Source organism: Cyrtonyx montezumae, unplaced genomic scaffold (assembly GCF_038088225.1).
Source record: "Cyrtonyx montezumae isolate F1298 unplaced genomic scaffold, pur_monq_1.0 scaffold_3, whole genome shotgun sequence".
Taxonomy (NCBI): domain Eukaryota; kingdom Metazoa; phylum Chordata; class Aves; order Galliformes; family Odontophoridae; genus Cyrtonyx; species Cyrtonyx montezumae.
This window is the reverse complement of record NW_027072034.1, coordinates 59221527-59365340: the sequence shown is the minus strand read 5'-3', so window position 1 is coordinate 59365340 and position 143814 is coordinate 59221527. Positions and strand designations below refer to the sequence as shown.

The window sequence follows — 143814 nt, the reverse complement described above, 5'->3', positions numbered from 1 at the left end:
TTTCTGAATTATCTTGATTCACAAGTGCTATCAAAGGCTTGTCTGTCCCCAGCATAGACATCCTGGCTGCATGTGGGCAGCTGTGACACTGAAACGGGGATGAGCACCTTGGTTGACTCTGACTCTGCCCTTGGGACATGTGGGCAATGCTTTAGGTCAGGCATGTCCAACCTGTGGCCCAGCCTAACTTGCAATGCAGCTCCCCCCCCCACCCCCCCATGTGGAAAAAATGGCACCCACTGGCATTCATTGATGCTTGCTGAATGTTGGACACCAAACAGCGGATGTGAGCACAGTGAGGGTGGGTGGTGCTTTTCAACAGCGGTGACAGTGCGTCACCTCCACTGGTTGCAGGTTTTGATGAGAGCAGCATGCAGGCTCTTGTTCGCTGCTGGTGAAAACACATAGTTCGTAGTGGTGACGACGCTGACAAATAGTGTTTTGCAGCTGAGAATTTATCCAACAGTGTTATCGGGCCCTTCGTATCTGTTGTAGTTTCCATGGAAATAAATAGGAAACAACGCGGCTCCGACGGCTCCCGCAAGCCCGTCGCCGGGCAGAAGGGGCTGCCGAGCCGCGTCAGGCGCTGCTGGGAGTTGTAGTTCTCCTCGCCTTCCCGCCCACAGCAATGGCCGCCCGCTGAGGTAGGGAGACGCGCTGTTGGGCTTTTCCCCGCCGCTCTCTCCTGCGCCGCGCCGAGGCGGGCGGGCCGGGGGTTGGGCTGCGCTGCGGGCTGGACGGGGCCCTGCGGCACGGTGCGCCCACTCTCCATCCCCCCAGACCCGGCCTGCTCCGTCGCCGGCCCCGCACGGACCCTGGGGAGCGAGGCGGGCTGCGGGGCGGCCCCGGCGGCTGCAGGGGGATTTGGCAGCCAGGGCTGGGGTGATGGCCGCCATCCAAGGTGGTGCCGTGCGATGTGACGCTGGTGTTCTAGGGCGTTGGTTCGGTCAGAGTTGACACAGGCTGCCCAGAGAAGCTGTGGTGCCCCATCCCTGGAGGTGCTCAAGGCCAGGTTGGACGGGGCCATGGGCAGTCTGAGCTGCTGGGGGGCAGCCCTGCCCAGGCAGAGGTTGGGGCTGGGTGTGCTTTGTGGTCTATTCCAGCCCAGGCTTTTCTACGGTTATGTGGTGTCTTGGTTTATCGTCTTGTACAGGCTGCAAAGGTGTGCTTTTGCCTTAGTATTACCCTTGCATCCTATGGCAGTGGCTTGTGGTGGATCTTAGTGCTCGCTGCAGCTGTGTTTCTCTGTAGTTTCGGGCTGTGCCACGTTACTGTGTTTTCCCTCAACCCAGTAGTCATCTTTTTCTTGAGGAGGAGGCATAATCATACCTTCCCAGTGCTAAGCCTGATGCATGATGCTGTAGATCAAGTATAGCGGTGGATCCTCCAGTGTCTGTCCAGGTGGGAAGCATGCATTTTGTTCCCTGAAAAATATGCAGCAAGAGTCAGGTGGAATGAAACCCCTTTTGTAGCTTGAGAAACATTCAGCCATCACCCCATTTAAATACCTCGGTAGCTTGCTGCTTTCCAAGTCCTTCTGGCTGGGTACTTTTGTGTCATCTCACAAAGCAGATAAGTGCTCCAGAATCCCCTAGTCAGTAGAATAATATCTCAGCTCCCCTTCTGTTAGGTAGATGGAGTTGTTAGCGGGCTGACTGAGAGTCTCAGCCAAGACAGCTTGAGTGGGATTGTGAGTTCCCAGTTGCCTGGTAAGAGTTTTCTGGAGCATGCAGCCCAATCAATAATCTGCCGCTGCATAAGAAAACAATGGCATGAGTGGCTGGGCTGTGATGTGGTCGCTGTGGTGGAGTGCAGCTATAATTCAGTGGCCGAGAGACCTGGATTCAATTCTGGGCTCTGCCGCTGACTGGGGCCCAACTCTTCAGTCCACATGGGGTGGTCTGTGTTGCACAACATTGTGCAGAGATCTGGGGCTGGCAGCAACTGAAAGCTAGTTCAGGGAATTGCTGCAGCCCTCCTTGGGAGCTCGTTAGCCCTGCTGAGGACACAAGCCTCTAGGGCTGCATTGTGACACTGACCGCCAGCTCTGGACCCGGCAGATCTCACAGCGTTCAGAACTGACAGGATTGCTGGTCCAGCACTGAGGTGTGGCACAGACAGACACTGTCCTCCCTCTCCCTTCTGCCGTAGTTTGATCTGCTTAATGGAGGTCTGAGTGTAAAAGAAATAGGGTAGTGACAGCGAAGAAAGCCACAGACGTGTGACAGTGATGTCATTTTATCCCTGGCCTGCATAGGAGCATGCGAGTATGTGATGGATAGATCATGACGTCTCCAGCAAGGCTTCAGGCAGAGCCTAGTGCTCCTGCTTCCTTCTCACGTGGATCAGCATGAGATCTCCTTGCTTGAGTGAAGGTAACAGTGACCTTCTGTGGGGCCTGCACTCCACTTCCAGAAGGGTTGTTTGTTAAGGGAGCTTGCATTTTCTTGAGGAACGAACAATGCCTGACTCTGGTTGTGTTTTGAACTCCTATCTTTGCCTTATCTGCCTCTGAAAAGCCAGACGTGGAACTGTAGCTGCTTATTTGCTTGCTTGCTCACTTTTAAGATATCACAACCTTGGAAGTACAGAGCATGAGTTTTTTACTTCCGAATTGACAGCATCAGTGCTAACAAGCATTGTTTTTCTGATGTGAAGTGAATCCTGCCATTTTTTTCTCCTTGCCCCATGCCCCACTTCCACCCACTTTTCTCTGTCTTGGGATTTCAGCTGTCTTCAATAAGGTCTGCATCAGAACAGAAACCAGAAAACTCCAGAGGTGAAATTGGAAGAAGTGCTTGACTACTGGAGGCTAGCGTCGTAGGGTGTGGGAATCCAGGGAGCAGCAGCTTCCCCAGTCAGTTCCAGTCACAGAAGTCTCTGTAAAGACAGACCATCAGAAGTATCAGCTCTCACAGAAAGCATTTTGGACTGAAACACTGCAGTTGAGAACAAAGGTAGAATTTCTTTATTTGCTTTGTGACTTCAGTGCAGCTACTCCTATCAGATACAAATTCAGGCAGATTCCTGCTTGTGTCTCAACAGAGCAGAAATACTGAAGAAGTGTTGTGCTGAATGTTTAGATAATTGACTTGCAAACAAGCATTTGCAGGAGTGCACGCTGCAATATGCATTATATGCTGATTCTCACCCTGCAGTCAGACCCCACAGATGGGCTCACATGTCTTTTGCTGAGTCTAGAACTTTTTCTGTACATAAAAATCTCTAAGCTCCATTTTGAGCATTATATGCCAGATGCTAGCATGTTTTTGAATAGCTGAATTCAAGCCTCTTTACAACATGTCAAAAAACTGCTTCCAACTGAAGCACAGAATTTAGAGCAATTTAGGAGAAGAGTGAAGGCTGTGCATGGTGATGAAGCTCCTACCAAAGTCAGGAGTTTGAGATGAGGACACAAACCCCAGTTGGGCAGTTCTGTCCCAGAGCATCAGGCCAGGGTTGTATAACTTGGATTTCACTGAGAAGCACATGGTTTAGTGGGCATGGTGGTGATACATTGACAGTTGGACTGGATGATCTTAGTGGTCTTTTCCAGCCTTAATGATTTTGTGATTTTACACCAAGAATCATCTCTGATGGGTGATATTGGCTGTGCCCGTCTGGCAGGTGTTGCTGAAATTCTGGAAGGAAACATCAGAAGTTATAATGCATTTTTTTGAAGGGAGGTGAAATCAGCCACATGCAGTAGATTGGGCCAGGGGTATGTGTCCTGTGCTGAATAGGTCAGTTGAGTTAAGTGACTAACATGGGATAAGTGGGGAAAAGGAAAGCACACCATTCTCAGCCCAGGCAATGGTGAGGAGTGAAGCACAGGACCACTGGGAGAGCAGGAGGGCACACCATGCATGGAATCAGTCTGTTCGGACAGACCCTCCCCATCTCTGCTTGGGATCTCCTGTGGTGTCCCTCTGTGGCAATGCTTTCAAGGCAGGTTCTTCAGGGAGAGTTTTTGCAGCTTGTGAGGAAGAGGGGAGAAGGGAGGAGATACCTCTTAGCTGGAGAAATATAGGTACCTGTGAAGAAGCCAGCTGAGGAGCAGCAGGAACTTGACTCTCTGTTAGCAAATGAGAGAGAACTGACAAATGATGCTACATCATAGAATCTCAAAAGGCTTTGGATTTGAAGGGACCTCAGAGCCCACCCAGCCCTAACCTCTGCCGTGGGCAGGGCTGCCCCCCACCAGCTCAGGCTGCCCAGGCCCCCATCCAACCTGGCCTTGAGCGCCTTCAGGGATGGGGAGAATTCATTAGGCATTCAGGCTCTGAACAGGGCAGATAGGCTTCAAATCCAGATGGTGGCACTTTGGTTGCCCTTTGTCCTCTGCATCTGAGACATCAGTGTGGCAGCTTGGTGTGTGCTCGTGCCAAGCCTTTGAAAGCAGCCAGTGCTTTGTTTTTGATCGGGTAGCTGCTGAGATCTGCTGTGTGCAGTGAAAGCACAGCCTCCCCTGTCTGCAAGCGTGGCACCTGCCTGGGCCTGTCAAACCCCTGTCCTTCAGCAGCACTCCACATGGACATTGCTCCTGTCATTCAGCTCCAAAAAGGTGCACATTGGTCATTGCTGAGCCCCGTGGCACAGATATCCTGCCAGGCACTGAGCTGCAGATGACCCTGTCGAAGAGGTGTGGGGTGGACGTGCTGAGTGGAAACAGATGGGCTAATTCTTTTTAAATTTCCATTTCTTCAGGATGTTTCTGTGCTGGTCTGTGCCTTTAGAAGTGTGACACTTCTGTTTGCTGCAGGACAGGCACTATCAGCCTTCGGCCAAGATGGTGGCATTTAACTTGAAGGTGAGGATGTTTCATGGTCATAAAACAGTGAACTTCTGCTCTTTGAAAGAGGTGGATGTAAGATGTGGTTGGGTGAGTCTTGTGTTACTGGTGTTTCCCTTGCTTATGTGATGGCTTCTCCACAATCCTCTCACAATCCTCAGGCTCAGAGGACTTGCAAGTTGGGGTCTTGTACATTGAACCTGCTCACCTTTGCTCCTCTGGCTTTCCGCTTTCTAGTTTTCTCAGGCTGTTCTTTCCTCAGCTCCTTTCCTTACTAAAGGGTGGTTTCTCTGCTTTATCTTTTAGTACACCAGGGCCGTAAGTATAAGGGTACATATGTAAAGCTCAGAAATGTTTGATCCTCGTGCACTACCAACTGTAAATTGTACACTTAGACTGTTTATCATAAAAGCAGTGCTAACCACAAGCCCTGGCTCTGCAGAGCAGAGCTGTGGTTTAAAGGTAATGCTAGTAAGAATGGTGTTTCCTGCAGAATTGGGCTGGGGTGGCCAGGTGTCAAAGGTAACGTGCAGCTTGCATAGATGAGTGCTGTAAGAGCCTACGTGAGCTCTCATTTGCAGACTTTAAGGGAGCATGCTAATGGAGTATGGATGCAAGACTTTTTAAAATTCAGTAGTTAAACAATGGGCAAACAACTTTATGAGGTGCTGGAAGGCCTTCTGAGGTTACAGAGGGCTAGTGGGAGGCTTGCTGAGGGAGGACTTACGCTGTGAACCTGCTGTGCATCATCACTTAAAGGGCAGACTAATCCTGGCCAAGTGACCCTTTGAAACAGGTTATTGAGAAGCTCGTGTGCCTTCAGTATCTTTCTGAAACTGACATCTTTCACTGAGCGTCTGTGCAGCTCTCACTGTATTTGAGTTCACGGTGTCACCTGTTTTATTTTCCTCTCCGTATGCATTTAGAGTAGTGTGCTTTTGTAACACTGAAATATGTTGTGCAATTTTATTGGCTTCAGACATAAAAAAACTCCTGAAACTGAATCATTGTAGGCTATGTCCTTTTTCCTACTTTTGTGGTTCAAAGGCATTCATCTATACTTAATAGCATAGACCTGGGCAAAATGCAGAATGCTCTTGGATTAAAATTTCTAGGTGGAAAAAAGTGTATTCAGGCATCGTATCTGATAGCTGATATGCATCCTTCCATCACTCTTATCAGAATTGCTCAGAAGCACTTCACATTTTATAAGCAACCTAAGGTACTCAACTCTTTCCCTTTTTCAGCTCTAGGTTGTGCCAGGATTGCATTCACTGTAAAGATGACAAAAGCAAGAAAGACCTGTTCAAAGGAGTTTCATATACAACCTCAAATAAAGTGAATTTGATTTTTGTCCTTTCCCCTGGACAGTCTGCCTAGTTTAAAATTCCCTACAGAAAAAAAGAGTATGAACAGAAGAACATTACCATTGCTTTGAATAATACCATTGTTGGAGGAAGCTATGCAGCATCCCTGTAGATTAATCTTTAATTGTCCAAATGTTCCAGTAACCGCTTAAATATATTGGTTTTTATTACAGGCTTTGGAGAATTTCCCATTGCTGATGTACATCTTGGCAGCTAAAACATTGATTCTTTGCTTAGCATTTGCTGGAGTTAAAATGTACCAGAGTAAAAAAATTGAAGAAAAATTGAAGAGGGAACGTGAAGAGAAATTGAAAAGAGAAGCAGAGAAGAAGGGTGATTGAAGAATCTCTCAGGTATAGAATTCATTTGATATCCCAGTGTTTCATAATGGCATTCCCATATTAGTCCCATTATGTTTTGGCTTCAGTACATTGGGATTGTGCAGTTGGAACTATCTCCATTATCTGAGTTCTTCCAGTACATGTCACCTGTGATGCTTCACTGTATTTGCACACCCGTACTGTGCCCATTCTTTGCAAGAAATGAAGTTACTAGCAGGCAACTTGTCAGCCACTGTTTGGGGTTTAGGAGATTTTTGCACAGTATTCTTTTTCTGTTCTTAATTTCCTTGGATTTTTATGCCCAACCAATTGCATAGAAAGCCCTGATACATAAAGAAATCATTAGACTTGGGCAAAAACTGCATGAGAGACATGCCAGACGCGATGATATAATAAGACTCCTTGGCCTTAAGTCACATTGAAAAGAATCTCCAGTTCCATGTTAGTTAAATACATGACAAGTTGCTGATAGTTTAGCTTGAAGGGCCAAATCTCATGCCGTGAAGCTTCCCGAGGGAATAGAACTGCTTCAGGTTATGCATCCGTCATATATACTTCACTGAGGAAAAAGCAGACATTTTCTACATAAAAAAAAAAGCAAAATGAACATTGGAAATGTAGTAAAGTTTTAATTTTTCATTTGCCATGTGCTAAATTCCTTCTCACTATCTTCAAGCTTAAGCAATCGTTGGATCAATTCTGTTAGCAAAATGAGTGTGGTCTAGTGCTAAGATTATACTCCCTGACTTGTTTGGTATGTGATTTATGTATCAATTCATTTCACATTTCTCTTCTGTAGCAAAATGAGAATTCTATTCCTGCCTGCCCTTTGTAAACTCAGTGGGAGTTCGATATAACAGTGTTGCACTTTAATAAAGTAGAAAACTTACTTTCCCCTTTTGAGGTCATCACCTCACATATGAAGACAGTTTCAGTTTTTAGAAATGTTTACTAGTTTTGATTTCAAACCTATCACTTTTGTTTCGTGCAACAGAGATTGGAAATTGTGACTAGAAATGGGGCCTGAAAATAACCATGGGAGCGGAGTGTTCATTCGCATTGGGAAAACAAGAAATACAGAGGTGTTTTTCAGGCTCCTGTTTACATCATACTGAGGCTCTATGCCTGTGCAGACCTGTGCCATTTAAAACTTTTATTTTAAATAGGTTCAGGTAGCCACTGGAAAAATGCTATGAGAATACTTCTTTTCAGTTTATGCCGAATAAGTCGGAGTAAGTTATGTGGAGCTTTAGTACTAAACAAATGAGAGGTGGGCATGAGGGCGAGCTGCCCTGCAAGTGAGCAAGGCTGCTACTTTTAATGAGCAAACTTAATGTGCTCAGTGTGCAGCATTAGACCCCAGGGAGTTCTGCCTGGCAAAGGCTGTAGCCGAGAGGATTGCTGCACCAGGGTAAGGAGCTCATCCCACGAGACCTCGTGGTCTGGCATGTGACGTTGACCTTGTTGAATGACTGACATTAAAGCAAATCTGACCAAAGTCCTCTTAGTCACCCAGTGTGGCCCACCAGAGGCCAAGTCTTGCCTAAATTCTGCCATTTCTAGGACTGTCAGTGTCTTGTTCTATAATGGGATTGCAAGAAGGGGTGACTTCTCCTGCCCTAAAAATGTTCTCCCATGTCAGCACTGCGGAGCTGTGATTAGCTCCGATTGCAGCCTGCCACGTGGGCAGGCAGATTTAGCCCATGTGCTGCTAGCATATCATGCCTGCTGTTCTCACTGCTGCTTCCCCACCCTGCAGATTCTGTGACACTTGGCAGCTTGCTTGGATTCCTTTCCTGGGAGAATGAAGGCTTCCTGTAGATGAAGGATGCATCAAAGGAATGAAACCCTCCAGAGTAACATTCACTTAAACTATATCTCAGCTTTTTGTATGTACAGCGAAATATCTAAGCTTCTATTTACGCAATAAAGATGTTTGTAAAAAAAGTAACAGCCTTGGTTACTGCTTACTTCAGTGCTACAGTTAGAGCTGCAGAGGAGGCAGTTTTTAAAGATTAGCTATAAGGAGGAGGCTGATTTTAAAAAGAAAGCACTCTGAGTCTGTCATGGGCATGTACAGAGTTCATGGGCAGACAGAAGGAATTGGGGAGGTCTCTGTGCAGCTTCTTAAGCAACTGCAGGGTGCAAGCATGAGGCTCGTGGGCTCTCTATTGAATCCAAATGAGAAAAGCAAAGATAGGAGCTTTTCAGGGCGGTCTGTTTCAAATCTCTTTCCGTACCTAGCACTTACTTCAGAGTAATGCAAATCATAGTATCAGTATGAAAATCCTCTAGGAAGTTTAATGCAAGCAGGTTTCTTGTATTATTTTGCTTTGTGTAGTGTCGTAGGACTGCATATGGCTCTCTCTGTTTACTATTTGGCTGAGAAAATAGAGATACTTTTGTTACCATTGCTAGCCATTCCTGCATGTTCAGTGACTCAAAGTCTTAAAGAATAAGCAAGCTCAGTCATGGTAGGTTAATCAGTAGAGTGAATTGTTTGCTCAGAAATAAAATCTTAGGCATGTGCAGCAGTGGTAACAGGTATTACTCTTAAAGACAGGCTGTCCAGAAGCCAGCAGTGTGCCCTCATGGCCAAGAAGGCTGATAGGATCCTGGGGTGCCTTAAAATGAGTGTGGCCAGCAGGTCAAGGGAGGTGATCCTCCCCCTCTGCCCTGGTGAGGCCTCATCTGGTGTACTGTGTCCAGTTCTGGGCTCCTCAGTACAAAAAAGACAGGGATCTCCTCAAAAGAGTGCAGTGGAGGGCTACAAAGATGGTAAAGGATGTGGCTCTCTTATGAGGAAAGGCTGAGAGACCTGGGTCTGTTCAGCCATGGAAAAAGAGGACTTGGGGAATCTGATCCACATCTATAAATATCTAAGGAGCTGGAGGCAAAGAGACGAGGCTGGATTCTTTTCAGCGGTGTGTGGTGATAGGACAAGGGGAAATATCCACAAACTGAAGCATACGAAGTTCCACATAAATGTGTGTGGGGACTTCTTCACAGCTCAGTGACGGAGCAGTGGCACAGCTGCACAGAGAGGTGGTGGAGTCTTCTTCTCTGGAGACGTTCCAGACCCGCCTGGACGCCTACCTGTGCAACCTGGGCTAGGGAGCTGCTTGGGCAGGGGGTTGGACTCCATGATGTCTGGGGGTCCCTTCCAACCCCTACAATTCTGTGATTCTTTATGTTTACCTTCACATATCCCTTATAAAGCACTTCTAGATCCTTATGTTTTCTGGAAGTGAAGGTGAATGTGAAATCTGACAGTGAGTGGAAGGAAGAAGGCAGGAGGACCTCCGGCACTTGGAGAAGCCTTGGGAGACCAGAGGTGGTGGCAGGCCTCTGGGATGGCTCGCTCCTGCCCTCTCCCTGTGGCTACAGGCTGAGGTGCCTGGTGTGGTCACGTAAGCGTGTGCTGCCGCAGTGTGTGTGTCACAAGCATTATCTGGCGATACGTGCAGCTAATACAGCTAACGCTCAGAGAGCTTTTAGTGCAGTGGAGTTACTCACCACAAGCTATGTTGATCTGTAAAATCTCACCGTTCATGCAGTCACCTTGGTGACCAGAGAATGTAAGTATTGCAGAAGCCTGTTCCTGGGAGGGAACAGTATTTTTTCTATGGCAGCTTCAGGACTGTCTATCTGACTGGGGAATTCTTAGTAAATCTGTATTTTTCCTCTACTGTCTCAGCAGTCATCTGTGTATGCAAATGTGGAATTGAGTGTTAATTTAATTAAATGGCTCTGCGGTGTTCAGTGAGAGCAGACTCTCCTAACCACTTCCATTAAACAGCTATTGAGGGAAACGCACCCAGAAGTTGAGCTAAGCCACACACCCAGGCTGTATGAGGAAACTGTCAGGCCTGTGCAGTGTCAGCCAACATCAAAAGTAAGTAATGTGTTGACTCCATGCAGTCAGGGGGTGCCTTTAAGTACTGGCCTCACTTTTAATTTTTTAGAATCTCAACCAATAGTGGACTTTTCTAGACCAATAGTTAGAACGTGTTTTTAATTGAAAGCAGAGGGATTCTCCCTTTCAATCAAAGGTACAAAATCCCCCTTTAAAACAAGTCATACAACATCAAAGCAATTGAGCTCCATTTAGCACCCAAATAAATTAAGACAGATATTAAAGTCTGAGGGGGACATAGCTTACTAAACGTGCAAGAAAGAAATTAACACGAGGAGTCCATCTCTTTTTCTTCCTGAATTGAATATTGGTAAAAAGCAGCTGAGAGTCTCCTCAGAAGTCCACCACATCACTAGCTCTTTGCATCTACAGGCAGCTCAGAAAAACTCTTTGTCTATTTAAGTCTTCAAATCTGGTCCAATCTGGCTGCTTTTTCCCTTAACTTCAGAGTAGCACTATGGTATAGAAAACCCCTGGAGGCTGTAATGGATGGGTCTCATAGCAGGCTGATATCCTAGAGGTTCCAAAATATGATACCATAACTGTTCCCAAATCTGAACCAATTTCTCTTCTCTAGTGTATCTGGGTGGAGGTTTGATCTATGCTATGAAGGCCATCTGGGGAGGAGAACACACCTGTGTTTTTCTTCACTGGGTAGTTGCAGCAGATCTCTTTACCCCTTGGGCATCGTACGTGCCGCGGTAGCAGCCTTGAACAGGAAAGTATGCTGACACTGGGGGGAGACAGCAGCTCAAATTTGTTTCAGTTTCCAGTTCAGAAGACAGCTGAGGACCTCAAAACCTATTTCTTTTTTTTTTTTTTTTTTTTTTTTTTACTGAAGGGTTATATGACTAGCCCAGACAAATTTAAAAGTGGAATAGAGAATTTGATTCTATTGAGTTTCTGCAAGTGAGAGGAGGCAGCAAGAAAAGAGAGCCTTGAAGTGCACAGTGGGGAATCTAAACAGGATTCCCTTGTAGATGTTCCTAACCCAGAAAGCGAGCCAGGTCACACTCTTTAGTTGCCTGCAGAACTACAAATTCACTGCTCCTTTGCCTGTTCCACCAAATTATGCTCTTTGAAAAGAGGACTCATGTTGTACAGATCGGCAACACGACCTTCACCAGCACCTCACTGGCACAGGCCTTTGACAGTTGGATGTTGTCACTGTCACTGCTGCCAAACGTTGAGGATGACTGAGAAATGGTTTAAACTTATAATGTTGGCATCTAAACTTTTTCTACTGACATGAAGGCTGTGTGTTTTCAAGCGAAAGATCAAATACTTGCATAGTGATAAAGAAGTCATCAGAATTTTAAGGAAACCTGAAACATGGACCAGATTTTGAGAGGACATAAGTGGCTGCTGGAATAGGGCTCTTCCAGCTTGAAGGGGCTTCGTGGTTGTGGGCTAGCTGTTGTCTTTGAAGTGAGCTGAGTAAGTATTCAATGGGACTGTTTTCTTATAATCCATGGTAGACATTATTTGAAAGTAAGTCCGCTCGATTGTAGTGCCACTTTAACATTTTCAGTCTGAAGGCCACAAGTCTTTCACCCAAAGTACAACAGCAATAGAGCTGGGGGAGACAGAACTTTATCGAGTAGTGCCCAGGGTCAAGGAGAGGTTGCTGTCCTGCTTGCTATCTAAAAGCAAGGCAAGATTTGGGCTGTTTGCTCTGGTGTTATGTGGAGTTCCTCATTTCTGTGTTAGGTATAGTAGGTACAGCTCACACACAGTGACAGAGACTACTGTTCTGATAAAGCCATACAATACCTGCTTAAAGTTGGGTTTGATGACTAAGAAGACTGCACGGCTCTCAAGCCATTTTGCTGTAAGTCAGTGAGCTAAATATTTTTCAGGTCTCAGACTACCAGCTCCAAGAGCCTCTTGCTATTTCCAGCATTTCCTTCCTCAGTTTTCCTCTTGGGGATAAGCCATTCCAGCTGTTTTATTTGCTTTTATTTATTTATTTATTTATCTTTACTGAAGACATTGTGAATTCTCTATCTGGCTTTGACTCCTTCACAGTTCTCCTTGGATCCCAACTCTTGCCTGTGACACACAGTCAGTGTCTCTGCCAGTCTGGTGACTCTCAACCTACCCTGTCCAAAGAGGAGCACTGCTACATGCCTTCATATCAGCCTTTCTAGCTCAAACATGGAAGAAACCTGTAAATTAGGCAAACTGATGTTTCTCTTGTTTCATAAATCCTAGAACAGCTTGGGTTGGAAAATGACCTTAAAGTTTATCTAGTTTCCCTAGTTTTCCTTGTGTCCAACATCCTCAGTATGGGCCTCCATAGGCTCTTGGCCTAAAAGCATTTGCCCTGTCAGCACTCTGTGTTGCAGCATGATGTTAGGACAGTGGACTTAAAAATCTGTGTTGAGCTAATCCTAGCAGGCCTGCTTCATAGACTGGAGGAAAGTAGATGTTTTTTTCCATGAAGATGAGGCTTGGAAAAGCATTTAGAAGTAATTAGTCAATGAGATGTCATGAAAATGCAGGTGATTTGCATTCCGGCTAGCTTAGAGCAGAGGGACATCTGTTATAGCTTCCTCATCAACATATGCATTTGCATCTGCCTCTCCTCTTTATGGAAAGATACTTTAATCATTTTATTCTAGTGGTGCATTTGAATCACAAGTGGGGAGAGGGAACGAAGACATTTGTTTTGACATCTTGAAACGGTCAAACATCCTGGGCCTCACCAGAACAGCTACTGCTAACAAACCTAATAAAATAATAGCCATTTAAAATACTACCAAGAAAATATTGGCCTCATGCATACTGTTTCAAATGCTTTTGAACAAGGTGCATGCTATTTGCTAACAACCTCCTATTAGACTGTTTAGTCATATGTTTTTACTTGTCATCCTAAATTGCCAGTTGAGTCAGAACTGCATGAGCCACCATATTTTTCTTCCGTACAAAGCGCTACAACGTTTTTTAGAAAACACAGATTGTAATTACTCTTCTGCAGCAGCAGAGGGGGAGGGAGGAAGAGGGGACTCATCTCAGAGGATTTTATACAAAATACAAAAGTTCAATTCGTTTCAAACTTAGTTCCTTTCCTGCCCACAGGTTTCCAATTCCGTTAAATATGACTGAGTAGAAAAGTTTAACCAGCTCTCAGCCTCCAAGGTGAAGGCAGGGAAGAGTGGAGGTAGCTGAAGAGGCTTTCCCAGCCCTTCCCAGACCTCAGCGGGGAAAGGATGTTTTTCCTTTTTTCTCTGGAAGGTGGGCACCAAACACCTCTTTCCTCATGCTCGTTTCCATGAAGGCTTCACCATTTTACCAAATAAAAAGTAGGAAAGACAGATAAATTCCTGTGACAGACATTACTTTTTCAGGGAACTTTCTTGTTCCTGAAGTGGATGGGAAGAAGGTGATTCTGCACCTGATCCCATCGGTCTCAACTGCAAAGTACAGATGAGAGAAGACACTTCCTAGCAGCAAGTAAGTTTTGCAACTTGGCTCTAAATGCACAGTTGTGTAAGCTGGTGGAAACAGAGACCCGTATGGCTGAGCTGTGATGAGGTGGTAGTTTGGGACTTTGCTCTGTTCATGTTTGGTCTCACTCTTTTTCATGCAGATCCTGGATAGAATAATGAAGTCATCAGTTTTTTGCTGATTTGATGATAGATGGCATTAGCACACTCTTCTCCACAGCTTCATGCCAATATTACAGTGAAGGGTCATCAGGTGAAGGTAAACAGAGCCATTGCCAAAATGAATTTTGCATCATTGGTTTGTTAAGAAAACCAAGCTTGTGTGCAATTACTGCTCATCCTTGTGGTAAAGAGGCATTGGATCTATTTATTTTCTCATTATGTTTTCACACCACTTTGTATTCACTGATGTTCAGTGGCACAGATCCTGCTTCAAACCACTGTGAAATTATTTTCAGGGCCATGATACCAGCACAGTAAAAACATTTCCGCCTCTCCCTAATCTTTTCCCCTTTTCTCCTCTACTCTTTTGTCCATGCATTTGAAGCACTTAGTTTTCCAATCTCCCCCAGTTCCATATTTATAAAAATGAGCAGATGTTTTTCCTGATGAACACAAAGCTGTGAAAATGTGGTTATCTTCCTTTGTATATTCATATCTCAGCTTTAGGGAATTATATGCACAGATTCTTCTGAAGGTAGATGAGGCTCCTTTTTGAGATGTTTTTCTGCCATAGCAAATTATAGTGCTCAAAAATTACAATTTAGATGGTTTCCACACACAGGAGAAAAACAATACAGACTTCCTTCAGTGTACTGAAACGTTCTAGTGAACCTGTGAATCATAACATCTCTTTCATGTTTTCATGGTTTTCATTTTCAGTCTTAAAAATACAAAATAAGTACAAAGTAATGGGCTACATGGAGAAAGTGAGAGTTGCTTTACAGAAGTGAGCAAGTGTTCCATGGCCTTAAAAAACAACACATTTGAAACATGACTTTGCATTACTCACAAGTAAAGTTTTCAACTCAGTTCTGCAAGAAATCTTTACGTCTCTGTGCCCAGTAGGATTCAAACAAGAGTGAATCGATGTCAGGAGTAAGGAAAACCTCCAGTGATTAATGCCATATTTTATTCTGAGTCTGGACTCTCAATTCATTAAAGCTTGAACCAACTACTGATTGTTAGGCTTCGGAAAGGAAATTCCCTTTTAAAAAAGATCACAAGTCACTGGAATGTTTATTGCAGAGCATTGTTAGAAGGCACCAGATACAATGGATTAATGAGCTGATAACACGTGAGCGTTTGTATTATGGGAAAGTCTCATAAACCTTCCCTAATCTGTGGTCTCTGGCTCAGTCACAGTCCAACATATATTCTGCTCAGGAGCAACCTTTCAATGTGTGTCAAAGATGAGACTGAAATGCAGAATTAATTTTGCAGCAGAAACTCTCTCAGAATTTAGGAGATTTACATCTGTTGCATGGTCTTATGATTCATAAGTGAGAGGAATGTATCCAGAAGGCAGCTAAACTGGGCCTTAGGCAAGTTTTTGCCCATTTTCATGGAAGAAAGGGATCTGGGGGTGTTAGCTGATAGCTATCTGAACATGAGCCAGCAGAGTGCCCCAGTGGCCAAGAAAACTGTTTGCATCCTGGCTTGTAACAGAAACGGTGCAATCAGCAGGAGCAGGGAGGTGATTGTCCCCCTGTACTCAGTGCTGGTGAGGCTGCACCTTGAGCATTGTGTTCAGTTTGGGGCCTCTCACTGCAAGAAAGACGTTGAGGCCCTGGACTGTGTCCAGAGAAGGGCAATCGAGCTATGAGGGATCTGGAGCACATGTCTGATGGGGAGTGGCTGAGGGAACTGTGGTTATTCAGTCTGGAAAAGAGGAGGATGAGGGAAGACCTAGTATCTCCTTACAATCCCCTGAAAAGAGAGAGTGTCGAAATGGGAGTTGGCCTCTTCTCCAAGGTGACAGTGAGAATGTAAAGGTGAGGTTGGGTATTAGGAACAATTTCTTCTCAGAAGGAGTGGTGAGGAACTGGAACAGTCACCGTCCCTGGAGGTGTTCAAGGACGGTGTGGATGTGGCACAGAGGGACATGGTCACTGGCACAGTGTGGGTGGATTGGTGGTTGGAGTGGGTGATCTTAGAGGTCTTTTACAATCTTAATGATTCTATGATTCTGTGTTTTTTTGCAATAAGACAAATTCACTGTCCCTTCTTGGTGCAAGTGTAGCATGTATCAGCCTAGTCCTGAAAAACCTCTGAAATGTGATATTCAGATGTAAAATGACCTCTTTTATTAGTACAATTGACATTGCTTTTGAAGTTTACATCCTTTGAAAGAAAGGGTTCACCAGAGCAGGAACCAGTATCAAAGCAGATCTGAGACCTGAAAATAGGAAGAACTATTTAAGAAAATAAATCAAGGTAGTAATTTTCCCATTTCTTCACTTTGTTAATCACTATTTTCCATTTGATTGGAGTCATCTTCTCTATTCCTTTAATAATCATTTCATTCAAGACGATACATCTGTAGGAGTGGGTATTCTCAACAGACCCCAGGGCAAAGTCCTTCCTGTTGTTTATAATAAACCATTTCAGAGAAGACCAGGCAACATCCATTGGGTAGAGGTAGTTGTAAGATGGAGGCACAACAAGAAGCTCATGGCCATTGGCTCTAGCAGTCTCAGGGCAGCATTTGATACTGCACTTGTAGATTACTGGTTGGACTGAAGGCAGCAATTCCATCTCCTGCTTCTTGCTGTTCTTTGCCCCTACACCTGTCAGCTGCCTTTTATCTGTTGTCACAATTACGCATTTCCCATAGGACTTCATCAGAGAATCACACAACTCCTGAAAGACACCATTCTGTTTTTGAGTGGGCAGTTCATTTCTTAACAGCAGCTTGTAGTTCCACGGCACCCACCCTTGGCTGCTGCCAGCATGAACAAGTGTCCATACTGGCCAACGTAGACTGGCATCCTCAGCTATTCTTTCTCCTGTTATAAGACTTTCTGGAATATCTGTTTCCCCTACAAAGACAGTGTTGAAACCATTATGCTGAAGTGTCCTCAGAGCTCTTAAATACTGCAAGCACTGTGTCTTGGAAGCTTGATCAAAGCAGCCCCTACGAATTATGTGCCTGAGAAGCAGGTTTGCAAAGTGCCTCATGTTGGCTTCTAAAGGGATACAGGAGTTGGAAGCTGCTGAGCTCACAGCATGTGCAGTTGCCCTGGTGGTGTCTGTGATGTCACACCCACCCAGCAGCATCACTGAGGCTTCCAGGTGGCTGATGATAAGGCCACTGTCTTGTATATGAGGGGCATAGGGTACCTGGAGCCCAACACTGCAGCCACCCATGGGAGATCCAACATGTTCAACTTGCCCATCTTCAGGGAAGAAATTAGTCACGCCTCAGACACCGCTTTAGGTGTCCACTAATCTGGTTTTTGGAGTCATTTCACCTTCTCATTTTGCGCATGGAGGCAGGGAATGAGTAAATGGCAGTGTGGTGTTCAGCTGCCTACTGGGTTCAACCACAACAAAGATGAAGGGTTTATCCCCCAGAAAGAAGCATGTATGACTTAACTGTTAATCAGATGCAAAACAATGACAACTTCAGACTGTAAACGCACGAAAAACCTGCTTGAATCTACAATTCACATTCACATGAGAACACGACACAAAATAATACTGATCCATCTTTATTAGTATTTCACACTGTGATATAATTTTCTCCTAATAAATCAGGAGTGTAAACTGACATGAGTAGTCCTAGTAGAATTAGTGGTTGCTTGTGAGTTTTGAAATGCACACAGCCAGAGGCCTATATGTTGATTTAGGGACCTCTGCTGAGAAGAAGAGTGTTAAGTGTTGAAACAACTATCTGTTTAGAAATACCATTCTGTAATTTTCTTTTGTGCCTATGACCAGCAGTCCATCCATGACACCCACTGGAACTGCAGATCATATCCCTTGTTGCCTAAATTGAGCATGTCCTTTCCTTCTGTCCTCTCCAGAGAGGATTTACTAAATTGTGAATGAGTTGGAGCCTGTCATCCTTGAGGTAGACACATGAAAAGCATGTGTCCCTTTTGATTCTCTTGCTTTTTAACTACCTTCTGATTGCCAGTAGATATCAGTAGGAAGCAGGCATCTGGACAGAATCCCCAGGGGCCATACTGAGGTAATTCTTTTCTCCTTTCTCGCCAAGCTTGTCCCAGCTCCAGGACACAGCAGGCTCTCCCACATGGCCCACCTCATCCCTCTGAGATCTGTCCAAATCCGGACGGTGGCAAGAAGCAGTAGTCTGCTGCTGTCCCCAGTGGGCTCCCCAGGAAATGAAAGTTGTGGTGCCCAACTGATTTGCATCCTCTGGGGCTGCCCCATGGTGCAAAGCAAAGGGCAGCTGCAGTCATCAGGGGCCTGATTTCAAAAGCACTGTCTTCCTCTCAACTGGACCACACATGTAGATATAACTGCAGCTGCTCAGGAAAATTGGGTTTGATCTTCCTCACTTTAGGCTTCCTGCAGTGAACAGTCCTGAAAGTGTTCCTCTAACTCTCCAGGCTCTTGTATTTTTGTAACATCAGGTCAAAACCTAAGGGACAAAGGCTACTTTTGCTTTCATGTGACAATGAAAGGACTTAGCAAAATGGATGAAGGAGGCAAAAAAACAGCCTTTCTGCTTAGGAGGATGGACAAAGTCTGTGCTTTTGCCTTTTGTTGCTGTCTCAGAAGGACACTGACCCTCCCAGCCTGTCAGGTGGCACCATTGTGCCTGTGACTCTGTTGAGCCGTTTCCATCAGGCATCACAAACTGATCTGAGCCTTAGTGGCTAAAAAATACTAATGATAGAGCTAGCTGCTGACATTTAGTGAGATAGGAGTGATGAACAGCTCTCACCTCCTGTTCATAGGAATTATTTGAGAACTGGGTTCTCCCCTGCTCCCGACACGTGTATGACAGAAATCCATCTACTAACCTGCTTTAAAAAACAATTATTCATGTTCCCAGCATCTCAGTATTACTAAAAACACTTGAGCAGCAGACAGAAGGTGGTAGTGTAAGACACAAACCCACATCTCTGTGGGCTCAGTGCCATGTGGAGCATTTCACAGGGTGTCCAGCCTCAGTGGCCTCCTGCTCCCCGTGGAAAGAAAAAAAGTGGAGGCTTCACCTCTCTTCGTGCTCTTTCTGGGGGCTCAATTGTTCCATTTAGCAAAATGACAAATTTAACAATTACCCACAAACAAAGTCCCTGTTAACAAAGCAATTGGGATACCAATTATCGGTTACCTACCAATTATCCATTTGAGTAGTAATTAAGTCATTAGGTTACCAGTCACCACATTTACACGAGTTAAAAATCATCACGAATCTTTTATTTTAAAATCCACAATAAAAACATAATGAAATATGGAACTTAATGAAATACAAACAACAGTGGGTATGTTGTTAGGAAAACAGCGGGTGTTTCTGCTGCTATTTTATACTGAGAGTAGAAGCTGAAATTAAGTTGCTGAATTTGGAATTTAATATTTTATTTTTATCTAAATAAAATGTCATGTAAGATTGATTTGAAAACGAACCAAGACACTTATGCTTGATAATGTTATTCTACACAAAATCTGTGTTGTTTGTGTTTTTTTCCCACTGTTTTATTTTTCTAAAAAAAGGCCATGTCCAATTTAAATAATCTCTTTTCGCTCCTGGCTGTCAGATGGCATACTGAGCACCAGCTGAAGTCTCATACCAAAACAATGCCTCTGATACCAAAAGAGAATTTCCCAAAGTATGTAATTTCAGCTCTGGATCCACGATGGAACCAATAAGAGAGGCACTTGCCAAAATCAAAGATGGCCCAAAGGGTGGAAACACAGAAAAAGGTGGAAACTTCAGAAAATGAATTGTGCCAATATCTCAAGAGAGCCAAATTTCTCAGGACAGAATTAGTACAACTGCTGGAGGATTCCCACAAAGATCTGTGAAGCACCTTGTGAAAACGGATGAAATTTGGTTTCCTGCATTAGGGATTCTCTGCTAAGGTTAAGCTTAGCACATTTCCATAGAGATACGGCTCCCTTTATTGCCTGGAATGTGTGGGAATGGGGCATCTCTGGGATCTGAAGCTCTTTAGCAGATGTGGCTTAACTAGTATGTACATGTCTGCGTGTCCCTGAAGTAGGTAAGGGAAAGGGAAGAAAAAATGTTTCAAAGCCCAGAGGCACTTGACCAACAAGACGAAGAACAGAAAAGCTCAGTAAGGCACTACACCATTTGTAGCTGCCTTACAAACCATCCATGAGAACCAGGCAGAAGGGAATATACTGCCCCTGCTCAGTGAGACTAAAGGGAGGGCACCCATCCCCACCCATCCACCACCACTCAAAACAGGAAGACTAGCTGCCAGCAGCTCATGCTGGGTCATTGGTGACGCACAAACTCCCTCAGCACAGCAAATGAAGCTGTACTCAGCTGACATTTCAAGGTCCTGGTCCCACAGGCATCAAGATGGAAGAAACCCAGAAGAGTATCAGCTCCCAGCCTGGGATCTCACCCCAGTATGGAGTTGCCATAGTGCTGATGAGTGTGCCTCAATCTGGGAAGGAGATAGAATCACTGGATCCATTACCAGTGCTGAGTCTGATTCAAGTGCCCAGTACACAGCATAGAGACCCTGCTGCATGATGAGCACAGGTTGAGGAAGGGCCCACCTCATCTGCATGCCCAGAATGCCAAAGCAGATTATTGGTGTGAGCAGGAACAAGATCTCCTTAAGGGGAGACCCAAGGGGATATCAATCAACACTTCAGCAATACATCAGCAATAAATTAGTTTTCAGAAGCTGAGTTTGCAGGGAGGCAAACAGCATGCTGGAGTTCATCCTCTAGTCTGGTGCTTCCCTTGCATCAGCTTGTCAAGAAAATCAGAGGTCACCGCTGAAGGAGGTGAAATTTTGCTGCACAGAACTCTGTGCAGTGATGGATGTCTGAAGCTTGTATCATGCACTCATGGAAAAAGATTTGACTCTGCTTGCTGACACCGTTGCATGACTGGAAAATAAGATAAATTGAGTCTACAAAGCAGGAGAAATTGTCACTCCTGCAAGAAGCCAGGAGCTATTTATCTTTCTTCAAAATGGACTGCAATATTTGCCTTCTTGCGAAAAACACCCATGCTGAGTAGAAGGAACGAATCTGGAACTGCAAGTGTTTTTTCCACCTGCAGAACACCTCTCATTTTTAAGATCTGAATAGCTGAGCTGCAGTAATGGGAGCATGGCTACCGAGTGCAGTCAGGAGCAGTGAGCATAAGTAGCAGATCATGGTTCAAAGAATGCAGTTATTAAACCAGACACAGTGATGAAGCCAAAGGAAACAGGGTCCAAAACTGACAGAATTGCCTAATTGGTCTCTGCTGGAGACAGCGTCAGGGGAATAAGCACGTGTCCAAAAAAGGAGATGCCTGCATTGGAAAGCTGAATCTCTGGAATTCAAGCAAGAAGTGTGGAAAGCCAAGAGAGCTGTATGGGTTTCATCTTGGCTATTGGCTGGAAGCATCAGTCTTGAAATGTTTCTTACAAGATCAGGCTGTGGAAATTCCCTCTAAGGATATGGGCCACGTGAAGTAAATTATTTCTAGGCAAGAAGTGGCAAAAACTCACAATAATAACAGCACATTGTGGCAGAAAGTGATAAATAAATAATAATTTTTAAAAATTGCGTAACACAAAGCTATGGAGTTAGTAACAGCCTGTTTAAGAAAAATAAGAGGAGAAAAGGGAAGGAATGCTTTTTAGAGTACCAAATTGTTGAGAACTTTCTTCCTATCGATAACAAAAAGCAAAAACACACAGAAACACAAATGTGTCTGAGTGGAACCAGCAACATCACCACACAGGCACATAGTTTTAAAGGACTTCATAGGATTTTTGCTTCAAAATGCCCTCTTGTTCTCAGAGTACTTGCATGAATAGTTTCCAGACTCCAGAGACCTTTCCAATGAATGTGTGGACCAATAATAGCAAGTTGACGTCCACTGCCAGTAAGTGTCTCCCCCAGAGCTACTGTCCTCAGCACCTGTATGCCAGGGCTCTGCAGGATTTGGGATAAACACCCCTAAGCTGTGTGGTGAGTAAACTGTACCTTCTTGTATCTGCTGAGGCTTGGTGCCCAGCATCAAGACAGAAAGCATCCTCAAGCTGCCATGACAGGATCCCACTTACTGGCTACCACCAGAGGAAGCAGCAGAGGCTGGGGACTTGTGGGATTTCATGTTGAAGAGATTAGTGTGGTCTGAGATTACTGTTGCAACACTAAGGCTGTGGCTCTTAAGTCCCAGTGGTAGACAGGTAGGTCCTATGAGAGCCACTGGGGAGACATCAGGATTCCTTGGGCCACCTCATTGTCCTGGGGGATGGGAAAGGTTCAATGTTCAGGAAGAACGCTGCTGAGAAATGCACGACCAATGTCAAAAACCCACTGCAGACCAAGCCTGCCAAGCAAGCAAATAAGTTCAAGTTCTGTGTGTGTCTCCAGGCCCTTGAAGTAACCTCCCTCCTGGGAAGGTTGATCATGGGCCTGGCTCAATGGGTGCTCAGCATGGTGGTGAGGGTGGATGCAGAAGCTGCCGCTGCTATCTCTGCTTGCAGAGCACACGCCCAATGGGTCCACTGAGAGCTCCGACTTCCCAAATAAATAAATCCTTAATAACAGGCACAACAGCAATGCCCCAACTAGAGACAATGCCCTGCTTGAAGAAACAGTCTTCCATTCTCCTGAGAGGAAAGTTATAAAAGCACGTGATAAATGCAGCCATGAAGGAGGTAAGCCAGTAAGGTCTTGATTCCCAGCCTGTCCTCCAAAATCCCAGGGCTGAAATAGCACAGGTTGCTCACTGTGCTTGGGCACCTTCACAGTTTTTGTGCAGGAAGCTTACACCAGACCAGTCTGCATCTGTCCTGGCACAGCTTCTCCTTTCTTACTTTCATAAATGAAAAAATATCCGTATTGGAGCTCCGTACCCAGAACAGAATAGTAATAATACAAAAGAAGTTTCATACATTCCTCAGGATTGCATCTGTGCTCGGTGCCTCCAGCCCAGTGATATACTTCATGTCCTGCTTTTGCAGATCCAGTAAGGCAGTGCTGTTGATGATAACAAAAGTGTCTTTGCTCTCCTTTCCTGAAAGCTCCACCTTGCTTCTCTGAGGGTCAAACTTCCCAGAATAGAGATAGTCAATGTAGTTTTCTGGCTTGCTGGAAACAATGTTGCTGAGCATCATGACAAATAGAAGAAAGCCAAAAAAGCCAACAATGATGAGGATATAGAAAGATGCCATTATCTCCTCCTGCAACTCCAAGGCTGGGTTGCTGTGGTTGTTGAATCGAAGGGCCTTCTTTTGCTCCACATACATATGGAATAATTTTGGCATGATAGAGCTGCCATTGGTGTGGTTGCTGAAAGCCATTTTCTCTTTCCACTCTGGCTGCAAATCTAAACAAAACAGAAAAAAGAAACAAATCAGCTGGTTAAAGCACTCCTGACCTTTGTGTCTACAAGCACATGTCTTGCACATTGTTCCCCTCCTCTGTTGTGTAACTATCTGCACTCAGATATCTACTGGCTGCACAGCTTGCATGCACACAACTACTGTGAAAGTCAGAAGGAGGTTAACACAGAAATCAAGAGAATTAAGCACTGTTGTCCCTTGCATGAAAGATGTGCGTGTACATACATGGGCACATGCTACTCCTGTATGCTTTTGTTGCTAGTGACGTAGCATCAAAATCAGGATGCCGAAATAGCACTATCAATTCCAGTGACTATTTCAGGGGAAACAAGATGACTCTCTCTTAGGTACCACTGTAATGCAAACAACACTGCCACCAAGGTGAGAGGAGGCCAGTACTGGTGTTAGAGCACTGGCTCACAAGTGGAGAACATTAAATCATCCTTAGTAAAAGAAGCTGAACTGAAAAAGAGCTGCTGCAGGGAACTAAATAAAACCAAGTGGATATGTTTGTTATCTTGATGAGAAGGAAACTTGAGAGATAAATGATTTCCTGCTGAATTATATTTCACAGGGTTGACTTCTTTACAAGCTTCTTAAAAGTGATTTGCAGCACAACAATGACTTAACGTATTTGCCTCCATGCAAACCATGAAGAAATTCTATTTTCAAAAATCTGAAGTTTTGATTCTAACTCTTAATACCACATCCAAATAACAGGCTTTTCTTTTCATCAGCAACAACTTTCCAATTCTGATACAAATCTGCGTGTAGTTTTGAGTTCTTTGAAATCCCCTTCTTTGAGAAATACATGTTAATCTTCTAAAAGCTGTGTGAAAATCTGCCCATAAATTTTGCCCCTGCTGTAAACAGAAGCCAAAAGTTTTATCCAGAATATGCAATTTCCACAATTTTTAGTGATTTACTTTACTTATTTCTGTTTTCACTGCTTTGCATCCATCACTGATTAACCTTAGTAGTCCTTCTGTTGCAAAGGGTCTATACAAACTGACAGTGCAGCTCAAAAACTCTGGGGATTTACAACACTTGAAGGCTAGACTGCTTCCATTAATCTCATTCAATCATTTGAAGAGCTGGATGTGAATAACAGAATAAGAAGCTCTGAAAGTTCTCTGATGAACTGTAGCGCATTACCCTTGGAAAAACTCACGGCCTGGTTTCCCAGCTGGCAGCATCCTTTCCTTTCTCATCCTGGTGGCAATAGACCTTTTCTTCTTGTGCCTTGTACTGGGATGGTCAGTGCTCCTGACTCAAGGAAGGAAGGCATTTCCTCTCTGTCCGGCTAGGATGAGCCGGTCACCTGAGTTCTGAAGAACTGACTGGGTGTCAAATTGCCTGAACATCCTGGATGATTAAAATAGCTGTTCCTGGTTAGGTTTCCTCCTTCTTGCAACTATTATCTTCTAATGAAGGTGTTTACTATGCTGGCTGGGAGGTGACTGCTCTGCCTGGAATCTATTAATAGCCAGATAACCACTGTGGGTGGTTCTGTGAGTTGAGCAAAAAGTTTATGTGGGATCCATTCACAGAGGCAGGTAGAGATTTACCACTGCAGGGTGGGAAGTGGAGATGTGGCTGGGGAACACCAGAAACTGCAACAAAAGTGGATATTTGTGACCACAGAGTTCAGTCAGAGCACAACCTTTCTAAACCACTTTCTAAAGAATCCTAAAGAATCGTAGAATATCCTGAGTTGGAAGGGACCCACAAAGATCTAGACCAACTTCTGCTTCCACACAGTACCATCCAAAAATCATATGCACGTTGAACTCCTGCAAGCTTGGGCCCTGTCGCTGTCACACAGAGCAGAGCTCAGCGCTGCCCCTCCGCTCCCTGGGAGAGCTGCAGCCGCCATCAGGCCTCCCCTCAGCTCCTCTGCCCTGTGCTCAGCACACCCAGGGGCCTCAGCCGCTCCCCACACACCTTGCCTTCAGACCTTTCCCCATCTCCGTAGCCCTCTGTTGGACTCGAATAGTTCTATGTCCTATTTGTACTGTGAAAGCCAACAATACAGTGTTTTGTGCTCTCCAGAAATGAAAACAGTTAAACATTGGAGTGGCATTTAAAATATCTGCAAGGAAGGATATCACTGAGCCATGTGCCACCTCAGCACAGTAAAATCCTGCATGCACAGAAAATTTGTGTGGGGGATGCTTTTGTTTGTTGTAATGGTTTTCCCTCCTGTAAAAAATACAACAGAATAAAACGACAGGTAGCAAGCCCCAGAAAACAATCATGAGAGGCCTGGGGCAAATGACATAATGAACTGAAAGGGCAGAGTATTGCTCACTCACTTTAATGGTCACCAGATTCTCCCCAGGCCAAGCACACAGCACAGTGGGGTTTTTTAACCAGCAGACAGTGGGGACCAAGCACAACTGCAGCACCTCAAAAAAAACAACAGAACCTGAATATTCACCCAAAAATGAGAAAAAAGAAACCTAGAGTAGGATCTGCCTTTGATAGCGACTAGGGAAGGACTAGTGTCTGTGGTTGTACCACAACAGGCCCCTAGGAGAGAGAAAACAGGCCTTGTGGTGTGTCCCTGGTCTGCAGATTCATGCACCCTGAGAGACTCTGTGCATCAGCACTCTTCGAGACTTCAAACATCTGTATCTCCTTCCCATCATTTGCTTAGGTACAAGGTCAGAAATCTACCTTTCTTTCCATGGTGGGACTCATTCCCTTTCCACCCGTTCCTCCCTCTACTGCTTTCCACACCTAAAAGGCTATTTTATTTTTTATTTTGACCATTTTCTATGTGGAAAGTTGTGTTCCACACATATCAACCATATATACCTGCTTCTGTCACCTATCTCATAAGTAGGCATATAATCCGTGCACAAAAATGCACATACCCATACACGTTCTTAAACTTGTTCTCTCCCCCCACACACAAACACACAGGAAGGTACAAAAACACTGTCAGAACTGCATGCATTATGCCATATCTAGCTAATTTTCGAAAGCTTTTCCAAAATTAACAGCAGCTTGAGTGATTAAAATAGCTGTTTTCAAGAGGACAGCATTTTAGGGGAAAAGTATCCAGTGAGTGTATACAAAATATTGGAAAAATTAAATTTGAAATGGTGCCTATTTATTACTACATAGAGGAAGTCAAAACAATAGCTATGAAACATTCTACCTGCCCAAACAGTTTACTTACATGCAGCCTTGGCTCAGTCCTAGGAGCAGAACCTCTTCCAGCTGTCAGGCTTGCTCCCAGCTGACCAAAGCATTTAACTATTTAAGGAGCAGAGAAGAGGAGTGGCTTCTCCTTCTTGCCTCTGGCAAGTAATCACAGACACATTATGCATGAGGGAGTGTCAACAGAGTAATGTGGTAACAGGATACTGTGTGCATACAAGGCTTGTAGGACGTGGAGGCTCAAAGGCAAGTGGCTATCTGTGTAACTCCTCTTGCAGAGAGTCAGGGTAATGTTGCCCAGGACTCGGTTGTATCACTGTGGTGCACAATAAAGCATGAAGACTGTTTCATGCAGGTGCTTGCTGCTGGACAGAGCCTTTGTAAGTGTTGATGTGGGCCTAGAGTGGTTCTTGGTTATTCATTATAGGTCTGTCATTTTGAAATCTGACAGAAGGAGGAAAGAAAACAGCGCTGTATCTGCTCCCCCCAAATGTGTTTGGCTGATGTCACGACAACACACCAGAAGGAAGAGCCTGGGCAGCTATGTCTGCTAGTAGTGCACACCTACACCCCTGCTCTTCCTGCTCTACTCTCCTGGTGAAAGGATGGGGAAAGAAAGTAGACGGGAAATAGGAAAGAGGATGCTGGATGAAGCAACCTTGCTATCTTCTATCTTGCATCCTCCTGCCACAACCTCTTATATCTTGTTCTGCCAGCTGGGCAGGGGTGTTTTATTCCATTCATCCACCTTCCACAAGGCAAAACAGCACAAGTTATACCCCTTTGCAATCAAGTGCCACTCTAAGAAGAATACAACACCAGCTGCGGCTTGCAACATCACAGATTTAATTCAGGCCATGTGGTGGGAGCCACAGAACGCTCTCAAGGGGTTGCTTTGTGTAACCAGAACAAAACTGAAGGCAATTCAGGGAAGAGGAAAGCTCATGCAAAGGTAGGCTGGGTTTCCTTCTGTGCCAAAGATGGGGGAGGGACAAGAATGTTAAATGCCATGGTAAGCAGGACCCCATGACAGCAGGGTACATCAGCAGTCAGCAAGAAACAGCAGTTATTGCTATTAAATTGCAGTCAGACAGATTTATAAATCTTGCTGTGGAACTCAGTTCGAACTATTCTTTCTTTTTTTCATGTTTAATCTTCTCTGGATAATACACAGTGCTTTGGATGTATCAGCAACTTGTTAGATGAGCTGCACCTTTGGCTAACAAATGCAGAGCCAGAAATAGGAAGATAGTCAGAAGCACAGAGCTAATGGTTGGGGAAAAGGAGAGCTAAGGCTTCCCAGAATCAAGGCTGGGGTGAGCTCTCTCATGCTTCTCCCTGTCCATGTATAACCTGCTCCACTGCCAAACTGCAGGAGCTATTTTACAGCTAACTGCCAGCTCCAGGAGTGAAACTGGTCTAAAGTCGTGATCTCTCCATAGAACAAAACACAGTGGAGAACACAAAATACCCACAGGCATGTCTGTCTTGCCTTGCATCAGGCTGGAGAGGCTGTGTCCCAATCTCCCTCTCTAGCTAGAGCATGGAGCAGAATTTGATGGTCCTTTTTCTTGAAAACCAAACCGAATGGAAATGTATAAACACTGATAACATCCCCACTGGTGATTATGTCTATCTCATCCCCTCAAAAATATGGGACTATGAATGGGACAGGATCAAATCTACACCAAAGGCAGGATTTGCTTCACTCCCTGGGATTGTGTTTGGAGCTTCCCTGCTAATTGGGAGAGAAAGGTAGTCCCAGGGACTAATGAGTCCATCTCTCAGCATAGTTTGTCCTCCAGAAGGTCTTGCTTTCAAGTGACTATGATTAGTGTCAGCAGTAAAAGTGCTGTAAGACAGACTCCCCTCATCCATCATACCAGGGCAAAGGATGGATGATCCTTTCTTGACCTTCCCAAGGCAGGGCAGCAAGGATATCATGGCACTTGCAGGAAGGATTCAGATACAGTTCTCTACAAAGACAGCCAAGATGTTGGAGTAGACTAGATGTTTAGGTGAGGATGGGAATGCTGGATGCCACTGGCAAGAGGTATGCAGCCATAAAAACTTGTTTCTTTAGCACTCAGCACCTGCACAGCTGACAGCTTCCTTCATTCATCCACAGACACAGGAGTCTGTGCTGGTGTCAGGTAGCACCTTTCTTTTTAAAAGGAATAACAGATAAAGAGTAGGTTTGGAGCATAAACAAAACAACAAGGCTGGAAGTATTAATCTGACAGTCTTTCAGTGAAGGAATGTGGGCCCATGTACAAGCTGGGATCTTTTCATCACCTTTGTAGGAGGTAGGCTAAGGCACATTAGCTGAGGATCTGATCCCCTTATTGTTGTAATTTCATTATTCTTTAATGAAATATTCCTTAAGAAAATAATATTAATTAGTAAGGCTATTTTAGGCATATTTTTGCATTTTTATGGGATTTAGTGTCACCAACTCTACAGTGAGAATCAAAGCCCCAGAGGCAGATTCAGTGATTAGTGGAAATTGACCTAGTCTCTGTGCTCCTAGCTTCCAGCATCTGAGGGCACCTGGAAGTAAATTACCAAGACAGGTATGAGTGGGAGTGAGTCAGGAATAGAAGATTCAATGTGCTATTGAAGCACCTGGACAAGCCCAGATAAGCTCCGGACTTGATGCATCTCCGACACACACTTTCCTCTGCAGCAGGCTAGCTTGTTTTTCATGCTGCCATCCCTGTGATATATAACGTGGATCATGTCTTCAAGCAATATTTCCTGTTGAGCCAAGGTGACCTGCCTGTCTGAGAGGAAGTGGGATGAAGGAATGTCTGGATCTAAGATGAGCAACAGAGCTGCACTGGTCATTGAGGACAGTGGGGTACTGAAGATCTCACCCCCACATGATGCCTTGCACACAAACCCTGTGACTTCCTCCCCCCAGAAATCTGGGTCATGCCCTGGCAGAAACAAACCAACATGAATTTACTGCAGGAATGAACCACCCTCTAGACAGGGAAGCTGAGATGTGCCCATTCCTCAGCAATCCTTGGGGGCACGGAGGTTCCTGATATGTCTCGGGGGCAGGCCAAGAAGCACAATCCCCAAGAAGCTGATGTGCTGCTGCTGCACCAAGAGGAGCCAGTTGTGGAGGAGCAATATGCTGAGTCTGCAGAGAGTTAGGCATAAGCTGAGGAGGATTTGTTAAGAGTACTGAGCTATATTATGTAGAAAAATCCTTCCAAGTACACCAGCTGAGCCAGGCAACCATCTGCTGTGTCCTTCTCCCAGTTTAATTGTTGATGTCTGAGTCATCCTGTCTTCTTGCAAGATGCAGGGGCTGAGTGTGGGAGCTGCAGGTAATGGCCCCATCTCAATGCAGTGCATGCAGACTCGTACAGGTCACATCATGCCACAAATCACATTGCCCAATATTCTGCAGCTGAGGATGAGCCAGAGCTTTCCTTTTGCTATTGCAGTAACAGGCCTTGGGCTAGTACTGGCTTTCTGGTGATTTGTTTCTCTCTCCATGTCCAATTGTAGGCGTGAGAAAGAGCTCATCTGAACCCCTGTTTTTGGAAAAGACTGTTGCAGCACTCCTCATATACAGGGACTGGAAGGAAGAATCAAGGTGCTGCCATGTCTGCCTGCAGTTCTGTATTGCTCTTGTTCACTGCACAGCACTGCACGGTCCCCCTCCTGCTTGTAATTTCCTTTCAAGTGTTGGAAGATCACAATGGCATCTCCCCAGAGCCTTCTCTTCCCTAGCCCAAACTCCCTCAACCTTTGCTTATAGGAGAGGTGCGCCATCCCTCTGATCATCTTAGTGGTGTCCTCTGGAACAGCTCCAACAGTTCTGAATCCTTCCGGTGCTGGGGCCCCAGGCCTGGATGCAACACTCCAGATGGGGCCTCACAAGAGCAGAGCAGAGGGGACAATCTTCTCCCTCTCCCTGCTGGCCACTCATTTTGTGATGCAGCCCAGGCTTCATTTTGGCCTACAAGAGTTTACTGCTAGCCTATGTCCAGCCTCTCATCTAACAGGACCCCCAAGTCCTTCTTGACAGGGCTTCTCTCCAGGAGTTCATCTCCCAGTCTGTACTCATATCTAGGATTGCCCCATCCCAAGTGTAACACCTTGTGCTTGGCCTTACTGAAATGAGTTTCTAGGTTCTTGTGGGCCTGCTTTTCAAGCCTGTGCTAATAAGTCTCAGCCAGGCAGTGAAGTTTAGTCTCCCTTTTGTTCCTTAACTTTCATCCTTTTTTGTAGCTTTTCCAACATTAATTGGCTGATCATATTAAGTCCTTCTAGCTTTCTCCATACTCTCATGCAGCAGACCTCCATAGCCTTTGCTGCTCTCCAACCCTTCTAAGACTTTTCCCTTGCCAAGAAATTTCATCTTCTAATGCTCTCTGAGTGCTACACGTTGCTGGGAGGCATTGAGAGCTGCCGGGACCCATCCTCTCAGCACAGAGTGTGCTTCAGAACAAGGCATCCCACAGTACTGCTGCATTATCACTTAACTCACTTCACGTCCAGGCTTTGTGCAGTTGTAACCACTTCAGGACCTGGTTGGACCAGATCCACATCTAGGTTTTGCTGCCTACAAACCTACTCACCTACTGGCAGTAAAATTCTGTACCTGGGAAGCAAAAAGATCCACATTTATTGTGGTCCAATGTTCACGTTTCTGGCTCCCATCCAAAGCACATAGTAATATGATTTGAATAGTATCACCTTCAGGACAGCAATAAAAGTAATTGCCACGCCCATCCTGTGCTTCACATCCTGTTTCCACCACAGGCTACACATTAAGGAGCTCTTGCTGAAGACATCATCACCCTGGGACAACCCAAGCCAGCCCGCGGCGGTACCGGGCTGCTGGCTGCTGGTGGCAAAGGAAGATGAGCAGTGCCTTCCCCGTAGGAGGAGAGCTCGTTCAGGAAAACCAAGTATAGTGCTGAAGAACAGCACCACCTCTGGTGAATACTGATAATATCCACAAGAGTTCGCAAGATCCTTTTTTCTCCCTTGTTTCACTCCTGATTGTACTCAACCGTCAGCTGAGTGCATGGAAGAGGAAGGCACACAGGGAGCATACAAATTGAGAAGAAATGTCTGTTTTGCTGCCCTGTGAATGCAGCCACTAGGAGAGATGAAGCTGTGCTGGTGGGCTTATCCTTTCTGCTTCATTGTCAGCACTCAGGGCATTATTTCTGAAACACTGCTGTGACAAGCTTCCTGGATATTCATGGAATCATAGAATTGTTCAAGTTGGAAGGGACCCTTAAAAGTCACCTCCCCTGCAATGAACAAGGACAGCTGCATCAGGTGCTCAGAGACCCGTTCAGCCTGACTTTGAGTGTCTCCAGCGATGGGGCATCCACCACCTCTCTGGGCAGCCTGATCCACTGCCTCACCACCCTTACTGTAAAAACTTCTTCCTTATATCCAGTCTAAATCTCCTCTCTTTTAGTTTGAAATCATTTCCCCATGTCCTATCACAACCGACCCTGCTAAAGAGTCTGCCCCTTATTTCTTACAGCTTCCCTTTAGATACTGAAGGTCTCCCAAGAGGCTTATTTTCTCCAGGCTGAATAGCCCCAGCTCTCAGCCTACCTTCCTAAGGGAGCTGTTCCATCCCCTGGACCATTTTTATAAGTTAGACACTTATAAAGCTGGGCAGCTAGTAACAACCAACAAGAATGTGTCCCTAAAGTCCCAAAAATGGAAGAAAGATGTTGGCAGAGGAGATGCATTTGTGTCAGACCGTGATTTAGAGGGCATCCAGTTAAGGGCACACACGACAGCAGCAGGCAAGGCAGTTTGACAGGTTGCCCCAAGTTGACCCAGCCACTATAATTGCTCATTTCCTCTTCCCCCTCCCCTGAAGAGTTTCAGATAAAATATGTTAGTCTGAAACACCTGCTCTAGGGTTTAAATGTGTTTCCTCAGACGAGGCAAGGAGTATGCATCCATGCAGTAAGGTTCTGACTGGTATGCACTGGTCTGCTCCCTGCAGCAAGTGCATGCTCATTCTCCTTGTTGAGTGGAAACAGTAGCATGTAAAAAAAACACAAACACATCCATTAAAACCACAGCCAGGTTGCAACACCCCTTTTCTACTTTTTAAAAATTTTGACAAGCTAATGAGTTTTCTGAGGACCCCCAAAAGCACCTGCTGCTCCTGTGGATAAATAAAGAAGGTAAATAAAGAGGATGCAGGGTAATGCACTGTTTGTTTCGCTTCCCACTGAAGGAAGTTTGAAAGGGAAGAAGTTTGCCTAGATCTGGAGGAAAGAAGGAAGAGCTGGTGCCACTGGTGTGGCTGTGATGCTCCTAGTGCTCTTGGTCCTAGCTGTTTTAGGAGAGCAGGGCAATAGGTCTTGTGTTTTAGCATGGCTGCTGATCTCTGTGAGCAGCTGCTGGACAGGTTCACTGCCAGTTTACTTGCCCAACAGTTGTCTGCGCTGTTACTGCAGTTTTGCTTTGGCATCCAGGTTGCTGCGCTGCAAAACACTGAATGCATACCATGGCAAGGTAGTTCTCATTCTTTCACACCAGCAGACCACAGGGGATCAGTTTTCAACAAATAACACCATTCTTCATACTCACTGGGAGTCACAGAATAAGGTGATATCGTCTTTGATCCCGATGAATCCTAATTGGAAAATGGCCACCCATTCACACTGCAGACAATGACAGCACTGCTAGCAGTTACCTCTACCTATGTCCAAGTCTAGCCAGGAGGGCCTCTGGGTAGAAGAGGTGCCCCACACAGTCAGGGAGGATGTACTCATGTTTCCCTGGAGGTACACGGGAAATCAGAGGAAAGTAGGACAGAAATCTGAGCTGGGTCAACCTGCCCTTGTGATGATGTGTGTCTACCCATGTTCTCTCTCAGGCAGTGGCACTAGTGAGTGCTCATGGAACAGCTGAGAAAGAAAACACTGAGTTTGCCACACCAGCCTGTGGTGCTCCAGTAGCTCATGACCAATATGCAGAGAAATGTCCTCTCTCAGCGACAGCTCTGGAAGTTTGATTTCTAAAACTGACATTCAGGAAAAGATCTTTTGAGGTATGGTTCTGGTTTTGTGGCATGGGACCGGAAAGTGCCTGCTGAAGCTTTTAGGTGCTTTTCTTCATGTCAGAGAGCACAGAGCAAAACTCATTTGAAGGCTTCCTGTTTCCCTGCTAAGTCCCAGCAAGCTCAGCTTGGACATTAGACATTCCCAGGCCTGGACAGAGTGTCAAGGGACCCGGTGATTTCTGTATTTTGGAGATAAGATAGAAAGCTCAATTGATATTTCACCTGCTCTGTGGTTGGTTTGACAGCACCACTGGAATTTTTGATTAGCATGAAGCAGTATTGCCTTTATTCAAATTTCATTTTTCTTTCTGCTACAGTTCCTTTCCCAAGGTCAGGATTTGGATGGTTCATCTCTCAGACTACTGCTGATGAAGTGAGAGATCATAGAATCACAGAGGAGTTTGGTATGGAAGAGATCTCAAAGCCCACCCAACCGCAACCTGCTGAATGATAGAAGGATGGAAAGGATTCCATGCTTCGTTCCTCTGCTCTCTGCATGCAGCCCAGGGCCACGTTCAACCCTGAGGTCCAGAGAACTGAGCTGCTGGAAGTGGAGCTGCAGACACACCTGTAAAGCAAGCTTGGCTCCAGCAGCCGGGAGAAGAGATCCGGCCTGCAGGTGCGAAGTTGGTATGAGATTATTGTTTGCACTCTTTTTCCCAGATTCTTTTTGCATTGTTAGGTGAGAAGCAGATAATAAATGCTTGAGAAAATGCTGCCAGGACAAATTCATGTCAAATTGGAGGTTTCTGAGCTGGCTCCTGCCATGGGCCTGAATAAAGACCACAGGTTTGAGGGTTATGTGCACAACAATGAACCAGAACTGTTGCTGAATCAACCTGACAAATTACCTTGCCACTGGAAGCTGGAGGTCATAAGGAAAAAGGAAATAGGAACTAGGACTCAGGGAACAATGTGCTCGATCCTGCGCTGATGTGGCTTCCTATGGCCAAGGCAGATGGGTTACACTTATTCCTACCGAGCAAGGAACTATGGACCTGAGGGGAAGATGGGGACAGAGGTCTGAAGGCCATAGGCTGTGGTCTGGAATAAACCACTGGGAAATGGAAAACATGGCAGTGTGGGGAGGCGGAATTAGTACTACTGATGGGGCTGTGCTCAAGAGAGGAGCATGAACTATGTGTTGGGTAATCATGCTGAGTCCTTGGGATCAAATCAGAATGAATACTTACAGCCGGACTAATGAGTCATAATTTTCTTGTATAGAAGTATGAAAGCTACTGCACCTAGAAAAAGCATCAGAATGAGAATCTAACTGGACCTTGGTCAAAATCAAACTGCATTTCTGTGAAGATTGGCTGTGCATGGTGTACTCATTCTGTAACTGCTATTACACCAAGTTAATCGTAATTCAGAGTAAATGCTCTTATGTTAAGGTGCCGCATCTTATTTTGCTTGGGTTTAGGTCTTGTAAGATTGGTAGCCCCACTCCAGCGTGTGGGTTTTGCGGACTGAGCAGAAGAATTACTTCAGCAAAGCTGGGTGTGCCTACGAAAATAATGTGCTGTAGCCCAACCAGAAAATCCGGGTGTGCTAGAGAAAGCATTGCATTAGAGTCTTCATTCTTCCTTCTGTTAAATCAGAGCAGATGACCACTGTGTTCACTTTTGTATTTAGCATTTATGCATTTTCCGTAAAATTTATATGAATCTTCCCTTTTCTTTCATCTGAAGCACATTCATAAACGCTGTTGAAGGCTGCCTTCAAATGCAACCATTCTTGCAAGCCCTGCCCTAGAACTACCAAGAATTAAGTTATTTGCTTGAGTATTTTGGCAGGGTGTGGGCCTTTGCTTCTTGCCATTGAAAGGCAGTTGACTCAGACCATTTCTCCACTTGAACCTGCCCACAAGGCCAGCCAAGCAGACAGGACAGCTTCAGTTTCAGGAAACACAAAGCTGCCTGTTTCACTGGTAAAATACAGCGTGACCTTTCCCAGCCTCCTCTGCGAAGCAATTGCATTTGTGCTGGTTCCTTGAGCAATTGCTTGAGAAAAGCTTCATGGAGGTTTCACATGCACAGCTGATGGCTCCAGCTGGATAAGGAGATTAGCAAGTGAGTTGGGCTCAGCGATAACAACGTGTAAAACTGAAACAGGATACCATAGAAATATGATATAAGATAATTTCAGTTATCAGCTGTAAAGAATGTTCTGCTTACTTCTGATTGCTCATATCTTCTATTTTTATCGGCTTCCTTCTGCTAGTCTTTGTGTGTGTTTCCCGGTGTAGCAGGTCTGACCCAACCAACTGCTAATAAAGATAACACTGATAACTATAAAGTGAGGTGGGGGAGCTCATTTCAAGTTTGTGCACTGGGGTTATCTTTGACAATGAATCATTTTCCACATGGAGTTCTCAGTACCAGGGGTTTGATCTCCCATACCAGCACTAAGGATTTCTTACATGTGGAACCAGCTCCTGACCTTAAAGCTGAGCTTTGTCTATCCATATATGCTGGAACAGGTTGCCCAGAGATGTGGGTGCCCCATCCCTGGAAACTTTCAAGGTGAGGCTGGATCAGGCTCTGGGTAATCTGACCTAGCTGTGGATGTCCCTGTTCATTGCATAGGAGTTGGACTAGATGACCTTTAAAGATCCATTCCAACGCTAAGGATTCTATGATCCTATGATATATCCTCAGCTCAATCCCGTACAGATATATTCTCAGATAAACAGATAAATATGCTCCCACTCAGGCTAATGACTGCATTCTGCTGGAGAAAGGCAGCTGCATCCTGCTGTATGCTGCAGCCCAACCTACGTATGGCTGATGAAAGTCTTTGGTAGAGGAATCATAGGTGACATTCCTGTGACAATTTTGCAAGCGCAGCCAAAAGAGATGTGCTTGGGGCTGGGGTGCTGCAGCAATCACAGTGCTGACCACAGTCTAGAAAACGTAGCCAAGTTTCCAAGGCAGGCAGAAAAAGGAAGAAGGACACCTTGACCACCAGTGGCCACATAACCTAGCTTCAGCTGCCCTAGAGCTTCTTCTCTCCCCTCCCAGACACAAGGACTGATCTGTCCCTCTCAGAGGTACAACAAAAAATACAGTCAATATGTATGCTGTATTGCACTTATCCATACATATTCTACGTATAGCTTTTGTTGCTCACAACTTCCAGGATAGTGTGCAATTCTACATAATTTTCCAAAATATGTGCTAAACAACACATGCTGTATTAATTTTTTGACTTTGGTTGAGATTTTTATGCATTAGCATCACATTACTGGTAACAAAGTAGGGCTTAAATTCAGAATGCCATTTTTACACAACTCCATATTTCAGAATGCCCTTTTGTGTATAATTCCTTTTATATAAAGCACAAGCATTCAGTGAGCAATACCTATGCCTGGAGGTGAGCTCCTTGGGACAATGAGCAGCAAGGCTGCCAACTGGAATAAGCCATAGGTGATGAAGCCAGGGATTTAAGCCATTGTGGACTTGAGATAAATAAACGTCTGACAGTTTCCCTGCCTATCTTATGTCCCCTGAGCAACAAAATTTGAATTTGAAGGCAAAGATAGTGCGACATTTGCCTAATGACTTTAAGCTTCTTCTATCTCCCCCCCCCAAGTACAAAATCCTCAAGAAAATCAGAAAATGTGATCACTGTGTATGGTAACTACGTGACAGGATTTGTCTACAGCAAAGGTGATGAACAAGTGAACTAATCACGCATTCATAGTCACTACTTAGCCAGCCAGTGTTCTTGTTGTATGAAGTCAGGGATGGACTCAGTGTGAGCCCTCCTACATTAGTCAGTCTAATAACAGAGGAAGTGGTAACTGTGTAGAAGTCTGAAGGATGCTTTGCAATGCAGGCTGCAGCTGGCTCTCACTTAACGTCTCCAAAACTGTTATTACATAATGCAGAAAGGGAATCTGGAGCCTTTTTCAAGGAGAATATGGAAATAGACCAGGCTGACCTGAACCCTGAAGAGCTCTACCTCTCCTTTGATCAAAATGATCCTTTCTAACCCTAAAAATCTGCATCAACACAGCATCCCAAGATACTCTGTTAGGCTGAGGTACCCAACCAATGCATTGTGCAGAGCCAGAAGACCTTCCTCCCTTATTGTACTGAACACAGAGTCAAACTGACAGGTGAACTGCAAGCCCTGGGAGTTTACTTGAGGTGAAGAATTTGTGCCTGACATTTCATTATTTCTCCATTTCTAGGTGTACTGGGGGATATCCCAGCACCGAGGCCTGGCCCTCATTAATAGAGTGAAGAAATGTGATGGGTGAGTGGGTGCCCATCAGGTAGAATCGGTGCACTTTCTGCAAGCTTATGAAACAGCTTAGAAGAAAAACTGCTAAGGCCACAAGCAATGTTCGTAATTAATATTTTATTGTTTTCTCACAGGTAAAAAATGTATGGGAAGAAGAACTAGAAAGACTGAAAGGTAATGTGAAGGTCCACTGTGGGAGTCTACAAGTGACATAGAAAAGTGCTTTGTAGCCTGGTTACAGAGGAAAACATTATGACTAAGGCACAGTGGTTCCTCACTTACTAAAATAAATAAAATGGTAGAGATAAAAAAAAAAAAAAGAAGTGGAAGCTAAGTAATGCAGACCATGACCTTGTTACAAATAGTTACACCGGGCCTATTAAAGTAAGGTGACCAGCAACTGCCTCAGCCCAGAATACCTGAAAGCACCTGGAGTGGAAGGAGAGCTGCAGGAGGCAGACCTTTTGAAATGCATAATGTTCAAAGGTTTTAATGTAGTGAAGGCCATTTTTAATGCAAGTTTAAACATTTTCAGCAATGCTTCATGGGTCTACAGCTAGATAACCAACAAACAAGAGTATTTGTACTCTCACTGAGGGAGGGAAGTACAAGCAATGTACGGGCTGCAGGGTGAGAACCCAAAAGAGCTGTGTCCAAGCAAGGACAACACTTATCCAAAGCCTGGCTTTGTCTACCTTCCTCTAAAGGAGATAAAGTTATTTAAGCTGATAGATATATTCCAAGCTGTTCAAGACACTTAAAATATTGGTCTCACCCTCAGCTTAACGGTGGGCACTACATAAATATATTTAAAAATATACACCATGTTTTCAATTGTCCTAAGTTTAAGTGCCATGGGAAGACAAACATGGCTGGAATACTACTTTAATGAAAGTGCAGTGTTTTGCATCCCTTGCTTGTCCAAGTACTTGGGCAGCGATGTACCCCCACTCTGCTTTTGCCTTGCCTTTGAAGCAACTGCTCTGTGTGACATTTTTTCAAGCCTTTCCCATTTCTTCTCACTCTCCAGTAGCTAAAAATGAGATGTATATCTGCAGAGCAGAAATAAAAAGTGCCCTCCTGCTCAGACCATTGCTTCTTCGATCCCATACAAGAAAACAGGCTTTGACCTGGCTGGGTTGCTATCTTAAGCAATGCAATGTTCAGAGGAGCCAAATTTCTGCCTGTTAGCAGAGGCAGCTGATACTTGCTGCCATAGCAGCAGAGTTCAGCTGCTGCCTTCTCCCTGCAGTTGGTGTACACAGTCCATGGAAGGAGGGCATGTGGAGGCCACAGGCAGGAACACTTTGCTGACACTGACCTCGTGATGATAGTGCAAGAAATAAAAGAGCTCTGCTAAGGGGGCTGCTCTTGGGAGCTAGAGAAATGGCTCATGGGCTACAAGTTAGGCACACACATAAGCTGCATCAGTGACTAAATAGCAGAGATCTTGGGAAACCACTTTTCACAGAGTGGAAATTCACTTTGCAACCAAAGGCTAGCACCTAGCTCTTCTGCAGTAATTGAAGGTGATAGAGGGTCACAGCCCTGTATGTTACTCAGTCCTTGTACAAAGGTGGATATTGCTTCTGAGATCAACCTGGGTCCACAAGAAGGAAAAAAAGGACAAATGTTATCTGGGGCACACAATGTGAATTAAGGACAGTCACTAAAAAAGTTCCCTCTGAAGTCTGCATTTTTTCCACAGAAGTGGTTTTCAGCAAAAAAAAGCAAATCCTTTTTTAGAATTTTATCTCAAAAAGGTACGTGATTCTCCGAGAAACTACTCAATACTATACAGTTTATATAATGATTATTCAAAAATACAAAGGAAATCTTTCTGCTACATTTTCTTGGAAGACAATGGTCTTACTTGAAAACGATTGCCTAAACAATACTTGGCTGTTAACACTTCTAGCTTATTCTTGATCCAGTTTGTTTTGAAGTACACTGTCTACTTCAAGAATTCATGTTGGCAGCACCAACATTTGCATTTCTCACCAGGTGAAGCTGATAAATCCGTGATACTCCCATTGGTGTGTCCCCTTCCTTGACCTTACAGTGATTGAAACAATCTGGTCAGGCAACTTTGCAGCACCTGAGCCATCACAAACCCATCAGCTTCACTGTCATCTCTGTAATTCAGTCTGTCCTAGGCCAGCATCGGGGAGCTTGGCAGGTGGGAAAGCAGCTAGCCTGGTTCATAGCAGGTGTTGCTTAGGTTGTTCCTATGCAAAGTTCAGTCATTTCTTCCACTTGGCTATGAAGACTTTTCCTCAGGAATGTGGATGCTTGGCTGCTCTACAGCCAGCTGGTTTTCAAAGACACAGCACAGCTTGTAGTTTTCTATAAGCTTGGCTTGAAAGTATTCCTGGTCCTTCTTGTGCCAAATGTCCGTTGCAATGTACATGTTGTAGGGGTTGTGGGAGTCCTCCAGCCTCCTAGCACGGATATTGGTCACCATGACTCCCACTGTGAAGAAGCCGAAGAGACCAACTATCATCAGCAAGTAGATGATTTCCAGGCCACCACCAGCACTTTCAGCTGTAGAGGGGGTAGTGATATTTGTCTGCTCCAGGTGGTCTTGAAGCAGCTTGGAGAGGAGAGAGCTCAGGGCTGTGTCATTAGACAGCACCAACATCTTTTTTCTTCAGTCCTTTGCACTTCTTTTTTCCTTAGTTTTCCTAGAAAAGAAAAATATATATATATAGGGACATGCCATTAGACCAAGATGTGTTTCTGTCTGCCTTGCTGTTTCCCTCCAGCAAGGAAGCTGTTTCAGGACATGCAGAGAGGCAGTGCCTGAAGAAGTGCCTGAGAGGCCTGCTCACCTCCTCTTTCCAAGCAAGGTCAGAGAAGATGAGTCCATTCCCTGCAAATGTTTGTCTTAAAAACCCTCCATGATATCAAGTCCTCAGTCTCCACAGATGCCTTATTGTGGTACCTCACAGCCCCAGCCATTGGCCACTGACCCAGACACTCAGCCCAGGCCTATGCTCCTGCTGCTTACAGCCCATGGCTTCTTCCCTGAGTTCCACAGGCACCAGGAGTGGCTCACTCCCATGTTACAGCAGCTCCTTCTGTCTTGGAGGATTGTTATCCTGGCTTCCCCTTGCTCCTCTACCAGGACTGAATCTGGAAAGAAAACTTCTGTACCTGATCTGCAGTGGAAATAATAACTGCAGCAAGCATCACACATCCACCCCTGTTGAGCAGCTGCTGCAACCCTTGCATGGGCACACCATACAAAGACCGAGCAACCAAACATCTGACAGAATTTATCCCAAGCTTATTTAATGTAACTTCCCACTGGGCATTTGCCCGAGGAGGGTGTTCACGGGGAGTATGCAGTGACTGCTCAGCCAGCAGTGGCTGCTGCTGATGAAAGGAAAGCTGTTTTCCTCAACCCTCCCTCTCACAGTCAGACAGGTCTACCTCAGGCAGTTCAGTGCTTTCTCCTCCAAACTAAATTGCTGTGTAACCTGTGTTTTATTGTCTGATTAGGAGAACTTTCACTGGCATTGCTGCAGATCAGGTGGCTGCACCAAGAACACTGAGTGCTCAAAGCCTCCCACTCACAGCCTTCTGTGCCTTCTACAGGAATGCTCCCCACTGCAAGAAAGACACTGGGGCCCCGGAGCATATCCAGAGAAGGGCAATGAAGCTGTGAAGGGTCTGGAACACAAGTCGGATTGGGAGTGCTTTGGGGCAACTGGGGTTGTTCGGTCTGGAGTAGAGGAGACTCGGGGGAGACCTTATCACTCACTACAACCACCTGAGAGGAGGTCTTGGTGAGGTGGGGTTCGGCCTCTTCTCCCAAGTAACAGTGGCAGAATGAGAGGGAAGAGCCTTGAGTTGTACCAGAGGAGAGTCAGGTTGGGTATTAGGAACAATTTCTTCTCAGCAAGAGCAGTGATGCAGTGGCACAGGCTGCCAGGGAGGTGGTGGAGTCACTGTCCCTGGCAGAGTTCAAGAACCACGTGGATGTGGCACTGAGGGACATGGTCAGTGGGCACGGTGAGGGTGGACTGGTGGTTGGACTAGGTGATCCCAGAGGTCTTTTCCAAACCTTAATGATTCTGTATTGCTAAGAAGTTGAAGGGCCCTATTCCCCTTTTAAATGTCAGCTGTGAATCTTTTAATAAGAACAACCCTATCACCATTGCAGTCCCAAAGCCTCCAGCCAGGTAACACAACTGACAATCTCATTACAATGCCTAATTTAAACAGCTCTAGAAAATTAAGACAACAGTTTCTCCCTGTTTTTGCCCTTAACATGTCTGAATCAAGGTACTGTTATTCAAGGTGACTCCTGTGACAGCAATCTTGTAATAACATAAGATGGCTGTCAGTGCTTTCTACAGTTTTAAATATGTGAGAGTAGGTCAGCCTGTTAGCAAAAGCCTCTTCAGCATGGGTTTTCTGTTGTTTTTTCTGTTGTTTGGTTGGTTTGCTTTATTTTGTTTGTAAGAAGTACTGTTACTTTCATTTATAATACATCAAGAATGAAATGAACCCTTGGGCACAAAGCCACCAAAAGAGCCAGGCAGCAATTACATCTCTGTGTGAGGGCAGCATTAATGATACATAGCTGTTGTGCAGGACCTCTGTGCAATAGGGATGTTAGCTGTGCACATAGCCTCCAGCTGCTGCTAATGGCACTCCAGTGGATGCGAAGTGTCTGGAGGTTTCCCTGAATTGTCTGTGCCTCATTATAGCACAAATGCTGTAGAAGGAGATGTTGAGATAGAGGAAGCGAGAAAAGAACACTTATCTTGTGACCTCCTATCCCACATGTGGAGAGCGATAATTTATTCTGTTCCGTGCTGTGGCAGCTGAATGAATTACGCCATCAATTCAGATGTTAATATGGTCAAACATACTTGTAAAAATTAACTGCTAATCCAACTGTCTATGCTGATTTTAGCACCAGATTTGATCAAAACATTTTACTAGACTTCCATGCTGTGCAGTCGTGGATTTGGGGTCAGGTCTCATTGAAAGTCAGATGCTCAGCCCAGGATAATAAGTGTTGTGAAGAAAGTTTTGCTTTGCTCATCACAGATTCCTGAGCAACACAAATGGCATCAGCCCACAGCACCTGAACCCAGACTCCTACTCCTGGTGAGTGAGTGACCATGGGGAGCTCAGGTGTGGCTCCTATGGGCTCAGATTCACACCACTCTGAGCATTTCCTGAGATGAGCTGCTTTTCCAGCAGGAAAAATGAGCACACATGGGAGTGTGCCTTGGTATTTTGGTTTTAAGTAGAGATGAGCCTGCAGGTGGCAGAGGGAGACAAAATCCCCTTTACAAAACAATATTCTGATCCAACTCGTTTCTTCAGTTGCATGAGTCAAAGCTACAGGAAATAACATTTTGGCAGCTTGAGCTCAATAGTTAAAATCTATTCACTTTTCACAGCTGTTTTCCGATCCTTTAATAGGGAAGGAAGAGAAAAAGAAGCTTAAACCTTTATCTGAGATTACTCCTCCTAAGTGCATAGAATGTGTCAACACTGTAAAATGTAAAGCTGCTAATAAATCACTGCAATAGCTACTTGTTGCCAGCCTGGCTCCGTCTCCACAGCCACATCAGACTAACAGGCTGAGGGAGGGAAGAGGCACACTCTGGTTCCCAAGGAGGACAGCTCCTCCTGAAGCACCAGTAAGCATCAAGGTCTCATCTACCACTTCACAAGCCTTGTTCAACTCAACTGAAAGCCATTTAGAGCTGCAGTACACAGGACTGGGAAGAACTCTGTCGCTGCTCTAGTCCATGAGTGATGGAAGTCTTTATGTCATTGCCCCAGCTCCCAGTGGGGCTCCCAAAATCTCTTGGGCATGGCTTGCAACCCCTGTAAGCCACCTCGGTTGATGGTCCCCATCCCACACTACTCAATGGGAGGTTGCAGTGTGTGGCAAGTGGTTACACCTCCTATCCCCCCTTTTTGGGTGGGACAAGCACTGAGCAGTAAGTAGTTCTCTGCCTGGTGTTAAGAATGGCCTGGAGCAAATCTGTTAGCAGTTGGTAGCTCTGTCACTGGGCAGTGATTCAGAAGGAATTCCCTAAGGCTGATAACAGCCTGAGCTACATATTTTCCTCAGGTGTGATGCTGTTTCTCCACCAGATACATTAAATGCAGGTCAAATGTGCCTCCAAAGTAAAAGTAGTGGTCTCAGTGCAAGTTTATTTCTAACACTGAAGTTTCCCATCTGTGCAGATGTACTGTTGGCTCTGCTCAAGCTCCTCTTCCATTGAATGTCAGTGATGACCTGAGCCATTGCCCCAGTGGCTGTGACCCATGGCATCAAGAAGTGAAATGAACAGGTTCTCAGTAGGTGTAGAAGCATGCCTTCAATATAACCTCAGTGCAGGTGGGAGGATCCTAGGACGGTGTTTGCTTTCTCTGTCTGATGGCTGGAATTGCTTGGGATGCCTTTAGCCTGGCTGCTGTTCAAAGCAAAAGCTTCCCCAGCAATGTATTTGCAGGGGTAGGGTATGACTTGCAGCTGGGGGCTTCACAGGGGGGAAAAAACAGTCCAAACCTACCTACAGCTTAGAGCTATGAAGTGATACAGCTGCAACATGCAAGCCTATGAGGTGTCTGTAAAATGCATGGTCTGACTCTGCTTTGGGTCTGTGGCATGTCCAAGCTGAGCAGCTGGAAGAGCATGCAGTGCCCAGCTGGGTGCTGAGGCAGTTGCATTCACCCTGCTGAGGAAGTAGGACTGTGACAGGGTATCTCTGCATAGCTGCAAATTCTCATTTCAGTTTAAGCAAAGCAATTAGAAGCTGCAGAGCATCTGGCACTTAATATTACTTCTGTCTTCTTTATAAGCATCAGAACTGACTCATGCCTGGCTATTTCCCAAGAAAGGCAGAAGAGTATGGGTCTGTGTGTTGCAAGGCAGCCTGCAAACTGCTCTCCCAGTCTGGGTGCCTCTGTGCAGAGATGTGAACCAGCTGGAGCTGCAGCCGCAGCCCTGTCTGCTCCATCTGGGGCTGCACTGGGCTGGGTGACAGTGGTGGAGCTTCAGCGGGCTCCCACAGACCACCAGGGTCTAAGAAGTAAAAAGGCAATTTTCTGTCATGTCCCTAGAGGATGAGATTCTCAGCTTTGGAGCCCAGAGGGAATTTTTCCTCCAGTACAACATAGGCAAATTGGTTTGCTTTTGCTAGTGGTACCTCTCTTCCCTGCTGAGTTAAAATGGGGTATTATGCAGTTAGAGGTGGATGTTAAATGACAGACACTTGTCTCCCATTGCCATTTTCTCAGCTCACCTAAATCAAAGGATTTATACCGAGCAAACATTTCCTACAATCTCTCTCACATTGCTGCCAAGAGCATCAGTAACCAAGCAGCAGAAACTGAGACTCCAGAGGCATATATACCTTTAGAAAATACACTGCAGCAGCAACTTCTCAGGAACTGATGACACACAGAAAAGCCTATGCTACACTGGCAACAAAAGTGAGCACAGTACATTACCCACCTCCCAGTTCTGTAAAGCGATTTAAGTTCCTCCAGCATTAAAAGGTAATGGATGTCTTGACCTCATTTCCCTGCTTGTTCATTACAGGGATGGGTAGGTCAGTCAACAGCTTTCTGGAGAGCAGAGCATTGCACAAGATAGACTCATTTGGTCCCTTCAGCTCCTGGAAATGTGTGCAACAGCATAGCATGCTGCAAGGCTAGATCTGAGATAGAGCAGTAGAGCAGCCCAAAAGCAAGTAGGGTTCTGGGGATGGATTTGCAGTTATGCACAAGTTACATGCATCACCCACAATCCCTAACAAATCATCCTTTCCCCACCAGCCCTCAGGCCACCCATCACTGCCTACATGAGCACCACTTCAGGTCCCTGTGCCTCTCTAAAATGCAACACGTGCACTGTGGGTACAACCACTTCTTGTTAAAAGCACCAGGTAGATGTCTAGTCCCCTTCCACACGCCATATACACACCATACTATTTTGAAGTGAAAAACCCAGCAACCACCCCAAACAATATGTGGTGAAGTTTATCCTCCCAGATGCAGCCGCCTTGGGCTCACACCCAGTCCAACAGAGCAGGCAAACACTGTTGTGACTACAACGGCAAACAAAACCTGGTGGGTGAAAGCCCAGCTCCCCCTTCTCCCTCATCAGCTTGCCATCAGCCCTTGCTCTCATCCCCAGTCCAGTACACACCTGGCAACAGAGTTTGGCTGGATGCAAAGCTTCGAACCCTCCTGGAGGAAATGAAGGTGTGAGCCCAAGGAAGACCACAAGCTGTCTGCAGGCAGAGGTTGGCTTCTGGCTCATGCAGGGACAGCAGCTAGGCTGTCACTGTCCCTATCCCTAGGATCAGTGCAAAAGGTAAGAGGCAAACAGGAAAACATACAGGCTGGGGGAGGGCAGTAGCCCGTGGCATGGGCCAGCCTCCTGCTGCAAGGTGTGAGCACTGGCTGTCGGTGCCAGGTAAGTGGGAGGTACTGGGGGCAACTGAAGGTGGAACCCAGCCATGATAGGTGCTGTGGGGTATTGGTGAGGCAGCAGGAGGGGAAGCATTTCCAGAGGTGCCCCTTCAGTACAACGCCAACAGCTTGCTCAGGGGGCATTGGCTAACCCCCGCCCATCGCCCCAAAAGAGCTGCTTTCCATGTGAGAAGAAATGTTTGCCATCACCATTTAGCGACGAGGTAGTCATTCAACCTCTAAAATGAATCTAATAGCTTTGCTGGACAGCTGCATTTAAACACATGCAGACAGTGCTGGCAGTGTGTGATAATGAGCTCCCGAGTGCTGTGCAGCCCCTCAGGCACACCCCAACCGAGGACAGCGGCAGCTTCAGCTCAACTCAGCTCTACTGTGTGCTGCTGCTGGGGTGATAGCTGGACAGAATTGAGAAGGTGACTGAGGTCTTAAAAGAAATGGGTGGAAGCAGTGTCTTAATGTATTCTGTTCCCTTTCAGGAGCTTTGTTTTATGTTTTTGGTGTGGTGGGGGGATGTAATCCCCACTTTCTGAGCAACCTGATGGAGCTGAAGGTGTTCCTGTTCATTTCAGGGGAGTTGGTCCAGATGACCTTTAAGGGTCCCTTCCAACTCAAACAATTCTATGACTCTATGATTCACTGCTCATGGCATGACTGTGTCCCATTGAGGAGAAGATTGTTAAAAGAAGATTCTTGAAGGTTGGGCAGTGGCTAATTAGGGAAGCAGTACACTGCACGGTAAACAAATAGGTCAAATCCTGCAGCAGTGCAGAGGGATCAAAATAAGGCTAAAGGTGCTGGGTCTGCAGGTGAAGAAGACAGGGTCTTGCATGCTCCCTCCTCTGTTTCTGGGCAGTGTGAGAACACTGAAAGGTGAACTCTAAAACTTGAGAGGGTCATTAAGGAGGTGGGGGGAAGAAGAAGAGGAAAAGGAGGATGCACACCACCAGTGACAGCAGACAAGGAGCAGTCAAGTCCTGCTTCTTCTTTGCTGGAGAAATCTGGGAGAAAATTAGATCACTTCCTCTTCCCACGGCTGAACAGTCGGGAATGAGTTGGGAAAGAGGAATGCTGCTTGGTGTGGGCTGGCAGCTGTGACTTTTGTTTCAGAGAGAGAGCTGCCTGGACACGGACACGGCACACAATGAATCCATTTTGAGCCAAGGCTCAGTGACAACTGAGCCACAGCATTGTGTGCACCTCAGTACAAAAAGGACATAAAACTGTTAAAGCATACAAAGAAGGGCTGCAAGAATGGTGAGGGGTGTGAGGAGTGGCTGAGGCCCCTGGGTGTGCTGAGCACAGAGCAGAGGAGCTGAGGGGAGGCCTGATGGCGGCTGCAGCTCTCCCAGGGAGCGGAGGGGCAGCGCTGAGCTCTGCTCTGTGTGACAGCGACAGGGCCCGAGGGAACGGCATGGAGCTGTGTCAGGGGAGGGGCGGCTGGGGGTTAGGGACAGTGCTGCACCACAGCGCGGTGGACATGGCAGAGGGTGCCCAGGGCTTTGGGCACAACCCCCAGTGCTGGAGTGTTTGGGCAATGCTCTCAGAAGTAGGGTTTGATTTTTGGAACCTGATGTTGGACTGGGTGGCCTTTGTGGGTCCCTTCCAGCTTGGGATAAAGGATGGATTTTGAAAGGTCTCGTGAGATCTCTGTGTGAGATCTCACTTCCACTGCCATGAAACCTCGACAGGGTGGATTACATCTTTGTTACACAAGACCAAATCCATTTTGTTTTATTTTTAGAAACATCCGCATAACTTCTATTTGACTTTGGTGGGACCTGACTGGGACTTGACAGGGTGATTATTTTCTTAATATAACAAAGCTAATATACAAAAGCTAGGCTCAAAGCCACAAAACCACTTCGTCTTCCTCAATCTGTCAATAGCCATAGGTTTCATTTTTTTCACTGTAATGACAACGTGCAGAATGATTGCATCCCTCAGAAAGTAAATGCATCACAGCTCTTGAAGGTGGTTAGGGACATTTCACCAGTGCAAGGGCGTACAGATCTCTTGAACCTGTCTTTCAGAGGGTGGTAGGGAAAATTTTTAAACAGGTCTTAGTGTAGTTTTGAGGAAAGAAACTGTGTAGCAGGTGTGGGGAGCAGAAAATCTAGTTTGTTCTTCCAGTGACTCCATGTTCTGCCTTAGAAAGGTTGCTGCTTTTGCACATAAGGAGGTAAAGACTAATGTCCAGGAGATCATTATCTTGGGGACTTTCCCATGCATATGACATTAATCCCTCAAAACCAGAGGAAATCACCGGAAAGTTGGACAAACTTGTGGTTGCAGTTTTACTGGGCTTGCTACCAAGGTCTTGAGCAGAAACAAAAGAGCTCAGAAGTGACTCAGAAGGTGCCTTTTGTCTCCTCTGGTCCTGCATTGACCTGAGCTGGGCACTGCTTTCTCCAGCTGGCCAACGGGAGGACAAATGGGACTACAATCACATACTCCATTCCAAGAAGGAATTTCCACCAAATGAAATTGTTCTGGCCCTTTATGACAACCTCCAATTCAACCCACCTGTGGAAACGACTTTGGATGGGGGTTTTCCAAGCCATCTTGGAAAGGATGGGTATCCAGGAAAACCATAGCATGAGCTTCCAGCTAACGAAGCTCAAGTTGGAGAACCAACATTAAAAGTAGCCAGAACAATGTGTAATACTTAGCAAACCTAATTAGTGACACTAATTCAATCACCGCTATCCCAGTACCAACTCAAATGCATCCAACTCATAAAAGCCAGGACATGGACCACCTGCTTCCCACTTGTGCACGACTCTGCTGTTTCATGGCCACAGCACAACACTTGGCTGCAGGAGCAGGAGAAATGCCACAGTCAGACCCACAGCTGCTGCTTGTTGGCATAGCTGCAGCAAAGCAGAGAGAGCTGCATGGATTTACAGCAGCTGGGAAAGTGGGTTTGCAGTCAGCCAATGAAATATAATTTAGACTTTATAAAACCACAATGTTATATTACAAATGTGCTGACACTTGCAGCATTTGGAAAAGACAGTGTATGGAGAAGTTTCCAGCACTCCATAGCAAGGTTAAACTCAATTCCCCTCCACTGAAGAGTAATTCCTGAATGGTGGTAGAGGCACAGAGGCTGAAGTGTTACATTTTTATGATGATGATTCAAATGAGTCATCCCCAATCAACAAGCAATCATTGCTTTAATGACCAGACAGGGAAAATGTGGTTTAGCGGTGACCGACGCTACAGTTTCTTCTTCTGACTGCACACCAAGCACTGTGGGAAGGCTGTGTCACGAGCTACAAACTTGTATCCAGCCCAGAATGTATCTCCTAAGAGCTGGCTGTGGGTACCAGCTCCAGCAGGACCTGTGCGGCAGTTTCTGCTCCTTCCCAGTGACAGCGTTGCGGGCACTGCTGTTTCTGTTTCTCTTGACAAGCAGCTGGCCACATCCCAACAGCCACCAGTAGCTCTGGCACCAGGCAGTGGGACATACTGCTTTCCAAATATCCCATTCCCAGTCCTAGGGGTGTGGGAGGCTTCCTTGACCAAGGAAGGGGAAAAGATCATTTTCCTCTGAGCAGCTGAGGAGCAGCACAGGCACACCCAGGTCAGCCTTCAAGGCGCTGCCTTGGAAAGTAGGTGATATGACTAACAGCCCTGTGGGGATGCAGTCTGACCCTTCTCTCCTATTTCTGATACAGCTACTGTAACCTCAGTGCCACTGCCAGCAAACTAAGAGCTGGTGACTCTTGAAACATGTGCTTCAAGAAGTGCAGTCCTATTCATCCTTCAAACACCTACTGAGCTGTGCAAACACCTCCCCAGGACTCGGGCTGAGGAGAGACAGGACTTGGGGTCCCCAGAGCAGATTGGTCCAGCGCTCACTTTGATCACAGCTCAGGTTGTGGTAACAGTGCCTGGAAGACCTTTTCTACTCGACCACTACAAAGGAAGGGCAGGAGGAGAGCGGAGAGCTCTGTGCTGCCATGAGTGGTCAGAAGGAGCCATTTGCACAAAGAGGCTTCCCACATCCCCTTGCTCAGGGTGTCTGCCTGAGATGAGGTAATCATTTGTTCTAAAGGCTCAAAAAAAGTGGGGCTTCGTATGCCTTCCTAAATAAAGGGCTATCTTGAGATTCAGACACTCTGAGGTAGGATTTAAAGATGCTATCTGAAGTTTTCACTTAAATCAGGTGCAAGTGCCAAAGCTGTATATTCATAAAAATAAAACATTGTGAGCAAAGAGCAAACTGCAGTGGAAAAGCACTGCAGACCTCCACACTTTGATGACAGTGACATACTAACTCTAATTAGTGAATGGAAAATGCTGTAAACTTTCTCCTCCTTTGGAGTTCACAGAGGTTCAAACTTGTTAAGAAATCAAAATGACAGACTTCCAAAGAGCTCCTGTAGAGCAGATGGGAACAGGATACATTGTCTTCTATCCCAACCAAGTAACAAGATAGTCCAAAAGAAAATCTTTCTCCATGCTTATGCCGAGGGTTTTATCTGCAACTCAATGTGCAGGAGGCTGGAGGGCAGCAGTGTGCAATGCCCAGAGCAGCCTGAGCTTAGGACCCAAGAGGAGCAGCAGTGCCCTGGCTGAGTGAGGGGCTCCCAGTGAATCATAGAATAACCCGAGTTGAACCCATAAGGATCACTGAGTCCAACTCTGGGTTCTGCACAGCACCACCCAAAATTGTGCTCCTTTTGGCAGTAGGTTGCTTAAGCAACAAGAGTATTGAACCTTTGGCTTTTCCTCCATCAAGTCCTGCCACCACAGGGAGAGTTTCACGCTCATCTTTTTATCTCCTCATTCACCAATTAGAGATGGTTTATCCTCAGAAACCAGTTTTGCTAGCAGCGCTGACAGAAGAAAGCAAGGTCAAAGATCCTCAGCTGGTACAATAGCATTAGCTATTTATAAAGCTGCACACAAGTTGTTAGGTAGCCCAAACAGCTATCTAATATTCAGAACCATGTGGGTTCCCTTCAGCTGTAAAAACATTGAGTCCCCACCTCCACTCACCTTCTCTGCTGGGCACAAAGCGACCATGAACCCACCTCTCCATCCACCTTCTGAGCATCTCTTCCTATATGCCAAGAAGTTGCACAAAATTGCTGGGATCATGGCATGAGAGGAGGCTTTGCTGTGCACTGGGAAGAGCATTCTCAAAAATCCAACCATTCAGAAAAGGTAATGGGGGAAGGGGATCTTGTATCCTGGGAAGCCAAAATGCAAAATACCTTTCCAGTCATTTAGGTGAAATAATGAAAGCTATATCCCCACGCATGCCAACCACAGCTTCCTGTGCTTGCAAGCACTGTGTGGTCCAACTTTGCCCACGTTATCAAGGAAAGCTTTCAAAGCAGTGCTATTCCTGGCTTTTTATGTTCTTTTCTTCTTTTAAAGAAGCTGTGTGTTTTACAGTCAGGTGTAGATAAGCTTCTCCCCAGAAGCAGGCACACATATCTCCCTACTATGCCTTTTTTCCCCTTGAGCAAACACCAGATGCGAACAGCATGAGCAAACGGCCACCCTCCAAACCCCAAGATGCTTTGTGTTTCTGGCTCACTGACCTGTGGCTGCCCGCCCTGGGACATGCTCCCCCCGGGCTTATAGCTACACTCCTGCAGCCAGATCCAAAGCACCAGCAAAGATTTATGCTCTCCTAAGCCTCTCATCTCTCCTTACCCCAGTTTTGCACACATTCAACTGTGTTTGCATTAACAAAATTTCTCCTAGGGCAAGGAGTTGCTGCTGTCCCCAAAACTGTCCAGTTGCCTTCTTGGGAATGTGGAGGGAGAATTGGGCACATGGTTGCTTTGTGCCCAGCAGAGAAGGTGAGTGGAGGTGGGGACTCAATTTTGCTTCAGCTGAAGGGAACCCACATGGCTCTGAATATTAGAAGGCTGTTTGGGCTGCATAACAACTTGTGTGCAGCTTTATAAACCAAAGGGCAAGAGAATTCCTTGGTTACTACATGAGCCTAGATGGAACATGTTTCTTCTGCAATCATAGCCAAATAGAAGGAAGTGAAGTCCTGGGTCTTAAGAACAGGCAGCATGGGAAAGGCAGTATGAGAAAGGTGCTGCTCCACCTGGAGCCAGAACTTTCTACATGGTCGCTCTTCACTCTGTCAAGCACTTAAGAGGAAAAGGGTGTGGGTGACTCAGAAGAAGGGAATATCTGAGAGGGCACTCAGCACCTGAAATGCCTTGAAGCAATGTGATTCATTTCTTCCAGGAAACAGTGACCAGCTCCTCCATACACACAGGCATAAATGACCATTTCTTTTAGTCCATTTCTTAGTCTTACAGTGGCCAGAGCACATGGTTAGGGATGACTGATAAGAAACTAGTGTCGGGCTACGCTTTGCTTGGTACAGGCCCTCAGCTACCAGCAGCCACCGACAGCTACGTGCTGTTAGATGCTTCCCCGTGCCTTGCTGAAATTAGAGATGAGAGCAACCTACACAAACTAAGAATGCACTGAAAACATAGGCATTTTCCTAACCAAAGGGAGTGTGGAATAACAAACACTGAGGTCACATCAAAGAAGAGTGCCTCTGGTTGGACTTTCAGCTTTGCTAGGGTACCGATCCCACTGTGCATTTGTTGTAACACACTGACACTTAACCACAATGGCACTGCAAATGTTAAGACAGTGACCATAAATTCTTCTATGACAGCAATGCTACTGCAGCATGTGTTGAGTTCCTTCCATCCCTTAGGGCTTTTTACACCTTGCTCGTCCCCACCACACCTGAGCATTCCCAGCTGTGCTAACATGGCTCTTTGGTCCTGAGGCAAAGCATGAAACTGTGGACTCATCTAGGTTGGAAAAATCTTTCAAGATCATCAAAATTCTGACTGTCCTATCACAAGTCCCACCACTAAACCATGTCCCTTAGCACCATGTCCACACATTTCAGAAGTACCCCCAGGAATGGGGACTCCACCACTTACCTCAACAGCCTATTCCAGTGCTTGAACACCCTCTGCATTAGAAATTCTTCCCAATAGCCAATTCAAACATCCCTGGTGCAACCTGGGGCTGTTTCCTCACATCCTGTCACCTGTCACTTAGGAAGAAAGATGGACACCCACCCCACTGCAGCCTCCTTTTGGGTAGCTGCCGAGAAGGCTTCAGGACTGATGGAGAAGCAGTGCTGGCCGTACCAAAATCACCATCTAATATCTCTTCCCTTTCAAATAAAAGCACCTCTGGGCTGTCACCTACCTGCAGTGGGTATCCCTAGCTGCCTGTGGATGAACGAGCACAAGTCAGCAACACGTGGGGGGTCAGTGCTGGCCATGCCAGCGTGGGATGGAAGGAGGCTGCCCATGGGCACAAGGCATAACTAGACTCGCTGTGGGCTGAAGTTATGCAAATTTACTTAATCAGAACTTAACTCCTTACCTCAGAGCAGGGCCCACAATGCAGGGTGATGAGGAGAGTGGTGATACGAAGTTTAACGCAAAGTTTGTTGTTCAGCTGCTCCTTTCTTCAAGGCAACTCCTTTTCTTCCTCTCCAAAGTTAGCATCATTGAGTCTTAATTGCGACTTCCTCGTAGCAGAGACCTCATTTTTCATCTACCTCAAAAAACCTCTCGCAGAGTTTGGGCATGATATAATTAGAGGCAATGATGATAATTTATCGATTTTGAAGTTGCCGTCTCTCTCCAGTGCGTTTAATGAATGTCAGTGATAGAGCTTCCCAGAAGTGCCAGAGGCTGTAGCTCCACCTAATGACATCGCTGAAAGCGAGCCTCAAATGCGTGCTGAAAGAGATTAATGGTGGTAGATAGGTGGATGGTGCTGCTCTCTGGCTTCGTTGTCAGTGATCTGGAGACGTGAGTCCAAGGCTCCTGCAAAAGACGAAGCTGGACAACATATAAGCTAATGGTTTGCGTGGCTGCTAGACAAGGGCAGTGATGGGGAGAGGGGTATTGAAGCATAACCCAAGAGTTTCACGCCAACCCACTGAAATGCATACCTTAGTGATTAGCAATATCTGTACTGCCAGCCTTGAAACTTCAGCTTGTTGACCTGCTTGGTTTCTTACTGTGCAGCCACAAAGAAAGAGGGGCAGAGCCACACCAGTAGCACCAGTTAGCAGCAGGCTAAGGGCAAAGATACAGATCCTGCAGTGGTTTGCTCACAGCTGAGCTGACAGCTGTGACCTCAAAGGCACACCCACAGAACCTGGTGGCTTCCTCAGAGCTCTGAAACGTTTTTATTCCACACCACTGGCTCCTACACTGGCAAGAGAGCAAAAATCTTCTGCTGCTGCCATTCCAGAGAAGGGGTGTTGCTAGACCACAAAGTCCTGCTTCCACCACCTCCACAATTTCTATCCCTAGTAAATTCCGCTACATCCAAATCAGAAGTGCACTCACAGGAGCAGAAGTTTTGGGCCTGCAGTTTGCCTGCCCCAGCTTCTCGTGCCTTCCTCACTCTGGGGCTTTCAGTATGCATTCATAAACACACATTTTAAATGTGTGCAAGTTAACAGTTTTTCTACATACCATGTATTTGTGTTACTTTTTGGGCATTTCTTTTTCTCCTAAACAAACAATCATAGAATCATAGAATGTCCTGAGTTGAAAAGGACCTCAAAGATCATCTTGTTTCAATCCCCCTGCCATGGGCAGGGCTGCCAACCACTAGTCTAGGCTGCCCAGAGCCACATCCAGCCTTGCCCTGAATGCCTCCACAGATGGAGCACCCACAACCTCTCTGGGCAACCTGTTCCGGTGCGTCACCACCCTCTGAGTGAAAAACTTCCTCCTAACATCTAACCTAAATCTCCCCTGTCTTACTTTAAAACCATAGGCAATCCTTCTTAGTTTTCTGAATTCCCTCCCACTTGAAACTATGGTCTAGGCATGGAGCAAGACTGTCCCTCCTTAAATCAGGCTGCCATACATTCCTCTTCCTTTAAATAAGGGGCTATTGCTAAGCTCACTATTTCCATTCTTTATCAGCCAACAGCAAGGCTGAAGCCCATTCTGGCTCTGGCCTGGACCTGGCAGTTGTGACCACATTTGCCCCTGCTCTCTGTGCTGCATGCAATGAGCCACACTCAGCCACTGCCTGTGGATACCTCAAGCAAATGGCGAGGTAACCTCAGCCAGAGTGTTTGTAAAATGCCTCTGTCCCTGGAGGTGTTCAAGAGCCATGTGGATGTGGCACTGAGGGATGTGGTCAGTGGGCATGGTGGGGATGGGCTGACAGTTGGACTCGGTGATCTTAGAGGTCTTTTCCAGCCTTAATGATTCTGTGCTTCTCTTCTATGATTCTAAAATGGCTGGAATTCATGACACATTTCTGACTGAACATATACATTCGCATCACTGGAAGGTAGATGTCCCCAGAGAATGCACTGCCATTAAATGAAAAGCTGGTAGCTAAAAATGAAGTTTCAGAGTCACACACATGAAGATGCTCAAATGTGAGCCGTCATACACTCCATCACACCAAGGTGAGACCCTCGTGCCAAGCAGCGGGCCCATTTCATTTGGAAAACTGATTGTAATTCTAACAAACATTTTCCTTGAGCAGTGGTATTGCTCGACCGTGCCATTCATAATACAGTGACTAACTGATCTACTAATTTTAAGCCTACTTTGTTTATTCCACACCAGGAAATGGAAAATGTGAATTCCTGTTGTTCAGCTCCTGCACCAGATATAGTACATCATTCCTTTCATTTGGAAAGTTTTGTTTCCAAACAGTATCCATTACTCAAACTGTATTAATGCAACAAATGTACCATCCAAATAGTTTCCAGTAGATCTCACCAAGAGGATGTTTTTTTTTTTTTTCTGGTGCTACACTCATGTCAAAAAGCACCAGTTAGTGTCATCTTTTATCTCAGATGTTTTTTAAAATAAATAATTGAGGAAGTGCCAGTGATTCACGTCCTCCAAGTGTCCTATGGACATCTTGGTCCTCACTGACCTAGGTACTTTTTCTGAACCCAAAGTGCTTGGTTTGAGCTTTGTGGAGCACTGCATGCTTAATCTTCAGCTGCCTGAGCTTCTGTCCCTTCCTACACTATGCCAGTCACCCCTGGGCTGCCCTGATCTGTGTCTCTATGACCAAGGCTTCCTACCATGGGGCAGCAGAAGGCCGGGAGCTGGGTGAATGTTTGAAACCTTTCCATAGAAGATACCGATCGTTGGTTACTCTCCTTCACTCAGCTCTGCTCAAGCAAAGCTGATCTTTAATATCTTCAGTTTTTCTCATCATCTACAGAAAGTAATAACACTTCTGATGGCAAATAAATTAAACACATTGACAGCCATGACTTAATTTTGGAGATGAAACAGCATCAAAGAGAAAAGAGTGGCTCTAAGTAGAGCTTTCCAAGACAAAGCAGCAGCACAAAAACAATTCCTTCACTCGCTCCATCACAATCCATATCGTCTTAACACTGCATCTCCAGTTCAAATTAACTCCTTTGGGTTTCCATAGAAGAGAAAAATCTCCCCATGGTTTGTTTTATTTTAATCTCACCCTCCTGATTAAATCAACAAGTGCTTGTAATCTGAATGCTGCTGTGCCACACCACTATGTGACCCAGAACATCAAAACTGCTTAAAGCCAACATGAAACAAAACCCAAGTTGACCCCGTCCCTCCTGATGAAGATAACAGGGCAAACTCATACCTGGCCAACGGAAACCAAACCAAGATTTAATGAATGCTGCAGCACCAAACACTCAGAGGGACCAAGGAATAAATAGGTCTTAGGCCATCAGCTTGGGGCAACTGTAGAGATGTTAAGATGGAATACACACTGATGAAGCTACAGATGCCCCATTTGCAGTAACAGCTCCTTGCTGGAGGAGGCGGGTGGCAGAGAAAGGACCTCACCCATACTATCTCCCACGCTAGGCTGGGTGCCTTGGCTGCCACGAGCTGCAGCTGTTCTGTCGCAGCACCTTCGTGTGACTCTGCCCTCCCGTTTAAAGGTTTCCTTTCTTCTGCATGGCCATCATTAAATTTTACAGATTATAAAAGTTCATTTAGAGTGCAGATGTGTACATGGATTCCATTTATGATTTGCTGCATTCAGCATATCTTGCTGCTGGTAGGCACGACTCCCACTGGAATAAAGGTCATGGGCAACAGCTACTGCCAAGCAATGAAACACTGCATGGGCAGACTTTCTGGACAGACACAATCTTTTGGCTTTATTTATAGAAGAACACCAGGCAGGGCACTAGGTATTGGTGTGCCTCTAAACAAGAAGGGCTTTTTACCTCAAACTTGCATGAACCAATCCAGTCGTCTTTAAAATATAAAAAAACTGTGTTTTCTTTTTTTTCCAAACTCCAGGGCCAGGTGCCTGTGCCAGCTGCCACATAGAGAGCCCCCCTCACCCAGAGCCTGGCCAACAAAATAAAAATCCCCCTGTGCTTCAGTTTGTTTGATAGCACTCCTATTACCTAATGGTAAAACAGTGAAAACCGTAGTATCATTTGAGTGGAAGGGACACTTCAAGGCCATCTGGTCCTGGCAATGAGCAGGGACACCTACAGTCACATCAGGTGCTCAGAGCTCTGTCCAGGCTTACCCTGAGTGCCTCCAGGGATGGGGCATCCACCGCCTCTCTGGGTAACCTGTTCCTATAATGCTCTAACAGAAGCATGTTATTAGGAGCAAAAGTACTTCAGGCCTGGCTCTCCCACCACTTCCTGAGGCTGCCCATGCACAGGTACATTTCTGCTCCATTTTCTGTAACAGCAGATAATTATGAAGAGAAGAAAATAAGAAACAAAGAAAAGAAGTAATTCTCATTAAGATGCTTGCAGCACCCTCCTTCTCCAGGCAGCCAAGGCACTCCAGCCAGAAAACAGATGAATAAATTCCATTATCTAGCCCTGATCCTTTGAGTTGCCGAAGAACAAAGAGTCACAAAATCATAGAACATCTCCAGTTGGAAGAGACCCATAGGGATCATCAGTTTCAAGTCCTGTGCACAGCACAGGCATCTGATTCGCCGACAAAGGGAAGGATCACAGGAGGCTCCCACACCGGCAGGTTTGGACTGTCATCTGATATTTTCTACATTTAAAAAGCACTTTAAAAGATTCAGCACAGTCGAATATCATCTTTGCCTATGAGAGATGTTTTAGAGCACTACCCAAATTGCAGAGCGAAGGAAATTTCCTACTGATATGCATTCCACATCTGGATTTTTGGAACTCAAAAAGAATCCTCCAAAATGATAGAAGCGTTGAGGGAAGGCAGGACATTTTTCAATCACGTTTCTCTCCCATATTTTGCCTCACGGCTCCACATCAATTTTCTGGTCACCAATAAATAAAGGGCCCTTTATTTCTTTGTCCTCATTAGAGGCACTGTAGGCATCTCTCTCCCATCTGGCTGTTATTTATCATCTTCTCTTGTAAGTTCCACACACCTGGCCAGACCTCAAGATTATCTGCTGCCTAAATTCCCTGCATGGTTCCCGTCTGCAGCCCTCTTTGTGAAGTCTGTCTGTGGCGTTGGTGCAGAATTCGCTGTGCCATCTGGCACTGTGTAATCAAGTGGCGCGCAGGGAAATTGAGAAGTCTGGAAGCAAAACAGCTAGCATCTGCAGATACCAGGCAGCCTCATCGGCAGCCAAGCTATGGTGTCATTGGCAGAAGCCTGCCATTTCCAGAGTCAGGCTCAGAGATTTTGCAGTGTCAGCTGAGGAAGCACTTGTTCTTAAGCCGACCGGTGCTGAAGGGTTTGATTAATGACTGCAAAATGGCAACCTTCTCATTCCCTTTGCCCCAGGTAACAGTACCCTTGCTGTAATGAGCAAATCCAAGAGCAACAGAGCAAATTCTCCTCTTTGGTGCATTTCTTTTTCTGCCAGCAGCCAGCATCTACTTAGATGCACAAAGCTGCGCTGCGTGATTCCACTGACCAGATGAAGGCACCCACCGCAGTGGAAATGAAGGCTCTGGCATCCACAGCCTTGGCTGTGTTTTCTGCTGCTTCCATCACCTCATGCAACCCAGCCCGCACAAGTGGCACAATGATGGGGCTTAGATCAATTCTCATCTGTATAAGAAATTCAAGCCACGACCTATTGAAATGTACATTAGAATACAATACATCTTTTAAACTGGAGTCTGAATCTGAGGAAAAACTTCTAGAGGTATAACTAGGAGAGGCTTAACCAGAAGCTCCATTCATTGACACCACAGCTACTAGACAAGGGCTCATGAAGAGGCTGTAAATGCCCTGTCCTCCACACCACCATGAAGATGCACACATGCTTTTTACCGCCATTGCTGTTGTGTGCCCTCTAGGTTAGCACTTGTCCTGTGACTGAGAGCTATCCCAGCTGCTACCTATACAGCAGAGATACCCTCAGCCTGGAAGGAAGTCAGCATTGCCATCAGTCCCTCAAGGAAACCCAAACCAACACTGCTAGGTTCAGCATCCATTCACAGTAGGCTTCTGCTCAAGTGTTTAAGATATACTTTGCATCCCTTGATTTCCAGTAGACTTCTTTCTTAAGTGTTTCTTAAGTAGCTTCAAGAGCTTCCTGCTCACTGGGTAAGTCAGAGCCAGGGCACAGCCTGGGGCCACTTCTGCCGACACCTTACTTGTGCTCAGCAACCTATTCTTCTTGTCTTCCTCTGTACCTCCTCTCACTCTCAGGTGTCCAATCCTCTCTGCTCACGCTGTAGCCCAAAGCTACTCGAGGCAGAGACCTCCTTGAGCCTGGTGTTTGCAAAGCACATGCGTCACTGTGAACAACAATTAATCAGAGCTTTTAATCTCAGCAGTTCTTCTTTCCTCCTCTACACAGCCCACACTCCTCCCACAGCTCTAAAGAATCCCGATGAGCAACATCCCTAAAAAAACACAGCGACACTTTACTGATATTCCTTGACGTAGGAACTGGGTATACATACAATGAGTCCCAAATGGCTCTGGCAATTGGGCGTATAATTGTAGACAAGAGCAGAGAGGTCGAGTACCGAGCAGTAGTATTTTGGAAACCTTTGGGAACAGGGAGAATACATGGATGAGTTAGTCCATTGACATGCTCTGTGGAGAAGGATTGGGTATTTACTACTAACCAACACAACACTCCCCCAAACACAGTACTATTCTTTTCTTGAATGATTCCGTAGACTGACAAAGCATGGTAAGCTCTTGTTAAAATATTTCTCCCACACAGCACAATTTGGCGGAGAGATTAACAGCGTGATGTAAAGTACCTTCTTTTTAATCTCATGTGAAAATCCTAGCTTAATCAGCAGCTCACCATTAGAACCGCTCCTCAGCAAACGTTTACTGGAACGCCATGCCATGCTTGGGAAGCTTTTTGACCTACTAACAGGAGCTCTATTACAACAGCACTAGCCTGTAATTAAGGTGATATCACAGCTTCTGTTCTGTAATATTGCCCTAGAAGGAGAGAGTACACAGAGATACCTAGAAAACTTGAGGTTAAGTTGCTTAAGGTACTTCGTACAGTTGAGACTTCAGACTCAATACCTTGCCATGACTCACCCAAATGAATCTGAGACCTCACTGTCACGTCCAGCAGCTCCTTCTCCTTTCTTGCAGACTCCACACACCATAAGCTATTTTATTTTCATGAGCCTGAAGTTGTCATCTCATCTTTCCTCAAGGTGTCTAAGGCAGTAGGTCTCCACTCTATCTGTCCTTCAGCAGAAACTGGTAAGCCTTCCCCTGCCTACAGCTAGTATGCTGCATTTAAGCACGTTTTCTCATGTGCAGCACTCTCTGATCCAGTTCTTCAGACAGGCCTCGTTGAACCAAACAAAATATGTGCACACATGTACCTGCTTTCAGACTGAAAATATAAAATAAAACATGAAAATATCTCGTACAATGCTCAAGCCCTTAACTTTAAAAGAGAAACTACATTTGGTTGTACTTTTTACAAGAATACCATGGCTGTACCTTGAAAAATAGATGCTGATCGGCTTGATGGCTGGTAAGGTTATAAGAACTGTCCACTTGGTTCACATTCAGGTGGTGAAGCAAGGTCAGTGAGTTAGAGATGTGCAAATGGAGCGTAGGAAGTGGAGGCTTGCTCTCTGAGAAGCTCAAAAATGAGGAGGAGTGTAAGGAGCCAAGAGGTCAGCATGACAGTCTCTGTGGGAACATACACAGTGCCAGCGGGTATGGAGAACCCAGAGGACTGCTGCATCCAGTGTGGGGCCCTAAGTCAGGGCACTGAGGAGCAGAGTAATCTGAGCCCTGATGCTCAGGTCAAGCGCTCCCAGACTCCTCAGCTGAGCTTCAGGAACCTCTTTTGCTTCTCCTTCCCTAATGATTTCATGTAGGCTTCACTCCAAGCTGTGGTAATGCTTTTTACGACCAAGAGAAACAACTGTGGCTGGTGCTGGCCATGCTGGTCAGCACGTGGGGTGAAGTGAGAGATGGACAGATGTCAGCGCATAACTCAAGATGCTTGAGCCTTGGCCAACCTTCTTCAGGCTCACTGCTATCTGCTCTTCTTTAAAATCTCAACACGGAATGGGCCTCAGCATACGAAAACATTTTTGGAAAGCTTTTTCATCTCTTTAAGTGAACTACTGTGCATGCCTGAGGAGATACCAGCATGACACTTCCAGTCTTTGTAGCACCAGTATATCAAAGAAGTGCATCTGAAGACAGCTTGGGCAGCAACTTGGTTTCCGAAAGAGCCAGCTTACACAGAATGGAAAAGCAATCACTGGCAAGCCTTTTCCCCGCAGAGTTGTTTTGTTGTTTTTTTCCTTTACAAAAATAGAACTCCTTCCAAGTGTCCTTCATCACAAACGAGCCCATTTGCCTTCAGCCAGAATAATGTATGTTATGGCATGCAATAGGCTTGACCTTCAGTATCAGAACAAGGAAGATACTGCATTTCCCTCCTAGGACAGATATAGTAGCATGTATATTCTCATTGCACGCTCTTCGTCCCCTTGAATGAGGTACGAAGTACACGCTAGTCATTTAAAAGGCGACTTTGAGAAGTAATTACTTGGCTAAACAAAGATTTCCTTGCAGCCTTTAGATCATTGTTTGCCCATGTCTGCAAGACTCGTGACATCAGATGCAGCATTTTTAGAAACATTTCAACGGGGCACAGAGAATACAGTAAAAACACTGAAAGGCGTGTCACTTTCTGGAGAAACAGATGCACTATGTACAGAGGTTTGTTCGGGTTTGATGCCGGCAGACTGCGATCTGTTTGTCCTCACTGAGCAAGGGGTACCAACTATAAACTAATGAAACCACCTGGCTTACTTCACAGAAATACTTCAGAACCTGAACCATTTCAGTCACTTCTTGCAGCTTCAAGCCACACAACGCAGCAGGAGCAAATTCTCTATTCCAGTACAGACAAGATCTTACAAATGGTAGACAAGAGGTGTAAAGGGCTAGGCTGTGTAACTGCTCTTTATGCCAAGCCATAAATTTTTTGCAGCCTTCATAAAGTCAATAAATCGATCATTAGTTTACTTCTCATAACAGTGGCCCAAACAAACACTATTCAGCTCCAAGACAAGTAAAAGCCAACCATAAAAAATAATAATAAAAAAAATCCCACGATGCTGTTAAAGCATTTGATGTAGCTGCTGCTCTTTGCGTTAGTCTGGCGGTAACTCACGCTGAGAAATGCTTTTGGATGAGTTTGTCTAAGACAAATGCGCCCTGTGAATTAGCAACACTCAGTATATATAAAACAGTATTTGAATTTCACCATTTACAATGAAAAGTGGCCGGATACAAAGGTATAAGCATTAACCATCTCTGCAAGCCTGCAGCACGTGCTAGTTTTTCATACCTCATTTTTCCCATTAAGCGAGCGTTGCAGTCATTATTTCTACTCTCCTTCCCTGCCAGGAAAAGCTTCTCTCTACGAGCTGCTTCACCCCAGCACGTACAATCCTTGCACAAAATGCTTTATCACCTGAATTAATCATGTTTTACAGTATGCATGCTTACTCGCACACAGGGATACCCATATAGAGATGCACAGTAACTCAAACATGGGAAGCAATCTTGCTGTGATATACGACATCCTCGGTGTATGCACCATTTGTTTTCTATGGGTTATAGAGCATGAAGAGCATAACAGATGTGGAAGTCTGTAGGTTGAGATTTTAGTTTTATCTGGCACTACTTAACGGTATCACTTGATATTTAGCTCCACCTATTGGGCACATCCATCTACCTCTTCCAATTAGTCAGAATTAAACAGCAAATTATTTACGCTTTAAGTCTCTGATCACAGTAGTTGCAGCCCAACCCTCCCCCAGCTATTAAATACAAGGTTATAAAGATCTTGAGACCCAGGGGAAACAAGTTTATAAAATAAAGGAGAGGGGAAAGCAACAACTTCAACATTTCCAGAGATTTGGACCATGGCAGCACCCATGGGAATCTGATTTGTTCCAAGGCCTGTGTGTTTATTGAAGGTATCGCAATACACTCTGTGGTACAGGGAACTGATTACAGCTTGGCCAATGTTACAGGTGAGCAGCACTACAAGAGAGTACAATTTGTAAAAGAAATGAAGGTTAAATACATATGTGACAGTGATAGGTACGCAACACAAGGCAAATAGAAAAGCAGATGCAATTTCAGCTGCTATGCTGCCAAGAGACAAGATCTTTGTAAAAACTCTCATGAAATCACAGACACTGAGCTGTGCTTATTCTTTGATAAGAAAACCTAGGAAGCCCTTCCATGGCAAAGAGATTCTCAGCATTTTGGAAATGTATGGAACATCATGGTAAGGAAAAGGGATGCATGTGGGAACAGATGTTAGAAAGAACTGCAGCTTCTTGGGCTGGTCTTTCAGAGGGAGAACATCCAGAATCAAATGCATGACAACACAACTGCCAGAAGCAAGGAAGGTGAAGAGAGAAGCTCAGAGTGCACAATAATAAATAGAATCACTCAGGTTGGAAAAGACCTTAAAGATCATCAAGTCCAACTACGATCTAACCATACTATCCTAACTCTAACAGCCTCTGTCTGCTAAATCATATCCCTGAGCACCACATCCCAATGGTTTTTAAACACATCCAGAGATGGTGACACAACCACCTCCCTGGGGAGCCTGTTCTAGTGCTTAACAACCCCTTCTGTAAAGAAGTGTTTCCCGATATCCAACCTAAACTTACCCTGGCACAACTTGAGGCCATTTCCCCTCATCCTGTCACCTGTCACCAGTAAGAAGAGACCAACCCTACTCTCACTGTAAGCATCAGATAGTGGAAGAGAGGTAAATAATTACTAATTAATAATAATAATAATAAAAAAAAAAGCAAGGAAGATGACAGAGATGCTGGAAATGTAGATACATAAACACAGATTAGTTAAGTCGCAAAAGTTTTCAAGTGGGATAGCCACTTCTTTATCAATGGAAATTCTGCCAGAGAAGATGAATCCAGTCCTGCTAGATCCATCGTACTGATCACTCATCAACTGAGCCACCCTTTTGGTGTTGCTTTACCAAAGTAGGGTGCAGTATCCTGGGGATGCCTCGAACATGTCTTATCTCCATTGTTATTGGTCGTATGTTGTCAGCTGTTCTGTATTCTTGTTTTTAGACACCCAAACAGGAACTATTAAACATGTTAAGTAGGTATAATTTTTCTGCAAAATGTTTCTAGAATGTGTTGGACATAATCCAGAATAAAAGCAAAGAGATGATAGGGGAAACACAACAGCTAACTCTAATGAGTAAATTACTGAACATTGCATGCCTAGAGTACAAGTCTATCCCTTACTATCACTTCATGTTTAGAAGTGGGAGAAGGTTCTGAGCATATTGCAAAAAGAAAACAAGCTTTATAGACACAAATCACCATCTCAAGTTAAAGAGCTTATCTTCCCAAAGGCATTCTTCCTAGAGTGACGCAACCAAACTTGACTAGGCAGGTGATTATGCTTAGAGCAAAATACATGTGGTAACTGTTAAAATGGTTTGAGAGAGTTGCTTCCCCACCCTTGACAAGTCTAGACTATGCAAGAACAACTAATACGCTTGTCAAGTGTTTTAAATATCAAAGTTACCACACTTGTTGCTCTGAAAAACAACGCCCTGGTTAGAAACAAGCTTTAGTCTTACACACTGTTGAATTCAGCTTGATAAGGTTCTTAATGTAGCAATGCATGCACAAACGCATAACCCAATGATAGCAATGTGCATCACCAAACTAACAAGACTTTGCTATTTCAAACAGCTTTTGTGCATGGGGCAATTTATTACAAATCTCAGTACTTCCCAGTCATAAATAGTGAGAAGAATGAGTATTAATATCAGTAACTCCTTTCTGCCAGGAGAAGATTTCTTCCATACTACGGAGTAAAACTTACAAAGCATTTTTGCATAAGCTTTGCAACTCAACACAGTGGATTACTGGATAAGGCCATAGAAATGCTGACATTTTCATACTCCAAGAGCTTTAAAAATAGAATAATTTATGCTGTAGAAGAAAACTAGTAAAAGTATAACAGAACTGTAAAGTGTTGATAGTGTCCAGCTTGTGATACAAAATCTTCAAATAGTTTCATGTACAAATACCACAACATTACAAGAAGACAACAAAATATTTTAATTTAAATATGCCCCATACTGTACAGTTGTATAAAATACCAATTAAGCATTCATTTGAACAGGTTTTTGTTTTTTTTTTAAACAGGGCACACAATATATTGTAGCAATGATAACAGAAGGTGGCACCAGCCAAGAAATACAACCAGAAAAGACAGGCAAATTACTGTCTCACCATCTTTGTTTACAGTTACAATCAGAAGAAGAATACACTGCAGCCATCCCAAGTCTTCCATCCATGGTTTCCAGGATCCACCTTTATCAGGCAGATATCAAGGTAATAAGCTGGGAAGATCCTACTGGTATTTCTTTAACATTCGTTATTTTTAACTGCTTTCTTTGGATTGCCAGGAAGCAGAAGAGAAACTAAGCTGCTAATTCAAAACCAATGCTTTGAACTGTTAATCATGAATAGACAAGAGAAGGACCAGACACACTTCAGCAATTTCAAGCTGTATGAAATAAAACACTAAAGTCCAGTAGCAATTTGAGAAGCATGGAAAAAATCTTGGAAAGGCCTAGACAGCTGTGGCAAACTAACAAGATTTCTCTCCACTCTGTTTATTTTGGGCTGTTAAGAAGCAAAAGATGTATTCAGCTGATTGTTAACACATGAATAAGGCAAATAACCTTAAGCACCTTAACTTGGAGAGAGTGCCACTTAAGTTAGGTCCAAGACAGACACCAATTGTCAGTGTTTGGTATGCCCCATAAACTGAAACAAACAGAACAAGGTCAGAATTAAATGATCTTTAAAATACTCCTGTTCTCTTTGGTCACAGGATATTAATCTCTATTTTATTTAGTAAAATGACAGGCCTTCAGTAAACCACTCACACACCGCATCACAGCTCAGAATGGCTTTGTTACACAACTTGTTTCACTAATAATTTATTTTAAAAACAAGGTGTGAACCCGGGCATTTAAGTCTGTTTGCTTCAAATGGCACTGAATTGATTTCTTAACAGTAATTCCAGCTACAAAAGTCATCCTCAAGACCAAGTGTGGCAAAAGTGAACTGACACAAAACTGAACAGCTTCGATTTCTAGAAACATCTTGAAAAGCTTGAAACGTATCCCCTTTCTAAAAATTTTCAGTGATATTTCCCCACAGATAGCAGTTACTATCTCTTAAAAAAATTGCAAAGTGAAGATTTCCATTTATAAAACAAACAAATATGAAAATACACTTCTGCCATCTTTTGCCAAACTTGTATGTCATGAGCTACTCTTTTCAAGCACTAGTACGTTAAAAAAACCCCTAAAGCTATTCCCACGTATACCCAGTACTTAAGTATGCATCATTACTTGGTGTTGAGCATTTCTAAATACCAGCTTATTTTAGAAGCAAAGCTAGGAAAGTATATACTTATGGGCGTACAAAGCCAGTAGAAAAAGATACAAGTGTGCAGCCTGTAGAACAGCTCACATCAGGAATGAATGAGGAAAAGGCACTCCGTCTCTCTTTGCTGCTCTACACTCTGTGTGCAATTTTTGAATCCCTGTTCAATAATCTTTGTCTCAGCAATACAGATTTGCTCACTGAATAACATCCTCACTCCGCTACCATTCTTTTCACTACAAGTGTACATTGCTGTGAACACACATCAGCTGTATTTGTTTCAGAATACTTTAATCCAAATGAGAAAGTTGAAGTTACTGGAGAAATGTTATTGAAGATATAAATTATTTAAGCTTAAATAATTTTGAATCAACTTATTTAAACGACTTTCCTATTGCACTTTTTTTTTTCTACAACTTTGCCAGACAAAATTCTATATAGGCAGTTCAAAGAGTAAAATTTTAAAAGCACAAGTTACATAGCACCAGAGTAGGGCGCCAAATAAACTGCCAAATATGCCTGCTGAAATATGAGTCTCCATATAAACAAATATAAATATATAGGTATATACACATCTAGTAGTAAGTCCGGGATGCTGAGATAATAAATACTTTAAACAATTTCCCAGATCTCCAAAAGCATGTGAGAAACTATAGAAAATAATGCAAAGTTACTTTAGAAGACCAAGAATACACATGCACAAAATCTATTATATGAAAAAGATTTACAGTTCCAAATATTTTATCTTTAAAACCACCTCTGTTATCGCTATGTACACCACACAACAACTAGCCTATTAGTTTGAGGATTTATGTGAGACAGAACAAAGAAGTCTTCCCCCAGTTGCTTTATAACATAAAAGCCTACAGTACCCCCAAAAAATAAACCCAAAAGTCTGTCTTATTAGGTCTCAAAACATCATCTTCTGCTTACCCTTCATTCCCAGAGATCTGGGAACACACTCCTAGTATCTATCAACCTGCAGCATCAGAAATAAGGATGAAACTTCCTTTATTTTTTCAGAGCAAACTTGCATTGGAATTTCTCCTACTACAGCTGCTGCTGTTGCCACCAAACCTGTGACCTGTTGTTTCCACAATAAATGTTTCCTTTGAATATGCCTACTTGCAACCCTTGAAAACCCATAGCAGTTCAGCTTAAATGGGAAGGAGTATAATCTGGCCTTCTTGTTTGAATAATTTTTGGTTTGGGTTTCTTTATTTCTTCTTCCACATCATTTTCCTGGTCGCTTTCACATACATGGACAACAACACTAGGGGTAGTGTCGGTGGCAGCATGGAGCTCATACTTCTCTCCTGAAAGTTGGAAAATCAACAAAACTAGTTAAGAAGAATGCATTTTTCTGTAGACAGGTATGAAAGATGTGACTAAAACTAAAAAGGACTTGTTCTTTAAATGTCACCTGTGTAAGTAATACATTGACGACAAAAATACTGATGCCACAGAGCATGAGATGGTGCAGACAGATACATTACTAACTGCCATATTTACCACCCAGAAGTGTTTAAGTTCTATTTTCAAAGCAACAGTGCTCAGCTACTTTCTTAAAAAGAGAGTTTATGTAAGTTACACTAGGCATTCATGAAAGTGTTCTGTCATGAGACTAACTGGAGCGATTGATCGCTGTTGTTTTGTGGGGGGCTTTTTTTACTGTAAAGCATACAAATCATCCACTGTATCATGCAGACATTTTTCCTCAGTGTTGACAAAACCATAGGATCCTCCTTACTCCCAAAAGCTTTTACATTTAATGAGGCTGGAGGCCCTTTTGCCCACCTCTTACATATGTGCTCTTATACTGTTCTGGCATTCTATGGCGCAGGAGCTAGACAGCAGGCATTGCACAAGCTGAAACACTGTGATATAATATAACCAGTATGGAGAAGTGCAACGATATAAATTTGTCTGACTGCTGATTTGAAATCTGTTTCACCACAAGAGAATTGCTTTCAAGTCTAAACAGATGTTATTTTTATTCTTATGTTAGATCAGAAAGAGCAAACTATTTCTTTCTTCCATTTCCCTGATCAGCTCCCCTTATTTTTTTTTCTTGCTACTTTAGACTCATTACCTCTCAGTGGTGTAAACAGTTTTCTTTAAGATCACTGCAGTGATCAGTTGTTTGAGAGAGCCAATAATAAGCTGTGGGCTGTGGCACACCAAGGCTCTAAAGTGGTCTCTGCTCTGTTTTCTGGAGGACTGTAGGAGGGGGAAGTGGCAAGAAAGGCAGTTCCATAGAGGAAAAAGAGGTACAGCTCTGAAGGGCTTAACATTCACAATATATTTGAAAAATCTCATGAAGAAAGAGATCACAGACCAGCCTGTGAGGTTACTGTAAGGCATCCTAATAACATAACTTGTATGGAGAAAAGAAAAAAAAAAAGCTTTTTTTTTTTAAATTTAAAGGTTTGCTAATCTATAAGACATATATATTTCTTCCTGGTATTGCCAAAATTTAAAAGGGAAACAGCAAGCAAGCTCTGAAAATTAAATAGCATTACAGCTTGCTGATCTTATTATTTTTTCCAAGTGCTTCATCAAAAACAACTTTTATTCCAATGAGCACTGCCTTATGGGACTTCTGTTTCAAAAACAGATTTCATGAGAATAAAATTGAGGATGTCAGAAGTATTCTTGATAGATGGTTTCAAATAACCATATGCAGGCTCACATGCTTTGTTTATATACTTCTGGATAACCAAATGATTTTTGGCAGTACTTTACACCTTTACTTCTGTGATCTTTTTTCCTATAAATCATTCTTGCCATTATAATTAATATTATTTTTAAAATGGCAATAAACCACCCCAATTTTTATCCCAGTATAAGTGCAGATATCTGTCCCTCCACAGACCCACAGGGGTATGAACTCTCACAGTTCAGAAAAGTCCCCTTGTAGTCTGACTCACACATTACTTTCATTAGGAACTGTGGATTTTGCCTGCATGCAGCCGAACTACTACATAAACAAACTTCTACTGCACAGTTGATGCATGAGGAGCTAGAAGTTCTTTCCCATCCTCTTCCTCTCCTTCTTATTACATCAATAAGACATGCTCCCTAAGCTGACAGGCAAACATATAAAGACTATTACACTAAAATGACACTATAAACCATAGCAGCACTATCAAAGATAGTATAGAAACTAACTACAGCCCTTTGTTCCCTCTCCTAAACCTAACAGGACAGTTGTGAACAGGTCAAATCAGAGTTGTATGTTTTTTGGAAATTAAATTTGCACCAACTCCCATTAAGAAGCTTGTTTTAGCTGAGATATAAACACACATCAAGGAACGCAATCATATTAATCCCTGAGCCATCCTTAAAATGAGTTAGTTCAGTAGAGTATTATGCATAACTACTACTTGGTTTAAAATATGGACACCTATCTGTGGTGCTATGTATTTTTAATAAACTGATGCATTAACATCCAGTAAAACTGAAATGAAAGGCAACTGATGAGACAGCACTAGAAATAAATAGTAGTAAAACAAACAAAAAAGAAAACAGTATTAATTTTAACATCTCCTCTGGTTTGAACAGGGAAAAAGTGCAAAGGAAGCATTTTTCTTCCCAGGAAGAAGCAATCATAATGCTTCCAATACATGAGTGAACTGCAGCAGATGAATATACCAAGTTGTTGGGAGCGGCAGAAATGTCTTCCTCTCAATTCCAGAAGAAAATTAGTGCCTCAAACCATCGTGATACTGAGATAGCTTCTCTCCTACGCATACTACTATCTCAGGATGCAAACAGAGGTAATTCAAATGCAGAGTTCAGAGTTACACAATGTTTAACTGTTTTACCATCCTCATCTGAGACAGGATTTCCCTGTTCCTGCAGAAGGTGTGCAACTACCCAGCTTCCTCTTTATTATTAGTAAGTTGCTTCTTGAAAGTTCTGATGAACAAGCTAATATATTACTGAAGTGACATTCAAGCAGTCTGTAAATCACAAACCATCACATTTTTGAGGCCCTTCAAATGATCCTGTGGAGTTACAGTGTGTGTAAGAAGTTTATAGCTTCCTTTTTCAAGTATTACAAATTTAATTGTTAGACAGTAATTCATTTGAAAAAAATCTAGACCTTCATTTTAAATTGCAAATGTTAGTGCTTCTAATCCTGCTTACCTGGCCCTAACTTGGAGATAGCATATAAAAGGTCATAGTTAATCACAGGGGTAGCATCTTCTACTTGCTTCCAACCAACAGGTGGAGAGGCAGGAGGTGAAATCAAAAACTGTTTGTCTGGATTTGGTGGTGCCAAATGCGAGCTTCCAATGTGTAAAGTCTGGGGAAAAAAAAAAAAAGCATTATAAGACCAAAGCTATTCCACTATTATCAATGAATTCATTATTAATGAGGAATTTTAAGGTTTGGATACATGCTATGCTGTAACAGGCACTCAAGGTGGCAGCACGTAACAACAGTATTGAAGAAAGCTACATGAAAGAGCCTGTATACAAAGCGCAGACAAGTTATCACATCCATTTACTCTGATGGAACATGCAACCTGTACGTGTACATCTGCATCTTCTCAACATGAAGTACTGTAAAACTTTCACCAGAAAATATCTGCCCTTAAGACACTGACGTAGAAGGGAATCTGGATATGGGCTTTAAGGCAAATAGTGTTAAAGCTTATTTCCAAAAGAGAGAGGTGAGAGTTCTGGAAGGTATATAAATAAATTGGCTCCTTCGGGACTGTCCCTACATCTGAAACAAACTTCGTAAATTTATTTTTGCCATTAAATTTACGGAGGAAAATACATAGCAGCTACCAAAAAGTGCCCAGATTACCACATCTGAAGCAGCAGATGCTAGCTAGTCATAGAGCTGCACTGAAGGCAGTCTCCAAGTACAAATGATCTGCAGTAGTGAGAGCCAGATCAACAGGTAGGAGTCCTCAGTACGTGCTTCTACACTTCAGATTCCCCTACATACTGTTTGAGCATTTTACTGCATGTGTACTGCTGCCAAATAGATTCATAGATTCATAAATACACTTGGCTTCCCCCACCCAGTGGAGTTCTATCTTTAACTATGTTGATTACTATCATCTACTCCCTTTCCCCAAGGGCATCCAAACAACATAGAAAGAGAGATAAGTGCAAAGTACACTACAAGTAGCTCTGGAACAACCTAATCAAACTAAAAATTAAGCGTTCATTATCATGATTGGAGAACTGTGGAAGCTTACCACTAGTTAGAGGCCAATCACAAAGAGAAATACCTGAGCAAAATAGAGTTTTATTTCCTTTCCAAGAAACTCTGTCTTGTGCAGCTGGACTCTTGCATCTGCCGCAGATAAAGGGTTACTGAAATTTATTCGTACTCGTTTGAAGCTCTTAAAATACTGAAAGGTGATATCTCTGTCATACGTTCTAAACAGCGATTCAAATTTGGCCTGAAAGGAGAAAGGACCAAAGAAAGTCAACATGCAACGCTGTGCATTTCTCTGAAGAAACACAGAAATAAATTGCAGTTGTTAGAAGGAACATACCAGCACTCTTGAAGATTAGAGTCATTGTTACAGCTTATGTTTCTTTTTCTTATTATCACTTTAATTTTTCTAACCTATCACTAATTCTTCTTTCTATAGTTTATAGCTTTTCCCTCCCTTATTAAAAATAGCTTATTATCACTCTTATTTAGTAGTATAATAGAAACGGTAGCATTGCTGAGGTGTTAAAAAGAAATGTCTGCCTTACAAAATTAATATCCAAAGGCCTTGAAAAAAGTCTGCCAAGCATGTCTTTGTCTAAGTGTGCAATTCTCAAGGAAACCAATGCAAGACTTTAACAGAGAAAAAAATCCTATTTGCACACCAGATGTAATTTTCTTCAGTGACTCAGCACACATAAAGGTCATGAACATTGCCTTTTTTAACAGCTGTTACTTTCATTTAGGAAAATGAACGTTAAGAAAATATATTATTACTGAATACAAATTTAATAGCCTCCTCTATTTCTGGAGCTATGTCCTACTATGTCTTCTCAAAAGACCTAAATGCTAACCACAGAACTTCTGAAAGGCCTCTGACACAACACAGTCAAAACTCAAAATGTAAGCATAGGAGTCAACCCAAAATCTCACATCTTTATAGAACTGCAGCTGAGTTACTATGCTATCCTAATTGAATGAAAAGACTAAACATGAACAATAGCTGGTCATCTCCTTGTTGCATTTAATGCATTTAATGCCTGTGCACCTATGCAAACCTGACTTAGATTATTTTGTATTACTTTTTAAATAAGGAATTTATTTCCACTTGTATTTCAGGATGCCAAATGAAAGGAGGAAGAAGCACAGGACACTTTGAATCTGACAAGCCCTTGGAAAGTGTTTCTGGCTCACATCAGGACACAATCAGTTACAGTGATGGAGATGGATCATGCATGCCGGTATTTGTGGTATTTTCTCTTCATACAGACTTGCTGGAAGTTGAACATGAAGCCAAAATATGCAAATATGCAGAACAGCGCAACCTTTTTATTTTTTCTTTTTACTGTTATATTTTGAGTTAGTAGGAAAAGCAACAGATTACATAAGGAGGCAGCAATTACTTCAAAATTTCACTTTCCAAAGAGTTCTGTTTTACACTATATTCATATAACCACTATAATCCAAAGATATTTTAAAAACAGAGCTGTCCTCCTTCTTGTTGAGCCCTGTTTAAGTTCCTTCAAAATGAGATCTGATTGATTACAAGACCCTTTGTAGAGAATGTCTCTATGTGTTAGCTTCCTGTACTGGAAAGACAGCTAGATGAAACCACGAAAACTAATTCTGCATCTCTAAAGCCTTACTCATGTGTTACTTGGAGGGAAAAAAAAGGAAAAAAACAAGTTAAAAAAAATCAACCTCAAAGCTCACATTCAGTGTTTAAACTCAGAGAGAACACGCAAGAGCTGTGCAAAATCTTTTTTTTTTTTAAGTGTGAGGATTCTATAGGTCATAAATATCGCACACAGAGTAGGACAGCAAACAAAATGTTATTTTTGTCCTTGAGGTATCTTAGCAATCTTCAACAATTCACTGTATCAGGACTGTATTACTCACATCATACTCATTCTGATCAGTGAAATACAGATCCAAGAGAAGGTCATAACAGTTCTAATATTATTAACATACACAGTGCTAAACAAAAAAAGAACACATGAGAAGTATGAAATGTAAGTTACAAGAACCTTACTACCAAGATTGTAATTCAAGCGCTGCTGAGAGCACATGAAAGTGACGAATACACTATGCAGACAAGAAGTGACTAGAGTTAAACTTCTGAGCTTTTTCAAAACCACATAGCTTAAGATCTAATAATTTCCAGAGTGAGATTTGTTCATATCAAAGCATACTGTTACATCAACGTGATGTAAAAAGGCTCTCAAGGTAAGCTGTATTCTAACCAGTTATGAAACAGTACCTACAGACTTTAGCATTCTGGTAGTCTATATAAATAAAGCAAAAGATAAAGCATACCCTTGTTTCTGCTTGATTGAAGACATCACTATCTGCCACACAGGCAATCAGAGAACTAAAACTGTAGTTAAAATTTCTAAAGTGCATTTTGCGCTTCGCTAAAGCAACACTTGCTGTTCAGCAGAAACCAATTACTTTTTAAGGAAGCCGATGGTTCTGCAGGCGGCGTTTATAAGGGAAACAAGTCCAACCCCTCAAAAAAAAAAAAAAAAAAAAAAAGGAAAGGTTTCAGAGCATCCTGTATGTGACAGCGAATTCCTGAACAAAGTCCTGCATGCTTTGAGGCAGTCAGGAACAAAATGTAAGCTTCTACTGGAAAGAGGTGACGTCAGCACATTAGTCAGCTTCCCTATGCTAATTACCAGTGCTCGGGAGGATGGAAAAAGCAGCTGAGGTTTGCACAGCAGCTGCTTTATCAAGCCTCTTGCAGCATAGTTTCCACTGGTAGTAATTCCATTCAGCACTCAGACAACATGCTCTTCACTGGAATGGGACAACCCATCTTAAGATGGAAAATGTTACTGCTAAAGGACCAAAGTCTAGAGTAATAGGCTGTAATTAGCCAGGAGGAAAATTTCAAGACTTTGGAATGGAAAACAAATCCCTCAGGTCAGTAGCTTTTAGTAAATTTTGGAAAAAATACACAGACTGAAACTTAGAGATTAGGAGGGGTTCATTCGGGAAAATATTTTCCCCTTTATAATGAGAATTAATTTTGAAGCTTTCTCCAGTGCAGCTAGATGGATCGGTTTCCACTCCCACTTCAATAAAAACTCAGTCTGGGCCCCATAAAATTATATATTATATATATATTATAATAATACAATATATATAATTATATACATATATATATATATATACATATATACATACATACATATATATATTTTATAAAGCAAAGCTTCATCAGAAATCTACTGGCAGAGTTTTAAGAGACAACCTGAACTACATCATAGCAGTGATGAGCTATGAAACTGAAATTCCTGAACATTTACTGATTTATGAATGTGTATCCTAGCTTCAGAATGTTTCACAAGAAGTAGCAAGAACAACCTATAAAAAAAGAATATAACTTTGAACTAATTCTTTACATTCAAACTGAAGCTTTTACAAACTGTCTGGAACCTTCCCATATAGATTTAGGACAAAACCTATAATGAAGTCAAATTTATAACTGCATTTAGTTCATTTGACTATAAAATGAGGCTATCACAGATTCATATATTTTCATGAAATACTTGCAAACAATAAGCAGCCGTTAATTTTAAACCTTATTTCATAAATATTTAATCATGCATAATTATTCACATAAAAAGCTTCCTTGATTTCCATGGGCTTTACTAGCTTGCTTGAAGCTAAAGATGGTTACTGTATCACAGGCCAAAATTCCCATTTAGCAGCCAAATTATCTGCTCCTGTACATAAGCTGGAATAGAAGTTACCTAAGTGTGAAAAGTGGTGGGCTTCCTTAGAAGCCTGTACTTTAAAATAAGATCAGCTCCAGAAAGAACAATGCAACATCCAACGCAGAAACCATCAGTGAGATTAAACTCAAATCCTAGAAGAAAGTAGTAGATAAGAAACCTCCCGAGCTCCTAATGTACTGTCTGCCTAACAGACAGGAAGAGGGGAAGAATAAACTGCTCTTTCCCAAAGCTCACCAGAAGATGGGATGCAGCATCTAACCTGCAACCTAAACATTGATATTTGGACTTGGCACGTGTACAGTGAGAACTGGTTTTGAGTTCTCAAGATCACCACCCGCACCCAGAAATGCAGATAGGTGAGGATTTGCAAGGGGCCATCATACCAAACTGTAAACTACCTGAGGTAACACAAAATCATGCAGAGCATTTCTTGAATCCTGCCCTTGCACCAGAAGTAGGTCATCAGCTGTCTTAAAGACTTTGGAAATGGAAGCACCAAGCATGACTCCATAGAGCAGTGGTCCAGATGCTCAACTGGAAAAGATGGCCATGAATCATTTGGGAATACAGGGAAACTGAAAATAGGCTTTCCACATCCTGATGTGAACGCTACTGCGACTGATAAGTAAATAAAGAAGGTCCCCATTTAACCTGATGCCGAGTCAGAGTCATTTGACATACTCTGAGGCTACCTAGGTGAGTGTATTCTGTAGCTGATGGGTAGAAAGGACATTGCTTTTGAAGAGCCTCATTGGAGCAACACATGAGGCAGTTTCCAAGCTGCTCACCAGAACAAAGTCTACAGGAAACTCACTGCAGACCTTTAAAGCCAATTACGGGAAATCTTCCTAGTAGTACAGTAGTTAAAGTTCTTCAAAAGTTCTATTGTGGATTCAACTTCAAGTAGGACAGGTAGATTCTAAATACATACATCCCTTTGTAATTCTAGACTTACATTTGGGTCCAAATTTCTGGAAAAAAAAAAAAAAAACAACAAACAAACAAAAAAAAAAACCCCAAACAAAAAACACATTGCTACATCCAAGACCACCTACATGTTACTGAGGGTAAGGCACAAGTAAAACAACTTTACAAGTCCTCCTGCAGCCATTTTTCAAATCTAATTTCATAATTTAAAATAGGACTATAGCACTAAGTTGTGAGCCCTGTAGAAGCCAAGAGTCAAAGTTACAAAACCACCATTACAAAATCCTGACAGTGTTGCAATGTTTCTTCTGTGTGGCTCACGTTCTTTAACATTTGCTAAACCCACATACTAATAAATTACCTGGAACAAGAACACTGCAAGACTATCAGCACTTGGGGATTTATGATTCTGATGCTATCAGAGTAGTATTTTTTCCCTCCCTCATCTTCAGAGATCTTGCTGCTTTTGTCTTCTCTGAGACTCTCTACTGACCTCAAGACTACCATACAAAAAAGAGAACAAGGGTAAGATCAACTGCTTAAAGATATACACCTTTATCCAAGTAACAAATGAAATATTCAGTACTTCACTGGTACAACAGAATGCTGCTGTATTCAACAATGAGAAACAAAATAAGTAAGATTAAGGGGGAGTGACAGCACAGCTGGCCTCACAGTTCACCTTTCAATTGAAAGGTACAGATTTTGGAGCTTAGCTCTTCAAATATGAGCTCTGTCTCTAAAAATTGCAGATAAGAGACTCACTAAAATGTCCCTAAACCTCAACAGCTCCTGACAGATGCTCCATTAGTAGCACTTTCCAGGCAGAGAAATCTGACAGTTTGTTTTTGGGTTGGTTTTCTGGGGAAAAGGAAAACCCATGATTGAATATCATAATTAGTTATATCATTTAATCTCCACTTGCCATAAAATAGGTAAGGCATGACAGAGGAGGAAATGAGAACAAAGAAACAGAAAAAAGGCAAGTCACAAAAATGAATGGTTGTTGCTGATATATACATCAAAGCCAACAATCCAAGAAGAATTAAAATGAAAGAAATATGTTGGTAACTCTGTAAGTGAACAAAACAACCACCTTACAGGCTATAAATCAGAATGTAGACCACGCTTTTCCCTCATCACTGGCATACTTCTTCAATTACCCTTGGCAGTTGCTCCTTTTGGAGTCCCTGTACTCCCACTATATATACTTTCTGATCCTCTGCAATCAACATACAGTTTCTATTCCTGTCTTCACGTTAATTATCCTGCCTTCACCCTTATTTAGGGCAGGGATAAACATCCTGAAGTTACCTAGAATGAATAATCATACTTACTGGTTTCATCTTCCCTGTAGTTGGGAAAGGAGAAAGAGTAGACAAGTAAACAACAAATAACTTCCTACACAGAAAAAGTCTAGGGTCGGGAAGTTATTCAGGAGACCTACACTATTCTGCCAGTGCAGTAGTGGAGAAGCCATACAGCCACGTACAACAGAATGTGAGAAAGTGAGAAGCATTCATTTCTAGAACTTAGCAATAATCTAAAGCTTGACTTGATGAACATGAATTCAGGTAAAAAGGAAAGATCTCCACAAATTAGACGCACTGAAACAACCGGTGAGCAGGTGACCTCAACAGTGTATTTTTTCAACTCCCTCTTAAGGGTGCTCTTCAAACTAACAGAGCAGCCAAGAAATGGTAACGCTCTCCATGGTCAGAAAATCTTCATTTCCTTACCCTTGGGATTTCAGAAATAGGGTTTTTGTTGTTGTTTTTGTTTTTTGATGTTGTTTCTTTCCCCTGGGGAAGCTTTTTGTGTTGATCACTTGATCTTTTATTACCATTTTGTTTGGAAACCTAACACAGGAAGCCACAATGTCAGCTGGCCCACCCAAAAAGCCAGGACTTCTGGTAGTGAGTTAAGTCACTTGAGTAAGACATCTGTACTGTTCTTAGTCTCATTGTACTATCCAAAAATAACAGCAAAAAAAAAAAAAAAAAAAAAGAAATCTGCCAACCCCACTTCCCCCTAAACAAAAAATTCTTCATGTATGAAAACATGAAACAGCACAGTTTCTTTTTGCAAGTCCAACAGGATTTATTGTGAAGTAAAAACAACTGGCAGATCAATCACACTTGTCTATATTCCTCCCCAGAATCCCTACTCTAGGCTGAATGCTGGAAACTGACAACCTTGATGTCTAATTCAGAACACTAAAATGGCTGCACACCTACTTATGCAATCAGGCACTAACCCAGTCCTTGACACAGCTGTACAAGGCAAACGCAGATCAGAAACAGCATAACATATGAGAAAGACATGGAAAAAGAGGGAGCCAAAATTATCATGCCACTAATTATGGACAGTTTCTTCCACTTTGTGATTATGAAAAACTAGAAGATTTTCCACAAAGCCACACTCGTGGTTCTACTCGTCTGTGAGATTAACAGAAAGGTATTACAAGGAAGTAAGTATATGCATTGAGTAATACATTAGTAGAGAAACAGTAAAAAAAAAAACCCAAAAGCCAAACAACCCAAGATCATCAGTATTATATACTGCAAAAAGAAAAAAAAAAGTACTTATAAATATATCTACAGAAATCACAGAGAGCAGAGCAATACAAGTACACAGACTGGTTTTCCAAATTACACTAAGCTACATGAAGTGTATTAAGTCAAGGTAACACCCACACAGTGACAAAATGGAAAAAGAGGCATGAAACATGGAGCTAAGATTCATCATCAACTCCTCTCATTAACTTTGTTTATAATGTGGAACAGCAAACACATGACCATTCACTACTTCACATGTGAATAAGTATTTTAGTCACAATTTCCAGCCATAAAAGTAGAGATAAAAATTTGCGCAGCTTCAAATTTTAAGCATCTGTTATGGCATCTATATCATGCTGTACAGTAGGGTAGACAATGGAAAAACCCATTTGTCTTCACTACAAGTTACACCAAATACCATATGGGAAAGCCTTAAAAAAAAATAAGAGTATTAAATGGCTACAGAACTCAAGGTCAGTATTTTCAGATAGAAAAAGCAACTTCTCAGAAATAATGCTTGAATACTTGTCAAGTGTGGTACTGACACTGGTGCTGAGTTAGTGCACCGTGACATGACAGAGTAGATACTTATTGCAGATACACAAGGCTAAAAGCCACTTGTCTGGGTGTAATACCACCTCTGTTTTGGACTTAGCTGTTCTGGGAAAAGCTTTTCATCTTCTAAATAGAAGACACAACAGAAAAATGAGTGACAAATCTTTTCATTGAAGTTAAGTTCCAGTGCATAAAGGGAGTTTATAAGAAGGAGGGGGGCTAATTTTTTAATAGTACAAGGGGGAAAATAGCTTTAAACTAAAAGAGAGAAACTTAGGTTGGATATTAGAACAAATTCTTTTCTCAGCGGGTAACAAGGCACTGTGGTGCCCCATCCCTGGAGATGTTCAAGGCCAGGTTGGATGGGGCCCTGGGCAGCCTGAGCTGGTGGGGGCCAGTCCTGTCCCCCTTCCCCAAACAGGAGAAAGTAGGTTTCAAATTATCAAAACCAGCCTTCACAAAGATGAGCTGTCACTTAAAATGAATGAAAATGACTGGAAAAGACTGTTCAATCTACCTATTACTGGAGAAAAGGAATTGCAAGAAAAAAAAAGAAAAAAAAATCAATAAATTAGAAGTTAAAAAACCACAATGATAATTTTCAACCAAGACAAATGTAAATATGATTATTCTCACAGTCAGATGAAGTTCAATTGCTGATTTATTTAAGTAGAAAAGGGGAAGAAAAGGTAACAGAGACAATGCAATGTAACTCACAGAATCAGTACACATGTCACACTAGTCAAAGCTAACTACGGAAAAGGAAGGGCAGGAAATCCTTAAAAAACTCTTCCTTTTTTCCTTCAACTTTTTGAGGGCTTCTATAAATATAGGTATCTATATAAATCTTTTCCTCAGAGCAGAGACTAAAAAAAGCAGGAAAAAGGAAACAAATATAGATGATCTTTGGAGAATTTCAGCTGAACAAGAACAAGGACTTTTTAAGCAATGTGTATTAGTAAATCAGGTTTACAGATACTTTTTCTATAGCATGCAAACTACTTATAGCAGTAGGAAGCTATTAAAAAAAAAATGCCCTCCCTTCCCCCATTATTAAGTGCTATCTATCTCCTAAGCACTGAGCAACTATGAAATAAAGGAAGCATATTCTTCCTGCCACTATAACCAGGAAAAGTCACCAACAGACTGACTCAAGGTTATTTATTTGAATACTAGTATGAATAAAAAATAACCTAGACAGTAATTGACAGATAGGTGGATTTGCAAGATCAAACAATTCAAAAAAGTAGGATACACAAGCTAGCTATATAAATCAGCTTCTAAAACAAAAACAGCCTCTCAGTTAACGGTTTTGAATGAGGGGGCACCTTCTGAAGATGAACACTTTGGTCTGTAAAGAGGGAACAGCTGTAAAGTTATTTATAAGTTAGATTCAGTAGAGGGAGAGGTCCAGTAGAGGGACAGGGCACATGCTTACTGTTGGATTCACACATGCTTCACATGTCACACATACTCTAACAGTTACCACAGCTGGATTGCTGCAATGTTGCTGCATCTGCCCATTGCCCATGCCGTACAGTGAGCTGAGAGGCATTAAGGAAAACTTGGTGCTAGGCTTGTACACTAGTATCTTAAAAAACAACAGGTTTAAGAACTTGAAAGAGGCCAAAGTTTGATGAAATGGACCTTTAATACTAGCCTTAACATGTATATACATATATTTAATGATGCAAGTAGAACTGTATTAAGCAACTGGAAAATGAAGTGACGAGGAACAGAAGTTCTTGCATAAAGATAATCGAGGAGTTAGAGCTTGTGAGAAAGAAAGTATATAGACAGAAATACAGAGGAACAAAGTTCTCCTAGAAATTCTCAAGATACGCTGCTGGGTCCGTAACTGGATCTCCCCTCTTACAGTTCAGTCCCACAACTCAGAACATTATACTCAAGTGCTATCAAGTTGAAGTCTATGTGGTTCATCTAGATGTCCTGCTAGGAAGTACACTCCCTCAAAACTGCTGCCTTCCATCCAGGAGCTGGAATAAATATGTACAACATAAAAGAAAACTACTAACAGAGCACTGAACCTAAATTAAATCTACAATTTAAAAAAAAATCCAGGAAGTTGGAATCTGTTTTGATATGAGTCTTATAAATACATTAAAACAAGATATATTTGTGAAAATATTTTTAAAAAACTGAATCTTAAGTTAATTGAGTAGGGTTATGATCCAGATTTAAATACCAAAGGCTGTCTTTTACACAGGTTTTTTATTTTTTTCCCCTCTGTGTAATACACTTATCAGAATAAAACCTTCCTATCAGCACTTTATTCTTTTTAATACCACTTTAGGAAAAAAAAATTTTGTCTGGCTCTCTGGCTTTATGAAACACACACTGATAATCACATGTACACTTGTGGCCAAGGCCGGTGATATCCTGGGGTGCATTAAATACATCATGGCCAGCAGGCTGAGGGAGGTGATAGTTCCCCTCTTCCCTGGTGAGACCAATTCTGGAATACTGTGTCCAGTTCTGCACTCCCCATCTTGAACAGAGAGACAGCCATCTCTTAGAGTCCAGTGGAGGGCCTCAAAAATCATGAGGGCCTAGAGCATCTCCCTCATGAGGTAAGGCTGAGAGAGCTTGGACTGTTTTGAGTGGAGAGGAGAAGGCTGAGAGGGCATCTTATCAACACTTTTAAAGATCTAGAGGATGTGAATCAAGTAGATGGGGGCAGGCCCTTTTTGATGGTGCCCAGCAACAGCACAAGGGGCAATGGGAACAAACTGCAACATAGGAAGTTCCATTTAAACATGAGGAAAAATTTACTGTGAGGATGACAGAGCACTGCAACAGGCTGCCAAGAGAGGCACTGGAGTCTCTGTCTCTGGAGATATTCAAAACACACCTGGACACGTTCTTGTGCAACCTGCTGTAGAAAACCTGCTTTAGAAGGGGGTTGGACTTGATGATCTTCAGAGGTCCCTTCTCCCTACAGTTCTGTGATAACAAGGACAATAATTCCACCATATCCACTGAATATTTTCTAAAACAAACCAAAGAGTCTAAGATACTTTCATCTCACATTGTATGCTCTACATCACAGAGACGACCATAAAAGGTAATGTTGAAAAAGATAAAAAAGGCAGAATTAACCTGTTATTTGTATTTGTTTCATCACCTGCTTATCTTTTCTCCCTACTCGACATCTAAATCAAAAGTTACCAGGAAACAGTGGCACAGGTTGCCCAGCAAGGTTGTAGATTCCCCCTCCTGGAAGCATTCAAGGCCAGGCTGGATGGGGTTTGAGCAACCTGCTCTAATTGGAGATGCCCCTGCCTATAGCAAGGTGATTGGAACCAGATGATCTTTTAGGTCCCTTCCAACCCAAACCATTCTATGATTATAAAACATGAATCATTGCATATTAAAGATCTACATAAATCAGTTTAAGAAGCCTAAAAGCTTTTTAAAGCAATCTAAGCTAAATATAGTTTTAAAATCTGTTCTGGCACAGTCTGATAGCATTTTAGAAGTTTCTGGATCTATGATCAATGATCTCTATGATCACTATTTCCCATCAACAGGTTAGGTTGAGTTCCAAAGTTATTTAATGCAAGAAAACTCTGAAGCCAGTTATCATTTCTACTGATGACTTTGGAAGCTGAAAGTAGCATGCTAATCTTTCTCTCAGCATGACTTAAACCATTACCCTTACTCTTCAATTTCAGAATGTAGTAAGCCATGACACAGCCTTCAACATATTAAGTGAAAATTTCAAAACAAGTGATAGCTGGTAGAAGAAAAGAAAACTCAGTCATTTTAATCTGATTGCACTCAAACGGAACTGGAGCTTTTGAGCTGCAATGAAACTTCCATTATCACATTTGGGAAAACAAATCAGTTCACTATGGCTGGTTCAACAACAGTGTCTTATCATCAGTTCCACCTGTATTTTCTTATTGAAAAAAACAAATCTACAGCTTGGAATTCTGCAGCCTGGAGATTCTTCCCAAGCCAACACAATTCTCAGGGTTAATGAAAGTAGGAAAAAAAAAAAAGGCTTGGGTCACTGCTGCAAGCAGAATTTTGTTTGCTTTCCCACTCTGCTACACAGCAAGGTGCTACCTTTGCTTAAACAGTGGTGTTTCTCAGCACTATTCTTGTACACATCTGAGAATTTGGGTATAGCCTTACATCCAAAGATAATACACCAGCATCATTATGTGTACTCCCCCTCACAAATAAAGCACAGCTGACTCAAAATCTTCAAGAGCTATTATTACTCTTTGATGCCATGTGCTGAAGTAGCATATGGCTTGCCTATGGTCTGATTGCTATAAAGCAATTTTGTTTAAATAAACAGATAATGGTTTGGAATGGTCAATCAGTCTTTCCTTGAGAGATACCAGAACCTTTAATAAAGTTTTGTTTCATCATTCCTTTACTTAAAATTTCTTAGCTTTCAAATACATGTGAATTGCAATCTAAACTGGTTTCAGCAACTGCCAGTTAAGCTACTGCTTTTCTTGATCTTAATTCAGTAACTTTTTACACAATAAACTTGACAGGAGATTGTCTGCATCTATTTCTACTGTTTCAAAAGGAAAATAAAGAAGAAAACCTGCTCAAATTAGTTCAAATAGATGCTTGTAATCCCATTAAGAAGATAGAAACTACAGATTATGCCCTGAAGATCTATGCATATCTTCTACTGAAAGGATGTAATTTTGAGCACAGAAGTGTGCATTACCTATGGACGTCAGTGAGGTTTCTACAAAGCCAAGTGCTGAATTCAGCCATTTGTCTGCACATAGAACCTATCCAATCCACAAATACTCCACTGATGTATAAAAAAAAAATTCAAATAACCCTCTAGTTATTTCTTTTAGTTATAGATTCCGAAAGCATTGCCAAGAAGGAAAGTAGTGGTTTTTATTGAGCAGACTTTTATAACTTTTTTTTTTTTAATGGGAGCTTAAAATGAATCGATTGTCATTCTTACATTGCGTAGTCTACTATGCAAACAGAATATAAAGAGCTGTGCTCTATCACAGAAGGGCTATTTACAGATCAAACGTGTGATGGTTTTCCAGCCAAACATCAGAAAAATACCTACAGTGTGCTTAATCCTTCCCTGGAAAAATCCATGACTTACACTTCCATTTCCAAGCATTAAACATTAAATTCCTGTTCACTGACTGGTAACGTAAAAGTGGTAATTTGGAAATTCCACAAGAGAATATTTGAGTAACCAGCAACACTCTTTTAGAGATATTTTTAATATAGCAACTATATTTCAAAATTTAAAAGCTCTTTGTAACCTATTTTTACTCCCATTATGAATTTACTCAAACAATCTATAGTAAATGGATTGCAGTTTTGCTCTCATTCAAGTATTCTGATGGAAATAAATGTCTCCCACACAGTATGTTTACTGGCAAGTATTTTCCCATTCATATTAAAAATACCATTCCACTTGGAAAAATGACTTTGAAGTGCTGAACTTCTGAAAAAAGTATCTTAGAAACACATATGCTGCAAGTACTCTGGAAGAAATAAACAGCTTCTGTTCAATTAAGCTTGTTTCATTGAGAAAAATATTTTTAAATGAATAGGAAGCAAAATGTAAATAAGATCTGCATTGCACTGTCAGCATACTGGATAGATTATACAAATCAACTATTCAAATGGCCTAACACCTGTATAGCACCAGCATCAAAGTGGTCTACAATAAACTAGCTGAGAACAAATCTTTCCACGGAAAAATCTAGAACAAGTCCTTCTCCTTTGTTCAAGGAACGATGCTTACGGAGTGAATGTGTTAATCCGAATGGTGTGACCGTGACACAATTATTACTAGTTCTACTGATCAGCACTAGAATTCCAACTCACTCATCTACACCTCAAAGCCATCCAGCACATTGAACCCACAGTAGAGTACATTCTGTCTCTTTGGGAAAGAAAAGAGCAAGAAATATTTGTCTCTGCTGTACACCTAGGAAATATATCAGCATGTCCACAAAGCTTTCTGGAAAGCAGAAAACAGTAATTACAAATACCACCGTAAAAGGACAAGGAATTTCTCAGGAGTGCTCTACACTCAGTGATAGCCTGTAACCCTTTATCTATCTGAATAATCTCCGTGGCAGATTAAAAGTTTCTTCTTAAAAGGACTACAAGTGGAAAAAAAAACCAAAAATCTATATGTCTACAATAAGCAATGCATCTCCCTCCCCTCCACCCCTTCAGATTTTCTTCACGTATGTATAAATCCAGAATAAAAATGTACCTTTAAGAGATAGGAAGAGATTTTTTCAAAGTCATCAGGCAAAAGAAAAGTCTGTCTCGAGTGCCTTAGTAATCAAGACATGGCAATAAAGTCTTTAAGTACAGAATTGGTGATGAAAAATAGCTTTGTGAAAATACTGATAGGGCAGAGCAGGAAGATCAAGGAAAATGCACACAAAACCCAATTGCAAGATATTCTGCTTGGCATTAGTCAGGCAGTCAGGTTTTGTGAGCCTCCAGACAAGCTAGAACAAGTACTGGTGTATGCCACCATGCAGAAAGAAGGAAGAATTCAGAATTTTTTAGAAGGTGGCTGTCAAGAACAAACATGCAGCGTTTAGGCAGACGATTGTTTCACAGTCTGTGCAACATGCTTACTGTACAAAGGTCTTTGCAAGTTTCAGGACGTTATTTAATCCATACACTATAATTTAAAACAAACAACTTGTGTTGCTGTTTTTTCCTTATCTTGGGAAAATGTTCATTTTCTGTTGCATTTCCAGAACAAAATTTAAGAATGATCTAGGGCTAAAGATGGCACTTACCTCAAATGATTTATAAGGATCACATCCTAACTTGCAACCTGAAAAGTGTATTTAGCATAGCTCTTTCTTAAAGCCAAGAAGTGCACTGAAGGGACAGAAATAATTAACCATCTAGAAAAAGTATACCGGAATTAGGGAGAAAATGAAACCAGATGGGCAGAGAAGTGCAGCAATAGGTTCAAAATCAGTTCTGTATACAGAGACAGGAAGGATTTTATTTTCAGTGTTAATGCAATGTTATCTTGTACTGCTAACATTTTTTTTTTCTTCCCTTTTAAAAGCTTCCCTTTTGGAAAGCTTAAATACAATCATCTTTGAAAAAAAAAAAATAATTGAGACTTGACAGTTAATCAACACTCACAGCTTCATATCTATGCAAAGATGTCAGAAACTCCAAGCACTAACAGCCCCCACCAGGTTTTGGGATCAGCTGGTGCAGTCACAAGAACTACTGCAGGATTTGCTCCAAGGAAGCTTGAAAGCCACACTTCCTGACCATGTGTCCTTTTTTCTGGCATTTCTGATACACTCTTTTAGTACTTCAGTGGTATATTTACCAGCCTTGCTTAGATCACACTTGTCAAAGCAGAAAATGAAAATTCACACAGCTCTATGCCTTCACACAGGTGAAACACATAGGACTTGGCTGATAATTACACTGACAACATGAAAAGAAATATTTGCTACCACTCAGCAAAGGAATATTTGGCCAGTATGCCGAATATGAGGACAATATTTTGAGTCAGTTCTCTGAATGATAAACAGTAATCAACACTGAAGTGTATGTACATTAAACTTATAGATTCATAGATAGATTAGGTTGGAAAGGACCTACAAGATCATCTAGTCCAACCATCCTCCTATCACCATCCCTACCCACTAAACTACTAAATCAAATCCCTTAGCACCTCATCTAAACACTTCTTGGAAATAAAAAAAACAAACTTGTTGAGTACTGATGCATAAGCCTTTGTTTTCTGCAGTTGAAACAACTGCACAGTCTTCGAATTTGCTCCATTGCTACACTGAAACTAGAGGTATGAGAGCCAGAGGAGAGAATACAAGTTAACAGTTTTGAAAGAGGGCAAAACAGGCTCCCATTGTTCGAAATGCTGTATGAAAGTCAAAGGAGCTCAACTGCAATTGCCTGCTAGTCTAGTGATAGCTTTTCTTATTTAGGTGTTTCCATGAGTTGTATAAAAACATGGAAAGTTGCATTATTTCCTGATAGCAGAAGGCTGGTTCATTCCTCTGATTCATTCCACTGAGTTTTCCATATGTGATTCATGGCTGTACTCTGTTTTCCTGGAAAACATTTCACAAAGTCTGTACAAGATGTAAAGTAGTATATTTTCATTATCTAGTTTCTAACTGCAGATCTTTGAGACTCCCTCTTTAAAAGCAAACAGCATTCTTTTAATAAGTTCATTCTATAAAACATTTTTGTTAACTCAAGCACTCATACCCAGGATAAACACGCACGCACTTGTTCTTCTCAAAAAGTTACTCCAGGCTTACATGCAGTTCTACTTAGACACGTAACCAGACTTAGTACATCCTTTAATAGTACATTTTATCCTCTCCTGCTTGTCCTGATCCTGACATTGCTATTTTATGTCTTGATTTTGTTCCCAGTTGAAGTAAATGCCATAACATTGCCACTTTCCCAAACAAAAGGAGGATCAAGTCCTTATCTGTAAGCTCCTCTTAATAGGGTTTTATACTATTTAGATGTCACCAACAAAATTATGGGGGCAGGGAAGGACGCTGAAACTACTAACAAATAAGGATTTAACCATTTAATACAACCGAAGGTAAAACTATGAGGACAGGCTGACAGCTGATTTCAGGGCAACATCAAACACTAGAGATTGTTAAGTTCCAATGGAAATACAAACAGTAACTGAAAACAAACAAACAAAAAAAACCAACAAAAAAATCCCTCGAAGTCCAGAGCTTTTGGCAGGTCTCATGCCCTCTCCATTAGCCCAGCAAGGACTACAGTGTTTCAACAGTAGGACATATTATCCTCTATCAGTACATATATTAGAGAGGAAAAATAAAGAAACAAGTATCCATTTGAACCCTAAATCTATAGAAAATCATATAAGAAGAATTAAAAGTTTGCCCAATAATTCTTCTTTATAGAATTACTGGCCTCATTCAAGATTTAGACGAAAATCATGTTCCACTTGAAGTTAAATTTCTGTAGACCCTTAAGAGAAGCATCTGAAAAATTCTACCAAACCCTGAGACTCATGTCTTAAGAAACTGGGAATGATTGAAGGGCAGGAGGCAATGAATTGATTATTAAATATATATATATATATATATGAAAGCAAATCAAAATGCTTATTCTTCCTCAGAAATAAAAAAAAGAAAGAAAACCCAACAAAATTAATGACTATATACATGTTTTTCCACTTCATTTCCTGCATAATCCTATTTACTGCAAGATGGTGGCTACATTCCCCCTTTTCTTTTTTTTTGAGGGGGGGAAGGTAATGAGTACCTGTGACTCTACTGTCTGTTTTTTTTTTTTTTGGAAGGCAAGATATTACCATGAATTTGTTTACATAGAAGAACTGTAAAATAATTACAAGTTCCCTGAAACTTCTTACCAGACTGGTTTCTAAAATCCCTTCTGGTGTCAGTTTAACACAGCACGCACCATTAGGGCTGTTTTCAGCACCTGGGCAAAATTCAAGACTCTGATCGAGTCTGAGTCAGGAATGGTACTACTTAAACAAACAAATGAGCTTTCAAAGGAGTTCTCAGGACCCTCACCTCCTCTCATTTTCATGAAGAAATTTAAGGGAATTTAAGTTTTGTTTAGTATGCAGATAAACTCTGGGTAGAATGAAATTACATGCAATCATGTTTCACATTTATATGTGGGTTACTGTGGCTGTGCAACAGGTTGGTTTCTCTTAGCCGACATTCCTTCCTGCTTAATAGGACAATCGATTACACAGTTCTCCCTTTCCCAGACAGTCTGACGTAGCACTTTTCACATTTCTCATTGCTTGAGTTTGATTCACAAAATTCACTTCTATGAGAGCTTTACAGTCCTTGCTTCAGGCAGGCTTCATTGAGCTACCCATTAAGTTCCCCTTTGAAATTGTTAGAAGTACTTGATCAGTTTTAGAAACATATGTTGCCTCACACACAAATAAAGTAGTACTATCAAAACAGGAACATTTCTCTTCTGGGGGTTAAACACTGAAACTTCAGCGGGATACTGAACATGACTGCAATTTCTCAGGTTTCCATACTGCTTTGAAGCTTCTTGTTTACTTTTTTTCATAGTTTCCCCAAAGCTCTTTTCTGGAAAACACAACCATGAAGCCTTTTCTCAGGCCAAGGAAGAAAGGCAGAGCTCCCTTCCAGGCACTGTCCTCAACTATTCTGTCTGCTATGACTGACACTCTCCAAGGTATTTCTGAGGAACATCATTAAGTCACAGCAACAATGAAGTCTTAGACAAAGGAAAGATTGCTATTGTATACTTAGCATTTAAGTAAATACAGAAATGAAGACATCTTTCCCATGTGAACAGTTAAGGCTCATCACTTTTCCAGATGAACTATGTCTCGATTATGCTACTTCTGTAAAAGGCTTGGAGATTAAACGTTTCATTTCACAAAGTTTTACTATGAGTAGAAAAACCCTAATATACTCAAATATTCTTCCTAAGAAAAGTTTGTGTGCAATTAATGCATGCTCTTTTAGGAGTTACAGTTTCGTAAGTACTATTTTTACACAGAAGTCACTTCTCAAGGTCACTTAATTTCAATGGCCTCTAAGAGAAGCAGTACCTTGGCTACTTCCAAAGCCAACCAAGAAAATTTCAGCTGACATTTCAAACCCATCAAGCAGAACAAGAAAGCTTACGAGCATATCCAGTTCTACACTATGCAACCTAAATGTTAGGAAGTTTTTGCAGATTTAAATACAAAATAATTACATAATCTTCACATTAGACAATATGTTATGCAAAGTACTAACCATAGGAGTCAGCAAAAACTGAAGCTTAACAGAAGTGGGAGGGATTAAACAATAACACGTGAAGATGCGTTGGAGGAAAAGACAAAAGAAAAAGATGTGGGGAGGAAAAAAGAATTATGTCAGCAGCAGTTCTCTTAAGAAATGACAGTCTTGTGAATTTACAAGAGAAGCTGCATTGTCAACTATAAGAATCAGCTGTCTGCTTTAAGGCTCTACCAGAAACTACCAGTTACACTAAAGATAAATCAGCTTGCAGTAACAAAACTTCCCAGGATATGTTTTTCCCTCCAGCAAAGAGAGGTAAAAAGACATCATAATAATTCACTGTAATACTTGGGAAAATTCTCTTTTCAATTACTCCACCACAAGCTGTTTTGTCTGTAATCACATCACAAGTGCAGGATGTAGCAATTACTGTAATTTCTTTACTGTCTGATATGGATGAGGCTCCAATAAAATAAATACAATCAAGACTGTCTGCTCAGTAGTAAGTTTAGGTGTCCCACAAGCAATCTGTTAAAAAAAATAATGAGATTATCCACTTCAACACTGGAAAATCAGAAACACCTGGTTGGGTTACCATGTTAACACTTTCAAAGCACTTGTTTGCCTATGGTCATGCTTTGTTTTTACATTTACAGATCTAAGAAACATTTTCCCCCAGAGTCCTCATAGGGTATCACGCAGATGACTTCTTGGTTTTCTGAGCCTTTACTCCTACTAGGTATGTCCAGCTGTTCGTAAAGAACACAGCTGACCTTCCCTAACAACACCCCCTCTCAGCATAACTGGCACCCAGCACTATGCCAACTCCCTGGTGCCAAATAATTGTGGGAAAGAACTTGCCACCAACAGCAAAACAGATACCAGTGCTGTAATCTGATTTCCAGACCCACTGTCAACAGCATCAGTTCAGGTCCCAATTATGTCATGAGACTTCAAGTGCCCATATTGCTAGTTACTGCTGTGCTTGACTGTTCAGTTTTTCCATTTACTTCCTGCACTGACTATGGCAGTAACCTACAGTAGGATGGTCCCTAAAATATTCCTAATTTAGCAAAAGTCCACTGTTTGAGTAAAAAGCTAGTTCAGAATGCTTTCAGAGAGAAAATCTCAATTCGTACATTATTATGTAACTCGTGAACTTTTACTTTTTATGGAGAGAAAAAGTGAATCCACAGCAGCAATTAAAAATTAACAACCTTGTACTGATCAACTTATTTTGACTAGCAAGCATTTTGTATACACTCTAAGTTTTGAGCACATCTTCAATACTGCATCGCCTAAAGGTTCAGATGATTATTATTCAGGTAGCAAAGTAAAATTAGCTGTGATTTGTTGTATATGGACAGAAGCTGTATCCAGAGGTTCACAAGAAAGAAGCTGGATATTAAAATTTTCTTTCCACTGGACATAAATACATAGGTCTCAGAACTGCTGTCAGAGTGCCTCTTTCCATAAGGGGATGAAGAAACATAAAACAAAGGAACAATGTTTTCACATAGAGATACGTTGATTCAGGTCAGAATGAGATGAGAGCTTGACAACACTGCACAAGCTTGTGCATGCATAACACCTAATGCTAGGAATCCTGCAAAAATCTGATGACAATTCTAAGATGCATTTCTTAGAAACTGAACTGTGTAGTAAGCATTAAAAAACCCACACCCTCAAAGCCTGTAACAGATAAACACCTACAGCCCTGTTACCTACATTGCCCACTTCAGGGTCTTTGAGTGTGAAGTCTCTGCCTCAGTGATGAGGATAGCAATGTGCAAAGCAACTGCTTGAACGGAACGGCCTCTTCTAAAATCGTTGAGCCCATGTGCCAGAATGCACGCACAGCAAGCAGCCTAACTCACCAGCACTTCCCTCATACCACTCACAGTAGTCATCAGGAGTAACCTTCTCCTCTCACTTTCAGTTCTGTGGCTTCTGTGGCTTCTTCAGAAAAGCAGGAGTTTGGGGCATTCCCACTCACTCAAGTAGTCTTTGCTGCATGTTGTTAGCTACCATTCTGATGCACTTAGCATACTTTACATTTAAAATTCAGTCACAGTCACATACCAGATTTTACATAAGTAAAACAATTTATCCTTTAAAAAACTACTATTTTTAAAGGGTAAAGCTAAATCTAGATATTACCTTGGATTTAAGTGCAGCATGAATGTGTATTTTCTTTCAGTGTTGAGCTATCACTTCTAACAAATAAAGGATTTGTCCCAAAATCTTTTCCCACCATTTTTTCTTCTCCTCCTTTCTTCCCTCATTTATGCCAGGTGTACAAGCTATGTTAATACTGACTGAAGATATAACCATAATTATGATTAATTCAGTGAAGCATTTGTGATTAACTATTTCTTACCATAAAAAGTGCAGCTTTATTATGCCAAAACTACTACTTGAAGGAGTAGGAAGGCTGGGAAAGGTGAGGACAGAACTGTATGAAAGCAGCATGTATTCTGGAGCTTTTTTAATGACTACGTCTTTGTAGCAAGACAATAACATTTGCATAACTTAGCTTTGATAATCTTGCATCCTTAAGTACAAGTTTTCCGTTCTACTGCATTCATCTTCTCACCATTCTACTGTGTTCTCTGAGAACTAGGGAAAAATAAAAGGGAAAAGAAGTCAGAGTATAACTCAGGAGACTTTAGAAAACCACAAGGGCTGTGGAGAAGCAGGCTGGTATTTTGTGAACTTTAAAGAATGAGATTTTCCACTGGAGTCAGTGAAGGAAGAATAAGAGATGGTTTCAAAATATTTTTAAAGAATGTTCTGGGTGGGTAGCAGAAGAACAATATAATTGCAATTAGTGATCGAGTTTCTAAGAACACACTAAGCGTACTCAAGGAGTTTCAAAAGCATTTTTTAAATATTCTGATAAAGAGAATAAAATGAGCCACAGAAGAAGCTGGATTTCATCTTAAATCAGATGCTTTTACACTAAGGTTAATGTGTAATATTCCGTAATTTTCTCAAGCATGTTAAGCTAATTATATGGTACAAGATATGATAAATAATATAACTTATATTTCTGACCTTACTAAATAATATTGATTACAGCTTTTTACCTGACAAAAGATTTAATGTCTGCCAAGTTTGTGAAGCTTCCTGCGTAACTAACCCTTTCATTGCAGCAGGCACAGAACAGCCACACAAAGGCTGAATTATTTTAGCCATTTACAGAAATATCAAGACATTTAAAAACATGCAAAATACGCATGACCATCTGACCAAATCCTAGATGCTCCAGGGTAATTTTGCTATTGAAACACTACTGGTAACAACAACAAAAAAGCAATGGTATTTCAAGCTTTTGCAGGACTTAACAATGGAGCTTTCAGAATGCACTTAGTTTCCTTGTTCAGAAGGAAAGAACACACCTGCTTTGTGTAAAGGGAAAAAAGATCATCTGTAAAAAATAACTCCCAAAACTGTTTTAACTTCCTGGATATTCAAATCAACAGCTTTTGTTTACAAATCTATACTTCAACTAATATTGCTGAAAAAACAAGTACGGCTCTAGTTCTCATTCTATTTTTTCCTTCTTATTTCCTTCTGAAATACCTGGCTCCTTCATTTTTCTTTTTTGTTTTTTTTTAGAGCAGGGGAGTTAAAAACTTTTAATCTATATTGCAGAGTTACAATGAACACAGTTTCTTGGGTTCTTTTTTGTTTGTTTGGGTTTCCTTTTTTTTTTTTTTTTTTTTTTTTTTGCAACTCACCAGGGAAGGAACACCAGATATACCTGCACCTCAAGTAGTCATGAAAGATCAATCTCTTCCAAAAACATCTATTAAAATTTAATGCACTTGATCTGCTATGGGCTGAGGTTACAAACACAGCTTTTAAAATTTGCTAAGAGTTTGAAGTTACTATACGCCTTTCAGGTAAATGACCTTTTCCCAAACCCGTTTCTCAAGAGGGAAGTATCTGACTCCTGATGCAAAGGCTTTATCTGTTCATGCCTAACAGGTGGGCTCTACTTAGGGTTTTTAAATTCTATGTTGTAATGAGGCATGAACACATGGGTTAGCAGCATTTTTAATAGTCAGAAGTCAATGATTTAACCTAGTCTCTGATCCGATCCGATTATTCTTTTGGTTATACAACCCCTGACAAGAGTTATTCATACTTTCCACTGACTGCAACAGCAGCTGCTTCAATATCACTCTGGAGCCTCAGGAAAATTCAAGCCCTTAATCACTATTTCCATTAGCCAACAGAACTTTGCTATCAGCTTGAAGCAATACAGCCAAAGTGCCAAGAAGTATACCTACAGGAAATTGATTAAATAAATAAATAAACCTATCCTGCAAAGTAGCTTCCACATACATCAGAAATTGGAGAAGTACCAGGAATGGGCTCCCAATAATTCCCTTTAGCTTTCACAGGCCATATACACAAGTTTTCTACACAATACTTAACAAGCATGCATCTCCTGCTTGACAGAAGAAAACATCTCATTTAATAAGATCACAATCTTCAGGACATATGCATTCTAATTCTTACCAAATCTTTTCTCCCTTTGTCCACACTTAATTACACCCTCCTTCCTGAACTGGGCAAACCAGTCTAGTCTACTACATAAATATGCCCGCTCCACTAAAGAAGTCTCAGTTTTCCAGGGTAATGGAAAACTTACTATTGCCTCTGCTAGCAAGATCACCAGCACTGAACAACTTATAAAACCCTCCCAGAGGTGGGAGATGATAACATCTACAACTAATTGGTTTCCCTCCTTCTCTCATTTTCATAGAATCACAGAATGGTTTGGGTTGGGAGGGACCTAAAAGATCAAGCAGATTCCCTGCTATAGGCAGGGATGCCTCCCACCAGACGAGGCTGCTCAAATCCCCATCCATTCTGGCCTTCAACACTACCAGGGATGGGGTAGCCACAGCTTCACTAGTAATCTCATAGACTATTTGTTTTATCTAACTACTGGATTATGACTGGCTTTTTCACTTACAAAATTCAGAAATAGGATAAACCCAATTTCTTACTATACAACTTGAGTTTACTGGCAGTTCATTAGCTCTGTTGCATTAGCTTCCTACCTCCACAGAGGAAGGAAACAGTACAAAAGAAAAAAAAACAACACCACCACTACTTTCAGAAGTACTTTCCATCCAGACAATCCCTCGTTTTGAAAGCAAGCCCAAACCTTCACAGAAAATTCCAGAGTGGCATTCCATCAACAAAAGAAAATAAAGTTATTGTTTAACACACTTATAGAGCATCTAAAACAGTATTTGTTGGCAAAGTCTGACTCTGTTCTAAAGATACCAAGATTATAATAACAGTGATACATACACACACAAATCTGATGCTCAAACAGTACTTATCTCACCATTATCTTCACGCAAAGCACAAGCCAGCATAGCTTTCTGCAGTTAAAAAACAGGACATTAAGCTTTTATTGCATTCTCTATGTATTCCTCAGGAAAGCCCTTTCCAGCATCTTAGTAGTGCAACATCTTAACATAGCTTTCAGGACAGGAGTGTCAAAAGCAGGTTGATCTTCCTCTTGCCAATCTTCTGCCAAATGGCTCAAGTTTACTCATTCAAAAACATCCTTCAGTTGGGCTTAATTCAGATAGGAAGAAGTATTCACTGTACTTTCAGCTCTCCTCTATTTCACTCTCTTAAATTGGTCACAATAACCTCTCCAAGGAACACATCGCCTCATGTCTTAGAGGGGCTTTTGTACTTTAGGAACAACGAGCTGCTAAAATCCAACTCATGAGGCTTGCAAGGTACTCTTAATACAGCAGCTAAAAACATGTTTTCCTTCCAGGAAGTCAGCCAACATCAAAATAACTCCAAAAAAGAAAACCTCAAAAAAGGAAAAACAATTAGCGGTGTCAGATCCAATTATTAGTTTCTGAAATACCTGAAAATCTGCAACAAAGTGAAAAAAATTTCTTAGACAATGATACTTTTTTTTTTAATTTTAATTTAATTTAATTTTTTCAAGTAGATGAAATCCAGAGGTAAAAGCTCAGCTTTAATGTGTGGTATCAGTAATAGCAACTCATAGAGTTAAAGTAAGAAGCCCTTCTAGTTATCTCTGGCAGTACCAAACACTTGCAGGAAAAAAAAGGAGGTATAAAGGCAGGTAAACAGACTTCTTCCAATTAATTCTTGCAATAGCAAGTTGAAAACTTTGAGGATCAAATTATACCCTAATCACTGTGCTTGATGGCTACTACTCGTGAATCTGTTCCACCCCTTTCTTAATACTAGGCTCCTGGACTCCCAACATTCTAGGGCAATGAGATCAATGGTTTAATTATGCATTACATAAACTCAAAACAATTGTATTTGAGACCTCATTTCCCACTTCAGGTTCACTAAAGACAGCTGGATATTTCAGCTTCACTAATTTATTTCCAGTGTATGCTCTATGCTGGGAATTTTCCACGTGGTGGCTCACTCCCACACCTCTCCTCTCCCCTGGGAACAAAAAGGCTTTATACTCTTTAAATTCTGCAGAATGCAAGCTTCCCCCTCCCCCCCTCTCCCCACTTTTAAGTGTGCAAATCCTTCATAAATACCAGGTTACAATAATGAATACTGCATGAATGATCTCTTCAAACTTAAAAATACAGTTTCCATTAGGAGGTGCAAGCAGGTTCTGGCTATCTGAATGGAAAAACCTGTAAATAATTATAAAGCCATTCCTAGTTGCTTTGAGGCCACATGTGTCTATAAAGCTCCTGTCACAAGGAAAGCAAAGTCCTTATGTTAATGCACCCATTTATAAGGTACTACTATCACCTGTTGTATCAAGTCTTGGGGGAGGAAGGAGCACAAAGAAACCACAAACTGCACTTCGTGCTTTTGAGACTATTTTACCTAGTTGAAGCCTCACTACAAATGGGGCTTATGAAATCTTTTTCTATAAAGTAGTCCATGTAAAATATTAACAAGCTTCAGAAACTGTTCTTTTACATTCAGCTTTACCTGCTACACCCATGTCTACAAAAACAGCTTGTGGATTATTTATCAGAAGAGGCAGTAACAGGACAAAACCTTGAGAGCACTGTCATGCAAAGCTTGAAGTACAGAAACAACAAGAGGAAAAAAGCCACACTAATTTCAACTAAAACTACCTATTATCCCGATTGAAGAAGGTGACACATCTGATGGCACACAATTTCAGAAGAAAAAAGGTAAAAGAAACATTATACATTAGGATTTACAGTATATTTTCACATCTAGGAAACAACATTAAATTAGGCCTTGTTTTAGTACTTCATGCGCCAAACATGAACTTCACAATTGGTTCACCTGTTTATGTACTTCACTGTTTGCTTTTTTTCCCACTTCTGTGTAACACTCGCTTATGTCCAGAAAGCCCTTTATTGAAGAACAACGTTACTAAAAATATATACACTTATAAACATTTTCCATTGAAATGTGACCAACTGAACAATCATCTTCAGTAACAAACTGCTGGAGAACCAAGCTGGAGATCGCATCATTTTAAACCTGATCTGCATAGGAGAGTTTATTTATTACTAATTAACATAAGCATTATTGCTTATAACAGCAAATATTAAAGCATATCCCCGAGAAGTAATTGGGATGAGTTTCAAGTTCACACCATACCTAATATTCTGTAGTTATTTTTACACTTTCCATTCGCACGGACATATTTCTGGAGATCATACCTTAATTTGTTCCTGAAATACATCAGCAGCAAAGAACATAGGGAAATGGGCTACACAGCACTGCAGTGTATACTGGACTTACTGGTGCAATCAGAGCACAGTGATTTAAACCACACAACACTCCTCCATGGTTCCATTTGATTCTTTAGAAAAACTAAAGCTTTTAAATTTCTTTAAAACTCGTTTTCTTTAATATTTGCAGTACCTATGCTATTAATGATCATTTTAAAATACTTATTTTTTAATCTGTGCAAAGTAACTTCAAGCCATCCAAAAACCATCTTGTGCAGCATTGCTGAAAAAGTTTCCAAAAACACCAGATCCGAATGTCACATTTTTACCCTACAGATAAGGCTTTCCTTAAAATATTACATAAGTGATGTACTTCCATTTTATTTTTACATACAGAGGGACTTCCACTGCTGCTCAAGGAATAGGACAGACGGCCACTGCACTCTAAAGACTTCACTAGTAGCAGAGCATCAGATGCAGAAATAAGTATTTTACTTTGCTCCCCTTACCTAGGTGACCGACAAGATGCCTATGTGTGATATAAACCTCATCTGCTCCAAATATCTCTTCTCAACAAGATCAAGATTCTGCAAGCTGCAGCATGTGGTTTCTTTGTTAGCAGCTTACTAATTTCAATCAAAGTTTCAACCAGTAAATCATCTATGATGCACTCTGAAATGCCTTGAGGACAACAAAATAAACTAAACTATAGAAAGTAATCCTCCTCCCCCTTGTAAAAATCACAATTTCTACTATTCTTTCATCTGTACTTACACAAGGATAACTAAGCGTGGATAATATTTAAAGGAAGCCATCTAAATTGCTGTTCAATGCCTCAAAATTCAAGTATAGGAACAAGCAGTCTAGCACGGTTTGAACAAATATCTTTATGCTGTACAACCCTTTCTACTCCAGCTGAAGAAAGAGTATTTATCCCAAAAGATAAATCTCCAAGCCATCCCATTCATTGTGATGGAAATCAAAGCAGAATCCCACATGGACATTGAGAAGAGCAAGTAGAGCGAGAGCAAGCCCTGGTCTGGGCTCACAAGGCCAGAAAAAGGTCCTCAATCTTCTCACCTGAGTAGATCACCCTTAAACTAAAAAGTCATCTCATGATGACAATTACCAAGATGCTCATGTTATTCATAAAGCATGCCTGCTTATAAGACAAGGTTTTTCCAAAGATTCCCAGGTGATTAGATATCCCAATGACTCTCAGGAGTTCTGCCTGTGCACTTAGCAGACTGGATGTATCCCAGGAGCCATAAAACTCCATTAGTGTGGTATTACACTCTACTGTAACAAAGATTATCACGTTAGCCAAAGTACTGCATTTATATATATGGGCTCCAGACTTCAAGTCACTCAGAAGTCTGCCTTAACCTGTTAATAGCTGCAGAATAAACTTGCATCATCTGGTAGCAGAGCAGCTAAATACTTGTGAATCTCTAATTTTACTAGAAGAACTTTCATACTGGAAGATTTGTATTTTAATCATCAAATCCTGAAGGTTGGAAAAGACCTCTAAGATCACCTAGTCCAACTGTCAGCCCACCCCCACCATGACCACTGAGCACATTCCTCAGTGCCACATCCACACAGCTCTTGAACAGCTCTGGGGGCAGTGACTCCACCACCTCCCTGAGCAGCCTGTGCCACTGCCTCACTGACCCTTCTGAGAAGAAATAGTTCCTAATATTGGACCTGAATCATCCTTAGATGTTTTATTGTTCAATGTAAAAACAGGCCATTGGGATATGATTTTCAACAATCTTAAGCCTGTGTTTTTTTGGAAAGCATAGAAAAAACTACAAACACTGTTACAAAAATTGAGAAAAAAACCCAATGGAATAGAAAGAATGAAAGTCTTCAAAACACAAATGTATGGATTCCATATAGTTTTCATTAAAGGAACGTTTCACCAAAAGCAATACTGAGGTCACAAAAGTGTAAGCGTGAAAAAAAAAAAAAAACTCTCACCTTCCTGAAATTTACTTTTACTTTTTTTTTTTTTTTAATGTAACATAAGAGGTTTAACAAACTAAGTAAAAGGATTAACAGGCATGGGACTAGAACAGGAAGAGATTACCAGAAAACCCAAATGCTATTTTGTAAGAAAGGTTTTGTAAGTATTCCTGAGATATTTGACTAAGTTCCTGTAAAGCAGAAGTAATTCTAAGCATTTAATACAAAATACATTCAGCATCTCATGATTATTTCAGCAGGCTGAAAGTCAATTAAAAGTTTCCAGAAGCATGGCTCATTTAACAATGAGTTTATTTTCAGATCAATTCACAAACAAGTCTTTTTTTTTTTCCATATTAAAACTATACAAAGCTAAAGGAAGACTAGAATTGTAAAGCTATGATAATCATTAACAAGATGCAGTTTATCTGCCTTCAGTGCTTTTCCTCACAGTTATATTACTGCAGAGAATTCTGATCATTTTGAAGACCTTACCTTCCAGCACAATTATGATCTTTGAAATAATAATAATCACAGACACCGTTCCACAGCCAGTTTATGCACACTAGTCATTGGAGGTTATGTGAGGACATGTATTCTCTGGAATGGCTGTAGCAGACTGGCTCACTCTTAATACACTTAGAAGTGATCAAGCTCAGTTACTTTAAAAATTCAGCTTCCAGTGATGTTTTTTCTAGCAAGCTCTGAAGATAAACCTACCATTGCAATATAACTTGTTATCTACAAATGCAAGTTTTCCATTAAGGGATCTGCTACATTTGTTAGTTTGAAGTAACTTGAAAGATTTAGTGATTAAGGCAATTATAGATACCTTAAAGTAATGAAAGGAATTCAACCCATTCTAAGGAAAATAGCTGCAAGGAAAACCTTCCAGTTTCTTAGCACTCCTCCCCCACAAAAGAAACAAACAAAAAACCCATCAACTCAATGAGAAGCAGCAAAATGCACCAACCAAGAGTAGTTTATTAGTAGCCCCAAGCTGGGTTCTTTCCAAGTATGCTTTACTGTTTCTCTCCCTCCTCACAAGTTGAGTGATACTCATCTACAGTTCAGCTAAAATAGAAAGCTGTCAGAACAGACCCAGGTAACCTACTTAGCAAGATACTGCATGGGCAAAAATGAAATAAGTTAGCCCCCCTTGTGGCTGTGCTCTGAAGTTTAAAATCATCACTGAAGTATGCCACGTCCCTCCATGATTATAAGATACAAGCAAGTCTATTACCTCCCACACTTGCCATTTGACAGTTGAAGTTCTATTTAAAACACAGAGTGTCCTCTACTGACACACACACACACACACAAAGATTAAAAAAAAATGAATACTAGATAAGGAAGTTGGACATAGGCAAAAATATAATTGCTGGCTCTGATAATTAGTTACTGACTTTTTTTGTTTAAATGAGTACACAGACACAGTTAAATCAAACTCATTTGCACACTGTACAAATAAGTGCTGCTTTAAGAAAAAAGAAAAAAAGAAAAAAAAAAAAGGATTCATCAAGCATAAAGCCAAAATGAGAATTAATGAACTTGGGGTAGGGAGGTAGAAGATGTATCAGAAAAAAGTCAGACCAACATTTTTTCAAGGTAATCACTAAAGCTGAAGATCAGATAAAGGCTTTTCACCCGAGATCATTTACTGTACACTTCTGTGAAAGCAACGATAAGAGCATTAAGTCTTCAGGAATTTCTCCAACTATACTTTGGAAGAAGCTTTGAGAATAAGTACAGCATCATTCTCTGAAAGATACTGGAAATTACACTGTAAAAAAGCATGCGTGATGGATTTAAATAACTAAAATTCTTTATTATGAGAATACAGGAAAGAAATTGTCATTTTACCAGTACTATTACCACACTTCATAAGATGCTATACAGGGGCTGCTCTGAAAGCCCTGCCTCCTATCTTATTAAGTTGTCCCACATCAGAGGTGGATGTTGGTGGTACAGCAGCAGAGGTTGGACCTTCCCACCCATTTCCATTATATGCTGTTGCCATGAGACTGATGGCAGCAGAGGGGCTGTCTGACACAATGGTGCCTGACATGGAAGAGTGTAGACAGCAAAGTTGTGTCATTAAATTCTTCCACGTGGAAAAAATGGCACCCACTGACACTTGCTGAACATTTATGGAGACCAAACAGTGGATGTCAACACAGTGAGGGGTGGGTGGTGCATTTCAGTAGCAGTGACAAGAAACGAAGTATTTCCAATGAAGTATTCCACAAACAGAATAAAATAAAAATAAAAAAATCACTGTTTTCAAAGAAGCTGTCCTGAGCAGTCTCATTTTTTAACATCTCTACCCAAGTGATTTGGCAGCAACAGTAATCTAAAGAAACATTGAAGTCACATGGTAATCTAGCCATGTACAGAGAAAGGGAGTTTCACACAAGCACAAATCACTGTTTGGAAAGTGGAGAGTAAAATGGAAATAGATGTAGCCAGCCATCTCCTGCCTGCCCTATCTCACCTTTGATTGGATCAACCCTCCTCAAATAGGGCAATCCAGGATTATTAAGTGGCCTACCAGAGCAGGAAAAAAAAAATCCACAACTATGTAGACAAGGTATTTTAAGACTGTTACATACACGCAATTTCCTACCTTTTCCAGAACAGATGAAAACACATTACACAGACAAAAATGATACACACTTAAAATACATCATGTCTTGTGATGTTATATTTTACAATACCTTTACTTATTCCTTTAGCACAGTCAATATTAAATGCTCCTACTGAATTTGCAAATACTTGCAAGCCTAAGCTTTTTGTACATAAAGCAAATTTCCTTAAAATTAATTCCTTAAAGCACAGTCTTTGAAATTATTATGTTATAATCATTTCCAAATGCTGTCATCGCTCTAGACCAAAATACTTTCATTTCCTCAGATACCAGAATCAGTAACTGCTAACATAGAATTGGATGGAATGAATGGGATTTCTTCCCCATTTCAGTGCAGCCTTATTCTTACCACGTCACCTATCAGCACTATGCTGAATCCACCCCTCACCAACACAGAGATGCAGCCTCAGCCTCTTCTCTTTGCAAGTTGTTGGCCACCTGTCACATGATAAAAACATACCCAGTCCATTATTAAGCCACTGTTCTCCTACACAGTAGTGGTCTGTTTTCACCATCTCTGTATTAACTGGAGCTAAGATATACACTCCAATGGCTGAGGTTCAGCTAGCCAAACTGTAAGGCATTCTTTAGCCTATTAGAACACACCTACTAAGTGCCACAAAAATCTTCCCTGAAGTTTCATACATAAGAATGTTTCTCCCTATTTGGCACAAATATCATTTTTATTCATGTTTAAGGTAATTCTTCCATTCTCTGTCTTTGGAATTTAATTCAAGGAGCAACAGTGATGCTGAAGTAACCGTACATACAGTTATTCATAGTTAAGAACAGTTTACATCAAGATGATCAATCTTTAAGTCATTCACCATTATTTTAATTAATCTGCATTCCTTCCTGCCGCAACTCAGCAAGAAAAAAAAAAAAGCAAGTAGAAAGATTTGAAAAATTATTGCAATTTCAAAGCTCAGAGCCAAGCCTCGTGTGTCCAAGTTAAGAGTGTCATGAGACAGAGAATCTTTGGAATCAAAACAGATGGAAAAACGATTTAAGAATGTAAATACCTCACAGTTTGTCATGCAACTATGCATCTTTGTCATTATGTATCTAACCATTTTCAAGCCTTCATTTTAAGGCCACAGAATCCATCCAAGAAGATGCTATTACTACCTGCAGCTGAAGATACCACATAGAACCGATTATAAATATTTTCCTAGGCATGCTTGGACTTGACTTGTTTTAAATAGGATAAATCCCTACCAGAACGCTGTTCCCAGTACACCAGTAGGTGCCCTAAGCGATACAGAAAAACCAGGTTGGCACTAGAAGTTACATAACTTGAAAAAGTAACAGTCGTGATGCAGCTACATCGTATTCCACTTTTATCTTAATACAAAACAGTTACAAGGGCTGAGCTGCTGGGTTCTAACAACTCTAAACTCCCTTCCACCGAGACGCTGACAATTAACAGGCAAAGCGCCTACTGGTTATTCAAGCGTATTTCAAGTTAAATTCTGCCTGTTTAAAAAGCAAACGTTTTCTTAACATCCCCAGCTTCTCCCTCCCCAACCCCGCCGCCGGCCCGCCCGTCCCCGCCCGTATAGCCCGAGGTGGCGGCGGCCACGGGCCGGGGGGGGCGCGGGAGCGGGCCGTGCCATGCAGATCGGCGGCTCCTCGCCGGCAGAGGGAGCCGGCCCGGCGCTGCCCGCCTCGCCGCTCTCACCCGGCACTGGCCATCGTGGAAGACGCGCGGGTCCAGGTTGCAGGCGATGGTGGCGGTGGGCAGATCCTGCAGCACCACCGCCTCCATCTCGCCACCGGCGAAGCTCCAGTCCGGTTCGGCCTCGGGCGGGGGCAGCGCCTCCGTCTCCTCTTCCTCCTCCCTTGTTTCCCCGAGCGGCGGCTCCTCCCGGCCTGCCGGGCCACTCCCGCCGCCGCTGCCGCTCTCCATGGCCGGGGGCGAGCGGAGCCCCCGCGGGGCGGGGCCCGGCGGCGGCTGAAGCGGCCTGAAGCGCCTCGCGCGCGGCAGCCGTTAACCCGCTCCTGCCCACCTTCGGCGTTTCTTAACCCCTGTGCGCGTTTAACCGTCTCCTTCCTGCTCCCCGCGCGCACGGCACACGGCGTCGCCTGAGCCAATAGGACGCGGCGCCGCAGCAACAGGTGGCCTGCACGAGCCGGGCGCCGCTGCCGCCATCTTGAGTGAGGGCAGGGGGCGCGCCTCGCCCGCCCAGCCGTGTGCGCGAGGGTGTCTGCGTGCACTGGGGTCAGAGCGTACGGGTGGCACGGAGCGTCGTGTCTGTCACCTAGCGTTAGAAGCATAGAATCGCTGATGTTGGAAAAGATCACGAAGTTCATCTAGTCCAACCATCAGCCCACCCTCATCGTGCCCACTGACCACGTCCCTCAGTGCCACATCCACACGGCTCTTCAACACCACCAGGGACAGTGACTCCACCACCTCCCTGGGCAGCCTGTGCCACTGCCTCACTGCAACAAGAAATTTTTCCTAACATCCTATCTGACCCTCTGAGGGTGCAACTTGATGCCATTCCCTCTCGTTTCTGTGTCCTTTCCTCCTCACTTCGGTGCTGCAGGAGGAGTTTTCTTAAAACTATTCTCTTTTTCTCTGGCGCCAGAAGTCTCTAGAAGACAACTGCACCTTTTCTTTTGTCATATTCCTAAGCAGAAAAACAGAATTTACCTCATGATGGGCCACTTTCTTCGACATAGCTCACCTAGACAAATGCTTTTCTTACATAAATACATATAAATCTATATATAGGCAAAGCAATATTCTGGTAAAGGAAAGAATATCAGAAAAAAATAACAACTTTGATAGTTGGATATTTTATGCTGCCTACTGGTTTGCACTGTGCAAGGTTTACAGCACAGACAATGGCCCCACTACTTGAAACATCACAGTTATCTATCTTCTATCTTTACTTAACACCACTGGCCTTTTTTCCCCGGCACATCAAAGATTTTACATTGATGAATTACTGGTCTCAGTTAATTTTAATGACATCTTCCAGGATATGAGGCAAAAAATGCAAGAAAAGATTAATTATTTGCCTTCTTTCAGAAGAAGATGATCTAATTTTTGGGTGGTCCTGTATGGAACCCAGAGCCAGACTTGATGATGATTATGGGTCCACTCTGAATGGGGGTATTCTCTGATTCTATGATTGTCTGTCTTCTTTATTACAATTATTTTCAGACTTTCTACTCTGCCTGCTTTAAATCATTTGAATCTTCCTCAGAGCTGCTGTCATAAATAAACGATACGTTCATGACAGCTGTAAGTGACATGTGTATATTCTCCTATCAGTTTTTACCGTAGAACTGACAAATGGTATCTTACAAAGAGAAAAAAATACATATATGAATTTGCCAAAACTTATTAGTGCTAAGTTTTTTCAACATCTAGACAAGGTAATGCCATTTCAATCTTATTCTTCGCTCTCACATTTGCTTCTTGACTTGAGTGGTGACACTTGCCAGTTTGAGGAGAGGCTGTATTCTCTGCTTCAAGAATGCCTCTCTACAGAGACCTCACCAGAGGAACCTGAATGGAAATCTGTAGTTAACCTTATTTAAAAACTTCCAGAGAAAAAAACAAAACATGGCAGCGACAAACTCCCACAATTGCCATCTACCACCTTACTACTATGAAAGCCCTTGAAAAACACTAATCTGGTCTCTGCTAGACTAATGGCATAACCCACCTCCACTTGGTCATGGTACCCGGGTGTCACATTAACAGAGGAAAATGAATTATTAATGCTATTTGTTTCATAACATCACCTAAAGCTCAAATGAGATAAGTATCATATTATACCAAGCGCTGTAGTACTTCATGGTTAAAGAACCTATCTGCCCAAAGAGCTGTAAAGTTCAGACAACTCAGAGAAAGAAAGCATTACTGACATTCTAGAAAAATAATGAACAACACCAGTATGAAATGAACACCGTCACCACTATCACTCCCTGCATTATTCAGTCATGGACTTAAGAAAAATTAAGCCTGAATCTCCCTAATCTAAAGGCTTAATGCCAGATTCCTCCTCTCCTTTTGTTATGTATGAATGGAATTGAATGCAATCTATGCTTTTGCCTGAAAGAGCTGCTAAACCAAGAGAAACGACAACATCACCACAGTGCTCAGCCTTGAGAATGGAATGCATATTTAATATGAATGAGAGTAATTGACGATAATGATTTCTCTGAACTCAGAAAAAAGGATCCACGGAATAAATCGTTAAATGCTCACCCAGGGCCTTCAAATGTTTTAAACAACGCATACTACCACCCAGTGGTAGAAAGAAAAGAAGAAAGCATCTCAAAAGGTGTACTTTTTGTGTGTTACGTGGATCTGCACACAGAAATCCTCATTTATCAAGTGAAAAGCAATTATCTAACAAATATATATATATATATATATATATATATATATATATATATATAATTATAATTATATATATAATTTCATTACAATAAAATGGGATATATTTGTAGAAAGATCTTATGTCCCTGTGGGTGAATTTTTTTCCTGAACGCTCATGTAAAGCTCTGGTTTATTTTAATATTCTTCAAAATAGATTTTCAGGGCACCTGTTTAGTGGCTGCACTTAAGCAGGCACAGTTAGCAGTTCAAACGCATGGCACTGATGTCAGTGACAGAACTTCAGAAGACAGATTTATTTTTCCTGAAGAGGAAAAGCCTATTCACGTGATGATGCTGTAGTCATTCATCTACTGTAGACTTTAAGAAAGGGTATGCCTATCTAATACGTGCATATATAGTCAAGATTATTTTTGGATATCAATAGCACAGTTTTATTTTCATTAATATAATTTGTAACACAAGTACAAAAGCTCATATCTTCAGTTGCCTGCTTATGTTGATACTTGTACTATCAGTTATTTGCTTGTATTTGTAAAAGAAAATCTTGGCCATTTAAGCATTATCCAAATAACCACCTACACTAGCAATAATGAATGTCCAATATGCTTACAAACTTCAAAGCTCAAATAACCTAATCACCTATTTGAATCTAAAATATAGTTAAAAGAGCCTTATCCACACTGATGCTTTCCCCACAATCAAGCATGACACACCAATGTATGGTATGACATTTTAGATATTAATCTCCCTTGTTAGATCACATGAACCTCATAAAAACCCAATTGGTCAAACAACATTGGCTTGTGAGGGTCTTCTTTATTAACAGTATCAAAGGAAGAGATTCTCAAGCTCTCGTACCTTGTGTGCTAGTCACTTTTCTGTCACTTTGCTCCAAATCCAGTTATTTTGTCAGAAAAGAAATGCTCATTGCTGTTTTCTCTCCAGATCAAGGAGAATCCAAGCTGATTAAAGAGTTACCAGAATTACCTCTGTTATTTCCTATGGGCATGTTGGAGCCCATGTTCTTTAGGAAATTTCAATAAAATACACCTCAATTTACCTCTTTCAAGTACTCTTGATCTGCTGAGCAGCCCCACATGATACTTTATCACAGATAGACGTTCTCCTTAAAACAGCCTTCCACAGGCAGAGTGAAGTCTGAGTCTTGTTAAAGCAAACCAGACACCTCAAAGTGAACATATAAAGCATATAAAACATCATTTCTTTTACTTTAAATTGATCTTGAGCAAACTGTATGCCCAAAGAGAAAATAAATGTAAAGAAAATCCCTAGTCTTACATAACAATTTGTTCTGATATTAAATACTGTTAGAGATATGTTTAATTTCTAGTTTAACTTTGCCTGATTCTCACTCACACCCATCTGTTCTTGTTACATTTTTCTTTGCTGTAATAAAAACTCTCCCAGCACTTGGTGTACATTGGAGTACCTCCTCTCTATTCTTCTTGCTCAGGTAAGCAGATCCAGTCCTGCAGATCTCTCAAGATGTATCGTGTTTTCCTCTTGGAACAGCTGAAAGTAGTTTCAGTCCTGATGCGTGCTTTTCCCACATTACATTTTTTTTCCTTCCCTTGTCTTGCTGCAGGCACCCCCTTCTCTGAGCACCATCATCCCCAAAACTTTGGTTGCTGTTGCTGCTGCTTGCCAAGCTCCTGCTGCAACCCTACAGTACTGTGTCCACATGATTTGTGTTCTAGGTGCCTGCAGCTCAGCTCCTGGGCACCCACAGCCACTGCAGCCTCAGTAACCAGGTGCTCTGAACGTGCACTTAGGTACCCTTCCCCAAGCCTTCCCAGGGCAAACTTGCATCTTGCAACAACGCAAGGCAGAGTCTGGATTGTTTATGACTGAGAAAAATCATTTTAGATCATTTTTCTAAATGTTTTTTGGTTTTTGTAGCCAGCAGGATAGAAAGAATTGCTGTGGCCTGGATCACATCAGCCATCAATGTGAACTATTTCCAGCCACACTGACTGAAAATATTTCATGACTCTGGCTGTCATAGCAAAACAGCTTTAACATATAACCTAGCAAGTCATTTCTGATAGCCATTGAGTTCACTGCATTCACCAGAAGATTTTAAGCACCAAGGGAGGTAACCACACACCATCCATTGTTATTTTTTCTTTACCTTGTGCAGACTGATTGTCTTTGTCTTGAAACCACAGTGATGAGAAGAAGAAAGCAAGGAGGCACTAGCCTCCTTGTTCCGTGCTGTGTAATGTTTTTGTGGAAGGCTCTGAAGGAGAGGTAGAGTTATCTGGAGTGTTTTTCAGGACTGCTGTTATTTGGAAGAATAGGAAATGTCCTGGGGCAGAGAAATAACATACAAATTAAATGCTCTTAAATAATAAATCAGTGCAGTGAAGCTGAGGTGTCTTTACCTTGATGTTTGTGGGAGGCAAAGAACAAGTCTGAGGTGCAAAGGGTAAGTCTTGCTCAGAAGTCTTTGACGCAGCAGCTAATGTACAAAGCCCACGTAACTGATTCAGATCAGTTGCTGTGTTGAATGCCTGCCAGCACAATCTCTTCTTTTTCACACTTATCTCCCTCTCCTGCCCTGGTTCACTGCACTCCCTTTGTGACACCCATTCTTGGTTAGGAAGCGAGTCGCCATGTTTGCACTGTGCCCAGCACAGTTGGGCTCCCAAGGTCACGGCCACCTTTGGGTGCACCCCGGATCTAACAATGGTGTGCTCCTCATTATACTAGCACAGCAGGTCACCCTGTACCTCTTGCTGATTTTTTAAACTGTGCTCTGGTAAGTCATCTCCTAAATTAGGGAGAAAGGAGTAATACATTGTAGAGGTAAATGAGTCATTTATTTCAGGAGCAATCGGTAATAAGAAGTCTGGTTACTGATTTACTGCAGAACTCGTTTACAAGGGCTATAGAATAAATAGGCTTTGTGGGGAAGCACATCTGAAAAGGAACAATAAATATAAATACAATAACAACAAAAACTGTATTAAAGCTTTCAGTAGAAACAGTAAGGTTGTGCTCCTAATTCTGGGAAAAAAAAAATAATAAGGATAAAAAGAGAAAATGAGAAAAGAAAAAGAAAGGAAAAAGGAAGGGGCAAAATATTAAAAAGTAGAAGAAGAAGAAAAAAAAACAAGAGCAAAGAAAAAGAAAAAAGCAAAGGAAAAAGGAAAAGGAGATGAATTGTGGCAAAACCCACTTACAAAGAAAATGATTAGTGAAAAATGGACTGGGGCTCAAACAAAACAAACTGCATGTAATTCTCCTCCATGGTAGACCATGCATGACTTTTTCTAAGATTCCTACCCATTGCTTTTAGAGTATTACATGCCAAAACCTGCTTCATAGCTCCATAGGTACCATGAGAATTCCAAATGGGCATGAAAAAAAAAGTGGGACTCAAGAAAACTCTTGGAGATCACCCATTCTTCTCACTAAAAGGCTGGAAAATCACAGAATTCTTCTGATTTTATGGGAGGTTATTAGAATATTTCTGAAAATTCTTCTGAAAGGAGAGCTGTAAATTTTATAGAGAGCTGCATATGGCTGTGATGCATTTTTCCAATACACTGAATAACTGAACAGTAACAGTCAATCTGAAATTCTCATACACTGACCATGATAAACTCACTTCTCAATTGCACATGTCACTTACTCATATCAGCTACGTAATAAATTGTTGTATGAGCTTTTCATAATATTCAATATAGAATATTATTCCCAAATCTATAAACACTTTAAAACCTTTTATAATTTTAAAAGTTCTCTGAGATTTGCAATGGAGAAATCAATTAAAGACCAAATTCAAGCAGAAACTGTACAGAAAGTGATCTTATTTTACACAGGGGGAAGGGGAAGCTGTTCAGAGTTATGAAAGATAAACCAAAATTTAAAACACAAGCAAGAGTATGAAAAGATCAAATGAACTGTGATTAGGGGTTTTACTTTAGGAAATAATTTCAAGATGCTATATGCAGTAAAACAGGAAACAGATAATAAATAGCAGGTTAACATAATAGGAATGAAAATAAATGATAAGTTCAAGAAATTATAGATGTGAACATGGTCTCTTCCAGAGAGACCTAGAAGAAGCTTTGAGTTATTTCCAGGTCCAACAGTGAAACATTCTGATGGATCTAATTAGGACTTCATGTGCATTTTCATAAATCGGATCAATGGGAGAAAAGTAGCATTTGTAACACGGATCATAGTAATGTCATATGTAGTTCATTCACTGAGTTTTGAGCATTAGTATCTCCTGGGTGCTTCGTGAAACAAATGAGGGTATTTTCTTTCCCAAATAACTTACATTTAAGAACAGGTTTCCAGATGCCTTTAGCAGAAGAAATTCAGCTGAAGCTGGAACAGTTTATCACTTCCAAAAATTCATGCCCCAAATTCAGTGCCACACTATGCGTCAGAAACAGAGGGAGGAACGATGAGGATGCCAATAATGAAATCACAGTTACTTAATAAGACCCAGATCCTCACAAAGACTCTTAGCTTTAAACATATCAGTAATCCTATTGAATCACGTGCAAATCGTGATGGTCCTTTAAATAGTGGTGTGTGCATGTCCTAAGCAACTGTACACAAGTGAGAGCAAGGGCATGGCTGAACGGCATTTGAAAGTGGGGAGGGAGGAAGAGGGAGGAGAAATACATTTGGCTGGGGTTTCCCAAGCAGAATCAAAGCACAGGCAGAAGCCACAAAGTAGCCTCACCGCGCCTCCAGCCGCCCCACCCCCCCCCCCCAGATCCCGTTCGGTGCCCTGCAGGCAGCTGAGCAGCCCAGAGGGAGCTGATCACCCTAAGCAGCTTAGTGCCGGGGCAGCTAAGAGCACTAAATACAGATGGCACCCCCATCACACCACATTACTGAAATTTTCAGGGGACTCTCCCACTCTTAATTTGGCTTGAGGGGATGGAGCGTCTTGCCAAGCACAAAGCAGCAGCATGCCACACTGACCTCTGGGCAGGTGTTTAAGGAGCCAGGGTCAGAAAGAATAGAGCTATGTGGACTACGAAAGTGCTGAAAATCACAGTCCTCCAAAATATGTATTTTTTTTTCCATTTGTAGCTTTATCTTTCCCATAATTTATTTTTTTTTTTTCTTTTTCCATCACAAAGACGAAGCAGTTGTATTCTTACACAGAATCACAGAATCATTAAGATTGGAAAAGACCTCTAAGATCACTGATTCCGACTGTCAGCCCACCCCCACCATGCCCACTGATCACGTCCCTCAGTGCCACATCCACACAGCTCTTGAACACCTCCAGGAATGGTGACTGCACCACCTCCCTGGGCAGCCTGTGCCACTGCCTCACTGCTCTTTCCAACAAGAAATTTTTCCTAACATCCAACCTAAATATATAAAATACTGCATTACACCACAAATAAATTGTGGGAATTCCAGTGAAGCCACAAGCTGCAATAAAGATAACTGTGGGGAGAAACTAAGGGAGCTTTAGTGCACATGTTGCCCACTGCTCATTCCCAAACTTAAGCATTGATGAACATCATCTGGGGTGGGATTAATCCCATGTAAGTTTAGGTGGGTACAGCAGAGAGATCTTGCCATGCGCCAGTCACCCCTAGCTTCTCAGCAGTCTATGTGAAGAAATGGACTTTAGTGCCATGGCCACCCAGACTATTTCAGATGTCTAGCTGAGGATGAACTGTCTTTTCACTAGATCTCTGCTGACTCTTGGGCTTGCAGACAAGGAGATTGTCCACACTGACATTGATGAATGACAGAATGAATCACAGCATTACAGGATTATAGTAGTCAGAAGGGACCTCTGGAGACCATCTAGACCAATTCACTTCTAAAGCAGATTCCCTACAGTAGATTGCACAGGAAAGCATCCAGACAAGTGTTGAATATCTCCAGAGGAGACCACAACCTGTCTGCTCGTTTCTACTTACCACTGAGTTCACTGTCCTGTTCTACTCTGCCCTTGTGAGGCCCCATCTGGAGTACTGCATCCAGGTCTGGGCATCCCAGCACAGGACATGAAGCTGTTGGAGTGGGTACAAAGGAGAGCATGAAGATGACCAGAGGGCTGGAGCACCTCTCATGTGAGGAAGGTTTGAAAGGCTTGTTCACCTTGGAAAGGAGAAGGTTCTGGGTAGACCTCGTTGTGGCCTTCCAGTACTTGAAGGAAGATTATAAGCAGGAGGGAATCTTTTTACATGGTCTTATAGTGATAGCACAAGGGGGAATGGCTTTAAACTAAAAGAATGGAAATTTACATTAGATGTTAGCAAGAAATTCTTCCCTCAGAGGCAGCCCAGGGAAGCTGTGGTGCTCCCTGGAGGTGCTCAAGGCCAGATTGGATGAGACCCTGGGCAGCCTGAGCTGGTGGGGGGCAGCCCAGCCTGCAGCTGCAGATTGGAACTAGATGATCTTTAATGCTGCTTCCAACCCAATGCTTTCTATGATTCTATAAAATATACGTGGGTTTTTTTCCTTACCTTAGGAAAATGCAAAATGATAACTGCATGATTCCCCATGCAGTGAAGGGAGGAAAGGAAGTGACAATAATCCAAGCAAATGCAGGCTGATAGCCCCCCAGGATGAAGCATGCTTCTAGCAGACTGTGAGGGGATCATCACGCTGCCCACTAATGTTGAACATATGTGATATTTAATTACCTGCACTCAGCTTCTAAATGAAGAAGGTGTGCAGTAATCCTTCCCAAAGCTGAACAGGGGAAATAATATTTATTAGCTGAGGGCCTGTGTTAGAAACAGATGGGATGTAAAGAGCTTGAAGACAGTGTAAAAGGAGTACGAAATAGGAGAGATTAATTGTTAAGTAATTGCCCAGTAATTGAGAGAAGAGTGTTGAGCAGAGTGGGCTGCTAGAGCAGACAACACAGACCCACTCACATGGCACTGCTAGGTCCTAACTCCACCAAAATGAGGAAAGCATCTGTGTACATACTTGTAGAAACACACAAAGGATGGCAGTGCTTATGGCTTGCCTACTCTGCTGCCTCCAGCTCTGCTCGATCTTACATGTGAGAATTGTAAAGTGCCATATGTGGGGTGCAACCATCGGACCAAGGGTTAAATGAACAAACCAGCCCTATTTGTATAAAACCAGCAGTGACTGAGATGTGTCAGCCTACTAATATTAGAACCCATAGGAGAAGTGAAATAATTGCTTAATTATGGGTCCAGTTACAAGACCTCTATTGCCAGATGCTAAGCTCATTGCCAAGTGCCCAGACCTCCCAGAAACATCCCTGATGACCACAGCTGCCCAGCAGGTCAGGCTGCATCTCCCTGTTCTTCTGCCTCACTGGCAAGGCAACTCTCAGCAAGCACAAATTCTATGGAAAGTAGCTGTCAGATTATTATCAGAGTGGTATTTGACTGAATTATTCATTTTTTACTGTTGCCTGTTTCCTGTTGGCTGCACCTTCTCTGTTTCTATCCACTCAAAAATCCCATGTTCAGCCCACTCTTTCCACACCCAAATATACAAAGTGGTTTTATATACATACACATGCATCACAGGGCAGAACTGCTCACTTTTTCTACCTTCTGCTTTCCCTTGATAGCTCACCTTTCCACCCCCTTCTATCTCTGCATGTTAGAAAACTAGAAACTACTTTCTGTTAGAAGGGAAAGAAAATCCCATTTGTCATGGGACTGGTGTGTGGTGTGGCTTCAGGATGCCAACAGGGTTTGGGTCTCCATCACAGTCTGGATGCCACTACAGTCTGGATATCTATCACTCAATCTATGATGCCACTGGGATCTGGATCTCAAGCATCACTGGGATCTGGATCTCCATCATCTGACTCTGATGCCATTGGGCTCTAAATCTCTGTCACCCAACTCTGTTGACACTGGAACATGGTTTTCCATCACTCCGATCTGGGGTGATGACCTTTAAGGTCCCCGCAAGCAAAACCATTCTGTGACCTGGGGAATCACCAGTGCTTCTCTACCATCAGCACCACTTGGAGTGTAGCTGGAGCAGGCTGCACCTCCTACCAAATTATTTCCTTTTGCCTACAAGCAAAACCTAGCGAAGATGGTTCTCACACCAGAACCCACTGATCCTCATTTTTATGCAAAGTGTCTCCATAAGCGAGAGAAATTACCAAGTGTGAAAGTTGGAAGAGAAGGCAGCCTGCGGGATGAACCCAAAACCACAGCCACCTTCCCCAGATCGGCAGCTGCCGGGGGGCTCCGAGCCGGTACCATGGGGCAGAAGCCCGGGTGGTAGAAATGGGGTTGATTTTTCAGACACCCTACAAACGCTGCGGCCAGGTGACGAACGATTTACCGGGGCAGAGTAGCGGCAGGGGGGTAGGACCCACTAGGGAAGCAGGGAGGAGGAGCACGGCACCTGCCGCCCCCTCGCCGCCCTCCCTTCCTCCGCCCGCAGCGCAGGCGCGGCCGCCCCCCCTCCCCTGCTGCCCGTCGGTGCCCGGCGCTGATCCCGGTGCGGTGGCTGTGGCTGCGCTCGTCCCGGCGGCGCCCCGGGGAGGCGGCATGGCGGAGAGCCAGGGGCAGCCGGTAGGGAGCGACGAGCTGCGGGGAGCTGGCGAAGAAGAAAGCGCGGAGGCAGTGGGGAAGCCGCAGACCGCGCTGTGCCCCGAGGGTTCGGCGGAGCCCACCGATGAGTCCTCCGACGGCGGAGGGGATGCCGGCGGGCAAGAGGCGGCCGCTGTGCCTAGCGAGGGGGGCTGTGAAGTGTCCGGAGGGGCTGCGGAAAGCTCGGGAATGGGGCAGCAGGAGGAGGGAGAACTGCCGGGACCCGACGGGGACTGCGCGGCTCTGCCGGGAGGGGAACCGGCGGCGGCTGCGGGAGTAGACGCTACGGAGGACTCCCCGCTGGCTTGGGTAGAGCCCGAGGAGGCTACAGGAAAAGTTGCTTCGGTGGGAACAGAGCCCGAAGAAACGGCGGTGGCCCCTGCGGTGGCGGAGCCCGAAGAGGTGACAGCTACAGCCCCGACGGGGTCGGATCCTGAAGATGTGGTGCAGGAGGTGAATGCGATGGGAGATGAACCCGAAGAGGTAGTGAGGGATGAAGCCCCGTCGGGGACGGTCCCCGGGGAGGCAACGGGAGAGGAAGCCCCGTCGGGGACGGTCTCCCGGGAGGCAAGGGAAGAGGAAGCCCCGTCGGGGACCCTTCCCGAGGAGGCAGCAAGAGAGGAAGCCCCGTCGGGGACCCTTCCCGGGGAGGCAGCAAGAGAGGAAGCCCCGTCGGGGACCCTTCCCGAGGAGGCAGCAAGAGAGGAATCCCCGTCGGGGACCCTTCCCGCGGAGGCAGTCAGAGAGGAAGCCCCGTCGGGGACCCTTCCCGAGGAGGCAGCAAGAGAGGAATCCCCGTCGGGGACCCTTCCCGCGGAGGCAGTCAGAGAGGAAGCCCCGTCGGGGACCCTTCCCGCGGAGGCAGTCAGAGAGGAAGCCCCGTCGGGGACCCTTCCCGAGGAGGCAGTCAGAGAGGAAGCCCCGTCGGGGACCCTTCCCGAGGAGGCAGTCAGAGAGGAAGCCCCGTCGGGGACCCTTCCCGCGGAGGCAGTCAGAGAGGAAGCCCCGTCGGGGACCCTTCCCGAGGAGGCAGTAAGAGAGGAAACCCCGTCGGGGACAGAACCCGGGGATGTGATGCAGGAGAAAGCCCCGTCGGAACCAAGTCCCGAGGAAGAAGCAGTGAGAGAGGAAGGCCCGTCGGGGGCAGAACCTGAGAAGGAGGAGGAAGAGGCCCCAGCCGGAGAGGAAGAGGCTTCCCAGCGCCCCGGGGATGCGGAGGACGCGGTGCCGGTTGCAGGGCAGTCCGATGGCGGCCGGCGGTCGCCGGAAGGTCCCGACGGGGAGGACGGAGCCGAGGTTCTGCCGGGGGCTGAGCGAGGAGCCGACGCCGGGGAGGCGGCGGGGGCCGGAGAGGAGAACGCGGCCTCGGGGGGAGGAGATGCGGCGGAGCGGCCCGGAGGGTGGCCGGGCACCGAGGGCGGCGAGTGGGAGTCGGCGGACCTGAGCCTGAACGGGGTGCGGGGCCGGGCAGAGGATGAGGAAGACGAGATAGGCTCGCCGGCCGTACCGGAGGAGGAGGAGGAGGAAAAGCAGGAGTACGACATCTCTCTCTTCGTCAAGGTAAGGTGTGGGGAAACCTGGGTTCGTGAACCCCCGTGCAGCCTTTGAGATGGGTGGCATTTAAATCTGGCAGTCAAAGCTCTGACCTGACTAAGGGGATTTGGTTATTAGCAGCCCAAATAAACCTGTCTCACTTGGGGTTTCCCTGGCTTTAAATGGAACGTGTATACAAGGCACTCGGTTCTGATGGACTTGTGCCCCAGTGGCATTGTGGAGCTCGGACCCAGGGCGTGGGTGTGGCTTCTGTTTCAGATTGCTGGCTCTGACTTGTGATTATGTGTTTTTTAAAGGATTTTGAGATCTTTAGAATGCAGTCAGCATGCTACATCATGAGGACTGAGGTGGAGGAAACTGGAAAATGTGTATTAAAGTGGCATTTTCTAACCTGAACTGCAGTCAATGTTAATACCCCCAAATTAGTTCTAGAATCAGAAAGTCAGTGAACTTACCAGCAATGTCACATCTCTTTCAGTAGTCCAGTTTGCCAATGTTTTGACTTGGAAAAATTGGGATAGGAAAAAATCATAGCAGTTCATGCAATTTTCATAGCGTAGAAAGCTTTTCACGCTTTCTTCTGTCCTGTGTCTGGAATCCCACTAGAGTCAGGGGTCCAATGATGGGACCAACATCCATCCGCGCTGACTGAATATCAGATGTGAAATTTCCGTAGGTAATAACCACCTTAAGCTGATTATATTCCCTTCTCTGGGACCTCTCTGAACAGAGTATGGATTAGAATGGTGTTTATCAGTAGACTAAAACTACTCATCAATTAATGCTGAGTGTGGTGGAGGGACAAAATCATGAAGGCCATTTGTGCACTGTTGGACCTGAATGTATTCTTTGTAGAAGAATGTGGCCAAAATTAGAGGGACTGTAATGAGTAAGAGCATCTGTTGTGACTGCAGTCCTCCAAATCAGGATTAATTATGTTTTTTGAAAATATCTGTGAGTTACTAAAAACTGAAGAAATTCTTTAATGATTTAACTTAGCATTAGTAACTTAAGGATGCCTTGACATTACAACTAATTTTCTAAAGATTCCAGTGGAAGATTATTACAAAGTTCAAGTATTTTACCTCACCTGGAAGCTAGGCTTTTTGAGTTTGATATCTCTTAGGTTAAGGAAGTGAAGTGGCGATCCAAACCAAATGTAGATGTTTGCTTGCAGCCTGAAACTGAACAATTCTCTTTGTATGCATGTTTATAATAAATGTGCTACCACTCTGCTTGTGCTTTGTTATATCAGAATTACATGACTATTAACTCTTAAATGCTTTTGAGGTGTCCAGACCAATCTCTACTTTGCAGGTGCCCCTGACCTCTTTGACCTTTCTGTTACATTTCTCAGTAAGCACTTATGCATTTCCCCCCGTGCATCTGGGGGCTTCCTTGTAAATACTTATCAGCTCACTGACCTTTTTCTGTCCTCTGTTTGAAACTGCCCTTCTTGGATGCTACTGGGAACCTGGCAGGGGTTGGGCTGTGTTTAAAATAGTGAAATTGTTGTCTTCCAAATATAACCCCAGTTTGTTCATTGTCCTTATTTCTCTTCATCCTCCTGTTGATTTTTGGCATATTTGTATGTGCTCAGGATACTGTCTGCCTGTTATCAGTGCTTGAATGCACAGAGCTTGGGAGGGGGTGTCCATTCCAGAGTTTGATTGCACTATATAAGTAGAGACTAATGTTAAAAGTGCCATAATAGGTGAAAACTTAAAAGTAAATAATATATTGATAGTGTTTGAACAATCCTCAGTTTCCCTGCTACAGAACGTTATACTAGACTTGGCCGACATTAAAGTACTTTTGCTACTTTCTCTGGTTTTGAGAGTAACAAACAGAGCCATCACTATCAGAAAGAAAGTGTGCCATTTTCAGATATGGCTATATGATGGGTACTACTAGCAGCTCTATTCTGTTGCTTCCTGTTCTTGCTATTGCTGATCATGAGCTTGTTCTTTATTCTTGAAGGGCTTTTTTTTTTTCCACTTCTGCTTCCTGTTTCTTTGTGTTGCTCTATTCCAATTTTGCATGAATATATTTGAATACTCTGACTATTGTGTTGTCTTGTGCCTCTCCATCTGAGGTAGCTGGCAAAGCTCCTGCCAGCTCCACGAGCACAGGTGTCAAGAATTGTACTCTTAGGCTGATTGATGTTGCTAGGTGGTGAAGTTTAGTTTGTACTTGGACACTTGGAGACCTTGACTCTGGAGCAAGAGTAGCACACAGTTGTTGAGCACTTTCAGGGACAGTGACTCTACCACCTCCATGGGCACCCTGTGCCACTGCCTCACTGCTCTGAGAACATATTCTTCCTAACATACAACCTGAACCTCTCCTGGCACAACTTGAGGCCATTAGCTCTCATCCTATTGCTATTATGTGGGAGAAGAGGCCGATCTCCACCTCACTACAGCATCCTTTCAGGTGTCTGTAGAGAGTGATGAGGTCTCCTCAGTGCCTTCTCCAAACAGAACAGTTTCACATCCCTCAGGGACTCTGCATAAGAGTTGTGCTCCACACTTTCTGGACTAGCAGCTGGGTGCCAGGTGGACTAGTCTAAGGCATCCCCTGAGATGACAGACATCTGTCTTTAGGCAGCTGGACTGTGCCCTTAACAATGCTGAACTGTGTAAGACTTGGCTGTGAGGTCAAGACCATATCAAAACTGCTGTAAGTGTTTAACCAGGGACTTATTTGTTTTCCACTTTTCCATGAAGCAGCACTACCCTGTATTTTCATTAGATAGTGATGTTTGAGGTTTTTAGGTGTTTCAAAGTCAAGTGTTTGTAAAAGGGCATCCAGATATACCTTCAGATTGACCATTCAGCTAAGCACAATGGGTAGCACACGTTGTGTATGTTGTTTATGGCTATTTGGTCCACTAATGTTAAGTGTGTGTATGCTCTTTTCCACTCCAGTGCTGTGGCAAGAGCTTTAATTTGACTGAAAATGTCATATATATATATATATATATATATATAAAACGTACTGTCACTTGAATTTAGTGGAACTTTTATTAAAATATTCAGTTAAATGTGAAGCAATTTAAAATTTATATAGGATTTAAGGGCCTAATTCTAAATAAAATAAAATAAATAAAAAAACGCAAAAAAAACAAAACCACCAAAAAGCCCAAACAGTCAAACCTCCAAAACTACCTACCAATCATTTTTAAAATTTTCTTACAGAGAGACAAACACCAGAAACGTTATCATTCTAAAGATTTCTGAGGATGGTAATTTAACTGTAAGTGCGGAGAACAGGCAGACAACAACCTGGCTTGAGCACAGGGTCTTATCTGAGATGATTCCTCTTCCAAAAGAGTTCTCAATTAGTTTCAGAATTGGATATTTGATCTCAAGTATCCCAGGAGCTTAGGGAAATAGATTTTATTCAACAAAAAGTAATAGGCTTAATTCCGTTTTTTGTGGCATTCTTGGTCTTTAAATCGAAGTCACTTATTTTCATTCAGAGTAATTTCATCCCCAGCGGGGGAAAAGGTTGCTTCACTGACACCAAATTTCCCAGCGCCATTCCTGAGATATGTCACGTCGGTCAAGCACACTTAGGGCTGTGCTGAACTGTCAAAAATGCTGATATACTGGAAAGTAAGAATGTCAGAAACTTTGCTGTGACTGCAGACAGATGAAATAACAAGTGCCTCCATCTGTACCTCCAAAAGACAGGCTCAGGAAAAGAGCCAGTGTGGTAGAGCGGACTGGGAGCACCACTGAGAAGTCAGCACTCAGCTGAAGCTGGATGAGGCTGGGACTCCTGGGGCTGCCCCAGCAAACTAGTCAAGCCCTGATTTCCTGGATGATGTGTTGTTTGGATGGTGGTTTTGGTGCTTTAAGTATATACAGTCGTACACCAAGTACCGAAGCAGGGGTCAGGAGGTGTGCTTGTTAAAACACACAAGGCAGTTCTCTTCCCAGGACTAGCTTACAAGGCAGGAAACTGGCTGCCTTCCCCAGTGCTATTTGCCTTTTCTCAGCTACCTTATTTTTTTTTTCCCAGCTGGACTATGTCAAGTTAGGGTTTCCTAATGCAGCTTAAGAGGACCTGGCATTATAAATTCCTCTCATACCTCTTCAGGCTATTTACTGCATCTGACCTGTGCACCTGTGGCAGGCTTTCTGGGACCTGAGTGTTCCTTCAGCAGTCTTTCTCTTTCAATAAAGTAGTGCTTGGTAGACTTGTTTGAAAGGCAGTGATATCAATCCATTTTCTTGGAAGGAGCTATTCAGACTTTCAGAATACAGTCTTTCTTGCCTTAACTTGTGCTTTGGTTTTTGGCAGTTGGGGTCATCACCTTTTTACAGCTGCAAAGAAACAAGGTTCTTCAGAGCCACTGATTGAAGACTGGCTTTGAAAGGATATCAGAATTGTTGTAGTGCTGCAGTCAGGTTGGACAGCTTGACATTCAAATCCTGTTCCCTAAAACCACAGTCCGACATACGCATAAAAGGTCATAACTACAGAGGTGTGCATTTTATTTATCTATTTGGTGTGATCTGGTGATACTTCTTGGAGTCCTCTTTTTGCCTGAGTTGAAAAACTCGAACATCTTCAAAGCTGCATTTCTAGACTTTTTCATATTTGTTTTTACTCTCAGCACACTGATTCAGTAAAGCACGTCTGCATATTTAAGCATAGGCTTAAAATCATGTGATGTTTAAGCCCTTGGCTAACCAAGGGTCATTTTTTTTTCCTGATTCGGTCTCAGGGCCTGTCCTCTGTTTCTTTTGTGTTGAAATAAGAAACTTGTGATGAGGTCAACTGGCCGTTTCAAATTCAGTCACCTGCCTCTGTTTCCTGAGGTTTGTTATCACGGAAGTGCAGACCTTAACAGCCTCACAGAGAAGCAGAGCTGGCGGCAGCCCTCCTTGTCCCTTCAGTTTATAAATGCTGCTAGATGGCTGCAGCCTTCCTTGGAAGAGCTGGGGATTGTTGCCTGAGGAGGATGTCATGCAGCTGTGCTCAGGGCTTCTCCCTGTCTGCTTTGTTTGAGGCTTCTTTGTGTAAGAATCACAGAATCATTTGAGTTGGAAGGGATTCTTAAAGGCCATCTGACCCAACTCCCCTGTGATAAACAGGGACACCTGCAGCTTCATTGGATTGTTCAGAGCCCTGTCCAGCTGGATCTTGGAGATCTCCAGGGACTGAGCATCTACCACCTCACCTATGCCAGAGCTGTAGGCAGAGCTGTGGAGCTGTTCCTGATACCTCTTTGGTGCCATCAGCATTTATTATAAATGTAAAATGAAATAGCATTGGAAAGATGGAATGTGTGAAGCCAGAAATATCTGATATTGGCTCTTCTGGTTATTCAATGTGTTTGCCATTATTTCTTATCATAGAAAGATGTAGAGTTTAAATGGCCTCTGGCTTGGGAATTCCTTGTGAAATCTGACCTAGTACTTGATCTAGCTGTTGGCAGTTCTTACTGGGGCAAGGGTTACCAGGTTGTCTTCCTGGTAAAGGTGTCAAACCAGTGCCTAGTCCACATGACAATCTGGGGTTTGTTTTTGTTAGAATTCCTAACAGAAAACAACAACAACAAAGCATTTATTGTTGATGGCAGGAGGCAAAATCTAGTTCTATATATTAGATATCCTCAATTCTAAAATGACTGTTTCTTCCATGCTTTCATCCATCTGAAACCAGTTCTTTCCAGAACTTTGATGTTGTATTTGTAGGAAGAGGATTCAGCAATCCTTTGGGTTACCTCATCTCTACAAAAAAAAGTTTCACCTTCACCTTATGCCTACAGAGTTAACTGTCACTCTAGTTTTCATCTTAGATTTGTACTATTTATTGTAATGATCCTTGCAAGAGTATATTTATGGCAGTTTAAAACAACAGTGAGGTTACTGTGAAGGAGAAGTGATTATGAAAATAATTAAAATGACCACACTTATTCAGGGTGTTTATCTGAGTCACTTCAAATTGGTGGCTGTGTACTTATTTGAGGAGGAAAGACCCTCCTCATCTGATGTACTGAGGCAGTAAAAGCATGGATACATACTTGGTGTCCATTGCTGAGTGCATTCTGTGCCTTGATTTCTGGGTCAAAACAGATGCTACTGCTCTCTCCTTGAGTTCCAAACAAGGAGTGAAAGTCAGTGCCATGTGAAGGTTGAATGATTATTTCCTTGGTCAGGTAATGAAATGTCATACTGTGATAAGGAGTTGTGTGTGTTTCCATTTGCAATATCTCATTATTTACTGATAAAAGGGGAATGATTCTGTTCCAGTTGCTTTCAACATGGTCACTAAGGGAAATTCTTCTGATTCCTTAATAAAAATCTTCAGCTTCCCAAGCCCTGGAGCAGCCCTGTGCAAGATATGTGTGAGCCAGTGTTCACCCTGAGGAGGGCTGTAGCTTCTTCCTTGTCTTCTGCAGAAACCATCACTGTATGTGGCAAGCATAGTAGGGGGAGTTACGTATGTTTTCCTCTTGGAGAGATGGTCATTATGAAGCCCCAGGGGCAGAAGTGCAAAGGTGGTATTTCTCTATTTTTCTTTTCCATATACTAAAATTTCAGCATATATTTGAACACTCAGTTTATAAATATAACTGTGACAGAACAAAGTGAGTGACAGTGGAACCGGTGTAACAAGTGCACGTTCTTTTCCAAGTTATTAAAGTGGACAGTTAACCATTTACTCAGATTTCAGAAAAAAAACCTCTCCTTTGTGCCTTGGGGAATCATTGAAGTTCATATGCTAATTCAATTTTGAAATTATTTTTAAAAGCTATTATGGAACCTGAGCTAAAGAGATAAATAAATAGTGGCAGATGAAACTTGAAACAGGATCCAAGTGTACCCTAAAGGCTTAAAAACACAGGGGCATACATGGACATTCCTCAGAATGAGGAGCTGTGGATACTGGGGCTGTTTGTTGTGCAGTACAGTGCACGCAGCATGTATTTAAGAACTACTAGTAGTACTATGTTTCTCGTAGTTTTCAGGGGCTGTGGGTGGAAGGTGGTGGGGAGAGAAGGATGATGATGGTTGGCCTTTCACTGTGAATGAAGGGAATGGAGTCCAGTCCCTGCTTGGTCTAGCTTGTGGGTTTGTGCTGGTGCCCAGTGCTTCACTGCTCTTTCGGGAGTGGCTTTTCCAGTTCCCGCTGGAGCTGACAAGTTTTTGATTTAATATTTTACCTGGTCATTGAAAGTATTTTCTGCTTGACCGTAATATCACATACTGTTGGAAATGGGTGGGAGAACACCACAAAACCAAATCTCTTACTTCAGCTTTCACCCTTCAACCAGTCAAAAATTATCTTCTCAAGCCTTCAACCTCTTCCTCCCTGGAGCCGCATAAAGTAGATTGTTTACTTGGCTATTTCTTATTTACTTCTTTGCTTACAGCACAAATTACAAATGCTTTATGGGTATGTATGGTTTCTGCATTTAGATGGAAGCAGTGGGGCTGTGTGCTGTTAAGTATCACACAGTGGAGTGTAAAACAGGATGTGTCACTGAAATACCAGTTAATCTGTTTTTCCCAGACTTACATTGTGTTCGAGAGTATAATGCTCTTTTGTTGCAGTAATTCCCAGTAAGAATCTAAAAAGGATATAAGATTTTGGTCTCTCTGTAGAATGTTCGGCTGGCATCTTGCCTTGTTATTAAATACGGATTAGAAATAGCATTGAGGTATTTAAACGTAATTCTTGTAACAGGATAAATAGCTTAGAGCATTTGATTTGTTGCTTGTGTGCTTGTGACCTGGTAGCATTCCCATTAACACACACACAGGCAGAACTCATACCAAAAGGAAGTTCAGGCCTGTGCAGTCTGGTGTGAAATGGAGCATGCCAGCTCTGTCTGCGGCCAGGCAGCCTCAGCTGCTCACCTGCCTTCGGTTAAAGCCTGTTAGTCTGCTGGTGTTTGTTGAAACTAAGGGTAAGAAACTCAGAGAGAACGTCACATCTTCTGTTAAAAACAAACTGCTTCCATTTAAGAGGAGCGGCAGTGATTGCTCACAAAGTTTTTGAAGAATCTCAGTCACTCTGCATGAGTAATACCCACATCATTCATTATCGCCATTATTAGTTGGCTTCTTCAAGTACATAACTGAAAGTAATGGTATCTTGAATGAGACCTAATTAAAGGATAACTAATGAAATGTGATAATTACTTGTGTAGGATAATGATTTTCCTAAATTGGGTAAGATTCATTTAAACTCTACTAACTTGTAGCAGAAGTTTTTCATTCTTTGCTAGCCACATGTTCATTTTCCATTTTATTTTTATCCTGTTAAGTGAGCAAAGCAGCAGACTCCTGGTTGCTGATTACTTTTGTGTTATTCCCACAGACTTGTACTGTGGATGCCAGGTACTAGGTGTGGGTGTCCTGTATGTTTGATTATTTGTCTTCCTGTCACAAGAGGTGTATCGAAGAGTCAGAGAATGGCATGGGTTAGAAGGGACCTCAAAGATCATCTGGTTCTAAGACATACCTGTGTTTTCACCTTGGAAGCAGGCACAGCACTGTCCTAGATTATGCTGTGTGCCATAGCTACCACAGTGACTTTTTTGCAGACCTAGTACAGGTCAGATATCTGAGGAAATCTGTAATTTGTGCTTTTGCTGTAGAATTTCATTTTATTTTAGAAAATTTTGAGAGTGCCTGCTGCCTGCCTTTCTCTGCCCCCAGCAGCAGTTGAAAATACCTTTGGCAACACTATAGGTCTGGCTAAGGTTAGCTGCAGCATTCTATGTGAAATGGCAGGATTGTTGTATATTTCTCCTTTGTAAGATGGCAAACATATGTGAGTTTAATCTTTAATCTCTTTAATTTGAATAGTAGTGAATATTAGTGAAACCACAGCCTCTATAAATGTATCACTGAATATTGCATATTTAAATTTTCACTCACAGCTGCCTGTGTTGTGTTTGTTTGTACAGAGTTATCACTTAATGGATCATTTATATATGATCTCGGTCAGAACCAGAAGGCCTGACTGCTGGCAGACCCACTGCTCAGTGAGAATGCTGGACAGATTGTGAACAGATAAATCGAAAGAAAATGTGTGTTTTGTCTAAATAATATCCATTTCAAAATCTTGGAATCATAGAATGCCTTGGGTTGGAAGAGACCTCAAGGATCATCAAGTTCCAACCCCCTCTGCCACAGGCAGGGTTGCCAGCCACTAGATCATGTACTGATCTAGTGATCAGGCTGCCCAGGGCCCCATCCAACCTGGCCTTAAACAACTTCAGGGATGGGGCATCCACAGCCCCTCTGGGCACCTCACCATTCTCTCAGTAATAAAATTCCCCCTGACATCTAATTAAAATCTCCCCTCCTTTGGTTTAAAACCACACCTCTTGTCCTATCACTATCTACCCTTGTAAAAAGTTGATTTCCCTCACGTTTATAAGCTTCCTTTAAATATTAGAAGGTCACAACAAGGTATCTCCGCAGCCTTCTCTATTCTAGGCTGAACGAGCAGAGTTCTTTCAGCCTGTCTTCATAGGAGAGGTGCTTCAGCCCTCTGATCATCTTTGTGACCCTCCTCTGGACCCACTCCAAGAGCTCCACATCTTTCTTGAGGTGGGGGTCCCAGACCAGGTCACAGGACTCCAGATTGGGTCTCATGAGGGCAGAATAGACAATAATCACCTCCTTCACCTGGATGGCCACCCCTCTTCTGATAGAACCCAGGATATTGTTGGCCTTCTGAGCTGCAAGTGCACGACGCTGGCTCATGTTTAGTTTTTCATCTACCAGGACCCATAAGTTTGGCTCCTTCAGTGCCACATTCTGTACTCCCCAGTGGCTTTGCTGTTGTCATTACAAATTCTTGTAAATGGATGCCTGTAACTTTCTGGAACAACATTAGTCTTTTAATTGAAATAGCTTCTGCTTAATTTCTTTTTTTTTTTTTTAATAATATAATTTAGTTAATACTTCCATTATCGCTTAATCAGTTTTGAGAGATGCAGCTATTAAATAGAAAAAAGAGTACATTGTTTTTAGTGTTTTTCAGACCTAATAGGTTGGTCTAATTATTTAGAAAACAACTTGACAAAGGTAAAAAGTTTATTGCCACAAAGTTACTTCTTAATGAAGGAAAAATTCTGCCTATGCATCAAAAGAGTTTAATTACTTACTAAGTAATTAAGTTAATTTCAGCAATAATTACTTACCCAGCAGACCGTAGTAAGTAAATAAAGTAGCAGAAGTCAGAATAATTGAGGCTTTCTCTGTCCTGAAATGGCTGCTGGCACACAGTGGGGAAAGAGAACAGAAACTAAAGGAAATTGCAGCAATTTCAGACTTCTTTTCCTTTTTATCATGGAGAGAGGATTAGAATTTCCTGATATATACAACCCCTTTAAGCTCTGACCACAGTTCACTACATAAAAGCAGGATGGAGGCTAATGTCCTTCTAAGAAACTCCAGTGTGCTGTAAACTCCTCAACACGAGCTGAGGACCAAGAGCAGAGAACTGCTTCCAGGAAAAAGTGAAGCATTCTAGAGAATTTGTTTCGAAAGAGCCTTACTGAACATAAGAATTATGGAATAATGAAATAAAGTAGTCATAATAATGTAATGCAAATACTACACAAAAGAAAGATCTAACTAGTATAATTTCAGAAACCTAACAGGATGAAAAGAGCCTTAATTAGCACAGTTGTTGGAAGACGTTAAGAAATGTTAATAGGTCACTGATCCATGAGACATAAACCCTATGAGAAGGGATGTCATGGTTTCTGCAAGTGGGAGCCCTACTCCAAGACACAGCCTGCTTTTTATTATCAGTAATAATGAATGGATAGCTCATTATTAAGTAATCACTAATGTACCAGCTGCATCACTGAAAACACAGTAAATAGGTATATGTAATCCTGTTTGTAGGGAGGCTCAAACTTTAGCCTACTGCTTAAACTCTGTGGTCACAAAAAACAGGTTGTGTCCTGTGGTTAGTTGAAGCTGTGCTGGTAAGGAGTTAATTCCTTTTATCTCCTTTCACCTGCACTCATTTCCTTTCACTGCTTTTCCCTTGCCATCTCTTTTTGGCCTAGCCTTAGCTAAAAGTTTTAATCCACACAGCTTTTCATAAAGAACTTCCAGAAATTCTTCATCATTCTCACATCCCTGACATACATATTTTCTGTTTATTCCCTAAGTTAGGATCAGTCTTTTTATTCTTTATTTGTAGAGAAATTAGTTTACAGTACCTGTATGCTGCTGTGAAGGTCAACATGTGGATACATGGTGACTGGTATATGATAAATGATAAATGGTAAGCCTGATGGTTGCACATATTGGCCACATATCTAGCTCTTTGTCAAGAGGACTGACTGCCTCCTTGGTCTACTCCGAATCTGGCCAGCCTTAAGTGCCCTGAGAAGCCTCGTGATGTCTGACCGGGCACTTGGCAACATAGTCCTGTCTGAAAGCTGCCATTCCTCATCACCAACCTTTTGGGAAGCCAATAGGGTTCATAATCTCATTAACAACATCCCAACTTGTTGCTTATATAGTAGGAGATATTCACTATCTGTTGCTGCTGTTCTTCTGGATGACATTTGAATACCACGTGCACTCCTCTACATTGTTTTGATGATTATCCAGTTTAAGGGCAGTTGGCTGAGACATTCTTAGCCCTCCTGATCTTCAGTGCTGCTTGGTGTGCTCACTGTCTGCAAGAACATTGATATTCTGACCATCCTGGGTATCATTTTGGTCTCGTAGCTGCCCCTAACCTCATGTCCCGTTGCATACTCTGACTCTTGGCTACTGCTGTTGCTATGTGTGGCTACTAGACTGAGGAGGGCATTTCTAGTTGTGATTGATGGGATCTTGTATTGCTCCTTGTTTTACTTAAGTTGAGCAGTCTTGCCTGGCCAGTGGGTAAATACTGGCCCACGTGAGAAGGAGTCCAACATTGCTGTGAGCATATATCATACATACAGGGCCTAGACTTAGATTTGCAGTGATCAACTCAATCCACTTTAAATAAATAGCCATTTTGTTCTAGCCCCTCTCATCTTCTTCCCACCATTTACTTGCCTGGTTAATCTTAAAGCATGGACTTTCTTCAATGCCTGGCATCCCATCCTTTCTGGTATCCGATCACATAACCTGGATCTCATTATCAGAGGTACCATAGCCATTGTTTGTTTTCTGTCTTGATGAATCATTCTATTATTTTGGAGTACAAATCCCATGTGGGATAACTGCTGCTGTTTGCTGAACAGCACCTTTCACTTCCATCATTGCCCCAGAGTTTGCCACAGTATTATTGTCACTTGGACGTTTTCAGTGGCATGAATACAAAAACATGACACTTACCTTTGTCCTGTCCTTGGAGCAATGTCCATGCTACAGCTGAAGAAACAGTGTGCTGCATAAGATCCGCCAGTAGAGCGTAAGCCCAAGTTCCTCCTGAAAGGGATAGAGGCTCATCTTGAGATAGAATTCTTTTGAATTATTTTGAATTCTGCCTGGACTTCATGGAGGTACCTGGCTTGATACAGCCAAAGATGACGCTGGTCTTTCCCTACAGCTGTGTAGACAGTTGGGTCACAGTGGGTACGTCATGCTATGGTCTTCTCTTTGCAGCAGCAGCTATCTCTAGCTGATGAGTAGTCTCAAAAAGTACATTTTAGCTCCTCTAAGTTAGATTAGGTGTCTAAATTCTATGGGCCTATTTAGGGCTGTACTTGGAGAAAGCTGCACTGTCAGAGAGGATGTCATCCCAGGTGGGCAAGATTCATCATCCTTGGGGAGCATCTGCCTGTCTCCACTGACTTGCTGTCTCTGGCTGGCTCTGTGAGAGGTGGTTTCCAGCTTCAGTGCATAACGTAACAGTTTGTACCTGTTCTTATCTCCTTTCTGTTATCTCTGTGCTCAGGGTTATTGTTCTGTGGAGTACTCGGTCTGCTTCAAAGAGAACCAGTGGTGCTGCCATTCCTGCCTCTCTGGTTACAGGTTCCCATCTATCTGTTCTTCATCATCAGATAATTCTCTGGCATCTCTCTGGTTGAAATTCACCCTCATGTTTTGTTGAAATGCCAGATGGGGCCTCAGGGGCTTCTGCAAGAAATAAGGGTCTCACAAGTGACGCTAAAGAAGAGGGTCCTGAAAATCAGCCCACCCACCCACACCTTGTTCTTTAGAGAAGGCATTTTTCCTGCTCCCTCCTTTACACTGCTTTTTGTTTGTTTTTACTGTAGCACCGTATGAAGAGAAGGAAGCTATATTTAGCAGATCTCTTTTAGTTGTATTTACTATTGCCTCCTTAACCTGAAGGCTTAATTAGGGTTTAAGACAAGTGTGTTGTTGATTTTGCATGTTCACGGTTGTAATCCTTTAAATATGTTGTGCATTATCTGAACCCTGTAATACTGTTCAAGATAAAACGTACATCTGGAATATTTCTAAACCTAAAATAAGGTGCATTTTAAAATAAAAATCCTAATATTGCACATTCAATGGTCAAGGGGCTTGTTTTGCTCCTAAAAAGAGAAAGGAAAGAGGAAATAGGTTTATTTTTTAAAGCAGCAAGGTGCTACTGAACACAACTTCCTCAGTGTGTTTCACTAGTGGGATTGTCACACACACAAGAGTCTTCCTTGGTGTGTACCGAATATATAGTTTGTGTGCAGGGATCTCAACCACCAGACACATGTTAAATATGCATATTTCTGCTATTTGGATGAGACATGAAACAGCTGGAAACATCTCTTTTAAGTGTTGAATATTACATTGGCAGAATTACACGACCATTTAAAAGTATTGGAATAATTAGTGGCAACACTTATAATTTTTCTATTAAAATATATGTTAAATTACAGATGTTTTGCTTTAAAAATTTGCCTGGAAGTACAGTTTCAGCATCTCAAGTGCTCTCAAGAGTACTGTTAGCAAAAGATAAGGAATCTTGCTGCAGAGGCATCTCTGAGGCAGAACCTCTGTGATGTGCCTCTGCTCCGCGCTCCAGGAGCAAGACAAGATTTTCATGTCAAGTCCAGTAGGTGGCACCAAAACAGTTCTGCAAAGTCCAGCATTTGGGTGCTCGTGCCGTTGCCCTTGGCCATAAAACGAACGTAATGTTTAAATAGAGAAAATTCCAGGTAATCTGTTTCTTCCTCACAAAAAAAGCTTTGGTTTGAACAAGATCTTATCCAAATGACATGCCTGTGGTGTTTCTATGCACATCACAGTGCACAGAATGTGTGTTGCTTTAGTGTATTATAGTTGCCTTCAGTGAAGGAGAGTATCTTGGGAATATGTTTTTTATTGTGTTCTTAACAGAAGTAATATTTAAAATGTTGCCTTTTTCAGTGTTGTGGTACTAAATAAATCAGCAGGAATATTTGTAGCAGGCACTGAAAGCATAACTTGTGCTTTGTACCCTGGAGGTACAAACATGGATGTTTCTGGAGATACTTTGTCTCCTAGACTTAACGGCAGCATGCTGCGCTGCATTTTAATTCACATGCCTCTGAGAAGCTATTGCTAAGGTGTGAGGTGGTCACAGTGCTTCTTTCCATCCTTCTGCCCATGGTCTGGGCAGCTTTCTTTCCAGCGGTGTCTGTGGGCACCGCTGCTGGTGAAGGTTTCTCACCAAAGGACTTCTGTGAATGCGCTGAGAAAAATAATGTTGAGATATTTGTTCTTTACATTCAGGGTGATGTGAGGTAATATCAGAAGCTGACTTGCTCTGGAGGAAAGAAAAATGGGTGCTTTCAGCTACTGTTTGTGTGTCAGTGTGAATAGGTTTGGGTAGAGCGGCTCAAGGCCAGGCTGGATGGGGCCCCGGGCACTCTGATCTAGTGCTTGATCAAGCAGTTGGCAACCCTGCCCATGGCAGCGGAAATGGAACTCGATGATCTTTGAAGTCCCTCCCAACCTATGCCATTCTGTGATTCTGAGTAGAACATGAAAACCTTCCAGGAGGCCTTGACCAAGCTTGGGCCCTCCATGGTCAACCAGTGGGCAGTGGAATTTTCTCTCAGGAAGAGTGGAAAGCACTGGAAACTGCTCTCCTTCCTGCTTAGCCAGCCTGCAACACCAGGGCTCTCTGGCTGGTGCAGCGGGATGGGAAGCCAAGCTCTCCACTGCAGGAGCTGTGCTTGCCTTGCCATTGCTGCTTGGTACAACCACAAGGCTGGCATTGTAGAGCTCAGCTCAAAGCAGAAGCTTGTGCTAGGAATGTACTGGACCAACCAAATCCCACCAGTACAGAAAAAGTTAGTCTGGACAAGGAATTAAAGTGAAATCGTTGTTGTTCTCAACAGTTGCACCCTCCTCACAGCTGCTTCTTATGCTGGGCCCAAGTGCGTGAACTTGTTATAGTTTTCCAGGCCCAGGATTTTTGGGCCTGGTTCTTCTTGATTGATGGGAAACCTACTGCATTATGAAAGAGGAGAGGGGAGTTGTTAGTGTGATAGGAGAAGAAAGAGCACACAAAACCAGTTTGATAGCTGGGGTTTGAATGTGGAAACATGCAGGGGAGCTGTGATTCCCTGAGGCAGCTGGTCCAGCAGGATGGGCAGGGTTAGATGCAGGACGCTGGCCCCAGGCTCTGGCCCTGCTATGCAGCGGTTCTGCTCCACTTGCTGGGTAAGCTTGCCTCTTGGCCAGCATAAATATGGGCAAAGAGAAACATTGCTCCCTTGTGCTGAAGTGAAAATGGAATTGGAGTAGAGTTTTCAAGGGAAAAAAAAAAGTTATGCTCACAGATCTCTTTTTTTTTTTTTATTATAGCTTCAAAGGGATTATAGAGTTATATAAAAACAAGCAAAAAGTCTTGTCTTCTCTGCTTCTTCTGAACTGTTTCTTCTGTGCTTAACCTTCATCAGGAAACAAAAAGTCCAGGAAAAACAAATTCTGCTCATCAAGATTTTGGAGGCACAGGACATTTGAGGTCAACAGAAGAACCTTCAAAGCCCTGGTTTCTGAGATGTTTGGACAGAAGCTGTTACAAAACAAAATTTTTCAGCAATTCCAGGGACAGAGCAACTGCAGCTCAGTGAGGGCCCAAACTAGTGGTTTACAATTGACATTTGGTATATTACTCTTCTGTAGAGTAATTGTCCTGAGGATAGAATGCAGAGCAAGTGACCTTTTAAAGGTCACTCAGAAAATTAGAGCTTCCTGGTCCAAGGTGGTGTAGTTCTGTGATTCTCTCTGATGTCTTGTGCATGAGGTCCTGCATGTAAGGAAATGAGCACCAAGTGTGATGGCACTCTTAACTTGTGAGCTTAAGTAGTGGTGGAAAGAAGGGTGTGGAGGGCTCTTCCCTTTCGCAGCTTCTTTGAGTAAGATTCGGTACACAAACCAACCAATGAGTAAGCAGGCAAACAAAACAAAACAAAAACCACAAAAAAAGTCTGAAGAGAGTGTGGAACAGTGAAAAATGAATGAAAATAGGGAGTGTCAGCTAATAATCCCATTAAGTAATGGCACATGGTTATGGGATTATGGAGAGCTGTAATAAGTTGATACTGCCACTATATACAATTGCTGCCTAGGGCCCTGAAGGCTCTGAATGAAAGCTTCTATACACAGCGTGAAAGTTTTCTTGTCTGCATCAATGTCTGTCCTAATTGTTTGATTAATGAACTCATTAAATCTCAGTACTACTAGAAGAAGCACATTGACCTCCTGACTGATCACAATTAAAACATAAACGCCATTTACTCAAGGCTCTGGTTAGACGTTTGCTTAGCAGCAGAACAGCCTCAAACACAGCTTTACACTGTGGTGATTTGACCCATTTCACCAGCAGGATCTGGAGGTTAGGAGAGCGTCACAACAATTGCAGGTGGAGGCCAGGCCATTACCTGCAATTATACAAGCATTTGCCTGGTTATTAAGGTTTTAACCAGTCTGGAAACACAGTCCTTCATTGAGTCAACAGCCAGGCTCCTGCTGACTTTCCTGGAGTTAGGATTTTACCCTGCGTCATCCCAGAGCACTGCAGTCAGGAAGTGTAATTAAACCCTGCACACAAACCAAGCTCAGCTTGGAGTTAAACATCCCTGAATAGTGCTGTGGAGGAAAATACAGGGTGTTCTGCACTCAGGCTGCAGTGCCCCTCATTATGCTGTCATCCTGTTGGTATTAATGCACGGACTCTCACTGTTGTATTGTGTTTCTGCAAGGTAAGATACTGACCCACTGTCTCCCTGCTGTAAAAAAGCCATCCTGACTTTGTTGGAAAGGACATTAATGTGCAATGATAGCATGGTTCAGCTATGGTGGTCCTCAAAAGACCGCAATAAAGGTATTTCAGTACCCTGACTCATAATTTTTGAGTCATTGTGGCTGACCCTCCATTTGGGAGCTTGAATAAATGCCTTTGGCATGTGTTGCTAGTGCTTTTTTTGTCCACTAGGAGTTGAAGCTCACTGGATTAGATGTGCAGTGTTGTCTCCCAGGGGACAAAATTCAAGCTGAAGTGTCTGAAGTCATTTCAGCTAGCAGAATTCACCCTGGCTTTCTCAGTAGGCCAAAATATTAATGTTCTAGGCTTTCACTGTCTCTGGTTCCACTGTTATGATGTTTCCCCAGAAAAGCAGGCTGGGGCTCCATGAAATTTACTGTCACCATGATGATGTGGGACAACACAGAGCAACAACTTCATTTCTTTAGCTCCAGCAAAGTTAGAGGGAGACACACATTGAGTGACCAGCAGAAAATAGTAATCTATCAGAAAAAGTCAACCTACTCGATCTCATAGCGCTTGTCTGGAAAGTTCTCTGAAAGCTGCACAAACCCTGATATTTCATTTCTTCCTATGCAAGGCTGAATAAAAATACCACATCGATTGTAAAAACTGTGGGAAGGGTTTGTGGTGGCACTCTGAAATGGCAGCCCCTTGCTGCTGCTGCTTCTCTCCCAGTGCTGCCTGGCCCAGGGTTGGGGGTGCCATTACATGGAGGAGTCGCACTGATGCTTATCACTGGAGGAGGTTAATCACAGAATCATTAAGATTGGAAAAGACTTCTAAGATCACCTAGTCCAACTGTCTACCTAACACCAATATTGCCCACTGACCACATCCCTCAGTGCCACATCCACACGGTTTTTGAACACCTCCAGGGACAGTGACTCTACCACCTCCCTGGGCAGCCTGTGCCACTGCCTCACCACTCTCACTGAGAATAAATGTTTCCTAATACCCAACCTGAACCTCCCCTGGTGCAACTTGAGGCCATTCCCTCTCATCCTATTGCTGTTACCTGGGAGAAGAGGCCAGGTGAAACATAACACGAGAGACAGGATGAAGTAAAACGGTGTAGATATAGGTAGTTCTTTTAAGCTCATGCTAGCAATAGGTGTAGTCTTGGTCTTAAGAAGTGCACAGTAGTTTTTGGTCGAATAAGTTGTACAGTACTGGAAAGCAGTGCTCCGAGTAGTAGCAAAACCACAGCAGCTTTCATTTTTACCACTTACAAAACAGGTCCTATTTAACACAGCAGCCCAGCTTTTCTTAGCACCTGTAAAATGCTGAAATGTTAGATGAGGCAATAGGCTCTTATGTTTTTTTTCACCAAGAAAGCTTGTGGTTGGTGTGGTACCAGAGGCAGAAAGCAGCAGTGGTTGGAGGAGGACCCTCCCAACTGATATGGAGAACAGTACTATGCAGCACTGTGCCTGGTGGCACAGCTCAAGGCCAGGTGCTATGGAGCTCTTGGTAAAGGCAACCCAACAGCCGTGAGCGTCGGTGGAATGCTTATTTGAGATTCATCTGATAGCACTGAGGGGAGTGATGAAGCAAGCAGAGCTGGTTTCATTATTATACGTTGTTTTGTTGTATGTAGTCCGCAAACATTCATTAACTATTAAGCAAATGACACACTTGGGTTTTTATTTCTGTACCTACCTTTATACTTAAACTAAGTTCTTAAACTGCTGTTCAGGAAAATGCTATGGAAGGCTTAAAAACTAGGCCTCTGAACTTAAAGAGGGGTGCAAAGTCCAGCAGAGCTGCACCACCATGGTGAGCTGTGCCTCCTGCGTTTGCTCAGAACGAGACTGCCATGGGAGGCACAGTTACATGACTTGGCCAGGGCCATGCAGGAGCATTAAGATGGAAATCCATGTGCTGTCCCCGACCCTGTGCCTTTCCCCCAGCCATTAGCCAGAGGTATGTGGTATTTGTGCTTCGTTAGCTCACGGTTCAGCAAAGCACAGAGACCGGTGTGCTCAGCCACTTGGCAGCTTCCTTCCTGCTCTGGGGCCCCCACAATTGTTTAGTTGAAAACTCTTTAATTTTTTGATTTATTCTGTTTATTCCCTTAAGTGCTTTAGACGTTACATCTCAATTTATGCCAGTAAATCTTTCTCTTCTTGTTTCCTGTGATCATAAACTGATTTAGGCTTGTTTTAATCTTGCATTGACTCAGGTAGATTTACGCTCACACAGACAAATGAGGTGGAGACTATTTCCTCTGGAGGGACTGCTGTGATTTCAGTTTTGTTTTCTAACTTACAGTAATATTCATTATGCATTTTAATGAAAAAAATACATCTCTGAGATGACAGAATTCATCATATCCATGTGCATGTTTGGAGAAGGATATAAAGAAATTTTGCATGAAAATATGTGTTAGTAGAGATGAGTACACTCTGTGTACTTACAGCTAGTCTGGACTTTCTGCTTATCTGCTACATCTGCTGTCAAAATTCTCTATCTCAGATGTATGCATACTTTTTTTTTTTTTTTTTTTGTAATTGTAGGCTGGCAGTGATGGGGAAAGTATTGGAAATTGCCCATTCTCGCAACGTCTCTTTATGATCCTGTGGCTAAAGGGTGTCATATTTAATGTCACAACCGTGGACTTGAAAAGGTGAGATCATAATAGGAGTTCTCATTTTTAGAACAACTTTACCATGATGACAATTTCAAAGAATTTACCTCTTTGATTTGAAACGCTTGCACGCAGTTCAGTGCACATTACTTACAGTGCTACTTGGCATTGTGCTAGCAGGCTGCGAGCTTGGTGCCTCTTTCAGGTTCACTGGTATGAGGTGGACCAACTCCTCTGAAATATTTGAGATTTTAATCTATTTTCCAGTAGGTCTCTGTAACACAAGCTTGGAATTGTAGCATTTCAGGGTGCATTCAGACAGGGGGCTAGGTAACTCTGACACCATCAGCATGAGGCAGCTGGGCACATTCTGCTTTTGTAAGAGATTCTGTAGCCTGCTACTGTGAAGTTGAAGCAGTTGCTTGCAGTGTCGGAATTGAAAGAGTGGTCCTCACTGTGATTAACCCAGCATCCTTTCTCCCTCTAGAAAACCTGCTGACCTGCAGAACCTGGCCCCAGGGACGAACCCACCCTTCATGACATTTGATGGCGAAGTCAAAACTGATGTCAATAAGATCGAGGAGTTCTTGGAGGAAAAGTTAGCGCCTCCTCGGTACGGCATTCCAGTTCCCTCCTCTGCTTGTAGCCCCAGCTGTGACTAAGTGTCTGTGGGAGCAGTGCCTCCAACCTGGTTGCAAACTGCAGAGGCCTGTCAGCGTGTGGAGTGTGTCCTGGGGTAGCCCTGACTGCTGGCTGTACTCTTCCCTCTGCCTTTGCCTTCACCTCAAGTTCATAGTTGCACCACTTGATCATTCCCAAGGCATGAAATCCGCACACCTGCAGCAAGTAAATGCAGAAACCTGCATACCACTGCAGAAATCTGACCTCTTTTCCTCCACTTGTGTTTATTTGAGGTTTCCTTCCTCACACTGTGCAAATAACTCATCTTACTGGGAGCTAGAAGGAAGCAGCAGTGGAAACCTCCCATACGTGCAGGAGTGCTGGGGCACAGACCATCACAGCTTGTTTTGAGTGGCTAGGTGGGATAATCTCAGTGCATGCCATGGGCTGGGTTTCAGACTTGTCCTTTTCACCCCAGGAGCAATCTCCACTTCTCCCCAAGTCTTCTTCCAGTGGCATCATGCTCCCCACCCAGGCACCTTTTACCTCCCAGCGCAGCAGCTGCCCCCTCAGGCAGCCAAACTTGACTCAAGTAGCTATGTGAGCAGCTACTCCCTCACACTTTTTACCTCCTCTCTGCCTGTGGCAGCCTGGAAGAAGCACTGGGTTTTTTGGGCAATGGTTGCAGCACAAGCAGCCACTTTCCATCTGCCTCGGAAGTGGGAGGAGAGCAGAGTGGTTTGGTTACAGGGTGAAATTCACACTTACTAACTGGTCTTTAGCTTAGGATGGTTCCCTTTGAAAGCCCTGGGTTGCCATATATTGTGACACTTTCAGTGTTCCAGTGATTTATATGATGTAATTAGTGAAGGTGAAAATAAAGGCTAATCCATAACTTTCTGATTCTTTTCACTCCTCAGGTATCCCAAACTTGCACCGAAGCACCCTGAATCTAACTCTGCAGGAAATGATGTGTTTGCAAAATTCTCTGCCTTCATAAAGAATCCAAGAAAAGATGCTAATGAAAGTAAGGGCTGCAATCCTTCCACCAACCCCAATAGTTACTGAAATAAATTCGGGTCATGCAACTCCTGTTTCCTCCAGCTCCATCTCCACCATTGGCACACCGGCCCTATCCCCTATGAACACCTCAGCCAACCCTTTCCAAGCTCTGCTTTTTCTGGTAACACAGATCCAGTTTGTTTTTTCTCAGCACCCCCTTTAGCTACTTAGAGCTTTTATCCCAGCATTAAATTTTAAGCTTAGGATAAAGGAATTGCAGGAGTTAGCATGGCTGGGTATCTGCGAGCTGGGCTGGTGCCAGGAGACAGAATGCAGTGGGTGCCGTTCTGCTTGGTGTCAGAGAGACCTTGGTACAGGCTTGAATGATCTTTTTATTGTCTTAACCTAGATCTGGAAAAATCTTTGCTTAAAGCCCTGAGGAAGCTGGACAACTATTTAAATAGTCCCTTGCCTGATGAAATCGATGCTTACAGCACTGAGGAGATCACTGTGTCCTGCCGGAAATTCCTGGATGGAGATGAGCTCACCTTAGCGGATTGCAACCTCCTACCAAAGCTCCACATAATTAAGGTTTGCATTTGCTTTTCAGCCTCCTGAAGAGAAGGGCAGCGTAAAAGCTCAGGTTCTTTTCTAAAAGGCAGAAGTAGTCTGTGTATTTTCTGAAGGCACACAGTAGCAGTGCAGGGACAAGGAGTGCTAATGCCATTTCAGTGCAGCACAGCTGGGCAGATCTTCACATTGACAGCTGGAGCTGAAATATCTGGTTTCATATTTGGACTGTGGCTGCTCTCTCTAGACATCTCACGAATATTAAATGAGTACTGTGTTCAATGCTGTAGAGAACTCCCTCAGAGGTGACAGCTTTCCCAGGAGATGTCCTGGTTGAAACTACTCCAGTGATAGAAGCAGGGCAGTGAGCCCTATCCTGCTCCCAGCCACAGCTCAGGCACATGCACACAGAGAAATGTGAGATGTAGCTGGGCTCAGCAGAGCCAGAACTGAAGAATACCTTTGGGGGATGGTAGAAGATGAATATCAAGTCATCCTTGCTGACCCCCAGGGAAGAATTAGATGTCAGCTTGTTGTTTTCTCCAGCCACTCAAAAGATAGTATAAATGGGGGCTGTAAGAAAGAAGGGGACAGACTCTTCAGCAGGGTCTGTTGTGACAGGACAAGGGGAAGGGATTTCAAGCTGAAAGAGGGGAGATTTAGACTGGGTAGGAGTATGTTTTTATACTCTAAGGGTGGTGAGGCAGTGGAACAGGTTGCTCAGAGAGGTGGTGGATGCCCTGTCCCTGGAGACACTCAAGGTCAGGCTGGATGGGGCTCTGAGCACCTGATGCAGCTGTGGGTGTCCCTGCTCATTGCAGGGGGTTGGACCAGGTGGCCTTTAAGGGTCCCTTCCAGCTCAAAAGATTCTATGGTTCTATGAATTTTCCAAGTGTGAGTTAGTTTTATTTCTGTAAGATAGTCAATTCTGGTTGTGCCAGCTCCTTTGCTGCTTTAAGCTGCATCTTTTCCTTGGTGTGATGGTGCACGTAGCTCCACATAACTCTAGCTATGTTCCTTTCTTTTTCCTTCTTCCCAACATTGTAATAATGACTGTTACATGTTGAAAATTAAAAATGTGAATGAAAATTCAGTTGTGTTTAAGACGTGTGTAATAACATTTTCCTTTTATTTTCTGTAAAAAAGGTTGTTGCAAAGAAATACAGAAATTTTGATTTCCCACCTGAAATGACAGGGATTTCAAGATACTTGAACAATGCATATGCAAGAGATGAATTTACAAACACTTGTCCTGCTGATCAAGAAATCGAGTATGCATACTTGGATGTTGCAAAGAGAATGAAGTAAATGGAAGATGTTTCCCTCCTTGATTACTTCTGAGATTTTATGTGCACCAGCCAGTGTGGAAACAAACAAACAAAAAAAGCCAGCACACATTCTGCAGTGTAATTTTAAGTTCTGTTATTGGCCAATCCTTCTTTTGTAATAATTGTGTAGCGTTATTTGCTCATTCTAAAATTATATAAGTAAATGTGTGTCTGTACAGATGTAAGCACACATGAATGTGTGTTATGCGCTCCGAGTTAAAGGCATCAGTCAGCACGAAGGCTATTGCTGAAGTTAGGGAGCATAGGTCACACAATTAGAGCAATATTGCAGATTAGTGACATACTAGATGACTGAATTTTGCGAAGACATGGCCCTGTTCCTGACACACATTTAACCTGTCATTACTGCTGCCTCTGATCTGTGTTTCACAGCTGTTGCCAAATTTCGCAGTTCCCGGGAAGGTTTCTGCTTGCTTCTCCCCAGGCCCCGGTGGCCCCACGCCAGCAGCTGGCACGCACACAGCACCCTGGTTAATCCAGGAGAGAAGCCAGCCTGGAGGTGGGACCACACCTGGCTTCCCAGAAGCCCTCTCCTCTGTGCTGGAGACCTGCGGGGCAGGTCAGCGAAGAACAACTTGTCCTCACATTGCATGAACCATCTTTGGTATGAAAAAAAGTAATTAGAAAGATCCTGCCTTCTTCTCTCTCAGGGCTGTGTAACCCATCCAGCTTCTCCCAGACAAAGAGAGGAATGCAGACTGTCACTGGCCCATGGATTATCTGATAATAAATATTTGACTAGGGAGGAGGCAGAGGCTTGGTTGTCAGTGCAGATGCAATAAGTGGGTGGACATCTGCCCCCTGCTACTGATGCAGGATCCCTCTGTCATCCTTTTGTGACTCTCATTTGGTTTTGGAAAGTGAAGAGGAAGATCTAAGAAAGAAGTAGTCCTTTTACACTTCCCTTTCTGGATTTAGTTGCAGGGTTTGGGTTTTCTCAGGCAGCTATGAGGACCTCTTGCTGTGCGCTTTCCAAATATCCAGGTGTTGTCCCACTGAGGACAACAGAGGCGTAGCTCCTGCCTGAGGTGGGGGATGGATGAGATGAACCTTTCCAGGCTGGCATGACCCTGTATTCAGGGAGCCAGCACCGACAAGAAGTATTCTCTGTGCTTCGTGGAATGTGCTGCTGGAGATGTGTTGACTCTGAAAAGTCACATCCATGGCTGCCTCTTGCTGAGCAGGCCCTCAGCAAGCACCTAGGAGCAGAGGGTGCAGTGCTTTTGTCATAGGGGCACCTGGAAGTTTCCTTCTGATGCGTTTTGCCTATATGTACAAAATAGACATGGAAGCAGCTAAAAGTAGCTTCTGTAACACCTACATCCATACAAAGACCAATACAGAAGAGCCATTCATCGTTGCTGGAGTCACACTTAGGCTTGCTTTCTAACAATGCATTATTTAGGATAACAGTAGGTGTCAGGTATGTGGTGTCTGTGTGGCTTCCTCTTACGCCCTACACAGTTCTTTTGCAAATGTCCTATCATGATTATTTGTAAGCAACGTTAAATACACAGTTTTAGTTTCTTTAGCTTCTCTACAGAGAAAACAGGCACAACACTTTTCCCTTCCAGCCTCAATTGTGAGGTTACACACTGGGATTGGTAGCTGAGCTGTCACTCGTCATTTATTTACTAACTGTTACTTTGTATTTTCAAATACGTGCTTAAATATGTAATAATATATAAAATAAAAATCTGTATGCTCTTTTCATATGCCTTACAAATTTAAATAGAAAATATACAAATCCACAAGTAATTTGAGCAGTGTTCTGTCTTTATTTCCACAGTAATTTCCTGGCAAGATGCTTTGCAGCAGTGGCCCAGATTTTAGCAGGCAAGATTTAACCCACCTTTGGTTTGGAGGAACGGTGTCGCAGACATGCAGTTGGATCTGGGGAGCAATGCACACTGACTGTACTTCTTACTGCTGAGTACAAATACAAAGGGCCACTGTGTAATCCCCGGCCCTGGGGTCACCTAGCACAAAGTGCATCCCCTCTGCTGGGGACTGGCCACGTTTTAGCAGTGTGGTCTGGGAAAGACCAAACTGGGACGTTTTGATGCTTCTCTTACTGCTCTTACTCATGCAAAAGTGCATGGCTCCAGCCTCCACAACGGATTGCTGTCTCCACAAATGTTGCCGTCTAAACCGGCACATTTTGGTTGTCATTTGCATATTTCAGGCAACCCAGGGAAAAGATGCAAGTGGAGAAATCGTAGAAATGATGTAGTGTGTCAGAAAGCTGCACTTCATTTGCCCAAGGATAAGGTTAGCTCGAGGGCTTGCATAGTCCTGCAGTGTGTGGAACCATGTCTGTTACATTTTAAGTGTCTGATTTGTAGTGCTTGACCCCATGTCAAAGCAGAGATTATGTTCCATTATTTTAAGGAATGCCTGTGCAGGTAGAGCTACTGATTTCTAAATGCCTATGAGCACAAGTAGTCTTCTCTGTGATGTTGCTTGCACAAAATCTATTTTTATTATCATTTTGAAAACAAATTTTTATATTTCCCTTTTAAACGTTTTCTTCATGCAAAGAATATATGCTCAGACAGTTAATTATTTTTCCTTCAATCACTTGTGTAGGAAGTTCTTCAGGGTTTGAAGACTGTTTTT

At 42.8% G+C, this 143814-nt stretch overlaps 5 protein-coding genes across 8 annotated transcripts; 2 read left to right on the top strand and 3 right to left on the bottom strand.

Moving 5' to 3' along the window:
• The first annotated feature begins 625 nt into the window (after positions 1 to 625).
• Positions 626 to 8427, top strand: SMIM11 (small integral membrane protein 11). 2 transcript variants are annotated; one of them, XM_065741709.1, is made up of 4 exons: positions 626 to 644; positions 4708 to 4810; positions 6333 to 6512; positions 8260 to 8427. In XM_065741709.1, the coding sequence occupies exons 2-3, from the start codon at positions 4790 to 4792 to the stop codon at positions 6498 to 6500; spliced, it is 189 nt and encodes a 62-aa protein (XP_065597781.1). In that variant the 5' UTR covers positions 626 to 644; positions 4708 to 4789; the 3' UTR covers positions 6501 to 6512; positions 8260 to 8427. The 2 variants fall into 2 exon arrangements, with proteins under 2 accessions (XP_065597781.1, XP_065597780.1); XM_065741708.1 differs by lacking the exon at positions 626 to 644 and having other exon boundaries at positions 4615 to 4810.
• Positions 8428 to 16283: 7856 nt separating this feature from the next.
• CUNH21orf140 (chromosome unknown C21orf140 homolog) lies at positions 16284 to 17145 on the bottom strand. Its single transcript, XM_065740756.1, has one exon. The coding sequence runs from the start codon at positions 17142 to 17144 to the stop codon at positions 16284 to 16286; it is 861 nt and encodes a 286-aa protein (XP_065596828.1). The 5' UTR covers position 17145.
• A 20740-nt stretch (positions 17146 to 37885) lies between these two features.
• On the bottom strand, positions 37886 to 53939 carry KCNE1 (potassium voltage-gated channel subfamily E regulatory subunit 1). 2 transcript variants are annotated; one of them, XM_065741706.1, is made up of 2 exons: positions 53760 to 53939; positions 37886 to 40564 (listed from the first exon to the last, which is right to left on the bottom strand). In XM_065741706.1, exon 2 carries the CDS (start codon positions 40519 to 40521, stop codon positions 40141 to 40143), a length of 381 nt encoding a protein of 126 aa, XP_065597778.1. In that variant the 5' UTR covers positions 40522 to 40564; positions 53760 to 53939; the 3' UTR covers positions 37886 to 40140. The 2 variants fall into 2 exon arrangements, with proteins under 2 accessions (XP_065597778.1, XP_065597779.1); XM_065741707.1 differs by lacking the exon at positions 53760 to 53939 and adding an exon at positions 46072 to 46138.
• A 13626-nt stretch (positions 53940 to 67565) lies between these two features.
• Positions 67566 to 105458, bottom strand: RCAN1 (regulator of calcineurin 1). Of its 2 annotated transcripts, none has more exons than XM_065741704.1 (4): positions 105053 to 105458; positions 72542 to 72715; positions 71440 to 71599; positions 67566 to 68603 (listed from the first exon to the last, which is right to left on the bottom strand). In XM_065741704.1, the coding sequence occupies exons 1-4, from the start codon at positions 105278 to 105280 to the stop codon at positions 68440 to 68442; spliced, it is 726 nt and encodes a 241-aa protein (XP_065597776.1). In that variant the 5' UTR covers positions 105281 to 105458; the 3' UTR covers positions 67566 to 68439. The 2 variants fall into 2 exon arrangements, with proteins under 2 accessions (XP_065597776.1, XP_065597777.1); XM_065741705.1 differs by lacking the exon at positions 105053 to 105458 and adding an exon at positions 74788 to 74935.
• A 10637-nt stretch (positions 105459 to 116095) lies between these two features.
• CLIC6 (chloride intracellular channel 6) lies at positions 116096 to 142941 on the top strand. The gene is made up of 6 exons (XM_065741703.1): positions 116096 to 117855; positions 137583 to 137692; positions 138141 to 138266; positions 139195 to 139301; positions 139686 to 139867; positions 140993 to 142941. Exons 1-6 carry the CDS (start codon positions 116254 to 116256, stop codon positions 141152 to 141154), a joined length of 2289 nt encoding a protein of 762 aa, XP_065597775.1. The 5' UTR covers positions 116096 to 116253; the 3' UTR covers positions 141155 to 142941.
• Positions 142942 to 143814: the final 873 nt, after the last annotated feature.

Excerpts from the sequence above, each read along its gene's own strand:
- SMIM11 (XM_065741709.1), top strand. The coding sequence starts at position 4,790 with ATGGTGGCATTTAACTTGAAG. Across the intron at positions 4,811-6,332 it reads TGGTGGCATTTAACTTGAAG|GCTTTGGAGAATTTCCCATT; the intron begins GTGAGGATGTTT and ends TTTTTATTACAG.
- RCAN1 (XM_065741704.1), bottom strand. The coding sequence starts at position 105,280 with ATGGAGAGCGGCAGCGGCGGCGGGAGTGGCCCGGCAGGCCGGGAGGAG. Across the intron at positions 71,600-72,541 it reads TAAAACTCTATTTTGCTCAG|ACTTTACACATTGGAAGCTC; the intron begins GTATTTCTCTTT and ends TTTTTTCCCCAG. Across the intron at positions 68,604-71,439 it reads TATCTCCAAGTTAGGGCCAG|GAGAGAAGTATGAGCTCCAT; the intron begins GTAAGCAGGATT and ends TCCAACTTTCAG.
- CLIC6 (XM_065741703.1), top strand. The coding sequence starts at position 116,254 with ATGGCGGAGAGCCAGGGGCAGCCGGTAGGGAGCGACGAGCTGCGGGGA. Across the intron at positions 138,267-139,194 it reads GAAAAGTTAGCGCCTCCTCG|GTATCCCAAACTTGCACCGA; the intron begins GTACGGCATTCC and ends TTCACTCCTCAG. Across the intron at positions 139,868-140,992 it reads CAAAGCTCCACATAATTAAG|GTTGTTGCAAAGAAATACAG; the intron begins GTTTGCATTTGC and ends TCTGTAAAAAAG.
- KCNE1 (XM_065741706.1), bottom strand. The coding sequence starts at position 40,521 with ATGTTGGTGCTGTCTAATGACACAGCCCTGAGCTCTCTCCTCTCCAAG.
- CUNH21orf140 (XM_065740756.1), bottom strand. The coding sequence starts at position 17,144 with ATGCTGCTGGGTGGGTGTGACATCACAGACACCACCAGGGCAACTGCA.